General features: G+C 45.0%; 5 protein-coding genes, 7 long non-coding RNA genes and 1 pseudogene across 20 annotated transcripts; 6 read left to right on the forward strand and 7 right to left on the reverse strand.

Moving 5' to 3' along the window:
- Positions 1 to 5,947: 5,947 nt before the first annotated feature.
- On the reverse strand, positions 5,948 to 6,659 carry LOC127302090 (glucosamine 6-phosphate N-acetyltransferase 1). Its single transcript, XM_051332454.2, has one exon. It carries the CDS (start codon positions 6,621 to 6,623, stop codon positions 6,126 to 6,128), a length of 498 nt encoding a protein of 165 aa, XP_051188414.1. The 5' UTR covers positions 6,624 to 6,659; the 3' UTR covers positions 5,948 to 6,125.
- Positions 6,660 to 8,430: 1,771 nt separating this feature from the next.
- On the reverse strand, positions 8,431 to 11,502 carry LOC139831097 (uncharacterized). Of its 3 annotated transcripts, none has more exons than XR_011745582.1 (6): positions 11,286 to 11,502; positions 11,005 to 11,198; positions 10,184 to 10,238; positions 9,785 to 9,883; positions 9,101 to 9,234; positions 8,431 to 8,741 (listed from the first exon to the last, which is right to left on the reverse strand). It is a non-coding gene; the product is annotated as an uncharacterized lncRNA (long non-coding RNA). The 3 variants fall into 3 exon arrangements; XR_011745583.1 differs by having other exon boundaries at positions 9,785 to 9,986; XR_011745581.1 differs by having other exon boundaries at positions 9,785 to 10,238.
- Positions 11,503 to 19,026: 7,524 nt separating this feature from the next.
- On the forward strand, positions 19,027 to 26,472 carry LOC127302095 (uncharacterized). Of its 2 annotated transcripts, XM_071820321.1 has the most exons (7): positions 19,027 to 19,500; positions 20,557 to 20,712; positions 21,464 to 21,663; positions 23,055 to 23,236; positions 25,241 to 25,323; positions 25,461 to 25,510; positions 25,933 to 26,472. In XM_071820321.1, the coding sequence occupies exons 3-7, from the start codon at positions 21,620 to 21,622 to the stop codon at positions 25,934 to 25,936; spliced, it is 363 nt and encodes a 120-aa protein (XP_071676422.1). In that variant the 5' UTR covers positions 19,027 to 19,500; positions 20,557 to 20,712; positions 21,464 to 21,619; the 3' UTR covers positions 25,937 to 26,472. The 2 variants fall into 2 exon arrangements, 1 of the variants encoding a protein (XP_071676422.1); XR_011745584.1 differs by lacking the exons at positions 25,241 to 25,323; positions 25,461 to 25,510 and having other exon boundaries at positions 19,030 to 19,500.
- Positions 26,473 to 33,479: 7,007 nt separating this feature from the next.
- Positions 33,480 to 34,192, reverse strand: LOC127302092 (glucosamine 6-phosphate N-acetyltransferase 1-like; annotated as a pseudogene).
- A 1,767-nt stretch (positions 34,193 to 35,959) lies between these two features.
- LOC139831098 (uncharacterized) lies at positions 35,960 to 39,434 on the reverse strand. Of its 3 annotated transcripts, none has more exons than XR_011745587.1 (6): positions 38,815 to 39,431; positions 38,534 to 38,727; positions 37,713 to 37,767; positions 37,314 to 37,515; positions 36,629 to 36,762; positions 35,960 to 36,269 (listed from the first exon to the last, which is right to left on the reverse strand). It is a non-coding gene; the product is annotated as an uncharacterized lncRNA (long non-coding RNA). The 3 variants fall into 3 exon arrangements; XR_011745586.1 differs by having other exon boundaries at positions 37,314 to 37,412; positions 38,815 to 39,427; XR_011745585.1 differs by having other exon boundaries at positions 37,314 to 37,767; positions 38,815 to 39,434.
- Positions 39,435 to 46,570: 7,136 nt separating this feature from the next.
- Positions 46,571 to 50,761, forward strand: LOC127302096 (uncharacterized). Its single transcript, XR_007852641.2, has 4 exons — positions 46,571 to 47,039; positions 48,097 to 48,252; positions 49,003 to 49,202; positions 50,593 to 50,761. It is a non-coding gene; the product is annotated as an uncharacterized lncRNA (long non-coding RNA).
- A 10-nt stretch (positions 50,762 to 50,771) lies between these two features.
- Positions 50,772 to 54,009, forward strand: LOC127302097 (uncharacterized). The gene is made up of 2 exons (XR_011745588.1): positions 50,772 to 53,046; positions 53,470 to 54,009. It is a non-coding gene; the product is annotated as an uncharacterized lncRNA (long non-coding RNA).
- Positions 54,010 to 61,014: 7,005 nt separating this feature from the next.
- LOC127302093 (glucosamine 6-phosphate N-acetyltransferase 1-like) lies at positions 61,015 to 61,720 on the reverse strand. Its single transcript, XM_051332456.2, has one exon. It carries the CDS (start codon positions 61,688 to 61,690, stop codon positions 61,193 to 61,195), a length of 498 nt encoding a protein of 165 aa, XP_051188416.1. The 5' UTR covers positions 61,691 to 61,720; the 3' UTR covers positions 61,015 to 61,192.
- A 1,771-nt stretch (positions 61,721 to 63,491) lies between these two features.
- Positions 63,492 to 66,570, reverse strand: LOC139831099 (uncharacterized). Of its 3 annotated transcripts, none has more exons than XR_011745591.1 (6): positions 66,347 to 66,570; positions 66,066 to 66,259; positions 65,245 to 65,299; positions 64,846 to 64,944; positions 64,161 to 64,294; positions 63,492 to 63,801 (listed from the first exon to the last, which is right to left on the reverse strand). It is a non-coding gene; the product is annotated as an uncharacterized lncRNA (long non-coding RNA). The 3 variants fall into 3 exon arrangements; XR_011745592.1 differs by having other exon boundaries at positions 64,846 to 65,047; XR_011745589.1 differs by having other exon boundaries at positions 64,846 to 65,299.
- Positions 66,571 to 74,171: 7,601 nt separating this feature from the next.
- LOC127302094 (uncharacterized) lies at positions 74,172 to 81,396 on the forward strand. The gene is made up of 6 exons (XR_007852638.2): positions 74,172 to 74,542; positions 75,599 to 75,754; positions 76,505 to 76,704; positions 78,096 to 78,278; positions 80,283 to 80,552; positions 80,978 to 81,396. It is a non-coding gene; the product is annotated as an uncharacterized lncRNA (long non-coding RNA).
- Positions 81,397 to 82,301: 905 nt separating this feature from the next.
- Positions 82,302 to 84,486, forward strand: LOC139831100 (uncharacterized). The gene is made up of 3 exons (XR_011745594.1): positions 82,302 to 82,526; positions 83,715 to 83,779; positions 83,887 to 84,486. It is a non-coding gene; the product is annotated as an uncharacterized lncRNA (long non-coding RNA).
- Positions 84,487 to 85,575: 1,089 nt separating this feature from the next.
- LOC127302089 (glucosamine 6-phosphate N-acetyltransferase 1-like) lies at positions 85,576 to 90,266 on the reverse strand. 2 transcript variants are annotated; one of them, XM_051332453.2, is made up of 2 exons: positions 89,726 to 90,266; positions 85,576 to 85,967 (listed from the first exon to the last, which is right to left on the reverse strand). In XM_051332453.2, the coding sequence occupies exon 1, from the start codon at positions 90,232 to 90,234 to the stop codon at positions 89,731 to 89,733; it is 504 nt and encodes a 167-aa protein (XP_051188413.1). In that variant the 5' UTR covers positions 90,235 to 90,266; the 3' UTR covers positions 85,576 to 85,967; positions 89,726 to 89,730. The 2 variants fall into 2 exon arrangements, with proteins under 2 accessions (XP_051188413.1, XP_051188412.1); XM_051332452.2 differs by having other exon boundaries at positions 89,698 to 90,266.
- A 77-nt stretch (positions 90,267 to 90,343) lies between these two features.
- LOC127302087 (uncharacterized) lies at positions 90,344 to 93,581 on the forward strand. Its single transcript, XM_051332435.1, has 7 exons — positions 90,344 to 90,863; positions 91,109 to 91,321; positions 91,401 to 91,553; positions 91,725 to 91,844; positions 91,924 to 92,010; positions 92,100 to 92,563; positions 93,290 to 93,581. The coding sequence occupies exons 1-6, from the start codon at positions 90,498 to 90,500 to the stop codon at positions 92,529 to 92,531; spliced, it is 1,371 nt and encodes a 456-aa protein (XP_051188395.1). The 5' UTR covers positions 90,344 to 90,497; the 3' UTR covers positions 92,532 to 92,563; positions 93,290 to 93,581.
- Positions 93,582 to 118,452: the final 24,871 nt, after the last annotated feature.

Raw genomic sequence — 118,452 nt, forward strand, 5'->3', positions numbered from 1 at the left:
GTTCAAGTTATCTGGGCACTACTCAGACATAGCTCTCACCTTACGCTTCCTAGGACTGTCGTCAACTTGCCCTTTCCACTACTCACAAAGATAATGCAAGTCAAAGGTCCAGATTCTGTGCAAGCAAATCTTCTTTGATGTACTCCATGTAGGATCTACTCCGCACTTTGCGCCGACTTATGTGTTATGAACCAAAGGGGTCATGTCTCCGAATGTCCTAAACAGAATAAAACGAATCCAAGAGATGCTATGTACAACGGACAAGAAGTAACGAAAGAGATCATCAACTAGTTGTATTGATCCATTTTCAGAATGCACAGTCCTCAATAATGCCTCCACCATGGGGATCCTCCATGTGAAAGGTTCTGTAGATTCTGGGCAGAACGATCTTCTTTGATGCATGGTAGGAGCGCTACTCTTGACAGATGACAGAACCAAAGAAGCCTTTTTTCCTTCTGAATAGCACAGGAATGATAATATGCAGAGGAACCATAGATCGAAACGAGCAGACTTGTAACCATAAACACTCGGGGCGACCTCAGAAACCCTAGCGTCTAGGCCACCTCTCCTCCTCCCCCACCGCCGCCGTTAGCGCAGGCCGCCGGGCAAAGCCCACGCGGTGCCGGCGGCGGCCATGCCCTTACCCGCGCGCGTGGTGGGGAGGCGCGGGGGCTCCCTCGTCCGGCGGCGGTGCGCTTTGGTGGTCAAGGTTCCGGCGGCGGCGCTCCTCGGGTGGCTCGGCTCCGGGTGGTTCGACGGCGGCGGCGCGGCCACTTGGCAGCGGGGCGGCGCGGAGGCCAGCGGCGGGGCCTCCTGGCCCAGATCTGGGCTCTTCGGGCTCCATCTGGGCTTGGACGGGCCAGATCTGGTGCGTCTGCTCCCGGTGGCCGATGGGGCTGCTCCGGCTGAGGACGGTTAGGACGGCGGCGCGCGGACTGCAGCGCGGCCACGGGAGCTTCACGAGCCCGCCGGGCTCGGCCGGGCCAGAGGGGCCTGGTATGCTCCTGTAGCTGCGTCCGATCTGTCGCCGTAGGTTGGCGGTGGAGGTTGTGCCCTCCCGTGTGGCTGCTGTCCAGACCCTCCTAGGCTCGGGATGTCTCTCCCGGTTTCGTCGGTCGTCGTCATTGGGCCACGGTGAGACGGCAATGGTGATTGCAAGATCGTGGTGGCGCGCGTTGGTGGACGACAAGATTGGCGGAGCGCGATGGAGTGTCCGGGTCGTGGTTCTTTGGGGGACGGGAGAAATCCTTGTCGGATGGCCGACACCGACGCGGTGACGCTCGCGGGCGCCGCCTTCCTTCTTGAGGGGCGTCGGGGTTCCCCCTACCCACAACCCTCCCGCATATCGGGGGAAACCCTAGGTTAAATCGGGCGACGGCGTCGTCATCGTCGCATCCCTTCTTGAAGGTGCTGCTTTGGTATGCGGCGCTTCGGAGGGCCAAGATCGTGGTGGGAATTCTCCGGAGGGCGCAGCGGTTGCGGATCGTCACTGTTTTCGTCGATCCGGCTTTGTCGACATTGTTTTCCTCTTTTCTTCTTCTTATGTTTTCTTTTGGGCTTTGATGTGCTTTTTGCCCCAGCGGTGGTCTCTATCTTGTATCGGTGTTGCTATATTAATATAGCGAGAGGAATGATAATATGCAGTCAGTGTAACGTGCAAAAATGTATCTGCAGTCAGTATAAGTCACAAAGAGGTTCCTCGCCTGGTTGTAATATGAGTTTATGACCAACCAGTCAGACCAATGCAAATTCAGAAATCATACAGAAAAGAGTAAACGAACATTGAAGAAGCAAATCCAGCACAAGCTGATTCAGGGATCCACTACCATCCGACGTCCGAGTTATCTGGACACTACTATGATATACATAGGTCCCACCTTACGCTTCCTAGGACTGCCATCAACTTGCCCTTTCCACTACTCACAGAGATAATGACTCAAAGATCCAGATTCTGTGCAAAACGATCTGTACTCCATGGTAGGTGCTGCTCCGCACTAGCGCCTACTTATGAGTTATGAACCAAAGGGGCCCTCTTTCTGAATAGCATAAACAGAACAGAGATGATTAAGTATGAAATGAAAGAGATACAACCTGAAACGGACAAGCAGGAAACAAAGCTTTGCTCCCTGTCAAATGGGCTCACTGATTTTTTTTTCTCGAGGAAACGAAAAAAGTCCTTGTGTTGCGTTGTGTTTCAAGCTTACAACTTAGTGAACATCTCATGTCTGCCGCTATCCAGTTTTAGAATGCAGGCAAGTAAGAGTAAAACATTGTAAAAGAAGCAATCCAGCACAAGCTGATTCAGGAATCCACTGTCATTCAGAGTTAGAGTTGCTGTGTGGTTTTTGGCACTACTCAGACATAGTTCCAGTGTTCCACTTCCATCTTACCCTTCCTAGGACTGTTGTAAACTTTCCCTTCCCACTACCAACAGGTATAATGCGAGCCAATTGCAGAATATCCATCTATCATAGGACTTCCTTTCGACTTGACCCTTTCAGAGTTTTGACTACTCAACCATGACTAGCATAACACGAGGCAACATAGCAATCATCCTTGTTCGAACCTGATCTATCAAGATATGGCCACCTTCTTCAAAATAGACGGTTGAGGACAAAATCAAAGAACAAGTTACTGTAGACATGAAATAATCCAGTTCCAGTGTTATGGGTCAACCTGAATGATTGATTATGGTCTGAAAGTTCAAACCAGAAGGAATCGGCTGAATAATTTCTACATCTGAAGTAACAGTACGTGGTTGTTGTAACTGAACATTGTCTGAATGTTCTGAATCTTCCAATAAATGTAAGGTTACAAAGGTTTGTTGATGCCCTTAGCAATCTTATAACTAATTTGTATCTAGTACACGTCTCAGTTTCATGTATACTACAACTCCTGCCAACGGAGCAAGATGTATCTACCACTTGCAGAAAAAGCAATACCTACTCACAAAAAGAGATAGTGTTACAGGGAAATTGACATGTCCAACAAAGAGGGGTAAAATGAGTACTCATTATGAGTGTACCATCCTTAAATCTTCTAAACATCAAGTTTAACCATCAAAATTTTCCATTTGTGATCAAATGCCATCCATAGCACGTTCAGGATTGAGCACCCCATACGAATGAAGGAGGATTTTGGTAGCCTATAAGTGAATATGTAGCGTTCATAGCAAAAATTTCAACTTCTATGCACCAACCACCTTAACACAATAACTCCATCCTCAAATCAAAAAAGTAATAGAGTTTTCTTTTTTTTGGGGTGGGAGGCCAAGTGCCAGAGGATGGTAGAATGCCATCTCGAAATTCAAACTATACAATTTTCCATCGGTAGAAGTTGAATTACAAAATTTCTGATGAGCATATTCTCTTTAATAATCTCATTATAACGCCTTAAGAAAAGTCATTAAAGAACAAAAAAAAAATGTAATGCAACAACGAATGAAGTATCGCGAGCATATCTACAATAATAAGTACATAGTTTCCTACAAATACTAAAGTACACGTCGAAACATATTCTATAGCATGTTTTGCAGACACTTTAAAAACTATTTATTTGTAATCCATCTTCATGTTGCAACTGCACTTATGCAGATATCTTAAACAGCCCGACCATACTTTGACAACTACAGACCTACCTGTGCTATTTTTGGCCGCGGTGAGCATTCCTCCCACCATCCATGAGTTTCTGGTAAAAACTATCTTAATCCACCAAAACACTATATTGTACAGCTATGCTTAAATAATAGGACTTTTCTTGTAAAGGTTCAAAGCGGCATGAAAATATCGTCCTGGCTGGGGAAACGGCTGCCTTGCAGCGCTATTGTGTCAGAATTCCCTTCTCTTTTCTCTCATCACATGCGTCTGAATGACTCCTGGCTTAGTTGATTTCCCATGGTTTCAGCCTTCATCCTGGGACTCACTCAATCAGCAGAAAGAGAACTTCAAAAAAATCCACCGCCTGATCACCAGCCTAAGTTTGAGGAAGAAGATTACAAGTTTATGGCGTGGGGCGAAGACAAAAGGTTCAGCACCCGTGCGGTGTACATGATAGTCTCTCCAAATGGGGTTATTGGCTCCCAAAAGTCACTGTTTCTTATTTACGAATAAGATCATCAGCTGGTTGTATTAATCCATTTTCAGAATGCAGTCAAATAAGAGTATAACATTGTAAAAGAAGCAATCCAGCACAAGCTGATTCAGGGATCCACTAACATCCAGCGCTGGAGTTGCTGTGAGGTTTTTGGCACTACTCAGGCATGGTTCCACTGTTCCACCTTACCCTTCCTAGGAATGTTGTCAACTTTCCCTTCCCACTACTAACAGGTATAATGCGAGTCAACTGTAGAATATCCATCTATCATTAGGACTTCCTTTCGACCTGTCCCTTCTGAGTTTTGAATACTCACGAGTGACTAGTACAACACAAGACAACATGGCAATCATCATCCTTGTTCTGACCTGGTCTAACAAGATATGGCCACCTTCTTCAAAAAGATCGCCAGCATTGTATAGCTGAGGACAAAAATTGAAAGAACAAGTTACTGCAGATGAATAAGCTAATTCTCCGTACCATGGGTCAACATGAATGGTAGATGGTGGTGGCTAAGAAAAAAGAAGAAACACTTTAACCAGAAGAAATGGGCTGAATATTTTCTGCATCTGAAGTAACAGTACCGAGTTGTTGTAACTGAAAGTTCTGAAGCTTCCAATACGAGCAACGTTACAAAGGTTTGCTGATGCCCTTAGCAGCCTCATAATTTATTTTATTCGTGTACACTACAACTTGTGCCAAGGGAGCGGTATGTATCCCCAACTTGCATAAAAACCTATGCACACTCAAAAAAAAAGGATAAATTACAGTGAAAATTCCACCTTCACCAAAGGGAGGGATAAATGAGTAGTCGGCATGAATGCATCATCCTTAAATCTTGTAAACATCCAAATTGGCCATTTGTGATTAAATTCCATCCCCACCACATTTGGGATTGAGACGGCCATATGAATGAAGGAGGACTTGGTAGCTTATAAGTGACTATGGAGAGTTCATAGCAAGAAATTTCAAATTTTGTGCACCAACCACCTTAACACATTAACGCTATTCTCAAACTCAAAGAGGCCAGAGTTGTTATTTTGTGGGGAAAACGTGTCATTTCGTAATTCAAACTGTACAATATCTCATCACCAAAAGCCGAATTACAAAAATTCAAATGAGCATATTACTTTAGATGATCACATTAAAAAAATCATTAAAAGATAAAACAAATGCAGTGTGACAAAGAATGAAGCATCCCAAACATATTTAGAGCAATAAGTACACAGTTTCCTCTAAATACTAAAGGACATGTAGAAATACATACTACAGCCCATTTTGCAGACACCTTCAGAATTAATGTTACAACCATATAAATATCTTAAATAGCCAGACAATATTTTCTGTTTCTGAGCAGTACCCAAAAAAAAAAAGGGTAACTACAGTCCTACCTGTGCTAATATTTTTGCCGCAGTGAACATTCATTCAACCGACCATGAGTTTATGGTAAAAAATAATCTTCATCCACCAAAATAACAATGTCCTGTACAGTTACACGTTCACCAGTCTTCAAATATTAAGCCCATTCCTTTTTTTTCTTTACAAGCACCAATGTCCAAAAACAGTTAGACATAATTTGCTTACCTATTTTGCATACTTGATTTTAGAATTACAAACGTGCAGTGAAAATGTTGTTACAACAATTACAAACGGAGGTAGTGATTTCTCTATTATTGCGATGTTCTAAGATTGCTTTTAGCACCTCAAGTGAAAATCATATGCAATCATGAGAACGATTATTTGGATCTCAGTGTAACTACATCAAGCTGTATTCATCAGAATGAGAAAAGTGCAGCTCATTTTGACGTGATTAGCTATAAACGGCAATGCCAGTGCAAGCCACAGTCATCACAAGTTCATGGAAGCAGCAAGGATTGCTACTTTGATAGATTGCAAATCTTTAACCAAGACAATTGTTCAAATCATCAAGCCATAAAAGCACAAATAATAATTCCAATCACATTTCATCGATAAGTCAACAGCTACTAGTAGTAAACATCACCAGGAAGAGATCCGAGAAAGCGGAACCTAGATCAGAAGTAGAGCCCCATCTGGACGTTCTTCTCCTCGAATCCGATCTTGGCGTAGAACCCCTTGAGCTCGGGGGTGCAGTTCAGTATGGCCTTGTAGCACCCCCTCCCCCTGGCGTGCTCCACGAGGCGGCGCACGACTCGCTCGCCGAGGCCCCGGCCGCGCGCGGCGGCGTCCACCACCACGTCCTCGACGTGCCCCACGGTGCCGCAGCGCCGGATGAACTTGCGCTCCACGAGCACCGCCCCCGCCGCCGCGAGGCGGCCCGTGGCGGCGTGCTCCGCGACGAGGACGAGGTGGTCGGCGCCGAGGCGCGCGAGCTCCGCGAAGCGGGCGCGGTAGGCGTCCTCGGTGAGCGGCGCGGACGGGGAGAGCTGCGCGAGGAGGTCGCAGAAGCCCTTGGAGATGTCCCCGAGCTCGAGCGGCCGGATGCGGTACCCGTCGGCGTCGTCGCCGGCGCCGGCCTCCGGCGCCACCGTGGCTGCTTCCGGTTTCTCCATCGGCGTGTCGTCGACGCGTGCGGCCGGGGAGAGAGAGAGGAGCGTAAAATAGGCCCAGTTGCTGCTAGTGTGGGCTTGACCATGTTAAGCCCATCAGCTAATGAATATGCGCCAGGTCAAATAACGAGAACCGCCAATCCGGCGGTGGATGGATGAAGCAGCCGCTGGAACGACCGCCAAGCGTGCACGACAGCTGGAACCGCGCGGATGAGAAAAGCTGGAGCGGCTGCTGAAGGCTTGAATTTGTTTAGATTGCTGAATATTTATTCGTGCCAATTGATAATTATATATGCAATGAAAAAATATCCAAAATACATCTAAAATGTTGCCAATCATTTACTAAATAATGTCTAAGTTTTGTGTTGACAACATCGGCCACACTGTTCGGTCATGACCGAACCCGAACCCGAATTATTGGGTACCCGAATTTGTCGGGTAGTAAAAGTAGCAAGTATATTTCGGTCTTCATTTTTTTCTGACCGAATTTGAAATAGACCGAAATACCAAAACCGAATTTTCGGTCATGACCGAATGGCCACCCCTACTTCGAACCACACAAACTATGCACGTCACATCCCTTGACCAATGCTGACTCGGGTGTTTGAAATGAAATAAAATAAAACAAAGGACGGAAAGAGTTTCCTAACACAAAACTAGTCAATATACTAATAATATATTTTCTATAACACTGCCTCAGATTTGTCTACATTCCAATGTATCTATACGCAAAGCGTACATACATTCAAATTTACACAAATCTAAAACGTCTTCTTTTACAAAAAAGAATGGCATCAACTTTTCGATTTATTGGACAACTATACCACACAGCAAATTTATAAGATGCACGTCAGCACGGCTCTAGCTACGTATACACAAACTCACAACACAAATTCGAACGAGGATCCCACTCCATCTCACACAGGCTTACATAATTCAAAAAATGTGGAACACCAGGCACAAGGAGACAGTTCTGCTTTCCTCTTCCCTTCTCCTCGCTACAGTACCCGTGAGAGGCGAAAAGGAGATGCCAAGTTTCCCTAGTTTCTCCGCCTGCTAGACCGCCGGTTCCCTCACTCTCCACCGGCTGCCTCGGCGGCGGGAGAGTGGGGGAACCGCGGATCTGCGGATCTGGCTTGTAGATAGTAGGGTCGATGGGTCAACCGGCGGCGTTGTGGTGGTGGAGGCGACGCCGGGAGGAATAAAGGAGCCTCAACTCAATCCCCATCGCGACGACGCCTTCCCTGGTGGCGTCGGAGAGCTGGAGGCCGTGTGTGCCCGTGGATCTGGCGTATCCATGGGAGTAGGGTTCCTCGGGGGGTCGGCATGGCGGCGGCGCCAACTCCCTTGTGGATTTTTTCCTTCGGCTTCGCCGTCATGACAGCGCTCACTCCAACGCCGCCATGGAGCTAGGGAGGATCTGTACAGGAGTTGCGCTAGCATCAAGGGCCAGTTCACTCCAGGGCCTACTGTCGCCGATGCGGGCTTGGTGGATGTGGATGGGCGGCGTCGCGGTTTTCCATCGACTCTGTCGATTGGCTCCGGCGGCGGCGCGACTCGGACAAGCTCAGGGCTCTCCCCGGCCGATGTTCCCCAAAGAAGGCAACTCCGCCGTGCTCGGTGGGTACGGTTAGAGGTCCACAAAGCAGCGGCGTCTGCGAGGGAGCTTCTCCGAGTCAAGGTTCGCTGGTTTCATCTCTTTCCCGTCCTGCGTTCTCAACGGCGGCGGTGAGGGAGATGCTCGATGGCGTTCTGCACAAAGATCTCAAGGGCCAATGTGTAATTTTCTTTTTGTGAGGTCTTTTGTGCAAAGTGTCGGAACAGCTGTTGTTCTGGAGTGTTCGTGTTGTTTCCACGTTGTAATCGGTTGCTAATATGAATGGACGCGTGGTACCTTCTCAAAAAATGTGCAATTCACGGTGGTTACAGAAGTGGTGCTGCTTGCTTGCTCCAAACACACTATATTGCAAAAGGAAAAAAAAAAACTTCTGTAATAGCAGGCCGAGTCAAGACGCCATCAAATATCCTCACATCACCAGACAAGACTGCAAACTCAAATCAACCCGAGACGAGCCCCGCACCGCATGCCCCGTCAGCCTCCAAAGGACAGAGCAGATCCACCTGCAGATATATAACAACAACAAATTCAGACACTATACCTTCCACTTGGACCCACGGCTAGATATTGCAACTGAAAATACACAACCGACACTTGTTTTTCGCTCGTTTCAATCCACATTTAATAAGTCATAACAGGAGGTATATGCAAAACACCTACCACGAGCATACAAATGTAAAGCATTTAAGGTACACCTGGTGAGCATTTTCGAGCTTTTGTTAAAAGAAGCAGGGACGTTCTCTCCTTATTAAAACAATAAACCGATAAAACTAGCAGCATCGGGAAACAACTCAGCAAGAGGATGTAAAAGTCAAATCAACCCCCTGTTCATTTGCATCGTCTGGTTTAAGGGAGGCCTCACCGAAACTTTGATCGCAGGCACAACCTACTCCTTGGCACTCCATCGGTTGCAGGTGCCGGTGCCGGAGGCAAGCCGCGCGACATATCCTCTAGTCAGACCAAGGCGAGCCACATGAGGCTGGAAATGACAACCACCTGCAGATAACATAAATTTCAGGCACTATCCCTTGGGCTCGACACACAGCTATTGCAACTGGAAATACAAAAATGACTATCGACACTTGTTTATTCCTTTCAATCTAAATTTGATCAACCAAAACAGGGGGTATGCTATCCTACTTTGTGCATTTTTCAGCTACCAGCCTACACCTACAATCAAGCGTACATGCTAAATTTGCTTCCACGAGCCAAATTTATACCTGCCAACATACACAACATCATCATCCTAAAAGAGCCAAATAAATAGCATGCATAGATTTACTGCACACATACAGCGTCAATTCATACTCATCTATCCCGTAGAAATGTCGAGCATGCAAGGTACATCCAATGAGCATTTTCGAGCTTATGTTAAAACAACCGGGAACCCAGGATTATTTCTCATTCAAATTAGAAACCGATAAAGCAAGCAGCATTTTCCAAGTCAGGAAACAATTCAACAAGAGCAAGTAAAAATCAACAAAAACAAGCCAACAAGCAGATGCCATTTGCGTCTTCTGGTTTAAGGGATGAACCAACAACTCACCAGAACTTCGGTAGCAGGCTTCGGAACACACTCCTTGCCACTACACATCAGTGGTAGGTACAGGTGCCCATCTTTGTCTTTCAGAAACAACATGTCACCCTGTTCGCACATACAGGCTACGCATGAGACATCGGCGTTAACAAATTCTTCATTCTTCAAACAAAAAAGGTAGCAGCTTCTTCTTCAAACGAGATGCTATAAGCTGCAGACGTGAAGACGGATATGCTACAATCATTGCTTCCTCGTCGCAAAGACTTATTCTTTAATAGATAAAAATTTAATTACAAAAAACTAGTGAGACACTAGCAGACCTGCCCCATATTATCAAATTGGCAGTGCAAATAATCATGTAATTAAACAGAGGCAGAAGGAAGAGAGTAGTGGGGGCATCAGGGCAACCTGACTTCATGTTGATGTGCCCGATCCTGCCGTAGCAGTACAAGAGGCGGTTGAGCTGTAAGGAGATAAATACTTGAGTGAACATTAATCCATAACACATCTGTCAAAATGGAAGCCCCTGGAATTGTCGGTTTCCACTTACTACAACAGATTATTAAAACTAACTTGATTAAGTCTGATTCAGTACACACAATAATTTCATTAGCTAGAACCAACAGAGTTGCAGCTAAATACAGGTAAAGTTTAGAGGCAGTTTCGAGAGGATTCAAGCATCCCAGATAATCATTATAAATCAACTTCATCATCAATTACACATGCCCAGAGCCATGCAATTACTAAAACATGAACGCACACTGCATCCACATACATGTTATGTTTAGAGGCAGTAGTCACTTTGAGGACATCCAGCAAAAATGTTAGGCAGTAGCTCAATGCATCTAAAAGCTATAAACTAATGGTCCGAAAATGAGCTGAGAAACAACATTGCTGATCATATATTAGTCCGAATAAATCATCAAGTATCAGGTGTATGCAACTGAAAGAAAGCCACTGGTAAAATCTCATGTACAAGGATGAATAACTGGCTTTAGATATGGTACTTCCACCTAGAAGCTAGCTGAGCATAGCCACTAGCACTAGATTAAAGGTGCCGTTGCAGCCAACTGATTTAAAATGATGCGGAACTGCATATTCATTTCTGACAGCAACAAGATTACACCAAGTAAATCTGGGCAATTGCAACCAAACAGAATCCCACGCCTCAATTTCCGTGATAGCATACACCACGTTAGAAAAGGAAGAAGTGGACCCGAGAAGCTCACCGGCGTGGGGCGTAGCAGAGGCCGAACGTCACGGCGGGTAGTCGAGGGGGCCGACCAAACCTGCCACCGCCCACAAGGCGCGGGAAGCCATGAACAGCAGTGCCGGAGACAGAACGGCTGGGCCGGACCCAGCTACTCTGTCATTTGCTTCGTGCCGGGTGTCCTCGGTCACTTCCACCCAAGGGATAGTAGGTCTACAAATTATGGCGCACTAATTAACAACTGGAGCACAGAAGAACAGGGGAAAAGAAACCGTTTGCCATCGTGGTCGACGTATATACCTCGAGCTGGAGAACGGGGGCACCTATTAGCCGAGCTTGCCGGGCTCCGCATGCCCAGACCGTCCCCCTTCTTCCCTTCTGCGCCGTCGTCCGCGTCCATGGCCAGATCCCGCATCGAGTCACCGGGGTCCAGCTCGCGCGGGGTTTTCCGGGAACAACGGCGCTGCTACGGATTTAGGGGAACAGCCGCCGGTTGGAGAAGAGGCACGGTCGGCGCGGACGGAGCGACTTCGGCCAAGACGCCATGGAACGACCGTCCCCTTCGGGATCCGCGGGGAAAGTTGCGGTCTTGGAGACGCTCGACCTCTACCGGGCAGCGCCGAACCTTGGCGGCGGGTAGGTGGAGCGTCGCTGCGAGGGGGGAGGGTTCAGCGGTGGGAATTGGGGGAGGCGCTGTGAGAGATCAAGGAAAGATAGACAGAGAGCTCGAAAGCGGAGGGTGCGTCGCAGGGAAGGGTGGTGGTGGTCGGAGGTGGGGGAGACGGCGGCGGAGGAGCTGGAGGTGGCCGTCGGCTCGATTGGGTTTGGGTGGAGCGAAAGCGTTGAGTGGCCGTCGGCGTCGGGGGAGAGGGAGGAGTGGGCGCTGGAAGCTGCGGGTGGTGACTGCATCGGCCGTATAACCAGTTAACCACCCATCTCCACCTTTTGGCCCAACAATACAACAGTTTTCCAATTCATTCAAACATTTAGTGAATATATCATTTTTCCCGCCAAAACCACAAGTAAACGAGCTCTCTAGATCAGTAGTCGATGGCAGTGATCTTGATGAATGAGCGAGACATGCACTGAGAGCTGGAGATTAACTAGCTAAGTGATAAGGTATGGCCCACTTAATTAGCGGTGAAATGTCGTCCTTGGTTCGCGATTTTTTTTTTCTATTTTATGCGTGAATAGCATAAAACCCATCTTTATTTCATGCTACAAGATATTTAGGTTAAGGAAACTAGATAATGCCTACTTAGATTTTGCCGCTACACTTATAGCCATGAGTTTGACCTATACATGCAAATCTATTCCGTACTAGCTTTAGCAAAACTAAGTCAAACCACGAGTTTGACCATATTTTGTAGTTTTTAAATTAGTTTGTTCCATTTAGGGCCCTAGCTCCTGACTAACGCATGCACAAACTAGCCGATCTACGTTCACGCAGGTTAGGGGAAACACTTGTCTGCACTAGTCTCGGCTTGTTCCCGATCAATGCATGGACACGAGTAAGAGATCAATCCATCGAATTTATTTATACTCCCTTCGTACCATTGATTAAGGCGTAATTTTTTTCAACTTTTCTCCACAAAGTAGGCGACCCTTGTGGTTGGGGTCGAGGATGAGACAACCGCCAACGGGAGTGGTTGTTGGTGCTCAGGTCGCCTCCCTGCCTTCTTCATCTGCCATGCGGTGGCTAAGCCCGCTTGTTCCTACATCCTAGAGGAATCCGGCGGATGTGTTGGCTAGGGTCATCGGTCGTGGGAGGAAATTGAAGGTGAGCGCTATCTTGGAGTTCCTCCTTGCCATCTTACCCACCGGAGAGCTATTCAGCCCGGAAGCAGGTGTCGCTCCGCCTCCTCACAATATCCTCCATCGAATATTCAGCCCGGAAGAAGGTGTCGCTCCGCCTCCTCCCGATGTCCTCCATCTATTCGATGGAGGGGAGACCCTTGTGGGTTTCGCTGGCGTCGATGCCGGCAGAATAGCCGTTGGAGATCCACAAAGTGAAGGAGGCGGCCAACAATGTGTGGGATACGGCGGAGCAGGAGACACCCCTCAACCTCCTGCTTCTTCGTGGGTCCGACCATCCGGAGATGCCCACACCGGCAAACAAGACCTAAATAGCATTTATAATCTTTTTGCGTCGAATCTCCTAAATCGTTGTGCTCAGAAAATTATGTCTTGTTTACCGAAGCGGGGCTAGCTTAGATAGATTTGCATGCATTCTTACATAATATAGCTACGTACATTCATGCACCAAAGATGACCACTATCATGCCCATGCATGCAATTAGATATAGGTTACCTATAATTGCTCATTAATTATACACGCTATGCAGGTCTCGTTTCAAAAGGAGAAAAAACCCTAGCTTAGAGCACATATTATGGTAGCGTCGACCTGTGGAAGTGCACCATAGTTGAGGTCGTATTGTTGGCAAGCCTTGTTGAGGTCTAGTGAACGTTATCCAGCTTGATGTTTGATGGGGTAGTTGAATGTCAACATCATAGTGACACACCGAATCTTGCTCACTCACCATGAAGATCAACTTCATGCAATGCCATTATTCTTGTCGTCGTCCTCATCTTGGAGAGGGGAGATGGCGCTGAGGAGTGTGTGTAACGCTAACAGATCTAGCAAATATCTTTTGAGGAGAGAGGCATGCAATATCGTAAAGCTTGAGGTCATTGGATATCGATGGAAAAAGACACGTGATGTGCTTGTCGACAAAAGGGTTGCACATGATGAGACGGGATAATCTTATATATCCATGTTGTCCATTCCACGAGCAGGTGGGCACGATGACACGTGATGTCGTGATGCGCTTGGCGACCGAAAGGTTGCACAAAATCGACTTGACTAGCATAACCAAACTAGCGAAAAATAAAGGGTGGATTTTATTTGTCGAATCATTGTTTTATGCAAAAAAAAAAAAGAGTCCACTAACCCTTATGTTTTCTCTTTGCAATCTAGCATGTGGTACTGGGACATCGAGGGTGTGGCCGAAGCCAAAGTCGACGCCTAGGGTTTGGCCGACGCTTCGCTATCACCGTCGTGCCTATGTAGGATGTGGGCTTGGAGCTTCTCCTCACTGACATCCTATGCGTGGACATGGGCCTCACCATGCTCGTGCCTCTACGAAACCTTGGCCATCGTAGGTGCCGACTACCGAGTAGTGTCAGCATTGGGCCTTATTCTTGTTCGCCAACTCTAGTGACGGCCATGACCTTCTGACCGAGATGACCAAGTGAAGTGGAGTGTGTTTCACGTCATGTACTCCACGGATAGCAAAGGGGCGTCGATACCCGACGGATGCCATACAACTAGATGATGGTGTGAGGGATGGGTGAGCCTCACAGGGAGCACCTTGATAGCCCTTCTTGTACTAAAGTGATGTCCAACATAAGAATGTTGGTAAATACATGATTTCCGTGAAGAAGAAAAAAGAGCAACCATAGAGGTCGCATGGACAAGTCAAAAATCAAGAAAGTGGAGTGTGTCGGTCACAGATAGACATCGAGGTGCGCGGTCGCTCTCTTGCAGTCATGACATATGCAGGTGGTGGTATCACCGGTATGTGCATAGTTATTGGTTGTGGTGAAGTTGGCATTATAACTGGAGTAGCCTAGCTAGTTAGCGTATATGGGTGCCTACCGTCCATTGATGTTTTCTATAGTACGTGGGTACTCCCTCCAAAGCAAGAGGTTAACTTCCGCTAATTAGTGACATTAATTCTCTCACCTCTTCATTTTCTCTCGGCTGGGAGTAATTCGTGCGTGCTCTCGCTAAATACGAGGAGACCGTAGTACTATACTTTTTTCTCGTCGTAATACTGTATAATTAATTAATTATTGTCACGGTATGCCCTCCTTTCGCGTCCAGCCAGATCGCACGGAACTGAGGCGTTCGGACAGCAACAGAGGCCCCCGCTCCCGTCGCCTCCCCCGTGGGCGATCGGGCGCCCCGTCCTCCCCACGCTCTCTCCCCTCCTCCCTCCTTCCCCTACCGCCGCCGCCGGCAAATCCCGGGCGGTGCTGACAATGGTGGTTCCTTCTCTCCCATGCGCTTGGGAGGCCCGACGGGGCGGGCTCGACCAGGCGGCGATGGAGGGCGCCGGCTCCGGCCTAGGCTGGCGCGGATCCCGTCGTGGCTGGCAGCGAGGCGAGCGGTCACGGCGGTGGTGCCCAGCGCCTCCGTCAGCCGACGCTGCTGTGTCCCTGGTGGCGGCAGCCGATATGGGCCCGCATGCCTAGATGTTGGTCTGGCGGGCCCGGCCGATTCGGGTGGTTTTCTGTTGGTGCGCTGCACGCAGGGACCTCCTCTGCTACCATCCGTCGCGGCGGGTGTCGTGCTCGGACTGGACCGACGGCGCTGGTTTTGGCGATCTGCCTGCTCGGGCTTGTCGGAGCTCGGTTGAGCTTTCGGCGGTGGGGCATCGTTGGGGCAACGTCCCCACGTACTGCAGTCGGTCGGGCGACGTCCTTGCAAGCTACCTGGGACGAGGTCCTTGGGCTGGCTCAGTACTGCAGCTACTCCGGCGGCTGCGGTCTGTTCTCCCTCCGACCAATTTGGTCGTGCTTGTGCAGGTGTGCTCGCACCGCTGGGGATGGTGGACATCGTGGTGCCGCCAATCTAGGATCTTGGACGTCTAGATCTGGGTCTGGCCGAAACCTCCGTCGCCCAAAGACGTGTCTTTTCCTGCGGATGAGTCGAGTTGGGGCTAGCTCATAGTGCGACTTAGGTTGGAGCGCGACAGTGATCTCCGCCTTGTTCGTTCTACGTCCTCGCGACGACGACGTCCGGATTTTCTATCTAGGTTTGGACCTCGGCGAAAGAAGCGCATGGCTCTGGCCTGTGCCGGCGACGGTGTCACCTGCGGGTGTCGTTCCCTTGTTGAAGGTGTCCCGATGATGGCCCTCCTGTTTTAAATGATGGACTCCATCCCTCCGCCTCAATCTGCTCCTCTTGGAGGCCTCGCTTCGTGTAAGCTTCTCTGGTAGTGTCTTGCGGAGCACCGTATGACCTCTCTCTGGTGACGTAGCCCTCTCGCAACGTCGTCCTGGCAGCTTTTACACGGTTTGTTGCGGTAGCTGATTTCCTACCTACCGCCTTGGGGGGCTTTGCTAGGTCGGCGTACGGTCGTAGCTCTTGTGTGTGCCTATCCCAACGCGGGGGGGTGGGGTGATGTTGTGTGTTTGGTCTGGACCTAACCCGAGCTCCATGGGTGGTGGTTCTCGGGTCTGGGTGAAAACTTTGCAGGTCCTTCTCTGCCGATGCCGATGACGCATTCTTGCGCCATTCACCTTCTTGGAGGCGTCGCCGCAAGACCCTCCCTTCTTTGGTTCCTCAAGCTCTGCTAGGTGGCCGGCCCGTCGTTGAGTCCCCCCTTGAGTTCTAGTCTTGGTGCGGTGGAGGTTTGTTGGCGTGGATACGGTCGCGATCGCTCCGGTGCAATAAAAGACAAGGTTCCCTCTTTATGGATCATATGTTGGTAAATACATGATTTCCGTGAAGAAGAAAAAAGAGCAACCATAGAGTTCGTATGGACAAGTGAAAAATCAAGAAAGTGGAGTGTGTCGGCCTCGTGGCAGATAGGCATCGAGGTGCGCGGTCGTTCTCTTAGAGCAATTCCAATAGTGTAGCCAGCTGCTGGCTATAAGTTAAGTGCCATGTCATCTATAGCCAACTTAGAGCCAACATATACAATAGTGAGCTATAAAAATGTAGTACTTAATCAATGTGTGGCCCACCTTTCACTCTCACAAAGTGCCTAGGAGCACGTGCTAGAGCTGGCTCTTGCATAAGAGCCCACTCTCCTTCTCTCTCCTCCTCTCTCTCCTCCAACTAAGCAATAATATACTATTTTAATCCTTATAGCCAGCTGACTAGGACTTATTGTACTTGCTCTTAGTCATGGGATATGCGGTGGTGGTATCACCGGTATGTGCATAGTTATTGGTTGTGGTGAAGTTGGCATTGTAACTGGAGTAGCCTAGCTAGTTGGCGTATATGGGTACCTACCGTTCATTGATGTTTTTTTGTACGTGGGTACTCACTTCAAAGCCTAGCTATAGCTAGTTGGCGTATATGGGTACCTACCGTCCATTGATGTTGTACGTGGGTACTCCCTCCAAAGCAAGAGGTTTACCTTCCGCTAATTAGTGACATTAATTCTCTCACCCCTTCATTTTCTCTCCGTAGGAGTAATTTGGGCGTGCTCTCCCTAAATACGAGGAGACGGTAGTACTATACCTTTTTTTCTCCCCGTAATTAAATTAATTACTGTCACGGTATGCGCCCTCCGTTCGTGTCCAACCAGATTACTATCCAACGCCCGCTCTCCTCCTCAATCCCCATTCTTCTCGTTTCTACCCACCGCTCGGTGTTGTTCCCTGCTGGCAAACCCACCCTCGCAGCTCGCCGGCGCAGTACTGCAGCTACTCCGGTGGCTACGGTATGTTCTCCCTCCGGCCAATTTTTTGGTCGTGCTTGTGCAGGTATGCTCGCGCGCTGGGGATGGTGGACATCGTGGTGCCGCCAATCTAGGATCTTGGACGTCTAGATCTGGGTCTGGCCGAAACCTCTGCCAGCCAGCACGTATATTTCCTGCGGATGAGTCGAGTTGGGGCTAGCTCATAGTGCAACTTAGGTTGGAGGCGCGGCAGTGATCTCCGCCTTGTTCGCTCTACGTCCTCGCGACGACCTCCGGATTTTCTATCTAGGTTTGGACCTCGGCGAAAGCAGCGCATGGCTCTGGCCTATGTCGGCGAAGACGTCACCTGCGGATGTCGTTCCCTTGTTGAAGGCGTCCCGATGATGGACCTCCTGTTTTAAATGATGGACTCCATCCCTCCGCCTCAATCTGCTCCTCTTGGAGGCCTCGCTTCGTGTAAGCTTCTCTGGTAGTGTCTTGTGGAGCACCGTGTGACCTCTCGCTGGTGTCGCAGCCCTCTCGCAACGTCGGCCTAGCTGCTTTTACACGTTTTGCTGCGGTAGCTGATTTCCTACCTAGCGCCTTGGGGGGCTTTGCTAGGTCGGCGTCTGGTCGTAGCTCTTGCAGGTGTGCCTATCCCAACGCCAGGGGATGATGTTGTGTGTTTGGTCTGGACCTATCCCGAGCTCCATTGGTGGTGGTTCTCGGGTCTGGGTGAAAACTTTGCAGGTCCTTCTCTACCGACGACGATGACGCATTCTTGCGCCATTCACGTTCTTGGAGGCGTCGCCGCAAGACCCTCCCTCTTTTGGTTCCTCAAGCTCTACTAGGTGGCCAGCCCGTCGTTGAGTCCACCCCTTGAGTTCTAGTCTTGGTGCGGTGGAGGTTTGTTGGCGTGGATACGGTCGCGATCGCTCCGGTTCAGTAAAAGACAAGGCTCCCTCTACATGGATCATATGGCGCTTCGGCTTGCTTTTCTGTGTTGCCTTTTGTTGTGGTTTGGGTTGTGCGTTTGGCGCGTGTGTGTTATAACTCTTGGTGTAACTCCTAGCCGGTTGATGGCTTTGTTAATTCAAAACCGGACTCATTTCGAGCCTTTCGTGTAACAAAATATATGATTTCTGTGAAGAAGAAAAAAGAGCAACCATAGAGTTAGTATGGACAAGTGAAAAATCAAGAAAGTGGAGTGTGTCGGTCTCATCGCAGATAGACATCGAGCTGCGCGGTGGCTCTCTTGGAGTCATGGCATATGCAGGTGGTGGTATCACCGGTATGTGCATAGTTATTGGTTGTGGTGAAGTCGGCATTGTAACTGGAGTAGCCTAGCTAGTTGGCGTATATGGGTACCTACCGTCCATTGATGTTTTCTGTACGTGGGTACTCCCTCCAAAGTAAGAGGTTTAACTTCCGCTAATTAGTGATATTAATTCTCTCACCTCTTCATTTTCTCTCGGCTGGAAGTAATTCGTGCGTGCTCTCCTAAATACGAGGAGACGGTAGTACTATACTTTTTTTTCTCGCCGTAATACTGTATAATTAATTAATTACTGTTACGGTATGCCCTCCGTTCTCGTCCATCCAGATTGCACGATTACTATACCAGCGACCCAACACCAAAGGAAACATGCCGCTCGCCTCCTCAATCCCCATTCTTCTCGTTTCTACCCACCGCCCCGTCTTGTTCGCCGCCGGCAAACCCACCCTCGCCGCTCGCCGGCGCCCCCAGCCACCCAGTCCCCTCCACGCCGGTCACCCCACCTACTCAATCCCCTCCGCCCGCAGATCGGCCCACCTGATTCCCCGCGCCTCCGCAAAACCTTAGAGCATCGAGGACCTCCGCCCGGTCCTGGCCCTCACCGTTCGGAGCAAGGAGCGGCTGGAGCTGGGCGGACGAAGACGCACACGAGGAGGAGGGGACGACCTCTTCTCTTCACCGCCTCTGCCCCCACCAGTAGTCCTCGCCCATGGCCATGGCCCCATCCGCCGTTCTGCTGCGCCGAGCTCCTACTCCCGGTGGCCACGAGGTCCGGTATGATCAGGCGGCAAACGCTCCAAGGTCCAAGATGAGTAAGCACAAGGTAAAGATCTAATCTTTTTTTTTTTTTGGATACATCCAAATTTTGACAAAACTTAGACACCCTTTTACGTACAGTACCGTCCTGAATAAACATGTTGGATCCGGTGATAACTGTACAGCAGCAGGGTTTCCATTTATCCGGCCAGTTGGAGTGCTCTAATACAAGTTGTCACAAGTTGACTAACTCCGAGGCTTTACTGAACATTACAGTGGCACTGCTTGAACATTGTGCCATTTACAAAATGTCAAATGGGCCGTAATGAAGATAACCTTTGCATTATCACTCCGAAAATGCAAGGCATTGGAATGGATACTTACGTCCTCATGTTCGGCTCATGAAATGATTTTTGTTCCAGTGCAGTAAACCGGTAACATTGCTTGCTCAGTCCTTGTAACATTGTAAAAGTTGGATGTGTGGGGATTAGTAATAATTGAAAGTCTCGTACTTGACCTTACCTGTAAATTTGAATCATGTTGGTAGACAATATTCTCAGAATTAGTAAATTTGGCAATACTTGATCAGTCCATGATGAATCATACTGTTATCATGGCTCATGCCCTCCTTGCTAGTGGCTCAATACAAATCACTAATCTTAGCATTTTTGGTGTGGTAAGAACTACTGGTATTATGTTGTTGATTTATGTGCCTTTATAGCCTGTAGGAACATTCAGATGTTTCTCTTATTTGCCTTTATGATGTAAGCAAACTAAATTTAGGCACGTTTTGAATGCTCATTTGCATTCTCCTATTTGCTTTTATGTTAATCAATCTCCAAGTTCGTAACGTGAACAAGGATGCTGAGCTACTGTTAAAGATCTTGCAGAAATAAGCAAGTTTATTCCTAGTTGAGTTAGAAAAGGAAAGTCTTCAGGTTCAGTCTTCAAGAGCTATAGCAATGCGAAGATCCTTCGATCTAGCTTCGTGTTTACATCTACCTTGTTATGTACTCAATGAGATATTGTTACCGTTCAGCGGACTATAAGCTACTTTGTTCTTGTGTTGTGTTCGTTACAAATTTCTGTTGTTGCGGCATTGACGGAAAAGTTACATGTGCAGGGAGCTCACCTTCTGAGTCCATACCGCTTTCGGAGCAATGCTGGAGCTGGGTCAAGAGAGCAAGCGTTGCTGGTTCGAGGCTGAGTCTTGAGTGTGACCTACCTGGGAGAAGTAAGGCATCGCTAGGTATCGACGTATCGTTTCGCGCGTGCCGTGGTAAGTACAGAACCGTGGATTACACTTTGTCGTGCATGTGTTAAAACAAAGGAAATAACAATTCAGTTGGCGTGCATGGTGGTGTGATAAGAGTAAGTTATCTTCATGGCATGTAGAGTTAATGTACTCATGCATTTTTCTCCAGGCCCCTAAATGTGGTCAAAGACTGAAGGGTTTGGTCTCATTATGTAGATTCGTGTGTGCAAATCCCGCTGGTTACAGTCATACAGATGGTCATCCGCTGTGTGTTCTTGCAAAATGCAAGTAATTGCTTAGGAATTCCATAAGAAAATCTTGCTAGGAAAATTTTGTGAAATTGTAGGCACGTGCGGATATTTGTACATTCTTTCAAGTATGTACCATAACTTGTATAGCACTAGTGGCTTGCCATTTCGTTGATGATCCACTCTTCTTTTACAGTGGGTTTCCACCAAATATGCATATTTTGTGCTTTTTATATTTCCCTTAGTATAGGATATGTAAGTTGATCCATGGGACCAGGTGTCCTTTTTATGGATGATTTGGCTTTTTTAATGGAATGATAGGATATGCTTACCCTCTGCCATGGATATGTGTTGCATTGCTCTTCTCCAATTTATGATTTCCTAGTGGTTTTTTTGTTCATCTCGTGCTTGCCATGGATGTATTCTCTTCCCTTTTCTGTTGCACTTGCTTGGCCATGAATTCTTGCTCACATGGTCACACCTGCTGGCTGCCGCCACTGATTTCTCACATTGCTCACATTGGCCAGGTGTGCCACCGATGCGACAAAGAAGCTGACCTGTTGCTGCTCTCCTCCGATGATAATGGCAACAATGTGTTGTTGCTAACCGGCCAACCTACTGTTGGATTGAGTTACACATTAAAGGCAGTGACATCTGCTCCTGCTGCTGGCTATGTCCCTCACATGCTGCCACAGCCAGCCAGCCACTACTCTGACATGCCGTTGAGGTCTCTCTTCCCCCTCCCCTCCTACTCCAACATGTATTTTTGCTTAATCTTGTTTCTTTTCTCCTGTTGACAGTACATGGTGTGGAATGGATCTAAACATGTTGTGCGAATGGGCAGTGGTAGTATAGGCAATGGATGTTGCTATTTTTTATTTGATTTGTTTGCTGCTTATCATACATCAACAGTGCTCAAACTTGTATATTTTCAGGTTCAGAGCATATAGGAATTAGTTAGTAATTCCGTAAGAAAATCTCGCTAGGATTTTTTTTTAAATGGTAGGAAAGTGTGGATGTATGTACATGTCTGCACAACAGAAAAGAAACACTTGTCTTGCACGTGTTTTCTCTAGTTTTCATAACATATTTTGCATTTTGCTAATTATCAGTTGGGTTTTTCTTATAGGATAACATTTTAAGTTGATTGAATGATTGTCTGGTGCTTATTGATGCATGTACTGTTATTTTGTGATTAAACAAACACAATGCTCCTGCCTTATAAATATGAATTATGTTGTTGCCTTCTCATTGATGCATGTTCTCCTGCTGCCGTTCTTTGCGCTTAAATGAACTGCTCTGAAATGATTGGTAGATACATGCACTGCTAGATAGATACTTGAAATGCTCTGTTTTAATAAGAAATAAATTTATCTTGAGGGCTTGGTTTAGTTGACTTAATCAATACAACAACAACAACAAAGCCTTTTTCCCAAGCAAGTTGGGTGGGCTAGATATGAAACCCAATGGAAACATAAGGAAACCAAAACAAATAGAGAGAAGAATACAAGTAAACTAAGATTCCAGCAAATGGATCGTTGATTTCCATGCGGTCCTATCAAGAGCTAAATCTGTAGGGAGATTCCAATCCAAGTCTTTTTTTACCCCCTCCACCCATGTCAACTTTGGTCGTCCTCTGCCCCTCCTTGTATTTTCCATTATTAATTGGTGCTTATGGATGCCTTTGTTGGATATGACCAAACCACCTTAGTCGGTGTTGGACTAGCTTCTCGTCGACCGGTGCCACCCCTAGCCTATTCCGTATTACATCGTTTCTAATCCGGTTCTTCCTTGTATGGCCACACATCAACCGTAGCATGCACATCTCCGCAACACTCATCTGTTGGATGTGTTGTCTTTTGGTGGGCCACCATTCTGCTCCGCCTAGCATCGTCGGTCTGATTGTTGTCCTATAGAACTTACCTTTTAGATGACTTAATCAATGTCAACCTTAAACCTGATACTTTTTTGATGAACCTAGAGCTTGAGTTCTTGATGATTTGACTTTTGATATTGCTATATCGGGGTTGGTTCTGTACTAGATCTCGAAAATGGTATGTTGTTTTGTGATTCAATACAATGTGACCTTACAGATGTTTGATTACTAACGTTTTGCAGCTACCTATGGCTGCGGCTTCTTGTGCTGCGGCCTACCGAAACCTGGGGCTTCTGGCTCGGCATCGATGAAAGATGTGGGCGCTGCTGGTGTCGCCAGAGAGGATGCCACCGTCCTCGCATCCTGCTGCTAGGCGTCCAGGATAGACACGCTAGATTCCATCACCCTCAACTAGGGCGACGAGGTAATCCCACTCTCCAACCATGCTGGATTACTATGTATGGTGTCTGCAAATGGTGATTCGTAAGCAAATCGCGCTAGCAAAAATTTCATGTCTTGAGGTAAGTGTGGATGTATGTACATGTTTCTTCTACACAAGGAATCGTTGCCCAGAGTTTGCACATGGTTTCTCTTATTTGCGGAAGCTGTGTAGAAAATTATTGGCCTTTACCTTTGTGTTGTCACCTGTGCCCCTTCGTATTTTATCATTGATGTGGTCATCTCAGTTTTTTACATCAAGCGATTCGTACTTTCTCTGGGAGTTCAATGAGAGATCAAGACTTTCTGTGCCATGTTCTTTGCCATACACTTCATTGCAATCACAACCTTTTGCCTCTGACCCTGCATAAGAAGAATCCGAATGTTTCTTGTTTTATGGAAAATCTGGGGCACTTAGTTTTGTTTGCCTACCAATTAATCATTTCAATGAAATGAAGTTGGTGACAGAGGTCTGGGGCACTCGTAGGTGTCCAGGATAGACACGCTAGATGCCATCACCATCAACTAGGGTGACGAGGTAATCCCACTCTCCAACCATGCTGTATTACTATGTATGGTTGTCTGCAAATGGTGATCTGTAAGCAAATCATGCTAGCAAAATTTCAAGTCTTGAGGAAAGTGTGGATGTATGTATATGTTTGCGCAACACAAGGAAGCGTTTGTCCGGAATTTGCACATGTTTTCTATAATTTGCAGAAGCCGTGTAGACAACTATTGGCTTTGCCTTTGTTTTGTCACCTGTGCCCCTTCGTATTTTATCTATGATGTGGTTGTCTTGTTTTTTACATCAAGCTTTTGGTACTTTCTGTGGATGTTTATTGAGAGCTCGGATTACTTATGTTCCTCCTGGCATGAACCATAAATTTTAAGATATGCACTTTCGAATTGTCTGTAAATTTTAGTTGTTCTTTGACTGTTTTACGGGTTGATTTTCATGCCATTTTTAAGCATTCTTCCTTGGCTACTTAATCACAAGGTCTTTTTTTTTTATTGTGGCTTCCATTTTCCTTCCCATATGCTTTGATGCTTTCGCAACCTTTTGCCTCTAACCCTGCATAAGAAGAAACCGGATGCTTGTTTGTTTTATGGAAAATCTGGGACACGTAATTGAGTGCATACCACCAATCATTTCAATGAAATGAAGTTGGTGACAGAGGTCTGGTGGTACTGATGCAAGTTGAGATATGCCAGGGTCAAAACTACCATGGCAATTTTTGTTATAGGATAGCCTTACTAGAAATTTTCGTGTCACTTGCAAGGATTATGAGTCGCTCGACTTGTCGCGGCTTGTTTGGCCTCTCGCAACCTCACTGGTGAACAACCTGGAGCGACATGACTAGTTGAATTTGTCGATCGACAAGTTAACTAGTCTCTGTTTTTGAGTCGAGCGATTAGTTCTGGGCTGGGACAAAAAGGCCTTCCTGTGACAAAAAGGCCCCTCAACAGCGAAACAGACCCCTCCTACCCAGCGTCCCAGCCGTCTTTCCTCTGGCAACCCTTCCCCTTGCGCTGCCTCTCACCTGGCAGCCACCAGCTCGCCCATGCCATCACAGAAGTGGAGACCCTGCCCACTGGACGCAACAGTATCAGGCTGCTCGCAACTCCCCTATGCCATAAATATATTGTAGTATACTACTATTAGTAGCCTATTTACTTAGTGTTTTTTTAGTAGTTACAACTCGACTACATGTCGGCAAGTCTAGCGCTAGTCAAGACTAGTCACGACTAGTCTGTGAGTCGGTACCCCAGCGACAAATTGCGACACAACGACTCGTAATCCTTGGTCACTTGCTGATTCTTTGATTCCCGTCTTGATGGCTGGCCTGGCATAGTGTTTTTTGTTTGTGTGCCAGTTTCCACCTCTGACTAGGACTACTATCACATTCTGCACCTGGTGATGTTTTTGATCTTGTTCTCTTTTCCTTTTGGTAACTCATGACATGTCTTTATTGTTGTTTGTTTCCTGTAGATCAATACCGTGTATTCACTTTACTAATCTTATTGGTGATGAGGGCTACGAGTGATGATACTAGCATTTTCATGTCAAGTGGGGTATGAGATCCTGTAATTTTTCCAATGGGATGTATGAGATCAATATGTCAGTTAGTTAATGGTCTTCATCTTCCTTCTACTCGTATATATGTCGTTCTTGCTCTGGTTTGATGGTGGTGGTGTGCTATGAATTGAAGGCACATCTGACACGTCATCGATTTTGCTCGTCGAGAAGACAAGCTCGACAGTAAGTTCTGGGTGCATTCCTCCGTTCTGTTTAGAAGCTATATTTAGACATCTCGAGTGTGAATTGTATTGATCTCATTCCATGAAAATACATCCTCATCAATTTAGTCGCAGACAAGATGGTAGCAATTCCATGCACGCAAATGTGGTAAGAGATTGTCATCTTTTTCATTGTGACGGGATTGTAATCAGATGATAGCTACATAGGCTGGATCCATCAACCTACTTTTTTTGCTTTGGAGAAAATTCATGATCCACCAAGCTGCTAGTGTTCACCAGATCGTGACCCCATTTTCTTAAATCTAGTTTAGCTAGTTAGTACACGAGATTGTAATCAGATCTGATCGGATCAGAACGCTGGCTTTTATTATGTTTATGTATCTGGCTAGGAATTAACCGGTGGTGGTCTGTTTTGGATTTCAGATGAAGGAGAAAAAGAAGATGGTTCCAGCCACCAACGAAAACCGTACCCAGATTTTCACAAGTGAACTACTAGTCTTGATGGTTTGGGCATGCCATATGTATCCTGGAAGTTTCAGTGTAGCTAGCTGTGTATCCTGGAAGCTACGTGGCGTAGTGATGTGGCTGACGGATTTTTCCTGGAAGTTTCAGGGTAGCTAGCTGTGTATTGTTAGCTCTCCAAGACTTAATATTTTTTGATGGCTAGCTGATGTTATTTTGAGATAAAACAGGGTAGCTAGTTGTGTGTGTGTCGTGTTGGTTCTTGTGATTGTATCAATCCGTGGACCTTTCATCGATGTGTAGCTTGTCTGATTCATTTTTTACTTTGGTTGACAATGTAACTCTGAATGTGTTGTAATTTTTCCTTGTTGATATATTTAGTAGGTGATGTAGCTGTTAGATTCAAAAAGGGTTCTTTCTATTAGATTCAAAAGTTTAATAACTATTCCTGATATTGTACTTGTGGAATGCTAGAGATGTAAAGAAAGGACAATTGGTGTAGACTATCATGAGCTGATTGTTTTTTTAGCCCATCATCTTTTCTCATATTGCTCTAGTTTGTTTGTACTGGCTAACTAATAAAATTAGTGGTTAATTAACAACTTGTATCCCCCATTTTAGCATTGTTGTTATTTCTAGCAATATGATATTGTGGTGTGCTTTCATGCTCCGTTAGATCATGTGTTTTTTGAAAATGGTTGTAGTCCATGTTTCCACTATAGGTTCAACTTTGATCGGTATGTAATTCATATTGAAATATCCAAAGCAATTTATAATAGTGAACAGATGGAGTAGTAGATATTCATATTGAAATATCCAAAGCAATTTATAATAGTGAACAGATGGAGTAGTAGATTGCTTGAAAAATGAACCACACGAGTAAATTCTTCGTGGAATTGCGCTAGAGAGTAAAAGAAGGTAAATTGAGCTATGTGTGTATAAATTGAGCTTTCTGGGTTAGGGTACTACTTCTGTGTAGAATCCTTTAATTTTTCAGAGAGGCCCCGTAGTTACACATGCAGTGCTCCATAATTATAAGATCTGGTGGCGCACATTTAATAGGTACCATTGGGAATGCCATAGCGCTCCTAGAAATTTGTAACGTTCTCCTACATGGAATGGAAGGAATCAATTATTAAGAGCAACCGGTGGAAGAGGAAAAAATGGGGGACTCCATGTCAACGATCCATGTGACAATGCACCGCTACCGTCCATCTTGGTGAGAGCTCTCCTTCCCAACAACCAGCTGCAAAGAGAAAACCCAAAAATTCTCCATTCCCTTGAAACCAGGCCTATTTATATGAGCCCATTGCCACTAAGCCGCGTGCGGTATCGTGTGTGACTTGTGACTTTGGACTTTGGTGAGGAGAGGAGAGGAGAGGGTGTGGCACTCCGGATCACTTGGGCGGTGGAGGCGAGACGAGCATCATCGTCAACTTACCTGGAAGAGGCGATGCGTGGCGTGGCATCGTCGTCGATTCCGGCAAGCAGATGTTCTCCGGATTTCACCAGGTAATGCTTCATCGCAATTCCGTATTTTTGAAGCACTGCACGGCCGAATCGCAAATCCTGGAGCTGCTCAACTTTATTTCCTAGTAGGCATCCTCGATTGATGGATTCAAAGGAAAACGACAGTCTGGTTCGTACTAGATACGGTCGTCTAGACGTCTACTCGTGAAAGCATAGTTAAGCCCATGAGCATATTGCTGTTCTAATTTAGCGGCAGATCAACCAACTAAACTAAGCAACAAGATGAGGGTGATGTACTTCCACCCTTTTCATAGGAATCGTACTTCATGTTGTACTCTGCTACTGCTAACTACTAAGTCAAGGCTTTGTCATCAGACCCAATAATTCATCCCGTGCGTTCTCGTCTGTCCGGATCTAAGCAGGAGATGTATAATCTCATTGCACCTGTACAAAGGATGGTAATCGGATAACGATAGGTTTAGTCCCAAATAGATAAATGGTACCGCCTTGATACGACTCGACGAAGGGTGCAAACTGCTAACAAACGGCAAGGTCGTCGCCCCGTTGCAGCTGGGCGGGGATGATGGAGCAAACCACAACTGCAAGTCTACAACAGTCGAGTCCAGTTAAAAGTTGGCGCCTACAAAAGTAGAAAAGATGCCGTCGCCACCACTACATACGCCGCATGATTCCGGGATACAATCTACTGCAATCGCTGTGGAACCTTGGGGATCCTACATGTGAAAAGGTCTGTAGATTCTGCGCAGAACGATCTTCTTTGATGTGCTCCATGGTAGGAGGGCTACTCTTTACAGATGACAGAACCAAAGAAGCCCTTTTTCTTTCTGAATAGCACAAGCATGATAATGTGCAGTCAGTATAACGTGCAAAAATGTATCTTCAGCGACGGAGTCGTTTGAAAAAAGTATGACGTGAGAAAATAAATAATATGTGTAACAGGGACAACAAGCAGATAAAGCCTGGCTCTGGAAGTCCCAACTTCCAACCCTTCCAGTCCCAACTTCCAACCCTTAAGAAAAAATCATTAAAGAATAAAAAAGGTAATGCAACAAAGAATGAAGTACCGCGAGCATATCTACAAATAATAAGTATATGGTTTCCTACAAATACTAAAGTACACATCGAAACATATTCTATAGCAAATTTTGCAGACTTTAAAAACTATTTATCTATAACCTATCTTCATGTTGCAATTGTACTTATGCAGATATCTTGAACAGCCAGATCATACTTTCACAACTACATACCTACCTGTGCTATTTTTTTGCCGCAGTAAGCATTCATCCCACAATCCATGAGTTTCTGGTAAAAACTATCTTAATCCACCAAAACAATGTCTTGTACAGCCACGCTTAAATAATCGGACTTTTCTTGTGCAGGTTCAAAGCACCATGGAAACATCGTCCTGGATGGAGAAACGGCTGCCTTGCGGCGCTATTGTGTTAGAATTCCCTGCTCTTTTCTCTCATTGCATGCGTTGGAATGCTTCGTAGCTCAGTTGATTCCCCATGGTTTCAGTCTTCATCCTAGGACTCACTCAATCAGCAGAAAGAGAACTTCAAAAAAAAAAAAAAAAAAAAAAATCCACCGCCTGATCACCGGCCTAAGTTTGAGGAAGAAGATTACAAGTTTATGGCGTGGGGAGAAGACAAAAGGTTCAGCACCCGTGCGGCGTACATGATGCTCTCTCCAAATGGGGTTGGCTCTCAAAAGTCAATGTCGCTTATTTATGAATAAGATCATCGGCTGGTTGTATTAATCCATTTTCAGACTGCAGTCAAATAAGAGTATAACATTGTAAAAGAAGCAATCCAGCACAAGATGATTCAGGGGTCCACTAACATCCAGCGTTGGAGTTGCTGTGAGGTTTCGCACTACTCAGACATAGTTCCACTGTTCCACCTTACCCTTCCTAGGACTGTTGTCAACTTTCCCTTCCCACTACTAACAGGTATAATGCAAGTCAACTGTTTTTCTTCATTGGCCAGTGCTCTTCTCTGAAAAACACCACGTTTTTCTTCATTGGCAGCCCTTCGTGCAAATTCAATCTGAAATAGAAAAATGTATCGGACAAATGTATGTCATGGGCAGAACGATCTTCTTTGATGCATGGTAGGAGCGCTACTTCTTGACAGATGACAGAACCAAAGAAGCCCTTTTTCTTTCTGAATAGCACAGGAATGATAATATGCAGTCAGTGTAACGTGCAAAAATGTATCTGCAGTCAGTATAAGTCACAAAGAGGTTCCTCGCCTCGTTGTAATATGAGTTTATGACCAACCAGTCAGACCAATGCAAATTCAGAAATCATACAGAAAAGAGTAAACGAACATTGAAGAAGCAAATCCAGCACAAGCTGATACAGGGATCCACTACCATCCGACGTCTGAGTTACCTGGACACTACTATGATATACATAGCTCCCACCTTACGCTTCCTAGGACTGCCATCAACTTGCCCTTTCCACTACTCACAGAGATAATGAGTCAAAGATCCAGATTCTGTGCAAAACGATCTGTACTCCATGGTAGGTGCTGCTCCGCACTAGCGCCTACTTATGAGTTATGAACCAAAGGGGCCCTCTTTCTGAATAGCATAAACAGAACAGAGATGATTAAGTATGAAATGAAAGAGATACAACCTGAAACGGACAAGCAGGAAACAAAGCTTTGCTCCCTGTCAAATGGGCTCACTGAACTTTTTTTTCTCGAGGAAACGAAAAAAGTCCTTGCGTTGCGTTGTGTTTCATTTCATTTCATTGAAGAGAGAGAGAGAGAGAGAGAGAGAGAGAGAGAGAGAGAGCCCACAGCTTCTTCCTTGATTGGCTCTCTGACTCTCAAAAGTCACTGTTGCTTATCTACGAATAAGATCATCAGCTGGTTGTATTAATCCATTATCAGAATGCAGGCAAGTAAGAGTAAAACATTGTAAAAGAAGCAATCCAGCAAAAGCTGATTCAGGAATCCACTACAATTCAGAGCTAAGAGTTGCTGTGTGGTTTTTGGCACATAGTTCCAGTGTTCCATTTCCACCTTACCCTTCCTAGGACTGTTGTCAACTTTTTCTTCCCATTACCAACAGGTATAATGTGAGCCAATTGCAGAATATCCATCTATCATAGGACTTCCTTTCGACTTGACCCTTTCAGAGTTTTGACTACTCACGAGGCAACATATCAATCATCCTTGTTCAAACCTGATATAACAAGATATGGCCACCTTCTCCAAAATTAAACAATGTTGAGGACAAAATCAAAGAACAAGTTACTGTAGACATGAAATAATCTAGTTCCAGTTTCATGATCAACCTGAATGATAGATTATGGTCTGAAATTTCAACCACAAGGAATCGGCTGAATATTTTCTGCATCTGAAGAAACAGTACCTGGCTGTTGTAAACGAACATTGTCAGGATTGAGCACCCCATACGAATGAAGGAGGATTTTGGTAGCCTATAAGTGACTATGTTGCATTCATAGCAAGAAATTTCAACTTTTATGCACAAACCACCTTAACACAGTAACTCCATCCTCCAAATCAAAGAGTACTAGAGTTTTCCTTTTTTTTTGGGTGGGAAGCCGAGTGCCAGAGGATGGCAGAAGGCCATCTCGAAATGTAAATTATACAATATTTAGTCAGTAGAAGACCAGAAGTTGAATTACAAAATTTTAGATGAGCATATTCTCTTTTATAATCGCATTATAATGCCTTAAGAAAAAATCATTAAAGAATAAAAAAGGTAATGCAACAAAGAATGAAGTACCGCGAGCATATCTGCAAATAATAAGTATACGGTTTCCTACAAATACTAAAGTACACATCGAAACATATTCTATAGCAAATTTTGCAGACTTTAAAAACTATTTATCTATAACCTATCTTCATGTTGCAATTGTACTTATGCAGATATCTTGAACAGCCAGATCATACTTTCACCACTACATACCTACCTGTGCTATTTTTGGCTGCAGTAAGCATTCATCCCACAATCCATGAGTTTCTGGTAAAAAATATCTTAATCCACCAAAACAATGTCTTGTACAGCCACGCTTAAATAATCGGACTTTTCTTGTGCAGGTTCAAAGCGCCATGGAAACATCGTCCTGGATGGAGAAACGGCTGCCTTGCGGCGCTATTGTGTTAGAATTCCCTGCTCTTTTCTCTCATCGCATGCGTTGGAATGCTTCGTAGTTCAGTTGATTCCCCATGGTTTCAGCCTTCATCCTAGGACTCACTCAATCAGCAGAAAGAGAACTTCAAAAAAAAAAAATTTCCACCGCCTGATCACCGGCCTAAGTTTCGCACTACTCAGACATAGTTCCACTGTTCCACCTTACCCTTCCTAGGACTGTTGTCAACTTTCCCTTCCCACTACTAACAGGTATAATGCAAGTCAACTGTAGAATATCCATCTATCATCAGGACTTCCTTTCGACCTGCCTCTTCTGAGTTTTGAATACTCACCGGCGACTAGTACAACATAAAGCAACACGGGAATCATCATCCTTGTTCTGACCTGCTCTAACAAGATATGGCCACCTTCTTCAAAAAGATCGCCAGCATAGCATAGCTGAGGACAAAAATTGAAAGAACAAGTTACTGCAGATGAATAATCTAATTCTCCGTACCATGGGTCAACATGAATGGTAGATGGTGGTGGCTTAAAAAAGAAGAAACACTTTAACCAGAAGAAATGGGCTGAATATTTTCTGCATCTGAAGTAACAGTGCCCAGTTGTTGTAACTGAACATTGCATGGTCTGAAAGTTCTGAAGCTTCCAATACGAGCAACGTTACAAAGGTTTGCTGATGCCCTTAACAGCCTCATAATTTATTTTATTCGTGTACACTACAACTTGTGCCAAGGGAGCGGTATGTATCCCCAACTTGCATAAAAACCTATGCACACTCAAAAAAAAAGGATAAATTACAGTGATAATTCCACTTTCACCAAAGAGAGGGGTAAAATGAGTACTCGTTATGACTGCATCATCCTTAAATCTTGTAAACATCCAAATTGGCCATTTGTGATTAAATTCCATCCCCACCACATTTGGGATTGAGACGGCCATATGAATGAAGGAGGACTTGGTAGCTTATAAGTGACTATGGAGAGTTCATAGCAAGAAATTTCAAATTTTGTGCACCAACCACCTTAACACATTAACGCTATTCTCAAACTCAAAGAGGCCAGAGTTGTTATTTTGTGGGGAAAACGTGTCATTTCGTAATTCAAACTGTACAATATCTCATCACCAAAAGCCGAATTACAAAAATTCAAATGAGCATATTACTTTAGATGATCACATTAAAAAAATCATTAAAAGATAAAACAAATGCAGTGTGACAAAGAATGAAGCATCCCAAACATATTTAGAGCAATAAGTACACAGTTTCCTCTAAATACTAAAGGACATGTAGAAATACATACTACAGCCCATTTTGCAGACACCTTCAGAATTAATGTTACAACCATATAAATATCTTAAATAGCCAGACAATATTTTCTGTTTCTGAGCAGTACCCAAAAAAAAAAAGGGTAACTACAGTCCTACCTGTGCTAATATTTTTGCCGCAGTGAACATTCATTCAACCGACCATGAGTTTATGGTAAAAAATAATCTTCATCCACCAAAATAACAATGTCCTGTACAGTTACACGTTCACCAGTCTTCAAATATTAAGCCCATTCCTTTTTTTTCTTTACAAGCACCAATGTCCAAAAACAGTTAGACATAATTTGCTTACCTATTTTGCATACTTGATTTTAGAATTACAAACGTGCAGTGAAAATGTTGTTACAACAATTACAAACGGAGGTAGTGATTTCTCTATTATTGCGATGTTCTAAGATTGCTTTTAGCACCTCAAGTGAAAATCATATGCAATCATGAGAACGATTATTTGGATCTCAGTGTAACTACATCAAGCTGTATTCATCAGAATGAGAAAAGTGCAGCTCATTTTGACGTGATTAGCTATAAACGGCAATGCCAGTGCAAGCCACAGTCATCACAAGTTCATGGAAGCAGCAAGGATTGCTACTTTGATAGATTGCAAATCTTTAACCAAGACAATTGTTCAAATCATCAAGCCATAAAAGCACAAATAATAATTCCAATCACATTTCATCGATAAGTCAACAGCTACTAGTAGTAAACATCACCAGGAAGAGATCCGAGAAAGCGGAACCTAGATCAGAAGTAGAGCCCCATCTGGACGTTCTTCTCCTCGAATCCGATCTTGGCGTAGAACCCCTTGAGCTCGGGGTGCAGTTCAGTATGGCCTTGTAGCACCCCCTCCCCCTGGCGTGCTCCACGAGGCGGCGCACGACTCGCTCGCCGAGGCCCCGGCCGCGCGCGGCGGCGTCCACCACCACGTCCTCGACGTGCCCCACGGTGCCGCAGCGCCGGATGAACTTGCGCTCCACGAGCACCGCCCCCGCCGCCGCGAGGCGGCCCGTGGCGGCGTGCTCCGCGACGAGGACGAGGTGGTCGGCGCCGAGGCGCGCGAGCTCCGCGAAGCGGGCGCGGTAGGCGTCCTCGGTGAGCGGCGCGGACGGGGAGAGCTGCGCGAGGAGGTCGCAGAAGCCCTTGGAGATGTCCCCGAGCTCGAGCGGCCGGATGCGGTACCCGTCGGCGTCGTCGCCGGCGCCGGCCTCCGGCGCCACCGTGGCTGCTTCCGGTTTCTCCATCGGCGTGTCGTCGACGCGTGCGGCCGGGGAGAGAGAGAGGAGCGTAAAATAGGCCCAGTTGCTGCTAGTGTGGGCTTGACCATGTTAAGCCCATCAGCTAATGAATATGCGCCAGGTCAAATAACGAGAACCGCCAATCCGGCGGTGGATGGATGAAGCAGCCGCTGGAACGACCGCCAAGCGTGCACGACAGCTGGAACCGCGCGGATGAGAAAAGCTGGAGCGGCTGCTGAAGGCTTGAATTTGTTTAGATTGCTGAATATTTATTCGTGCCAATTGATAATTATATATGCAATGAAAAAATATCCAAAATACATCTAAAATGTTGCCAATCATTTACTAAATAATGTCTAAGTTTTGTGTTGACAACATCGGCCACACTGTTCGGTCATGACCGAACCCGAACCCGAATTATTGGGTACCCGAATTTGTCGGGTAGTAAAAGTAGCAAGTATATTTCGGTCTTCATTTTTTCTGACCGAATTTGAAATAGACCGAAATACCAAAACCGAATTTTCGGTCATGACCGAATGGCCACCCCTACTTCGAACCACACAAACTATGCACGTCACATCCCTTGACCAATGCTGACTCGGGTGTTTGAAATGAAATAAAATAAAACAAAGGACGGAAAGAGTTTCCTAACACAAAACTAGTCAATATACTAATAATATATTTTCTATAACACTGCCTCAGATTTGTCTACATTCCAATGTATCTATACGCAAAGCGTACATACATTCAAATTTACACAAATCTAAAACGTCTTCTTTTACAAAAAGAATGGCATCAACTTTTCGATTTATTGGACAACTATACCACACAGCAAATTTATAAGATGCACGTCAGCACGGCTCTAGCTACGTATACACAAACTCACAACACAAATTCGAACGAGGATCCCACTCCATCTCACACAGGCTTACATAATTCAAAAAATGTGGAACACCAGGCACAAGGAGACAGTTCTGCTTTCCTCTTCCCTTCTCCTCGCTACAGTACCCGTGAGAGGCGAAAAGGAGATGCCAAGTTTCCCTAGTTTCTCCGCCTGCTAGACCGCCGGTTCCCTCACTCTCCACCGGCTGCCTCGGCGGCGGGAGAGTGGGGGAACCGCGGATCTGCGGATCTGGCTTGTAGATAGTAGGGTCGATGGGTCAACCGGCGGCGTTGTGGTGGTGGAGGCGACGCCGGGAGGAATAAAGGAGCCTCAACTCAATCCCCATCGCGACGACGCCTTCCCTGGTGGCGTCGGAGAGCTGGAGGCCGTGTGTGCCCGTGGATCTGGCGTATCCATGGGAGTAGGGTTCCTCGGGGGGTCGGCATGGCGGCGGCGCCAACTCCCTTGTGGATTTTTTCCTTCGGCTTCGCCGTCATGACAGCGCTCACTCCAACGCCGCCATGGAGCTAGGGAGGATCTGTACAGGAGTTGCGCTAGCATCAAGGGCCAGTTCACTCCAGGGCCTACTGTCGCCGATGCGGGCTTGGTGGATGTGGATGGGCGGCGTCGCGGTTTTCCATCGACTCTGTCGATTGGCTCCGGCGGCGGCGCGACTCGGACAAGCTCAGGGCTCTCCCCGGCCGATGTTCCCCAAAGAAGGCAACTCCGCCGTGCTCGGTGGGTACGGTTAGAGGTCCACAAAGCAGCGGCGTCTGCGAGGGAGCTTCTCCGAGTCAAGGTTCGCTGGTTTCATCTCTTTCCCGTCCTGCGTTCTCAACGGCGGCGGTGAGGGAGATGCTCGATGGCGTTCTGCACAAAGATCTCAAGGGCCAATGTGTAATTTTCTTTTTGTGAGGTCTTTTGTGCAAAGTGTCGGAACAGCTGTTGTTCTGGAGTGTTCGTGTTGTTTCCACGTTGTAATCGGTTGCTAATATGAATGGACGCGTGGTACCTTCTCAAAAAATGTGCAATTCACGGTGGTTACAGAAGTGGTGCTGCTTGCTTGCTCCAAACACACTATATTGCAAAAGGAAAAAAAAAACTTCTGTAATAGCAGGCCGAGTCAAGACGCCATCAAATATCCTCACATCACCAGACAAGACTGCAAACTCAAATCAACCCGAGACGAGCCCCGCACCGCATGCCCCGTCAGCCTCCAAAGGACAGAGCAGATCCACCTGCAGATATATAACAACAACAAATTCAGACACTATACCTTCCACTTGGACCCACGGCTAGATATTGCAACTGAAAATACACAACCGACACTTGTTTTTCGCTCGTTTCAATCCACATTTAATAAGTCATAACAGGAGGTATATGCAAAACACCTACCACGAGCATACAAATGTAAAGCATTTAAGGTACACCTGGTGAGCATTTTCGAGCTTTTGTTAAAAGAAGCAGGGACGTTCTCTCCTTATTAAAACAATAAACCGATAAAACTAGCAGCATCGGGAAACAACTCAGCAAGAGGATGTAAAAGTCAAATCAACCCCCTGTTCATTTGCATCGTCTGGTTTAAGGGAGGCCTCACCGAAACTTTGATCGCAGGCACAACCTACTCCTTGGCACTCCATCGGTTGCAGGTGCCGGTGCCGGAGGCAAGCCGCGCGACATATCCTCTAGTCAGACCAAGGCGAGCCACATGAGGCTGGAAATGACAACCACCTGCAGATAACATAAATTTCAGGCACTATCCCTTGGGCTCGACACACAGCTATTGCAACTGGAAATACAAAAATGACTATCGACACTTGTTTATTCCTTTCAATCTAAATTTGATCAACCAAAACAGGGGGTATGCTATCCTACTTTGTGCATTTTTCAGCTACCAGCCTACACCTACAATCAAGCGTACATGCTAAATTTGCTTCCACGAGCCAAATTTATACCTGCCAACATACACAACATCATCATCCTAAAAGAGCCAAATAAATAGCATGCATAGATTTACTGCACACATACAGCGTCAATTCATACTCATCTATCCCGTAGAAATGTCGAGCATGCAAGGTACATCCAATGAGCATTTTCGAGCTTATGTTAAAACAACCGGGGAACCCAGGATTATTTCTCATTCAAATTAGAAACCGATAAAGCAAGCAGCATTTTCCAAGTCAGGAAACAATTCAACAAGAGCAAGTAAAAATCAACAAAAACAAGCCAACAAGCAGATGCCATTTGCGTCTTCTGGTTTAAGGGATGAACCAACAACTCACCAGAACTTCGGTAGCAGGCTTCGGAACACACTCCTTGCCACTACACATCAGTGGTAGGTACAGGTGCCCATCTTTGTCTTTCAGAAACAACATGTCACCCTGTTCGCACATACAGGCTACGCATGAGACATCGGCGTTAACAAATTCTTCATTCTTCAAACAAAAAAGGTAGCAGCTTCTTCTTCAAACGAGATGCTATAAGCTGCAGACGTGAAGACGGATATGCTACAATCATTGCTTCCTCGTCGCAAAGACTTATTCTTTAATAGATAAAAATTTAATTACAAAAAACTAGTGAGACACTAGCAGACCTGCCCCATATTATCAAATTGGCAGTGCAAATAATCATGTAATTAAACAGAGGCAGAAGGAAGAGAGTAGTGGGGGCATCAGGGCAACCTGACTTCATGTTGATGTGCCCGATCCTGCCGTAGCAGTACAAGAGGCGGTTGAGCTGTAAGGAGATAAATACTTGAGTGAACATTAATCCATAACACATCTGTCAAAATGGAAGCCCCTGGAATTGTCGGTTTCCACTTACTACAACAGATTATTAAAACTAACTTGATTAAGTCTGATTCAGTACACACAATAATTTCATTAGCTAGAACCAACAGAGTTGCAGCTAAATACAGGTAAAGTTTAGAGGCAGTTTCGAGAGGATTCAAGCATCCCAGATAATCATTATAAATCAACTTCATCATCAATTACACATGCCCAGAGCCATGCAATTACTAAAACATGAACGCACACTGCATCCACATACATGTTATGTTTAGAGGCAGTAGTCACTTTGAGGACATCCAGCAAAAATGTTAGGCAGTAGCTCAATGCATCTAAAAGCTATAAACTAATGGTCCGAAAATGAGCTGAGAAACAACATTGCTGATCATATATTAGTCCGAATAAATCATCAAGTATCAGGTGTATGCAACTGAAAGAAAGCCACTGGTAAAATCTCATGTACAAGGATGAATAACTGGCTTTAGATATGGTACTTCCACCTAGAAGCTAGCTGAGCATAGCCACTAGCACTAGATTAAAGGTGCCGTTGCAGCCAACTGATTTAAAATGATGCGGAACTGCATATTCATTTCTGACAGCAACAAGATTACACCAAGTAAATCTGGGCAATTGCAACCAAACAGAATCCCACGCCTCAATTTCCGTGATAGCATACACCACGTTAGAAAAGGAAGAAGTGGACCCGAGAAGCTCACCGGCGTGGGGCGTAGCAGAGGCCGAACGTCACGGCGGGTAGTCGAGGGGGCCGACCAAACCTGCCACCGCCCACAAGGCGCGGGAAGCCATGAACAGCAGTGCCGGAGACAGAACGGCTGGGCCGGACCCAGCTACTCTGTCATTTGCTTCGTGCCGGGTGTCCTCGGTCACTTCCACCCAAGGGATAGTAGGTCTACAAATTATGGCGCACTAATTAACAACTGGAGCACAGAAGAACAGGGGAAAAGAAACCGTTTGCCATCGTGGTCGACGTATATACCTCGAGCTGGAGAACGGGGGCACCTATTAGCCGAGCTTGCCGGGCTCCGCATGCCCAGACCGTCCCCCTTCTTCCCTTCTGCGCCGTCGTCCGCGTCCATGGCCAGATCCCGCATCGAGTCACCGGGGTCCAGCTCGCGCGGGGTTTTCCGGGAACAACGGCGCTGCTACGGATTTAGGGGAACAGCCGCCGGTTGGAGAAGAGGCACGGTCGGCGCGGACGGGAGCGACTTCGCCGGCACGCCATGGAACGACCGTCCCCTTCGGGATCCGCGGGGAAAGTTGCGGTCTTGGAGACGCTCGACCTCTACCGGGCAGCGCCGAACCTTGGCGGCGGGTAGGTGGAGCGTCGCTGCGAGGGGGGAGGGTTCAGCGGTGGGAATTGGGGGAGGCGCTGTGAGAGATCAAGGAAAGATAGACAGAGAGCTCGAAAGCGGAGGGTGCGTCGCAGGGAAGGGTGGTGGTGGTCGGAGGTGGGGGAGACGGCGGCGGAGGAGCTGGAGGTGGCCGTCGGCTCGATTGGGTTTGGGTGGAGCGAAAGCGTTGAGTGGCCGTCGGCGTCGGGGGAGAGGGAGGAGTGGGCGCTGGAAGCTGCGGGTGGTGACTGCATCGGCCGTATAACCAGTTAACCACCCATCTCCACCTTTTGGCCCAACAATACAACAGTTTTCCAATTCATTCAAACATTTAGTGAATATATCATTTTTCCCGCCAAAACCACAAGTAAACGAGCTCTCTAGATCAGTAGTCGATGGCAGTGATCTTGATGAATGAGCGAGACATGCACTGAGAGCTGGAGATTAACTAGCTAAGTGATAAGGTATGGCCCACTTAATTAGCGGTGAAATGTCGTCCTTGGTTCGCGATTTTTTTTTTCTATTTTATGCGTGAATAGCATAAAACCCATCTTTATTTCATGCTACAAGATATTTAGGTTAAGGAAACTAGATAATGCCTACTTAGATTTTGCCGCTACACTTATAGCCATGAGTTTGACCTATACATGCAAATCTATTCCGTACTAGCTTTAGCAAAACTAAGTCAAACCACGAGTTTGACCATATTTTGTAGTTTTTAAATTAGTTTGTTCCATTTAGGGCCCTAGCTCCTGACTAACGCATGCACAAACTAGCCGATCTACGTTCACGCAGGTTAGGGGAAACACTTGTCTGCACTAGTCTCGGCTTGTTCCCGATCAATGCATGGACACGAGTAAGAGATCAATCCATCGAATTTATTTATACTCCCTTCGTACCATTGATTAAGGCGTAATTTTTTTCAACTTTTCTCCACAAAGTAGGCGACCCTTGTGGTTGGGGTCGAGGATGAGACAACCGCCAACGGGAGTGGTTGTTGGTGCTCAGGTCGCCTCCCTGCCTTCTTCATCTGCCATGCGGTGGCTAAGCCCGCTTGTTCCTACATCCTAGAGGAATCCGGCGGATGTGTTGGCTAGGGTCATCGGTCGTGGGAGGAAATTGAAGGTGAGCGCTATCTTGGAGTTCCTCCTTGCCATCTTACCCACCGGAGAGCTATTCAGCCCGGAAGCAGGTGTCGCTCCGCCTCCTCACAATATCCTCCATCGAATATTCAGCCCGGAAGAAGGTGTCGCTCCGCCTCCTCCCGATGTCCTCCATCTATTCGATGGAGGGGAGACCCTTGTGGGTTTCGCTGGCGTCGATGCCGGCAGAATAGCCGTTGGAGATCCACAAAGTGAAGGAGGCGGCCAACAATGTGTGGGATACGGCGGAGCAGGAGACACCCCTCAACCTCCTGCTTCTTCGTGGGTCCGACCATCCGGAGATGCCCACACCGGCAAACAAGACCTAAATAGCATTTATAATCTTTTTGCGTCGAATCTCCTAAATCGTTGTGCTCAGAAAATTATGTCTTGTTTACCGAAGCGGGGCTAGCTTAGATAGATTTGCATGCATTCTTACATAATATAGCTACGTACATTCATGCACCAAAGATGACCACTATCATGCCCATGCATGCAATTAGATATAGGTTACCTATAATTGCTCATTAATTATACACGCTATGCAGGTCTCGTTTCAAAAGGAGAAAAAACCCTAGCTTAGAGCACATATTATGGTAGCGTCGACCTGTGGAAGTGCACCATAGTTGAGGTCGTATTGTTGGCAAGCCTTGTTGAGGTCTAGTGAACGTTATCCAGCTTGATGTTTGATGGGGTAGTTGAATGTCAACATCATAGTGACACACCGAATCTTGCTCACTCACCATGAAGATCAACTTCATGCAATGCCATTATTCTTGTCGTCGTCCTCATCTTGGAGAGGGAGATGGCGCTGAGGAGTGTGTGTAACGCTAACAGATCTAGCAAATATCTTTTGAGGAGAGAGGCATGCAATATCGTAAAGCTTGAGGTCATTGGATATCGATGGAAAAAGACACGTGATGTGCTTGTCGACAAAAGGGTTGCACATGATGAGACGGGATAATCTTATATATCCATGTTGTCCATTCCACGAGCAGGTGGGCACGATGACACGTGATGTCGTGATGCGCTTGGCGACCGAAAGGTTGCACAAAATCGACTTGACTAGCATAACCAAACTAGCGAAAAATAAAGGGTGGATTTTATTTGTCGAATCATTGTTTTATGCAAAAAAAAAAAAGAGTCCACTAACCCTTATGTTTTCTCTTTGCAATCTAGCATGTGGTACTGGGACATCGAGGGTGTGGCCGAAGCCAAAGTCGACGCCTAGGGTTTGGCCGACGCTTCGCTATCACCGTCGTGCCTATGTAGGATGTGGGCTTGGAGCTTCTCCTCACTGACATCCTATGCGTGGACATGGGCCTCACCATGCTCGTGCCTCTACGAAACCTTGGCCATCGTAGGTGCCGACTACCGAGTAGTGTCAGCATTGGGCCTTATTCTTGTTCGCCAACTCTAGTGACGGCCATGACCTTCTGACCGAGATGACCAAGTGAAGTGGAGTGTGTTTCACGTCATGTACTCCACGGATAGCAAAGGGGCGTCGATACCCGACGGATGCCATACAACTAGATGATGGTGTGAGGGATGGGTGAGCCTCACAGGGAGCACCTTGATAGCCCTTCTTGTACTAAAGTGATGTCCAACATAAGAATGTTGGTAAATACATGATTTCCGTGAAGAAGAAAAAAGAGCAACCATAGAGGTCGCATGGACAAGTCAAAAATCAAGAAAGTGGAGTGTGTCGGTCACAGATAGACATCGAGGTGCGCGGTCGCTCTCTTGCAGTCATGACATATGCAGGTGGTGGTATCACCGGTATGTGCATAGTTATTGGTTGTGGTGAAGTTGGCATTATAACTGGAGTAGCCTAGCTAGTTAGCGTATATGGGTGCCTACCGTCCATTGATGTTTTCTATAGTACGTGGGTACTCCCTCCAAAGCAAGAGGTTAACTTCCGCTAATTAGTGACATTAATTCTCTCACCTCTTCATTTTCTCTCGGCTGGGAGTAATTCGTGCGTGCTCTCGCTAAATACGAGGAGACCGTAGTACTATACTTTTTTCTCGTCGTAATACTGTATAATTAATTAATTATTGTCACGGTATGCCCTCCTTTCGCGTCCAGCCAGATCGCACGGAACTGAGGCGTTCGGACAGCAACAGAGGCCCCCGCTCCCGTCGCCTCCCCCGTGGGCGATCGGGCGCCCCCGTCCTCCCCACGCTCTCTCCCCTCCTCCCTCCTTCCCCTACCGCCGCCGCCGGCAAATCCCGGGCGGTGCTGACAATGGTGGTTCCTTCTCTCCCATGCGCTTGGGAGGCCCGACGGGGCGGGCTCGACCAGGCGGCGATGGAGGGCGCCGGCTCCGGCCTAGGCTGGCGCGGATCCCGTCGTGGCTGGCAGCGAGGCGAGCGGTCACGGCGGTGGTGCCCAGCGCCTCCGTCAGCCGACGCTGCTGTGTCCCTGGTGGCGGCAGCCGATATGGGCCCGCATGCCTAGATGTTGGTCTGGCGGGCCCGGCCGATTCGGGTGGTTTTCTGTTGGTGCGCTGCACGCAGGGACCTCCTCTGCTACCATCCGTCGCGGCGGGTGTCGTGCTCGGACTGGACCGACGGCGCTGGTTTTGGCGATCTGCCTGCTCGGGCTTGTCGGAGCTCGGTTGAGCTTTCGGCGGTGGGGCATCGTTGGGGCAACGTCCCCACGTACTGCAGTCGGTCGGGCGACGTCCTTGCAAGCTACCTGGGACGAGGTCCTTGGGCTGGCTCAGTACTGCAGCTACTCCGGCGGCTGCGGTCTGTTCTCCCTCCGACCAATTTGGTCGTGCTTGTGCAGGTGTGCTCGCACCGCTGGGGATGGTGGACATCGTGGTGCCGCCAATCTAGGATCTTGGACGTCTAGATCTGGGTCTGGCCGAAACCTCTGTCAGCCAGCACGTGTCTTTCCTGCGGATGAGTCGAGTTGGGGCTAGCTCATAGTGCGACTTAGGTTGGAGCGCGACAGTGATCTCCGCCTTGTTCGTTCTACGTCCTCGCGACGACGACGTCCGGATTTTCTATCTAGGTTTGGACCTCGGCGAAAGAAGCGCATGGCTCTGGCCTGTGCCGGCGACGGTGTCACCTGCGGGTGTCGTTCCCTTGTTGAAGGTGTCCCGATGATGGCCCTCCTGTTTTAAATGATGGACTCCATCCCTCCGCCTCAATCTGCTCCTCTTGGAGGCCTCGCTTCGTGTAAGCTTCTCTGGTAGTGTCTTGCGGAGCACCGTATGACCTCTCTCTGGTGACGTAGCCCTCTCGCAACGTCGTCCTGGCAGCTTTTACACGGTTTGTTGCGGTAGCTGATTTCCTACCTACCGCCTTGGGGGGCTTTGCTAGGTCAGCGTCTGGTCGTAGCTCTTGCAGGTGTGCCTATCCCAACGCGGGGGGGGGGGGGGTGGGGTGATGTTGTGTGTTTGGTCTGGACCTAACCCGAGCTCCATGGGTGGTGGTTCTCGGGTCTGGGTGAAAACTTTGCAGGTCCTTCTCTGCCGATGCCGATGACGCATTCTTGCGCCATTCACCTTCTTGGAGGCGTCGCCGCAAGACCCTCCCTTCTTTGGTTCCTCAAGCTCTGCTAGGTGGCCGGCCCGTCGTTGAGTCCCCCCTTGAGTTCTAGTCTTGGTGCGGTGGAGGTTTGTTGGCGTGGATACGGTCGCGATCGCTCCGGTGCAATAAAAGACAAGGTTCCCTCTTTATGGATCATATGTTGGTAAATACATGATTTCCGTGAAGAAGAAAAAAGAGCAACCATAGAGTTCGTATGGACAAGTGAAAAATCAAGAAAGTGGAGTGTGTCGGCCTCGTGGCAGATAGGCATCGAGGTGCGCGGTCGTTCTCTTAGAGCAATTCCAATAGTGTAGCCAGCTGCTGGCTATAAGTTAAGTGCCATGTCATCTATAGCCAACTTAGAGCCAACATATACAATAGTGAGCTATAAAAATGTAGTACTTAATCAATGTGTGGCCCACCTTTCACTCTCACAAAGTGCCTAGGAGCACGTGCTAGAGCTGGCTCTTGCATAAGAGCCCACTCTCCTTCTCTCTCCTCCTCTCTCTCCTCCAACTAAGCAATAATATACTATTTTAATCCTTATAGCCAGCTGACTAGGACTTATTGTACTTGCTCTTAGTCATGGGATATGCGGTGGTGGTATCACCGGTATGTGCATAGTTATTGGTTGTGGTGAAGTTGGCATTGTAACTGGAGTAGCCTAGCTAGTTGGCGTATATGGGTACCTACCGTTCATTGATGTTTTTTTGTACGTGGGTACTCACTTCAAAGCCTAGCTATAGCTAGTTGGCGTATATGGGTACCTACCGTCCATTGATGTTGTACGTGGGTACTCCCTCCAAAGCAAGAGGTTTACCTTCCGCTAATTAGTGACATTAATTCTCTCACCCCTTCATTTTCTCTCCGTAGGAGTAATTTGGGCGTGCTCTCCCTAAATACGAGGAGACGGTAGTACTATACCTTTTTTTCTCCCCGTAATTAAATTAATTACTGTCACGGTATGCGCCCTCCGTTCGTGTCCAACCAGATTACTATCCAACGCCCGCTCTCCTCCTCAATCCCCATTCTTCTCGTTTCTACCCACCGCTCGGTGTTGTTCCCTGCTGGCAAACCCACCCTCGCAGCTCGCCGGCGCAGTACTGCAGCTACTCCGGTGGCTACGGTATGTTCTCCCTCCGGCCAATTTTTTGGTCGTGCTTGTGCAGGTATGCTCGCGCGCTGGGGATGGTGGACATCGTGGTGCCGCCAATCTAGGATCTTGGACGTCTAGATCTGGGTCTGGCCGAAACCTCTGCCAGCCAGCACGTATATTTCCTGCGGATGAGTCGAGTTGGGGCTAGCTCATAGTGCAACTTAGGTTGGAGGCGCGGCAGTGATCTCCGCCTTGTTCGCTCTACGTCCTCGCGACGACCTCCGGATTTTCTATCTAGGTTTGGACCTCGGCGAAAGCAGCGCATGGCTCTGGCCTATGTCGGCGAAGACGTCACCTGCGGATGTCGTTCCCTTGTTGAAGGCGTCCCGATGATGGACCTCCTGTTTTAAATGATGGACTCCATCCCTCCGCCTCAATCTGCTCCTCTTGGAGGCCTCGCTTCGTGTAAGCTTCTCTGGTAGTGTCTTGTGGAGCACCGTGTGACCTCTCGCTGGTGTCGCAGCCCTCTCGCAACGTCGGCCTAGCTGCTTTTACACGTTTTGCTTTGCGGTAGCCGATTTCCTACCTAGCGCCTTGGGGGCTTTGCTAGGTCGGCGTCTCGGGTCGTAGCTCTTGCAGGTGTGCCTATCCCAACGCCGGGGATGATGTTGTGTGTTTGGTCCGGACCTATCCCGAGCTCCATTGGTGGTGGTTCTCGGGTGCAGGTGAAAACTTTGCAGGTCCTTCTCTACCGACGACGATGACGCATTCTTGCGCCATTCACGTTCTTGGAGGCGTCGCCGCAAGACCCTCCCTCTTTTGGTTCCTCAAGCTCTACTAGGTGGCCAGCCCGTCGTTGAGTCCACCCCTTGAGTTCTAGTCTTGGTGCGGTGGAGGTTTGTTGGCGTGGATACGGTCGCGATCGCTCCGGTTCAGTAAAAGACAAGGCTCCCTCTACATGGATCATATGGCGCTTCGGCTTGCTTTTCTGTGTTGCCTTTTGTTGTGGTTTGGGTTGTGCGTTTGGCGCGTGTGTGTTATAACTCTTGGTGTAACTCCTAGCCGGTTGATGGCTTTGTTAATTCAAAACCGGACTCATTTCGAGCCTTTCGTGTAACAAAATATATGATTTCTGTGAAGAAGAAAAAAGAGCAACCATAGAGTTAGTATGGACAAGTGAAAAATCAAGAAAGTGGAGTGTGTCGGTCTCATCGCAGATAGACATCGAGCTGCGCGGTGGCTCTCTTGGAGTCATGGCATATGCAGGTGGTGGTATCACCGGTATGTGCATAGTTATTGGTTGTGGTGAAGTCGGCATTGTATGGAGGAGTAGCCTAGCTAGTTGGCGTATATGGGTACCTACCGTCCATTGATGTTTTCTGTACGTGGGTACTCCCTCCAAAGTAAGAGGTTTAACTTCCGCTAATTAGTGATATTAATTCTCTCACCTCTTCATTTTCTCTCGGCTGGAAGTAATTCGTGCGTGCTCTCCTAAATACGAGGAGACGGTAGTACTATACTTTTTTTTCTCGCCGTAATACTGTATAATTAATTAATTACTGTTACGGTATGCCCTCCGTTCTCGTCCATCCAGATTGCACGATTACTATACCAGCGACCCAACACCAAAGGAAACATGCCGCTCGCCTCCTCAATCCCCATTCTTCTCGTTTCTACCCACCGCCCCGTCTTGTTCGCCGCCGGCAAACCCACCCTCGCCGCTCGCCGGCGCCCCCAGCCACCCAGTCCCCTCCACGCCGGTCACCCCACCTACTCAATCCCCTCCGCCCGCAGATCGGCCCACCTGATTCCCCGCGCCTCCGCAAAACCTTAGAGCATCGAGGACCTCCGCCCGGTCCTGGCCCTCACCGTTCGGAGCAAGGAGCGGCTGGAGCTGGGCGGACGAAGACGCACACGAGGAGGAGGGGACGACCTCTTCTCTTCACCGCCTCTGCCCCCACCAGTAGTCCTCGCCCATGGCCATGGCCCCATCCGCCGTTCTGCTGCGCCGAGCTCCTACTCCCGGTGGCCACGAGGTCCGGTATGATCAGGCGGCAAACGCTCCAAGGTCCAAGATGAGTAAGCACAAGGTAAAGATCTAATCTTTTTTTTTTTTTTGGATACATCCAAATTTTGACAAAACTTAGACACCCTTTTACGTACAGTACCGTCCTGAATAAACATGTTGGATCCGGTGATAACTGTACAGCAGCAGGGTTTCCATTTATCCGGCCAGTTGGAGTGCTCTAATACAAGTTGTCACAAGTTGACTAACTCCGAGGCTTTACTGAACATTACAGTGGCACTGCTTGAACATTGTGCCATTTACAAAATGTCAAATGGGCCGTAATGAAGATAACCTTTGCATTATCACTCCGAAAATGCAAGGCATTGGAATGGATACTTACGTCCTCATGTTCGGCTCATGAAATGATTTTTGTTCCAGTGCAGTAAACCGGTAACATTGCTTGCTCAGTCCTTGTAACATTGTAAAAGTTGGAGGGGTGGGGATTAGTAATAATTGAAAGTCTCGTACTTGACCTTACCTGTAAATTTGAATCATGTTGGTAGACAATATTCCCAGAATTAGTAAATTTGGCAATACTTGATCAGTCCATGATGAATCATACTGTTATCATGGCTCATGCCCTCCTTGCTAGTGGCTCAATACAAATCACTAATCTTAGCATTTTTGGTGTGGTAAGAACTACTGGTATTATGTTGTTGATTTATGTGCCTTTATAGCCTGTAGGAACATTCAGATGTTTCTCTTATTTGCCTTTATGATGTAAGCAAACTAAATTTAGGCACGTTTTGAATGCTCATTTGCATTCTCCTATTTGCTTTTATGTTAATCAATCTCCAAGTTCGTAACGTGAACAAGGATGCTGAGCTACTGTTAAAGATCTTGCAGAAATAAGCAAGTTTATTCCTAGTTGAGTTAGAAAAGGAAAGTCTTCAGGTTCAGTCTTCAAGAGCTATAGCAATGCGAAGATCCTTCGATCTAGCTTCGTGTTTACATCTACCTTGTTATGTACTCAATGAGATATTGTTACCGTTCAGCGGACTATAAGCTACTTTGTTCTTGTGTTGTGTTCGTTACAAATTTCTGTTGTTGCGGCATTGACGGAAAAGTTACATGTGCAGGGAGCTCACCTTCTGAGTCCATACCGCTTTCGGAGCAATGCTGGAGCTGGGTCAAGAGAGCAAGCGTTGCTGGTTCGAGGCTGAGTCTTGAGTGTGACCTACCTGGGAGAAGTAAGGCATCGCTAGGTATCGACGTATCGTTTCGCGCGTGCCGTGGTAAGTACAGAACCGTGGATTACACTTTGTCGTGCATGTGTTAAAACAAAGGAAATAACAATTCAGTTGGCGTGCATGGTGGTGTGATAAGAGTAAGTTATCTTCATGGCATGTAGAGTTAATGTACTCATGCATTTTTCTCCAGGCCCCTAAATGTGGTCAAAGACTGAAGGGTTTGGTCTCATTATGTAGATTCGTGTGTGCAAATCCCGCTGGTTACAGTCATACAGATGGTCATCCGCTGTGTGTTCTTGCAAAATGCAAGTAATTGCTTAGGAATTCCATAAGAAAATCTTGCTAGGAAAATTTTGTGAAATTGTAGGCACGTGCGGATATTTGTACATTCTTTCAAGTATGTACCATAACTTGTATAGCACTAGTGGCTTGCCATTTCGTTGATGATCCACTCTTCTTTTACAGTGGGTTTCCACCAAATATGCATATTTTGTGCTTTTTATATTTCCCTTAGTATAGGATATGTAAGTTGATCCATGGGACCAGGTGTCCTTTTTATGGATGATTTGGCTTTTTAATGGAATGATAGGATATGCTTACCCTCTGCCATGGATATGTGTTGCATTGCTCTTCTCCAATTTATGATTTCCTAGTGGTTTTTTTGTTCATCTCGTGCTTGCCATGGATGTATTCTCTTCCCTTTTCTGTTGCACTTGCTTGGCCATGAATTCTTGCTCACATGGTCACACCTGCTGGCTGCCGCCACTGATTTCTCACATTGCTCACATTGGCCAGGTGTGCCACCGATGCGACAAAGAAGCTGACCTGTTGCTGCTCTCCTCCGATGATAATGGCAACAATGTGTTGTTGCTAACCGGCCAACCTACTGTTGGATTGAGTTACACATTAAAGGCAGTGACATCTGCTCCTGCTGCTGGCTATGTCCCTCACATGCTGCCACAGCCAGCCAGCCACTACTCTGACATGCCGTTGAGGTCTCTCTTCCCCCTCCCTCCTACTCCAACATGTATTTTTGCTTAATCTTGTTTCTTTTCTCCTGTTGACAGTACATGGTGTGGAATGGATCTAAACATGTTGTGCGAATGGGCAGTGGTAGTATAGGCAATGGATGTTGCTATTTTTTATTTGATTTGTTTGCTGCTTATCATACATCAACAGTGCTCAAACTTGTATATTTTCAGGTTCAGAGCATATAGGAATTAGTTAGTAATTCCGTAAGAAAATCTCGCTAGGATTTTTTTTTAAATGGTAGGAAAGTGTGGATGTATGTACATGTCTGCACAACAGAAAAGAAACACTTGTCTTGCACGTGTTTTCTCTAGTTTTCATAACATATTTTGCATTTTGCTAATTATCAGTTGGGTTTTTCTTATAGGATAACATTTTAAGTTGATTGAATGATTGTCTGGTGCTTATTGATGCATGTACTGTTATTTTGTGATTAAACAAACACAATGCTCCTGCCTTATAAATATGAATTATGTTGTTGCCTTCTCATTGATGCATGTTCTCCTGCTGCCGTTCTTTGCGCTTAAATGAACTGCTCTGAAATGATTGGTAGATACATGCACTGCTAGATAGATACTTGAAATGCTCTGTTTTAATAAGAAATAAATTTATCTTGAGGGCTTGGTTTAGTTGACTTAATCAATACAACAACAACAACAAAGCCTTTTTCCCAAGCAAGTTGGGTGGGCTAGATATGAAACCCAATGGAAACATAAGGAAACCAAAACAAATAGAGAGAAGAATACAAGTAAACTAAGATTCCAGCAAATGGATCGTTGATTTCCATGCGGTCCTATCAAGAGCTAAATCTGTAGGGAGATTCCAATCCAAGTCTTTTTTTACCCCCTCCACCCATGTCAACTTTGGTCGTCCTCTGCCCCTCCTTGTATTTTCCATTATTAATTGGTGCTTATGGATGCCTTTGTTGGATATGACCAAACCACCTTAGTCGGTGTTGGACTAGCTTCTCGTCGACCGGTGCCACCCCTAGCCTATTCCGTATTACATCGTTTCTAATCCGGTTCTTCCTTGTATGGCCACACATCAACCGTAGCATGCACATCTCCGCAACACTCATCTGTTGGATGTGTTGTCTTTTGGTGGGCCACCATTCTGCTCCGCCTAGCATCGTCGGTCTGATTGTTGTCCTATAGAACTTACCTTTTAGATGACTTAATCAATGTCAACCTTAAACCTGATACTTTTTTGATGAACCTAGAGCTTGAGTTCTTGATGATTTGACTTTTGATATTGCTATATCGGGGTTGGTTCTGTACTAGATCTCGAAAATGGTATGTTGTTTTGTGATTCAATACAATGTGACCTTACAGATGTTTGATTACTAACGTTTTGCAGCTACCTATGGCTGCGGCTTCTTGTGCTGCGGCCTACCGAAACCTGGGGCTTCTGGCTCGGCATCGATGAAAGATGTGGGGCGCTGCTGGTGTCGCCAGAGAGGATGCCACCGTCCTCGCATCCTGCTGCTAGGCGTCCAGGATAGACACGCTAGATTCCATCACCCTCAACTAGGCGACGAGGTAATCCCACTCTCCAACCATGCTGGATTACTATGTATGGTGTCTGCAAATGGTGATTCGTAAGCAAATCGCGCTAGCAAAAATTTCATGTCTTGAGGTAAGTGTGGATGTATGTACATGTTTCTTCTACACAAGGAATCGTTGCCCAGAGTTTGCACATGGTTTCTCTTATTTGCGGAAGCTGTGTAGAAAATTATTGGCCTTTACCTTTGTGTTGTCACCTGTGCCCCTTCGTATTTTATCATTGATGTGGTCATCTCAGTTTTTTACATCAAGCGATTCGTACTTTCTCTGGGAGTTCAATGAGAGATCAAGACTTTCTGTGCCATGTTCTTTGCCATACACTTCATTGCAATCACAACCTTTTGCCTCTGACCCTGCATAAGAAGAATCCGAATGTTTCTTGTTTTATGGAAAATCTGGGGCACTTAGTTTTGTTTGCCTACCAATTAATCATTTCAATGAAATGAAGTTGGTGACAGAGGTCTGGGGCACTCGTAGGTGTCCAGGATAGACACGCTAGATGCCATCACCATCAACTAGGGTGACGAGGTAATCCCACTCTCCAACCATGCTGTATTACTATGTATGGTTGTCTGCAAATGGTGATCTGTAAGCAAATCATGCTAGCAAAATTTCAAGTCTTGAGGAAAGTGTGGATGTATGTATATGTTTGCGCAACACAAGGAAGCGTTTGTCCGGAATTTGCACATGTTTTCTATAATTTGCAGAAGCCGTGTAGACAACTATTGGCTTTGCCTTTGTTTTGTCACCTGTGCCCCTTCGTATTTTATCTATGATGTGGTTGTCTTGTTTTTTACATCAAGCTTTTGGTACTTTCTGTGGATGTTTATTGAGAGCTCGGATTACTTATGTTCCTCCTGGCATGAACCATAAATTTTAAGATATGCACTTTCGAATTGTCTGTAAATTTTAGTTGTTCTTTGACTGTTTTACGGGTTGATTTTCATGCCATTTTTAAGCATTCTTCCTTGGCTACTTAATCACAAGGTCTTTTTTTTATTGTGGCTTCCATTTTCCTTCCCATATGCTTTGATGCTTTCGCAACCTTTTGCCTCTAACCCTGCATAAGAAGAAACCGGATGCTTGTTTGTTTTATGGAAAATCTGGGACACGTAATTGAGTGCATACCACCAATCATTTCAATGAAATGAAGTTGGTGACAGAGGTCTGGTGGTACTGATGCAAGTTGAGATATGCCAGGGTCAAAACTACCATGGCAATTTTTGTTATAGGATAGCCTTACTAGAAATTTTCGTGTCACTTGCAAGGATTATGAGTCGCTCGACTTGTCGCGGCTTGTTTGGCCTCTCGCAACCTCACTGGTGAACAACCTGGAGCGACATGACTAGTTGAATTTGTCGATCGACAAGTTAACTAGTCTCTGTTTTTGAGTCGAGCGATTAGTTCTGGGCTGGGACAAAAAGGCCTTCCTGTGACAAAAAGGCCCCTCAACAGCGAAACAGACCCCTCCTACCCAGCGTCCCAGCCGTCTTTCCTCTGGCAACCCTTCCCCTTGCGCTGCCTCTCACCTGGCAGCCACCAGCTCGCCCATGCCATCACAGAAGTGGAGACCCTGCCCACTGGACGCAACAGTATCAGGCTGCTCGCAACTCCCCTATGCCATAAATATATTGTAGTATACTACTATTAGTAGCCTATTTACTTAGTGTTTTTTTAGTAGTTACAACTCGACTACATGTCGGCAAGTCTAGCGCTAGTCAAGACTAGTCACGACTAGTCTGTGAGTCGGTACCCCAGCGACAAATTGCGACACAACGACTCGTAATCCTTGGTCACTTGCTGATTCTTTGATTCCCGTCTTGATGGCTGGCCTGGCATAGTGTTTTTTGTTTGTGTGCCAGTTTCCACCTCTGACTAGGACTACTATCACATTCTGCACCTGGTGATGTTTTTGATCTTGTTCTCTTTTCCTTTTGGTAACTCATGACATGTCTTTATTGTTGTTTGTTTCCTGTAGATCAATACCGTGTATTCACTTTACTAATCTTATTGGTGATGAGGGCTACGAGTGATGATACTAGCATTTTCATGTCAAGTGGGGTATGAGATCCTGTAATTTTTCCAATGGGATGTATGAGATCAATATGTCAGTTAGTTAATGGTCTTCATCTTCCTTCTACTCGTATATATGTCGTTCTTGCTCTGGTTTGATGGTGGTGGTGTGCTATGAATTGAAGGCACATCTGACACGTCATCGATTTTGCTCGTCGAGAAGACAAGCTCGACAGTAAGTTCTGGGTGCATTCCTCCGTTCTGTTTAGAAGCTATATTTAGACATCTCGAGTGTGAATTGTATTGATCTCATTCCATGAAAATACATCCTCATCAATTTAGTCGCAGACAAGATGGTAGCAATTCCATGCACGCAAATGTGGTAAGAGATTGTCATCTTTTTCATTGTGACGGGATTGTAATCAGATGATAGCTACATAGGCTGGATCCATCAACCTACTTTTTTTTGCTTTGGAGAAAATTCATGATCCACCAAGCTGCTAGTGTTCACCAGATCGTGACCCCATTTTCTTAAATCTAGTTTAGCTAGTTAGTACACGAGATTGTAATCAGATCTGATCGGATCAGAACGCTGGCTTTTATTATGTTTATGTATCTGGCTAGGAATTAACCGGTGGTGGTCTGTTTTGGATTTCAGATGAAGGAGAAAAAGAAGATGGTTCCAGCCACCAACGAAAACCGTACCCAGATTTTCACAAGTGAACTACTAGTCTTGATGGTTTGGGCATGCCATATGTATCCTGGAAGTTTCAGTGTAGCTAGCTGTGTATCCTGGAAGCTACGTGGCGTAGTGATGTGGCTGACGGATTTTTCCTGGAAGTTTCAGGGTAGCTAGCTGTGTATTGTTAGCTCTCCAAGACTTAATATTTTTTGATGGCTAGCTGATGTTATTTTGAGATAAAACAGGGTAGCTAGTTGTGTGTGTGTCGTGTTGGTTCTTGTGATTGTATCAATCCGTGGACCTTTCATCGATGTGTAGCTTGTCTGATTCATTTTTTACTTTGGTTGACAATGTAACTCTGAATGTGTTGTAATTTTTCCTTGTTGATATATTTAGTAGGTGATGTAGCTGTTAGATTCAAAAAGGGTTCTTTCTATTAGATTCAAAAGTTTAATAACTATTCCTGATATTGTACTTGTGGAATGCTAGAGATGTAAAGAAAGGACAATTGGTGTAGACTATCATGAGCTGATTGTTTTTTTAGCCCATCATCTTTTCTCATATTGCTCTAGTTTGTTTGTACTGGCTAACTAATAAAATTAGTGGTTAATTAACAACTTGTATCCCCCATTTTAGCATTGTTGTTATTTCTAGCAATATGATATTGTGGTGTGCTTTCATGCTCCGTTAGATCATGTGTTTTTTGAAAATGGTTGTAGTCCATGTTTCCACTATAGGTTCAACTTTGATCGGTATGTAATTCATATTGAAATATCCAAAGCAATTTATAATAGTGAACAGATGGAGTAGTAGATATTCATATTGAAATATCCAAAGCAATTTATAATAGTGAACAGATGGAGTAGTAGATTGCTTGAAAAATGAACCACACGAGTAAATTCTTCGTGGAATTGCGCTAGAGAGTAAAAGAAGGTAAATTGAGCTATGTGTGTATAAATTGAGCTTTCTGGGTTAGGGTACTACTTCTGTGTAGAATCCTTTAATTTTTCAGAGAGGCCCCGTAGTTACACATGCAGTGCTCCATAATTATAAGATCTGGTGGCGCACATTTAATAGGTACCATTGGGAATGCCATAGCGCTCCTAGAAATTTGTAACGTTCTCCTACATGGAATGGAAGGAATCAATTATTAAGAGCAACCGGTGGAAGAGGAAAAAATGGGGGACTCCATGTCAACGATCCATGTGACAATGCACCGCTACCGTCCATCTTGGTGAGAGCTCTCCTTCCCAACAACCAGCTGCAAAGAGAAAACCCAAAAATTCTCCATTCCCTTGAAACCAGGCCTATTTATATGAGCCCATTGCCACTAAGCCGCGTGCGGTATCGTGTGTGACTTGTGACTTTGGACTTTGGTGAGGAGAGGAGAGGAGAGGGTGTGGCACTCCGGATCACTTGGGCGGTGGAGGCGAGACGAGCATCATCGTCAACTTACCTGGAAGAGGCGATGCGTGGCGTGGCATCGTCGTCGATTCCGGCAAGCAGATGTTCTCCGGATTTCACCAGGTAATGCTTCATCGCAATTCCGTATTTTTGAAGCACTGCACGGCCGAATCGCAAATCCTGGAGCTGCTCAACTTTATTTCCTAGTAGGCATCCTCGATTGATGGATTCAAAGGAAAACGACAGTCTGGTTCGTACTAGATACGGTCGTCTAGACGTCTACTCGTGAAAGCATAGTTAAGCCCATGAGCATATTGCTGTTCTAATTTAGCGGCAGATCAACCAACTAAACTAAGCAACAAGATGAGGGTGATGTACTTCCACCCTTTTCATAGGAATCGTACTTCATGTTGTACTCTGCTACTGCTAACTACTAAGTCAAGGCTTTGTCATCAGACCCAATAATTCATCCCGTGCGTTCTCGTCTGTCCGGATCTAAGCAGGAGATGTATAATCTCATTGCACCTGTACAAAGGATGGTAATCGGATAACGATAGGTTTAGTCCCAAATAGATAAATGGTACCGCCTTGATACGACTCGACGAAGGGTGCAAACTGCTAACAAACGGCAAGGTCGTCGCCCCGTTGCAGCTGGGCGGGGATGATGGAGCAAACCACAACTGCAAGTCTACAACGATCGAGTCCAGTTAAAAGTTGGCGCCTACAAAAGTAGAAAAGATGCCGTCGCCACCACTACATACGCCGCATGATTCCGGGATACAATCTACTGCAATCGCTGTGGAACCTTGGGGATCCTACATGTGAAAAGGTCTGTAGATTCTGCGCAGAACGATCTTCTTTGATGTGCTCCATGGTAGGAGGGCTACTCTTTACAGATGACAGAACCAAAGAAGCCCTTTTTCTTCTGAATAGCACAAGCATGATAATGTGCGATCAGTATAACGTGCAAAAATGTATCTTCAGCGACGGAGTCATTTGAAAAAAGTATGACGTGAGAAAATAAATAATATGTGTAACAGGGACAACAAGCAGATAAAGCCTGGCTCTGGAAGTCCCAACTTCCAACCCTTCCAGTCCCAACTTCCAACCCTTAAGAAAAAATCATTAAAGAATAAAAAAGGTAATGCAACAAAGAATGAAGTACCGCGAGCATATCTACAAATAATAAGTATATGGTTTCCTACAAATACTAAAGTACACATCGAAACATATTCTATAGCAAATTTTGCAGACTTTAAAAACTATTTATCTATAACCTATCTTCATGTTGCAATTGTACTTATGCAGATATCTTGAACAGCCAGATCATACTTTCACAACTACATACCTACCTGTGCTATTTTTTTGCCGCAGTAAGCATTCATCCCACAATCCATGAGTTTCTGGTAAAAACTATCTTAATCCACCAAAACAATGTCTTGTACAGCCACGCTTAAATAATCGGACTTTTCTTGTGCAGGTTCAAAGCACCATGGAAACATCGTCCTGGATGGAGAAACGGCTGCCTTGCGGCGCTATTGTGTTAGAATTCCCTGCTCTTTTCTCTCATTGCATGCGTTGGAATGCTTCGTAGCTCAGTTGATTCCCCATGGTTTCAGTCTTCATCCTAGGACTCACTCAATCAGCAGAAAGAGAACTTCAAAAAAAAAAAAAAAAAAAAAAAATCCACCGCCTGATCACCGGCCTAAGTTTGAGGAAGAAGATTACAAGTTTATGGCGTGGGGAGAAGACAAAAGGTTCAGCACCCGTGCGGCGTACATGATGCTCTCTCCAAATGGGGTTGGCTCTCAAAAGTCAATGTCGCTTATTTATGAATAAGATCATCGGCTGGTTGTATTAATCCATTTTCAGACTGCAGTCAAATAAGAGTATAACATTGTAAAAGAAGCAATCCAGCACAAGATGATTCAGGGGTCCACTAACATCCAGCGTTGGAGTTGCTGTGAGGTTTCGCACTACTCAGACATAGTTCCACTGTTCCACCTTACCCTTCCTAGGACTGTTGTCAACTTTCCCTTCCCACTACTAACAGGTATAATGCAAGTCAACTGTTTTTCTTCATTGGCCAGTGCTCTTCTCTGAAAAAACACCACGTTTTTCTTCATTGGCAGCCCTTCGTGCAAATTCAATCTGAAATAGAAAAATGTATCGGACAAATGTATGTCATGGGCAGAACGATCTTCTTTGATGCATGGTAGGAGCGCTACTCTTGACAGATGACAGAACCAAAGAAGCCCTTTTTCTTTCTGAATAGCACAGGAATGATAATATGCAGTCAGTGTAACGTGCAAAAATGTATCTGCAGTCAGTATAAGTCACAAAGAGGTTCCTCGCCTCGTTGTAATATGAGTTTATGACCAACCAGTCAGACCAATGCAAATTCAGAAATCATACAGAAAAGAGTAAACGAACATTGAAGAAGCAAATCCAGCACAAGCTGATACAGGGATCCACTACCATCCGACGTCTGAGTTACCTGGACACTACTATGATATACATAGCTCCCACCTTACGCTTCCTAGGACTGCCATCAACTTGCCCTTTCCACTACTCACAGAGATAATGAGTCAAAGATCCAGATTCTGTGCAAAACGATCTGTACTCCATGGTAGGTGCTGCTCCGCACTAGCGCCTACTTATGAGTTATGAACCAAAGGGGCCCTCTTTCTGAATAGCATAAACAGAACAGAGATGATTAAGTATGAAATGAAAGAGATACAACCTGAAACGGACAAGCAGGAAACAAAGCTTTGCTCCCTGTCAAATGGGCTCACTGAACTTTTTTTTCTCGAGGAAACGAAAAAAGTCCTTGCGTTGCGTTGTGTTTCATTTCATTTCATTGAAGAGAGAGAGAGAGAGAGAGAGAGAGAGAGAGAGAGAGCCCACAGCTTCTTCCTTGATTGGCTCTCTGACTCTCAAAAGTCACTGTTGCTTATCTACGAATAAGATCATCAGCTGGTTGTATTAATCCATTATCAGAATGCAGGCAAGTAAGAGTAAAACATTGTAAAAGAAGCAATCCAGCAAAAGCTGATTCAGGAATCCACTACAATTCAGAGCTAAGAGTTGCTGTGTGGTTTTTGGCACATAGTTCCAGTGTTCCATTTCCACCTTACCCTTCCTAGGACTGTTGTCAACTTTTTCTTCCCATTACCAACAGGTATAATGTGAGCCAATTGCAGAATATCCATCTATCATAGGACTTCCTTTCGACTTGACCCTTTCAGAGTTTTGACTACTCACGAGGCAACATATCAATCATCCTTGTTCAAACCTGATATAACAAGATATGGCCACCTTCTCCAAAATTAAACAATGTTGAGGACAAAATCAAAGAACAAGTTACTGTAGACATGAAATAATCTAGTTCCAGTTTCATGATCAACCTGAATGATAGATTATGGTCTGAAATTTCAACCACAAGGAATCGGCTGAATATTTTCTGCATCTGAAGAAACAGTACCTGGCTGTTGTAAACGAACATTGTCAGGATTGAGCACCCCATACGAATGAAGGAGGATTTTGGTAGCCTATAAGTGACTATGTTGCATTCATAGCAAGAAATTTCAACTTTTATGCACAAACCACCTTAACACAGTAACTCCATCCTCCAAATCAAAGAGTACTAGAGTTTTCCTTTTTTTTTGGGTGGGAAGCCGAGTGCCAGAGGATGGCAGAAGGCCATCTCGAAATGTAAATTATACAATATTTAGTCAGTAGAAGACCAGAAGTTGAATTACAAAATTTTAGATGAGCATATTCTCTTTTATAATCGCATTATAATGCCTTAAGAAAAAATCATTAAAGAATAAAAAAGGTAATGCAACAAAGAATGAAGTACCGCGAGCATATCTGCAAATAATAAGTATACGGTTTCCTACAAATACTAAAGTACACATCGAAACATATTCTATAGCAAATTTTGCAGACTTTAAAAACTATTTATCTATAACCTATCTTCATGTTGCAATTGTACTTATGCAGATATCTTGAACAGCCAGATCATACTTTCACCACTACATACCTACCTGTGCTATTTTTGGCTGCAGTAAGCATTCATCCCACAATCCATGAGTTTCTGGTAAAAAATATCTTAATCCACCAAAACAATGTCTTGTACAGCCACGCTTAAATAATCGGACTTTTCTTGTGCAGGTTCAAAGCGCCATGGAAACATCGTCCTGGATGGAGAAACGGCTGCCTTGCGGCGCTATTGTGTTAGAATTCCCTGCTCTTTTCTCTCATCGCATGCGTTGGAATGCTTCGTAGTTCAGTTGATTCCCCATGGTTTCAGCCTTCATCCTAGGACTCACTCAATCAGCAGAAAGAGAACTTCAAAAAAAAAAAATTTCCACCGCCTGATCACCGGCCTAAGTTTCGCACTACTCAGACATAGTTCCACTGTTCCACCTTACCCTTCCTAGGACTGTTGTCAACTTTCCCTTCCCACTACTAACAGGTATAATGCAAGTCAACTGTAGAATATCCATCTATCATCAGGACTTCCTTTCGACCTGCCTCTTCTGAGTTTTGAATACTCACCGGCGACTAGTACAACATAAAGCAACACGGGAATCATCATCCTTGTTCTGACCTGCTCTAACAAGATATGGCCACCTTCTTCAAAAAGATCGCCAGCATAGCATAGCTGAGGACAAAAATTGAAAGAACAAGTTACTGCAGATGAATAATCTAATTCTCCGTACCATGGGTCAACATGAATGGTAGATGGTGGTGGCTTAAAAAAGAAGAAACACTTTAACCAGAAGAAATGGGCTGAATATTTTCTGCATCTGAAGTAACAGTGCCCAGTTGTTGTAACTGAACATTGCATGGTCTGAAAGTTCTGAAGCTTCCAATACGAGCAACGTTACAAAGGTTTGCTGATGCCCTTAACAGCCTCATAATTTATTTTATTCGTGTACACTACAACTTGTGCCAAGGGAGCGGTATGTATCCCCAACTTGCATAAAAACCTATGCACACTCAAAAAAAAAGGATAAATTACAGTGATAATTCCACTTTCACCAAAGAGAGGGGTAAAATGAGTACTCGTTATGACTGCATCATCCTTAAATCTTGTAAACATCCAAATTGGCCATTTGTGATTAAATTCCATCCCCACCACATTTGGGATTGAGACGGCCATATGAATGAAGGAGGACTTGGTAGCTTATAAGTGACTATGGAGAGTTCATAGCAAGAAATTTCAAATTTTGTGCACCAACCACCTTAACACATTAACGCTATTCTCAAACTCAAAGAGGCCAGAGTTGTTATTTTGTGGGGAAAACGTGTCATTTCGTAATTCAAACTGTACAATATCTCATCACCAAAAGCCGAATTACAAAAATTCAAATGAGCATATTACTTTAGATGATCACATTAAAAAAATCATTAAAAGATAAAACAAATGCAGTGTGACAAAGAATGAAGCATCCCAAACATATTTAGAGCAATAAGTACACAGTTTCCTCTAAATACTAAAGGACATGTAGAAATACATACTACAGCCCATTTTGCAGACACCTTCAGAATTAATGTTACAACCATATAAATATCTTAAATAGCCAGACAATATTTTCTGTTTCTGAGCAGTACCCAAAAAAAAAAAGGGTAACTACAGTCCTACCTGTGCTAATATTTTTGCCGCAGTGAACATTCATTCAACCGACCATGAGTTTATGGTAAAAAATAATCTTCATCCACCAAAATAACAATGTCCTGTACAGTTACACGTTCACCAGTCTTCAAATATTAAGCCCATTCCTTTTTTTTCTTTACAAGCACCAATGTCCAAAAACAGTTAGACATAATTTGCTTACCTATTTTGCATACTTGATTTTAGAATTACAAACGTGCAGTGAAAATGTTGTTACAACAATTACAAACGGAGGTAGTGATTTCTCTATTATTGCGATGTTCTAAGATTGCTTTTAGCACCTCAAGTGAAAATCATATGCAATCATGAGAACGATTATTTGGATCTCAGTGTAACTACATCAAGCTGTATTCATCAGAATGAGAAAAGTGCAGCTCATTTTGACGTGATTAGCTATAAACGGCAATGCCAGTGCAAGCCACAGTCATCACAAGTTCATGGAAGCAGCAAGGATTGCTACTTTGATAGATTGCAAATCTTTAACCAAGACAATTGTTCAAATCATCAAGCCATAAAAGCACAAATAATAATTCCAATCACATTTCATCGATAAGTCAACAGCTACTAGTAGTAAACATCACCAGGAAGAGATCCGAGAAAGCGGAACCTAGATCAGAAGTAGAGCCCCATCTGGACGTTCTTCTCCTCGAATCCGATCTTGGCGTAGAACCCCTTGAGCTCGGGGGTGCAGTTCAGTATGGCCTTGTAGCACCCCCTCCCCCTGGCGTGCTCCACGAGGCGGCGCACGACTCGCTCGCCGAGGCCCCGGCCGCGCGCGGCGGCGTCCACCACCACGTCCTCGACGTGCCCCACGGTGCCGCAGCGCCGGATGAACTTGCGCTCCACGAGCACCGCCCCCGCCGCCGCGAGGCGGCCCGTGGCGGCGTGCTCCGCGACGAGGACGAGGTGGTCGGCGCCGAGGCGCGCGAGCTCCGCGAAGCGGGCGCGGTAGGCGTCCTCGGTGAGCGGCGCGGACGGGGAGAGCTGCGCGAGGAGGTCGCAGAAGCCCTTGGAGATGTCCCCGAGCTCGAGCGGCCGGATGCGGTACCCGTCGGCGTCGTCGCCGGCGCCGGCCTCCGGCGCCACCGTGGCTGCTTCCGGTTTCTCCATCGGCGTGTCGTCGACGCGTGCGGCCGGGGAGAGAGAGGAGCGTAAAATAGGCCCAGTTGCTGCTAGTGTGGGCTTGACCATGTTAAGCCCATCAGCTAATGAATATGCGCCAGGTCAAATAACGAGAACCGCCAATCCGGCGGTGGATGGATGAAGCAGCCGCTGGAACGACCGCCAAGCGTGCACGACAGCTGGAACCGCGCGGATGAGAAAAGCTGGAGCGGCTGCTGAAGGCTTGAATTTGTTTAGATTGCTGAATATTTATTCGTGCCAATTGATAATTATATATGCAATGAAAAAATATCCAAAATACATCTAAAATGTTGCCAATCATTTACTAAATAATGTCTAAGTTTTGTGTTGACAACATCGTACACTGTTCGGTCATGACCGAACCGAACCAATTATTGGGTACCCGAATTTGTCGGGTAGTAAAAGTAGCAAGTATATTTCGGTCTTCATTTTTTTTCTGACCGAATTTGAAATAGACCGAAATACCAAAACCGAATTTTCGGTCATGACCGAATGGCCACCCCTACTTCGAACCACACAAACTATGCACGTCACATCCCTTGACCAATGCTGACTCGGGTGTTTGAAATGAAATAAAATAAAACAAAGGACGGAAAGAGTTTCCTAACACAAAACTAGTCAATATACTAATAATATATTTTCTATAACACTGCCTCAGATTTGTCTACATTCCAATGTATCTATACGCAAAGCGTACATACATTCAAATTTACACAAATCTAAAACGTCTTCTTTTACAAAAAAGAATGGCATCAACTTTTCGATTTATTGGACAACTATACCACACAGCAAATTTATAAGATGCACGTCAGCACGGCTCTAGCTACGTATACACAAACTCACAACACAAATTCGAACGAGGATCCCACTCCATCTCACACAGGCTTACATAATTCAAAAAATGTGGAACACCAGGCACAAGGAGACAGTTCTGCTTTCCTCTTCCCTTCTCCTCGCTACAGTACCCGTGAGAGGCGAAAAGGAGATGCCAAGTTTCCCTAGTTTCTCCGCCTGCTAGACCGCCGGTTCCCTCACTCTCCACCGGCTGCCTCGGCGGCGGGAGAGTGGGGGAACCGCGGATCTGCGGATCTGGCTTGTAGATAGTAGGGTCGATGGGTCAACCGGCGGCGTTGTGGTGGTGGAGGCGACGCCGGGAGGAATAAAGGAGCCTCAACTCAATCCCCATCGCGACGACGCCTTCCCTGGTGGCGTCGGAGAGCTGGAGGCCGTGTGTGCCCGTGGATCTGGCGTATCCATGGGAGTAGGGTTCCTCGGGGGGTCGGCATGGCGGCGGCGCCAACTCCCTTGTGGATTTTTTCCTTCGGCTTCGCCGTCATGACAGCGCTCACTCCAACGCCGCCATGGAGCTAGGGAGGATCTGTACAGGAGTTGCGCTAGCATCAAGGGCCAGTTCACTCCAGGGCCTACTGTCGCCGATGCGGGCTTGGTGGATGTGGATGGGCGGCGTCGCGGTTTTCCATCGACTCTGTCGATTGGCTCCGGCGGCGGCGCGACTCGGACAAGCTCAGGGCTCTCCCCGGCCGATGTTCCCCAAAGAAGGCAACTCCGCCGTGCTCGGTGGGTACGGTTAGAGGTCCACAAAGCAGCGGCGTCTGCGAGGGAGCTTCTCCGAGTCAAGGTTCGCTGGTTTCATCTCTTTCCCGTCCTGCGTTCTCAACGGCGGCGGTGAGGGAGATGCTCGATGGCGTTCTGCACAAAGATCTCAAGGGCCAATGTGTAATTTTCTTTTTGTGAGGTCTTTTGTGCAAAGTGTCGGAACAGCTGTTGTTCTGGAGTGTTCGTGTTGTTTCCACGTTGTAATCGGTTGCTAATATGAATGGACGCGTGGTACCTTCTCAAAAAATGTGCAATTCACGGTGGTTACAGAAGTGGTGCTGCTTGCTTGCTCCAAACACACTATATTGCAAAAGGAAAAAAAAAACTTCTGTAATAGCAGGCCGAGTCAAGACGCCATCAAATATCCTCACATCACCAGACAAGACTGCAAACTCAAATCAACCCGAGACGAGCCCCGCACCGCATGCCCCGTCAGCCTCCAAAGGACAGAGCAGATCCACCTGCAGATATATAACAACAACAAATTCAGACACTATACCTTCCACTTGGACCCACGGCTAGATATTGCAACTGAAAATACACAACCGACACTTGTTTTTCGCTCGTTTCAATCCACATTTAATAAGTCATAACAGGAGGTATATGCAAAACACCTACCACGAGCATACAAATGTAAAGCATTTAAGGTACACCTGGTGAGCATTTTCGAGCTTTTGTTAAAAGAAGCAGGGACGTTCTCTCCTTATTAAAACAATAAACCGATAAAACTAGCAGCATCGGGAAACAACTCAGCAAGAGGATGTAAAAGTCAAATCAACCCCCTGTTCATTTGCATCGTCTGGTTTAAGGGAGGCCTCACCGAAACTTTGATCGCAGGCACAACCTACTCCTTGGCACTCCATCGGTTGCAGGTGCCGGTGCCGGAGGCAAGCCGCGCGACATATCCTCTAGTCAGACCAAGGCGAGCCACATGAGGCTGGAAATGACAACCACCTGCAGATAACATAAATTTCAGGCACTATCCCTTGGGCTCGACACACAGCTATTGCAACTGGAAATACAAAAATGACTATCGACACTTGTTTATTCCTTTCAATCTAAATTTGATCAACCAAAACAGGGGGTATGCTATCCTACTTTGTGCATTTTTCAGCTACCAGCCTACACCTACAATCAAGCGTACATGCTAAATTTGCTTCCACGAGCCAAATTTATACCTGCCAACATACACAACATCATCATCCTAAAAGAGCCAAATAAATAGCATGCATAGATTTACTGCACACATACAGCGTCAATTCATACTCATCTATCCCGTAGAAATGTCGAGCATGCAAGGTACATCCAATGAGCATTTTCGAGCTTATGTTAAAACAACCGGGGAACCCAGGATTATTTCTCATTCAAATTAGAAACCGATAAAGCAAGCAGCATTTTCCAAGTCAGGAAACAATTCAACAAGAGCAAGTAAAAATCAACAAAAACAAGCCAACAAGCAGATGCCATTTGCGTCTTCTGGTTTAAGGGATGAACCAACAACTCACCAGAACTTCGGTAGCAGGCTTCGGAACACACTCCTTGCCACTACACATCAGTGGTAGGTACAGGTGCCCATCTTTGTCTTTCAGAAACAACATGTCACCCTGTTCGCACATACAGGCTACGCATGAGACATCGGCGTTAACAAATTCTTCATTCTTCAAACAAAAAAGGTAGCAGCTTCTTCTTCAAACGAGATGCTATAAGCTGCAGACGTGAAGACGGATATGCTACAATCATTGCTTCCTCGTCGCAAAGACTTATTCTTTAATAGATAAAAATTTAATTACAAAAAACTAGTGAGACACTAGCAGACCTGCCCCATATTATCAAATTGGCAGTGCAAATAATCATGTAATTAAACAGAGGCAGAAGGAAGAGAGTAGTGGGGGCATCAGGGCAACCTGACTTCATGTTGATGTGCCCGATCCTGCCGTAGCAGTACAAGAGGCGGTTGAGCTGTAAGGAGATAAATACTTGAGTGAACATTAATCCATAACACATCTGTCAAAATGGAAGCCCCTGGAATTGTCGGTTTCCACTTACTACAACAGATTATTAAAACTAACTTGATTAAGTCTGATTCAGTACACACAATAATTTCATTAGCTAGAACCAACAGAGTTGCAGCTAAATACAGGTAAAGTTTAGAGGCAGTTTCGAGAGGATTCAAGCATCCCAGATAATCATTATAAATCAACTTCATCATCAATTACACATGCCCAGAGCCATGCAATTACTAAAACATGAACGCACACTGCATCCACATACATGTTATGTTTAGAGGCAGTAGTCACTTTGAGGACATCCAGCAAAAATGTTAGGCAGTAGCTCAATGCATCTAAAAGCTATAAACTAATGGTCCGAAAATGAGCTGAGAAACAACATTGCTGATCATATATTAGTCCGAATAAATCATCAAGTATCAGGTGTATGCAACTGAAAGAAAGCCACTGGTAAAATCTCATGTACAAGGATGAATAACTGGCTTTAGATATGGTACTTCCACCTAGAAGCTAGCTGAGCATAGCCACTAGCACTAGATTAAAGGTGCCGTTGCAGCCAACTGATTTAAAATGATGCGGAACTGCATATTCATTTCTGACAGCAACAAGATTACACCAAGTAAATCTGGGCAATTGCAACCAAACAGAATCCCACGCCTCAATTTCCGTGATAGCATACACCACGTTAGAAAAGGAAGAAGTGGACCCGAGAAGCTCACCGGCGTGGGGCGTAGCAGAGGCCGAACGTCACGGCGGGTAGTCGAGGGGGCCGACCAAACCTGCCACCGCCCACAAGGCGCGGGAAGCCATGAACAGCAGTGCCGGAGACAGAACGGCTGGGCCGGACCCAGCTACTCTGTCATTTGCTTCGTGCCGGGTGTCCTCGGTCACTTCCACCCAAGGGATAGTAGGTCTACAAATTATGGCGCACTAATTAACAACTGGAGCACAGAAGAACAGGGGAAAAGAAACCGTTTGCCATCGTGGTCGACGTATATACCTCGAGCTGGAGAACGGGGGCACCTATTAGCCGAGCTTGCCGGGCTCCGCATGCCCAGACCGTCCCCCTTCTTCCCTTCTGCGCCGTCGTCCGCGTCCATGGCCAGATCCCGCATCGAGTCACCGGGGTCCAGCTCGCGCGGGGTTTTCCGGGAACAACGGCGCTGCTACGGATTTAGGGGAACAGCCGCCGGTTGGAGAAGAGGCACGGTCGGCGCGGACGGGAGCGACCGGCCGGCACGCCATGGAACGACCGTCCCTTCGGGATCCGCGGGGAAAGTTGCGGTCTTGGAGACGCTCGACCTCTACGGGGCGCCGAACCTTGGCGGCGGGTAGGTGGAGCGTCGGCTGCGAGGGAGGGTTCGGCGGTGGGAATTGGGGGAGGCGGCGAGAGATCAAGGAAAGATAGACAGAGAGCTCGAAAGCGGAGGGTGCGTCGCAGGGAAGGGTGGTGGTGGTCGGAGGTGGGGGAGACGGCGGCGGAGGAGCTGGAGGTGGCCGTCGGCTCGATTGGGTTTGGGTGGAGCGAAAGCGTTGAGTGGCCGTCGGCGTCGGGGGAGAGGGAGGAGTGGGCGCTGGAAGCTGCGGGTGGTGACTGCATCGGCCGTATAACCAGTTAACCACCCATCTCCACCTTTTGGCCCAACAATACAACAGTTTTCCAATTCATTCAAACATTTAGTGAATATATCATTTTTCCCGCCAAAACCACAAGTAAACGAGCTCTCTAGATCAGTAGTCGATGGCAGTGATCTTGATGAATGAGCGAGACATGCACTGAGAGCTGGAGATTAACTAGCTAAGTGATAAGGTATGGCCCACTTAATTAGCGGTGAAATGTCGTCCTTGGTTCGCGATTTTTTTTTTCTATTTTATGCGTGAATAGCATAAAACCCATCTTTATTTCATGCTACAAGATATTTAGGTTAAGGAAACTAGATAATGCCTACTTAGATTTTGCCGCTACACTTATAGCCATGAGTTTGACCTATACATGCAAATCTATTCCGTACTAGCTTTAGCAAAACTAAGTCAAACCACGAGTTTGACCATATTTTGTAGTTTTTAAATTAGTTTGTTCCATTTAGGGCCCTAGCTCCTGACTAACGCATGCACAAACTAGCCGATCTACGTTCACGCAGGTTAGGGGAAACACTTGTCTGCACTAGTCTCGGCTTGTTCCCGATCAATGCATGGACACGAGTAAGAGATCAATCCATCGAATTTATTTATACTCCCTTCGTACCATTGATTAAGGCGTAATTTTTTTCAACTTTTCTCCACAAAGTAGGCGACCCTTGTGGTTGGGGTCGAGGATGAGACAACCGCCAACGGGAGTGGTTGTTGGTGCTCGGGTCGCCTCCTGCCTTCTTCATCTGCCATGCGGTGGCTAAGCCCGCTTGTTCCTACATCCTAGAGGAATCCGGCGGATGTGTTGGCTAGGGTCATCGGTCGTGGGAGGAAATTGAAGGTGAGCGCTATCTTGGAGTTCCTCCTTGCCATCTTACCCACCGGAGAGCTATTCAGCCGAGACGGTGTCGCTCCGGCTCCTCACATTATCCTCCATCGAAGATGCAGCGCGGTAGTTGGTGTCGCTCCGCCTCCTCCCGATGTCCTCCATCTATTCGATGGAGGGAGACCTGTGGGTTTCGGCTGGCGTCGATGCCGAGAATAGCCGTTGGAGATCCACAAAGTGAAGGAGGCGGCCAACAATGTGTGGGATACGGCGGAGCAGGAGACACCCCTCAACCTCCTGCTTCTTCGTGGGTCCGACCATCCGGAGATGCCCACACCGGCAAACAAGACCTAAATAGCATTTATAATCTTTTTGCGTCGAATCTCCTAAATCGTTGTGCTCAGAAAATTATGTCTTGTTTACCGAAGCGGGGCTAGCTTAGATAGATTTGCATGCATTCTTACATAATATAGCTACGTACATTCATGCACCAAAGATGACCACTATCATGCCCATGCATGCAATTAGATATAGGTTACCTATAATTGCTCATTAATTATACACGCTATGCAGGTCTCGTTTCAAAAGGAGAAAAAACCCTAGCTTAGAGCACATATTATGGTAGCGTCGACCTGTGGAAGTGCACCATAGTTGAGGTCGTATTGTTGGCAAGCCTTGTTGAGGTCTAGTGAACGTTATCCAGCTTGATGTTTGATGGGGTAGTTGAATGTCAACATCATAGTGACACACCGAATCTTGCTCACTCACCATGAAGATCAACTTCATGCAATGCCATTATTCTTGTCGTCGTCCTCATCTTGGAGAGGGGAGATGGCGCTGAGGAGTGTGTGTAACGCTAACAGATCTAGCAAATATCTTTTGAGGAGAGAGGCATGCAATATCGTAAAGCTTGAGGTCATTGGATATCGATGGAAAAAGACACGTGATGTGCTTGTCGACAAAAGGGTTGCACATGATGAGACGGGATAATCTTATATATCCATGTTGTCCATTCCACGAGCAGGTGGGCACGATGACACGTGATGTCGTGATGCGCTTGGCGACCGAAAGGTTGCACAAAATCGACTTGACTAGCATAACCAAACTAGCGAAAAATAAAGGGTGGATTTTATTTGTCGAATCATTGTTTTATGCAAAAAAAAAAAAGAGTCCACTAACCCTTATGTTTTCTCTTTGCAATCTAGCATGTGGTACTGGGACATCGAGGGTGTGGCCGAAGCCAAAGTCGACGCCTAGGGTTTGGCCGACGCTTCGCTATCACCGTCGTGCCTATGTAGGATGTGGGCTTGGAGCTTCTCCTCATGACATCCTATGCGTGGACATGGGCCTCGCCATGCTCGTGCCTCTACGAAACCTTGGCCATCGTAGGTGCCGACTACCGAGTAGTGTCGGCATTGGGCCTTATTCTTGTTCGCCAACTCTAGTGACGGCCATGACCTTCGACCGAGATGACCAAGTGAAGTGGAGTGTGTTTCACGTCATGTACTCCACGGATAGCAAAGGGCGTCGATACCGACGGATGCCATACAACTAGATGATGGTGTGAGGGATGGGTGAGCCTCACAGGGAGCACCTTGATAGCCCTTCTTGTACTAAAGTGATGTCCAACATAAGAATGTTGGTAAATACATGATTTCCGTGAAGAAGAAAAAAGAGCAACCATAGAGGTCGCATGGACAAGTCAAAAATCAAGAAAGTGGAGTGTGTCGGTCACAGATAGACATCGAGGTGCGCGGTCGCTCTCTTGCAGTCATGACATATGCGAGGTGGTGGTATCACCGGTATGTGCATAGTTATTGGTTGTGGTGAAGTTGGCATTATAACTGGAGTAGCCTAGCTAGTTAGCGTATATGGGTGCCTACCGTCCATTGATGTTTTCTATAGTACGTGGGTACTCCCTCCAAAGCAAGAGGTTAACTTCCGCTAATTAGTGACATTAATTCTCTCACCTCTTCATTTTCTCTCGGCTGGGAGTAATTCGTGCGTGCTCTCGCTAAATACGAGGAGACCGTAGTACTATACTTTTTTCTCGTCGTATCTTTGTATAATTAATTAATTATTGTCACGGTATGCCCTCCTTTCGCGTCCGGCCAGATCGCACGGGCGAGGCGTTCGGACAGCAACGAGAGGCCCCCGCTCCCGTCGCCTCCCCGTGGGCGATCGGGCGCCCCCGTCCTCCCCACGCTCTCTCCCCTCCTCCCTCCTTCCCCTACCGCCGCCGCCGGCAAATCCCGGCGGTGCGACAATGGTGGTTCCTTCTCTCCCATGCGCTTGGGAGGCCCGACGGGCGGGCTCGACCGAGGCGGCGATGGAGGCGCCGGCTCCGGCCTAGGGCGGCGCGGATCCGTCGTGGGCGGCGGCGAGGCGGCGGTCACGGCGGTGGTGCCCGGCGCCTCCGTCAGCCGACGCTGCTGTGTCCCTGGTGGCGGCAGCCGATATGGGCCCGCATGCCTAGATGTTGGTCTGGCGGGCCCGGCCGATTCGGGTGGTTTTCTGTTGGTGCGCTGCACGCAGGGACCTCCTCTGCTACCATCCGTCGCGGCGGGTGTCGTGCTCGGACTGGACCGACGGCGCTGGTTTTGGCGATCTGCCTGCTCGGGCTTGTCGGAGCTCGGTTGAGCTTTCGGCGGTGGGGCATCGTTGGGGCAACGTCCCCACGTACTGCAGTCGGTCGGGCGACGTCCTTGCAAGCTACCTGGGACGAGGTCCTTGGGCTGGCTCAGTACTGCAGCTACTCCGGCGGCTGCGGTCTGTTCTCCCTCCGACCAATTTGGTCGTGCTTGTGCAGGTGTGCTCGCACCGCTGGGGATGGTGGACATCGTGGTGCCGCCAATCTAGGATCTTGGACGTCTAGATCTGGGTCTGGCCGAAACCTCTGTCAGCCAGCACGTGTCTTTCCTGCGGATGAGTCGAGTTGGGGCTAGCTCATAGTGCGACTTAGGTTGGAGCGCGACAGTGATCTCCGCCTTGTTCGTTCTACGTCCTCGCGACGACGACGTCCGGATTTTCTATCTAGGTTTGGACCTCGGCGAAAGAAGCGCATGGCTCTGGCCTGTGCCGGCGACGGTGTCACCTGCGGGTGTCGTTCCCTTGTTGAAGGTGTCCCGATGATGGCCCTCCTGTTTTAAATGATGGACTCCATCCCTCCGCCTCAATCTGCTCCTCTTGGAGGCCTCGCTTCGTGTAAGCTTCTCTGGTAGTGTCTTGCGGAGCACCGTATGACCTCTCTCTGGTGACGTAGCCCTCTCGCAACGTCGTCCTGGCAGCTTTTACACGGTTTGTTGCGGTAGCTGATTTCCTACCTACCGCCTTGGGGGGCTTTGCTAGGTCAGCGTCTGGTCGTAGCTCTTGCAGGTGTGCCTATCCCAACGCGGGGGGGGGGGGGGGGGGGGTGATGTTGTGTGTTTGGTCTGGACCTAACCCGAGCTCCATGGGTGGTGGTTCTCGGGTCTGGGTGAAAACTTTGCAGGTCCTTCTCTGCCGATGCCGATGACGCATTCTTGCGCCATTCACCTTCTTGGAGGCGTCGCCGCAAGACCCTCCCTTCTTTGGTTCCTCAAGCTCTGCTAGGTGGCCGGCCCGTCGTTGAGTCCCCCCTTGAGTTCTAGTCTTGGTGCGGTGGAGGTTTGTTGGCGTGGATACGGTCGCGATCGCTCCGGTGCAATAAAAGACAAGGTTCCCTCTTTATGGATCATATGTTGGTAAATACATGATTTCCGTGAAGAAGAAAAAAGAGCAACCATAGAGTTCGTATGGACAAGTGAAAAATCAAGAAAGTGGAGTGTGTCGGCCTCGTGGCAGATAGGCATCGAGGTGCGCGGTCGTTCTCTTAGAGCAATTCCAATAGTGTAGCCAGCTGCTGGCTATAAGTTAAGTGCCATGTCATCTATAGCCAACTTAGAGCCAACATATACAATAGTGAGCTATAAAAATGTAGTACTTAATCAATGTGTGGCCCACCTTTCACTCTCACAAAGTGCCTAGGAGCACGTGCTAGAGCTGGCTCTTGCATAAGAGCCCACTCTCCTTCTCTCTCCTCCTCTCTCTCCTCCAACTAAGCAATAATATACTATTTTAATCCTTATAGCCAGCTGACTAGGACTTATTGTACTTGCTCTTAGTCATGGGATATGCGGTGGTGGTATCACCGGTATGTGCATAGTTATTGGTTGTGGTGAAGTTGGCATTGTAACTGGAGTAGCCTAGCTAGTTGGCGTATATGGGTACCTACCGTTCATTGATGTTTTTTTGTACGTGGGTACTCACTTCAAAGCCTAGCTATAGCTAGTTGGCGTATATGGGTACCTACCGTCCATTGATGTTGTACGTGGGTACTCCCTCCAAAGCAAGAGGTTTACCTTCCGCTAATTAGTGACATTAATTCTCTCACCCCTTCATTTTCTCTCCGTAGGAGTAATTTGGGCGTGCTCTCCCTAAATACGAGGAGACGGTAGTACTATACCTTTTTTTCTCCCCGTAATTAAATTAATTACTGTCACGGTATGCGCCCTCCGTTCGTGTCCAACCAGATTACTATCCAACGCCCGCTCTCCTCCTCAATCCCCATTCTTCTCGTTTCTACCCACCGCTCGGTGTTGTTCCCTGCTGGCAAACCCACCCTCGCAGCTCGCCGGCGCAGTACTGCAGCTACTCCGGTGGCTACGGTATGTTCTCCCTCCGGCCAATTTTTTGGTCGTGCTTGTGCAGGTATGCTCGCGCGGCGGGGATGGTGGACATCGTGGTGCCGCCAATCTAGGATCTTGGACGTCTAGATGCGGGTCTGGCCGAAACCTCTGCCAGCCAGCACGTATATTTCCTGCGGATGAGTCGAGTTGGGGCTAGCTCATAGTGCAACTTAGGTTGGAGGCGCGGCAGTGATCTCCGCCTTGTTCGCTCTACGTCCTCGCGACGACCTCCGGATTTTCTATCTAGGTTTGGACCTCGGCGAAAGCAGCGCATGGCTCTGGCCTATGTCGGCGAAGACGTCACCTGCGGATGTCGTTCCCTTGTTGAAGGCGTCCCGATGATGGACCTCCTGTTTTAAATGATGGACTCCATCCCTCCGCCTCAATCTGCTCCTCTTGGAGGCCTCGCTTCGTGTAAGCTTCTCTGGTAGTGTCTTGTGGAGCACCGTGTGACCTCTCGCTGGTGTCGCAGCCCTCTCGCAACGTCGGCCTAGCTGCTTTTACACGTTTTGCTGCGGTAGCTGATTTCCTACCTAGCGCCTTGGGGGGCTTTGCTAGGTCGGCGTCTGGTCGTAGCTCTTGCAGGTGTGCCTATCCCAACGCCAGGGGATGATGTTGTGTGTTTGGTGCGGACCTATCCCGAGCTCCATTGGTGGTGGTTCTCGGGTGCAGGTGAAAACTTTGCGGGTCCTTCTCTACCGACGACGATGACGCATTCTTGCGCCATTCACGTTCTTGGAGGCGTCGCCGCAAGACCCTCCCTCTTTTGGTTCCTCAAGCTCTACTAGGTGGCCAGCCCGTCGTTGAGTCCACCCCTTGAGTTCTAGTCTTGGTGCGGTGGAGGTTTGTTGGCGTGGATACGGTCGCGATCGCTCCGGTTCAGTAAAAGACAAGGCTCCCTCTACATGGATCATATGGCGCTTCGGCTTGCTTTTCTGTGTTGCCTTTTGTTGTGGTTTGGGTTGTGCGTTTGGCGCGTGTGTGTTATAACTCTTGGTGTAACTCCTAGCCGGTTGATGGCTTTGTTAATTCAAAACCGGACTCATTTCGAGCCTTTCGTGTAACAAAATATATGATTTCTGTGAAGAAGAAAAAAGAGCAACCATAGAGTTAGTATGGACAAGTGAAAAATCAAGAAAGTGGAGTGTGTCGGTCTCATCGCAGATAGACATCGAGCTGCGCGGTGGCTCTCTTGGAGTCATGGCATATGCAGGTGGTGGTATCACCGGTATGTGCATAGTTATTGGTTGTGGTGAAGTCGGCATTGTAACTGGAGTAGCCTAGCTAGTTGGCGTATATGGGTACCTACCGTCCATTGATGTTTTCTGTACGTGGGTACTCCCTCCAAAGTAAGAGGTTTAACTTCCGCTAATTAGTGATATTAATTCTCTCACCTCTTCATTTTCTCTCGGCTGGAAGTAATTCGTGCGTGCTCTCCTAAATACGAGGAGACGGTAGTACTATACTTTTTTTTCTCGCCGTAATACTGTATAATTAATTAATTACTGTTACGGTATGCCCTCCGTTCTCGTCCATCCAGATTGCACGATTACTATACCAGCGACCCAACACCAAAGGAAACATGCCGCTCGCCTCCTCAATCCCCATTCTTCTCGTTTCTACCCACCGCCCCGTCTTGTTCGCCGCCGGCAAACCCACCCTCGCCGCTCGCCGGCGCCCCAACCACCCAGTCCCCTCCACGCCGGTCACCCCACCTACTCAATCCCCTCCGCCCGCAGATCGGCCCACCTGATTCCCCGCGCCTCCGCAAAACCTTAGAGCATCGAGGACCTCCGCCCGGTCCTGGCCCTCACCGTTCGGAGCAAGGAGCGGCTGGAGCTGGGCGGACGAAGACGCACACGAGGAGGAGGGGACGACCTCTTCTCTTCACCGCCTCTGCCCCCACCAGTAGTCCTCGCCCATGGCCATGGCCCCATCCGCCGTTCTGCTGCGCCGAGCTCCTACTCCCGGTGGCCACGAGGTCCGGTATGATCAGGCGGCAAACGCTCCAAGGTCCAAGATGAGTAAGCACAAGGTAAAGATCTAATCTTTTTTTTTTTTTGGATACATCCAAATTTTGACAAAACTTAGACACCCTTTTACGTACAGTACCGTCCTGAATAAACATGTTGGATCCGGTGATAACTGTACAGCAGCAGGGTTTCCATTTATCCGGCCAGTTGGAGTGCTCTAATACAAGTTGTCACAAGTTGACTAACTCCGAGGCTTTACTGAACATTACAGTGGCACTGCTTGAACATTGTGCCATTTACAAAATGTCAAATGGGCCGTAATGAAGATAACCTTTGCATTATCACTCCGAAAATGCAAGGCATTGGAATGGATACTTACGTCCTCATGTTCGGCTCATGAAATGATTTTTGTTCCAGTGCAGTAAACCGGTAACATTGCTTGCTCAGTCCTTGTAACATTGTAAAAGTTGGAGGGGTGGGGATTAGTAATAATTGAAAGTCTCGTACTTGACCTTACCTGTAAATTTGAATCATGTTGGTAGACAATATTCCCAGAATTAGTAAATTTGGCAATACTTGATCAGTCCATGATGAATCATACTGTTATCATGGCTCATGCCCTCCTTGCTAGTGGCTCAATACAAATCACTAATCTTAGCATTTTTGGTGTGGTAAGAACTACTGGTATTATGTTGTTGATTTATGTGCCTTTATAGCCTGTAGGAACATTCAGATGTTTCTCTTATTTGCCTTTATGATGTAAGCAAACTAAATTTAGGCACGTTTTGAATGCTCATTTGCATTCTCCTATTTGCTTTTATGTTAATCAATCTCCAAGTTCGTAACGTGAACAAGGATGCTGAGCTACTGTTAAAGATCTTGCAGAAATAAGCAAGTTTATTCCTAGTTGAGTTAGAAAAGGAAAGTCTTCAGGTTCAGTCTTCAAGAGCTATAGCAATGCGAAGATCCTTCGATCTAGCTTCGTGTTTACATCTACCTTGTTATGTACTCAATGAGATATTGTTACCGTTCAGCGGACTATAAGCTACTTTGTTCTTGTGTTGTGTTCGTTACAAATTTCTGTTGTTGCGGCATTGACGGAAAAGTTACATGTGCAGGGAGCTCACCTTCTGAGTCCATACCGCTTTCGGAGCAATGCTGGAGCTGGGTCAAGAGAGCAAGCGTTGCTGGTTCGAGGCTGAGTCTTGAGTGTGACCTACCTGGGAGAAGTAAGGCATCGCTAGGTATCGACGTATCGTTTCGCGCGTGCCGTGGTAAGTACAGAACCGTGGATTACACTTTGTCGTGCATGTGTTAAAACAAAGGAAATAACAATTCAGTTGGCGTGCATGGTGGTGTGATAAGAGTAAGTTATCTTCATGGCATGTAGAGTTAATGTACTCATGCATTTTTCTCCAGGCCCCTAAATGTGGTCAAAGACTGAAGGGTTTGGTCTCATTATGTAGATTCGTGTGTGCAAATCCCGCTGGTTACAGTCATACAGATGGTCATCCGCTGTGTGTTCTTGCAAAATGCAAGTAATTGCTTAGGAATTCCATAAGAAAATCTTGCTAGGAAAATTTTGTGAAATTGTAGGCACGTGCGGATATTTGTACATTCTTTCAAGTATGTACCATAACTTGTATAGCACTAGTGGCTTGCCATTTCGTTGATGATCCACTCTTCTTTTACAGTGGGTTTCCACCAAATATGCATATTTTGTGCTTTTTATATTTCCCTTAGTATAGGATATGTAAGTTGATCCATGGGACCAGGTGTCCTTTTTATGGATGATTTGGCTTTTTAATGGAATGATAGGATATGCTTACCCTCTGCCATGGATATGTGTTGCATTGCTCTTCTCCAATTTATGATTTCCTAGTGGTTTTTTTGTTCATCTCGTGCTTGCCATGGATGTATTCTCTTCCCTTTTCTGTTGCACTTGCTTGGCCATGAATTCTTGCTCACATGGTCACACCTGCTGGCTGCCGCCACTGATTTCTCACATTGCTCACATTGGCCAGGTGTGCCACCGATGCGACAAAGAAGCTGACCTGTTGCTGCTCTCCTCCGATGATAATGGCAACAATGTGTTGTTGCTAACCGGCCAACCTACTGTTGGATTGAGTTACACATTAAAGGCAGTGACATCTGCTCCTGCTGCTGGCTATGTCCCTCACATGCTGCCACAGCCAGCCAGCCACTACTCTGACATGCCGTTGAGGTCTCTCTTCCCCCTCCCCTCCTACTCCAACATGTATTTTTGCTTAATCTTGTTTCTTTTCTCCTGTTGACAGTACATGGTGTGGAATGGATCTAAACATGTTGTGCGAATGGGCAGTGGTAGTATAGGCAATGGATGTTGCTATTTTTTATTTGATTTGTTTGCTGCTTATCATACATCAACAGTGCTCAAACTTGTATATTTTCAGGTTCAGAGCATATAGGAATTAGTTAGTAATTCCGTAAGAAAATCTCGCTAGGATTTTTTTTTAAATGGTAGGAAAGTGTGGATGTATGTACATGTCTGCACAACAGAAAAGAAACACTTGTCTTGCACGTGTTTTCTCTAGTTTTCATAACATATTTTGCATTTTGCTAATTATCAGTTGGGTTTTTCTTATAGGATAACATTTTAAGTTGATTGAATGATTGTCTGGTGCTTATTGATGCATGTACTGTTATTTTGTGATTAAACAAACACAATGCTCCTGCCTTATAAATATGAATTATGTTGTTGCCTTCTCATTGATGCATGTTCTCCTGCTGCCGTTCTTTGCGCTTAAATGAACTGCTCTGAAATGATTGGTAGATACATGCACTGCTAGATAGATACTTGAAATGCTCTGTTTTAATAAGAAATAAATTTATCTTGAGGGCTTGGTTTAGTTGACTTAATCAATACAACAACAACAACAAAGCCTTTTTCCCAAGCAAGTTGGGTGGGCTAGATATGAAACCCAATGGAAACATAAGGAAACCAAAACAAATAGAGAGAAGAATACAAGTAAACTAAGATTCCAGCAAATGGATCGTTGATTTCCATGCGGTCCTATCAAGAGCTAAATCTGTAGGGAGATTCCAATCCAAGTCTTTTTTTACCCCCTCCACCCATGTCAACTTTGGTCGTCCTCTGCCCCTCCTTGTATTTTCCATTATTAATTGGTGCTTATGGATGCCTTTGTTGGATATGACCAAACCACCTTAGTCGGTGTTGGACTAGCTTCTCGTCGACCGGTGCCACCCCTAGCCTATTCCGTATTACATCGTTTCTAATCCGGTTCTTCCTTGTATGGCCACACATCAACCGTAGCATGCACATCTCCGCAACACTCATCTGTTGGATGTGTTGTCTTTTGGTGGGCCACCATTCTGCTCCGCCTAGCATCGTCGGTCTGATTGTTGTCCTATAGAACTTACCTTTTAGATGACTTAATCAATGTCAACCTTAAACCTGATACTTTTTTGATGAACCTAGAGCTTGAGTTCTTGATGATTTGACTTTTGATATTGCTATATCGGGGTTGGTTCTGTACTAGATCTCGAAAATGGTATGTTGTTTTGTGATTCAATACAATGTGACCTTACAGATGTTTGATTACTAACGTTTTGCAGCTACCTATGGCTGCGGCTTCTTGTGCTGCGGCCTACCGAAACCTGGGGCTTCTGGCTCGGCATCGATGAAAGATGTGGGGCGCTGCTGGTGTCGCCAGAGAGGATGCCACCGTCCTCGCATCCTGCTGCTAGGCGTCCAGGATAGACACGCTAGATTCCATCACCCTCAACTAGGGCGACGAGGTAATCCCACTCTCCAACCATGCTGGATTACTATGTATGGTGTCTGCAAATGGTGATTCGTAAGCAAATCGCGCTAGCAAAAATTTCATGTCTTGAGGTAAGTGTGGATGTATGTACATGTTTCTTCTACACAAGGAATCGTTGCCCAGAGTTTGCACATGGTTTCTCTTATTTGCGGAAGCTGTGTAGAAAATTATTGGCCTTTACCTTTGTGTTGTCACCTGTGCCCCTTCGTATTTTATCATTGATGTGGTCATCTCAGTTTTTTACATCAAGCGATTCGTACTTTCTCTGGGAGTTCAATGAGAGATCAAGACTTTCTGTGCCATGTTCTTTGCCATACACTTCATTGCAATCACAACCTTTTGCCTCTGACCCTGCATAAGAAGAATCCGAATGTTTCTTGTTTTATGGAAAATCTGGGGCACTTAGTTTTGTTTGCCTACCAATTAATCATTTCAATGAAATGAAGTTGGTGACAGAGGTCTGGGGCACTCGTAGGTGTCCAGGATAGACACGCTAGATGCCATCACCATCAACTAGGGTGACGAGGTAATCCCACTCTCCAACCATGCTGTATTACTATGTATGGTTGTCTGCAAATGGTGATCTGTAAGCAAATCATGCTAGCAAAATTTCAAGTCTTGAGGAAAGTGTGGATGTATGTATATGTTTGCGCAACACAAGGAAGCGTTTGTCCGGAATTTGCACATGTTTTCTATAATTTGCAGAAGCCGTGTAGACAACTATTGGCTTTGCCTTTGTTTTGTCACCTGTGCCCCTTCGTATTTTATCTATGATGTGGTTGTCTTGTTTTTTACATCAAGCTTTTGGTACTTTCTGTGGATGTTTATTGAGAGCTCGGATTACTTATGTTCCTCCTGGCATGAACCATAAATTTTAAGATATGCACTTTCGAATTGTCTGTAAATTTTAGTTGTTCTTTGACTGTTTTACGGGTTGATTTTCATGCCATTTTTAAGCATTCTTCCTTGGCTACTTAATCACAAGGTCTTTTTTTTTTATTGTGGCTTCCATTTTCCTTCCCATATGCTTTGATGCTTTCGCAACCTTTTGCCTCTAACCCTGCATAAGAAGAAACCGGATGCTTGTTTGTTTTATGGAAAATCTGGGACACGTAATTGAGTGCATACCACCAATCATTTCAATGAAATGAAGTTGGTGACAGAGGTCTGGTGGTACTGATGCAAGTTGAGATATGCCAGGGTCAAAACTACCATGGCAATTTTTGTTATAGGATAGCCTTACTAGAAATTTTCGTGTCACTTGCAAGGATTATGAGTCGCTCGACTTGTCGCGGCTTGTTTGGCCTCTCGCAACCTCACTGGTGAACAACCTGGAGCGACATGACTAGTTGAATTTGTCGATCGACAAGTTAACTAGTCTCTGTTTTTGAGTCGAGCGATTAGTTCTGGGCTGGGACAAAAAGGCCTTCCTGTGACAAAAAGGCCCCTCAACAGCGAAACAGACCCCTCCTACCCAGCGTCCCAGCCGTCTTTCCTCTGGCAACCCTTCCCCTTGCGCTGCCTCTCACCTGGCAGCCACCAGCTCGCCCATGCCATCACAGAAGTGGAGACCCTGCCCACTGGACGCAACAGTATCAGGCTGCTCGCAACTCCCCTATGCCATAAATATATTGTAGTATACTACTATTAGTAGCCTATTTACTTAGTGTTTTTTTAGTAGTTACAACTCGACTACATGTCGGCAAGTCTAGCGCTAGTCAAGACTAGTCACGACTAGTCTGTGAGTCGGTACCCCAGCGACAAATTGCGACACAACGACTCGTAATCCTTGGTCACTTGCTGATTCTTTGATTCCCGTCTTGATGGCTGGCCTGGCATAGTGTTTTTTGTTTGTGTGCCAGTTTCCACCTCTGACTAGGACTACTATCACATTCTGCACCTGGTGATGTTTTTGATCTTGTTCTCTTTTCCTTTTGGTAACTCATGACATGTCTTTATTGTTGTTTGTTTCCTGTAGATCAATACCGTGTATTCACTTTACTAATCTTATTGGTGATGAGGGCTACGAGTGATGATACTAGCATTTTCATGTCAAGTGGGGTATGAGATCCTGTAATTTTTCCAATGGGATGTATGAGATCAATATGTCAGTTAGTTAATGGTCTTCATCTTCCTTCTACTCGTATATATGTCGTTCTTGCTCTGGTTTGATGGTGGTGGTGTGCTATGAATTGAAGGCACATCTGACACGTCATCGATTTTGCTCGTCGAGAAGACAAGCTCGACAGTAAGTTCTGGGTGCATTCCTCCGTTCTGTTTAGAAGCTATATTTAGACATCTCGAGTGTGAATTGTATTGATCTCATTCCATGAAAATACATCCTCATCAATTTAGTCGCAGACAAGATGGTAGCAATTCCATGCACGCAAATGTGGTAAGAGATTGTCATCTTTTTCATTGTGACGGGATTGTAATCAGATGATAGCTACATAGGCTGGATCCATCAACCTACTTTTTTTTTTGCTTTGGAGAAAATTCATGATCCACCAAGCTGCTAGTGTTCACCAGATCGTGACCCCATTTTCTTAAATCTAGTTTAGCTAGTTAGTACACGAGATTGTAATCAGATCTGATCGGATCAGAACGCTGGCTTTTATTATGTTTATGTATCTGGCTAGGAATTAACCGGTGGTGGTCTGTTTTGGATTTCAGATGAAGGAGAAAAAGAAGATGGTTCCAGCCACCAACGAAAACCGTACCCAGATTTTCACAAGTGAACTACTAGTCTTGATGGTTTGGGCATGCCATATGTATCCTGGAAGTTTCAGTGTAGCTAGCTGTGTATCCTGGAAGCTACGTGGCGTAGTGATGTGGCTGACGGATTTTTCCTGGAAGTTTCAGGGTAGCTAGCTGTGTATTGTTAGCTCTCCAAGACTTAATATTTTTTGATGGCTAGCTGATGTTATTTTGAGATAAAACAGGGTAGCTAGTTGTGTGTGTGTCGTGTTGGTTCTTGTGATTGTATCAATCCGTGGACCTTTCATCGATGTGTAGCTTGTCTGATTCATTTTTTACTTTGGTTGACAATGTAACTCTGAATGTGTTGTAATTTTTCCTTGTTGATATATTTAGTAGGTGATGTAGCTGTTAGATTCAAAAAGGGTTCTTTCTATTAGATTCAAAAGTTTAATAACTATTCCTGATATTGTACTTGTGGAATGCTAGAGATGTAAAGAAAGGACAATTGGTGTAGACTATCATGAGCTGATTGTTTTTTTAGCCCATCATCTTTTCTCATATTGCTCTAGTTTGTTTGTACTGGCTAACTAATAAAATTAGTGGTTAATTAACAACTTGTATCCCCCATTTTAGCATTGTTGTTATTTCTAGCAATATGATATTGTGGTGTGCTTTCATGCTCCGTTAGATCATGTGTTTTTTGAAAATGGTTGTAGTCCATGTTTCCACTATAGGTTCAACTTTGATCGGTATGTAATTCATATTGAAATATCCAAAGCAATTTATAATAGTGAACAGATGGAGTAGTAGATATTCATATTGAAATATCCAAAGCAATTTATAATAGTGAACAGATGGAGTAGTAGATTGCTTGAAAAATGAACCACACGAGTAAATTCTTCGTGGAATTGCGCTAGAGAGTAAAAGAAGGTAAATTGAGCTATGTGTGTATAAATTGAGCTTTACGGGTTAGGGTACTACTTCTGTGTAGAATCCTTTAATTTTTCAGAGAGGCCCCGTAGTTACACATGCAGTGCTCCATAATTATAAGATCTGGTGGCGCACATTTAATAGGTACCATTGGGAATGCCATAGCGCTCCTAGAAATTTGTAACGTTCTCCTACATGGAATGGAAGGAATCAATTATTAAGAGCAACCGGTGGAAGAGGAAAAAATGGGGGACTCCATGTCAACGATCCATGTGACAATGCACCGCTACCGTCCATCTTGGTGAGAGCTCTCCTTCCCAACAACCAGTGCAAAGAGAAAACCCAAAATTCTCCATTCCCTTGAAACCAGGCCTATTTATATGAGCCCATTGCCACTAAGCCGCGTGCGGTATCGTGTGTGACTTGTGACTTTGGACTTTGGTGAGGAGAGGAGAGGAGAGGGTGTGGCACTCCGGATCACTTGGGCGGTGGAGGCGAGACGAGCATCATCGTCAACTTACCTGGAAGAGGCGATGCGTGGCGTGGCATCGTCGTCGATTCCGGCAAGCAGATGTTCTCCGGATTTCACCAGGTAATGCTTCATCGCAATTCCGTATTTTTGAAGCACTGCACGGCCGAATCGCAAATCCTGGAGCTGCTCAACTTTATTTCCTAGTAGGCATCCTCGATTGATGGATTCAAAGGAAAACGACAGTCTGGTTCGTACTAGATACGGTCGTCTAGACGTCTACTCGTGAAAGCATAGTTAAGCCCATGAGCATATTGCTGTTCTAATTTAGCGGCAGATCAACCAACTAAACTAAGCAACAAGATGAGGGTGATGTACTTCCACCCTTTTCATAGGAATCGTACTTCATGTTGTACTCTGCTACTGCTAACTACTAAGTCAAGGCTTTGTCATCAGACCCAATAATTCATCCCGTGCGTTCTCGTCTGTCCGGATCTAAGCAGGAGATGTATAATCTCATTGCACCTGTACAAAGGATGGTAATCGGATAACGATAGGTTTAGTCCCAAATAGATAAATGGTACCGCCTTGATACGACTCGACGAAGGGTGCAAACTGCTAACAAACGGCAAGGTCGTCGCCCCGTTGCAGCTGGGCGGGGATGATGGAGCAAACCACAACTGCAAGTCTACAACAGTCGAGTCCAGTTAAAAGTTGGCGCCTACAAAAGTAGAAAAGATGCCGTCGCCACCACTACATACGCCGCATGATTCCGGGATACAATCTACTGCAATCGCTGTGGAACCTTGGGGATCCTACATGTGAAAAGGTCTGTAGATTCTGCGCAGAACGATCTTCTTTGATGTGCTCCATGGTAGGAGGGCTACTCTTTCTGAGATAATGAGAACCAAAGAAGCCCTTTTTCTTTCTGAATAGCACAAGCATGATAATGTGCAGTCAGTATAACGTGCAAAAATGTATCTTCAGCGACGGAGTCGTTTGAAAAAAGTATGACGTGAGAAAATAAATAATATGTGTAACAGGGACAACAAGCAGATAAAGCCTGGCTCTGGAAGTCCCAACTTCCAACCCTTCCAGTCCCAACTTCCAACCCTTAAGAAAAAATCATTAAAGAATAAAAAAGGTAATGCAACAAAGAATGAAGTACCGCGAGCATATCTACAAATAATAAGTATATGGTTTCCTACAAATACTAAAGTACACATCGAAACATATTCTATAGCAAATTTTGCAGACTTTAAAAACTATTTATCTATAACCTATCTTCATGTTGCAATTGTACTTATGCAGATATCTTGAACAGCCAGATCATACTTTCACAACTACATACCTACCTGTGCTATTTTTTTGCCGCAGTAAGCATTCATCCCACAATCCATGAGTTTCTGGTAAAAACTATCTTAATCCACCAAAACAATGTCTTGTACAGCCACGCTTAAATAATCGGACTTTTCTTGTGCAGGTTCAAAGCACCATGGAAACATCGTCCTGGATGGAGAAACGGCTGCCTTGCGGCGCTATTGTGTTAGAATTCCCTGCTTTTTTCTCTCATTGCATGCGTTGGAATGCTTCGTAGCTCAGTTGATTCCCCATGGTTTCAGTCTTCATCCTAGGACTCACTCAATCAGCAGAAAGAGAACTTCAAAAAAAAAAAAAAAAAAAAAATCCACCGCCTGATCACCGGCCTAAGTTTGAGGAAGAAGATTACAAGTTTATGGCGTGGGGAGAAGACAAAAGGTTCAGCACCCGTGCGGCGTACATGATGCTCTCTCCAAATGGGGTTGGCTCTCAAAAGTCAATGTCGCTTATTTATGAATAAGATCATCGGCTGGTTGTATTAATCCATTTTCAGACTGCAGTCAAATAAGAGTATAACATTGTAAAAGAAGCAATCCAGCACAAGATGATTCAGGGGTCCACTAACATCCAGCGTTGGAGTTGCTGTGAGGTTTCGCACTACTCAGACATAGTTCCACTGTTCCACCTTACCCTTCCTAGGACTGTTGTCAACTTTCCCTTCCCACTACTAACAGGTATAATGCAAGTCAACTGTTTTTCTTCATTGGCCAGTGCTCTTCTCTGAAAAAACACCACGTTTTTCTTCATTGGCAGCCCTTCGTGCAAATTCAATCTGAAATAGAAAAATGTATCGGACAAATGTATGTTAGCCGTGTTTTAGTCTTTGCTTGCAAGGAGCACATACCTCAATTCTGCATGACATCATATGTTCTTCGGAACTGGAGGAGCGCATATGATATAGATGAGTTGCAGTGCCTCCAACATAACTCTTAGAAAAAGGAAAACAAATAATAATGATAAAGTGTAATTGGCATGTCAAAACAATTGAAGTAGTTATTTTGGAAGAAATCCAGCACAAGCTGATTCAGGAATCCACTGCCATTCAGAGTTAGAGTTGCTGTGTGATTTTTGGCACTGCTCAGACATAGTTCCAGTGTTCCACTTCCACCTTACCCTGTTGTCAACTTTCCCTTCCCACTACCAACAGGTATAATGTGAGCCAATTGCAGAATATCCATCTATCATAGGACTTCCTTTCGACTTGACCCTTTCAGAGTTTTGACTACTCACCCATGACTAGTATAACACGAGGCAACATAGCTATCATCCTTGTTGGAACCTGATATAACAAGATATGACCATCTTCTTCAAAAACACTGTTGAGGACAAAATCAAAGAACAAGTTACTGCAGACATGAAACAATCCAGTTCCTGTGTCATGGGTCAACCTGAATGATAGATCAGCTACGCTTAAATAAGCAGACTTTTCTTGTGCAGATTCAAAGTGGCATGGAAACATCGTCCTGGATGGAGAAACGGCTGCCTTGCGGCGCTATTGTGTCAGAGTTCCCTTCTCTTTTCTCTCATCACATGTGTCTGAATGATTCATGGCTCAGTTGATTCCCCATGGTTTCAGATTTCATCCTGGGACTCGCTCAATCAGCAGAAAGAGAACTTCAAAATGATCCACCGCCTGATCACCAGCCTAAGTTTGAGGAAGAAGATTACAAGTTTATGGCGTGGGGCAAAGACAAAAGGTTGATCACCTGTGCGGCGTACATGATGCTCTCTCCAAATGGGGTTATTGGCTCCCAAAAGTCAATATTGCTTATTTACGAATAAGATCATCAGCTGGTTGTATTAATCCATTTCCAGAATGCAGTAAAATAAGTGTATAACATTGTAAAAGAAGCAATCCAGCACAAGCTGATTCTGAGATCCACTAACATCCAGCGTTGGAGTTGCTGTGAGGTTTTTGGCACTACTAAGACATAGTTCCAGTGTTCCACCTTACCCTTCCTAGACTGTTGTCAACTTTCCCTTCCCACTACAAACAGGTATAATGCAAGTCAACTGTACAATATCCATATATCATTACGTCTTGCTTTCGACCTGTCCCTTCTGAGTTTTGAATACTCACGAGACTAGTACAACACAAGACAACATGGCAATCATCATCCTTGTTCTGCCCTGGTCTAACAAGATATGGCCACCTTCTTCAAAAAGATCACCAGCATAGCATAGCTGAGGACAAAAAATCAAAGAACAAGTTACTGCAGATGAATAATCTAATTCACCGTAACATGATCGGTAGATGGTGATGGCTTAAAAAAAGAAGAAAAACTTTAACCAGAAGAAATGGGCTGAATATTTTCTGCATCTGAAGTAACAGTACCGAGTTGTTGTAACTGAACATTGCATGGTCTGAAAGTTCTGAAGCTTCCAATACAAGCAACGTTACAAAGGTTTGCTGATGCCCTTAGCAGCCTCATAATTTATTTTATTCGTGTACACAACAACTTGTGCCAAGGGAGCGGTATGTATCCACAACTTGCATAAAAATCTATGCACACTCAAAAAAAGAGATAGAATTACAGTGAAAATTCCACCTTCACCAAAGGGAGGGATAAATGAGTACTCGGCATGAATGCATCATCCTTAAATCTTGTAAACATCCAAACTGGCCATTTGTGATCAAATTTCATTCATACCACATTTGGGATCGAGAGGGCCATATGAATAAAGGAGGACTTGGTAGCTTAAGTGACTATGGAGAGTTCATAGCAAGAAATTTCAAATTTTGTGCACCAATCACCTTAACACATTAACGCTATTCTCAAACTCAAAGAGGCCAGAGATGTTTTTTGTGGGGAAAATGTGTCATTTCGCAATTCAAACTGTACAATATCTCGTCACCAAAAGCTGAATTGCAAATATTCAGATGAGCATATTATTTTAGATAATCACATTAGAAAAAACCATTAAAAGATAAAAAAATGCAGTGTGACAAAGAATGAAGCATCCCAAATATAATTAGAGCAATAAGTACACAGTTTCCTCTAAATACTAAAGGACATGTAGAAATACATACTCCAGCACATTTTGCAGATACCTTCAGAAATTATTTATCTGTAACCCGTCTTGATGTTACAACTATGCAAATATCTTAAAGAGGCAGACAATACTTTCCGTTTCTGAGCAGACCAAAAATATTTTTAAGATTAACTACAGTCCTACCTGTGCTAATATTTTTGCCGCAGTGAACATTCATCCAACCGTCCATGATTTTCTGGTAAAACATAATCTTCATCCACCAAAATAATGATGTCTTGTACTCTTTTTTTTTTGACATGTATGTCTTGCACAGTTACATGTTCACCAGATGCTAAAATTATTTGCCTTCTCGTCAAATATTAAGCCCATTCCTTTTTTTTTTTTACAAGCTCCAATGTCCAAATACAGTTAGACATAATTTGCTTTACCTATTTTGTATTCTCGATTTTACAATTACAAACATGTAGTGAAAATATTGTTACAACATAACTTCTTTTTCGCGAGGTTCTAAGATTACTTTTAGCACTTCAAGTGAAAATCATATGCAATCATGAGACCAATTATTTGGATCTCAGTGTAACTGCATCAAGCTGTATTCATCAGAATGAGAAAAGTGCGGCACATTTTGACATGATTAGCTATAAACGAACGGCAATGTCAGTGCAAGCTACAGTCATCACTAGTTCATGCAAGCAGCAAGGATTGCTACTTTGATAGATTGCAAATCTTTAACCAGGACAATTGTTCAAATCAAACCATAAATGCACAAATACTTCCAATCACATTTCATCGATACAGGCAACAGCTACAAGAGTATCGACTACTCACCTATGACTAGTGTAACACGATGCAACATAGCAATCATCATGCTTGTTCGAACCTGATCTAACAAGATATGACCCACTTTCTTCAAAAAGACCCATGAGGACAAAATCAAAGAACAAGTTACTCTAGACATGAAATAATCTAGTTCCAGTGTCATGGATCAACCTGAATGATAGATTATGGTCTGATCGTTCAACCAGAAGGAACGGGCTGAATATTTTCTGCATCTGGTTGTTATAACTGAACATTGTCTGAAAGTTACGAATCTTCCAATGCAAGGTTACAAAGGTTTGATGATGCCCTTAGCAGCCTTTTAACTACTTTGTATCTAGTACACCTCGCTGGTTCATGTATACTAAACTCCTGCCAAGGGAGCAGTACGTATCCACCACTGGCAGAAAAAGCAATACCCACTCACAAAAAGAAACAAGAGTTACAGAGAAATTGCCACGTCCAACAAAGAGGGGTAAAATGAGTACTTATTATGCGTGTACCATCCTTAAATCTTCTAAACATCAAGTTTAACAATCAAAATTTTCCATTTGTGATCAAATGCCATTCATACCATGTTTTGTGCACCAACCACCTTAACAGTAACACCATCTTCCAAATCAAAGAGTACTAGAGTTTCCCTTTTTTGGGTGGGAAGCCGAGAGCCAGAGATGGTAGAAGGCCATCTCAAAATTCGAACTATACAATATTTCATCAGTAGAAGTTGAATTACTATAAAAAAAATTATGAGCATATTCTCTTTTATAGTCGCATCATAATGCCTTAAGAAAAAAATCATTAAGGAATAAAAAAAGCAACAAAGAAGTAACAATAACACAGTTTCTAGAAATACTAAGTACACGTAGAAAAACATATTCTACAAATTTTGCAGAAACTTTAAAAACTATTTATCTGTAACCCATCTTCATGTCTTCATATTGCAACTGTACCTATGCAGATATCTTAAACAGACAGACCATACTTTCGCAACTACAGACCTACCTGTGCTATTCTTTTTGCCGCAGTGAGCATTCTTCCCACCATCCAAATTTTGTGCACCAACCACCTTAACACAGCAACACTATCCTCAAACACATGGAGGCCAGAGTTGTTTTTTTTTTGTGGGGGAATCGTGCCATCTGGCAATTGAAACTGTACAATTTCGCGTCACCAAAAGCTGAATTGCAAAATTTTGGTTGAGCATATTATTTTAAACAATCACATTAGAAAAAATCGTAAAAAGATTGAACAAATGCAAATGTGAAAAAGAATGAAGTATCCCAAACATATTTAGAGCAATAAGTACACAGTTTCCTCTAAATACTGAAGGACATGTCATCCTCCAGCACATTTTGCAGAACCTTCAGAAATTATTTATCTGTAACCCATCTTGATGGTACAACTATACATATGCAAATATCTTAAACAGCCAGACAATACTTTCTGTTTCTGAGCAGTACCAAAAATAACATGGGTAACTACAGTCCTACCTGTGCTAATATTTTTGCCACAGTTAAACATTCAACCAACCGTCCATGAGTTTCTGGTAAAATATAATCTTCATTCACCAAAATAACGATGTCTTATACAGTTACACGTTCACCAGATGCTAAAATTATTTGTCTTCTCGTCAAATATTAAGCCCGTTCCTTTTTTACAAGCCCCAATGCCCAAACACAGTTAGACATAATTTGGTTGCCTATTTTGTATTCTTGATTTTACAATTACAAACGTGCAGTGAAAATGTTGTTACAACATAACTTTTTTTTGCGAGGTTCTAAGATTAATTTTAGCACTTCAAGTGAAAATCATGTGTAATCCTCAGACTGATTATTTGGATCACAAAATCTCAATGTAGCTGCGTCAAGCTGTATTTATCAGAATGAGAAAGGTGCGGCACATTTTGACGTGATTAGCTATAAACGGCAACGCCAGTGCAAGCCACAGTCATCACAAGTTCATGCAAGCAGCAAGGATTGATAATTTGGTATATTGCAAATCTTTAACCAAGACAATTGTTCAAATCATCAAGCCATAAAAGCACAAATAATTCCAATCACATTTCGTCGATACAGGCAACAGCTACTAGAAAACATCATCTCACCAGGAAGAGATCTGAGAAGGCGGGGGACCTAGATCAGAAGTAGAGCCCCATCTGGACGTTCTTCTCCTGGAACCCGACCTTGGCGTAGAACCCCTTGAGCTCCGGGGCGCAGTTCAGTATGGCCTTGTAGCACCCCCTCCCCCTGGCGTGCTCCACGAGGCGGCGCACGACTCGCTCGCCGAGGCCCCGGCCGCGCGCGGCGGCGTCCACCACCACGTCCTCGACGTGGCCCACGGTGCCGCAGCGGCGGATGAACTTGCGCTCCACGAGCACCGCCCCCGCCGCGGCGAGGCGGCCCGTGGCGGCGTGCTCCGCAACGAGGACGAGGTGGTCGGCGCCGAGGCGCGCGAGCTCCGCGAAGCGGGTGCGGTAGGCGTCCTCGGTGAGCGGCGCGGAGGGGGAGAGCTGCGCGAGGAGGTCGCAGAAGCCCTTGGAGATGTCCCCGAGCTCGAGCGGCCGGATGCGGTACGCGTCCGCGTCGTCGCCGGCGCCGGCGACAGCTTCCGACGCCACCGGATCTGCTTGCGGTTGCTCCATCGGCCTGCCTGCGGCCGGGGAGAGAGAGAGTTGCGTCAAAATAGGCCCAGTTTCTGCTATATGGGCTGGACCATGTTAGCCCATCAGCTAATGTATATGGGCCAGGTAAAATAACGACAGCCCAGTGAATCTTAAAAAAAAACCAGGTGAACCTTCCGAGATTTTGTCCGTTTATATCGCATTTCGAAATCCACCGTCCCGAAGCGACGCGCCCAAACAGAGCCAAAAAAAAAGTCGCCCAAATCGAAACGGCTCTCGTCGCCATGGTCGCCGCCCCCGCCCCCGCCGCCGGCGAGGCGACCCCGCCCCCAGAACCGCCTCCGTCCCGCGTATCCGTGCGCTCGTCCTCGTCGTCCTCCCGGCGCCGCTGCGCCCTCTCGAGCCGGTTCCGCGAACCCGCGAGCCCGCGGCGGCACGCGTGGGTCTCGCTCCAGGGCCGCCTCGTCGGCGCCGAGGAGGCGGCGTCCGCCCAAGTGGCCGCGCCCGGCCTCCCGAAGGAAGAGGCGATGGCGTGGGAACTCTTCAGCCCGCTCCACCGCGTCCTCCTGGTCGCCACCGTGGCCGCCGCCTCATCCCGATCCCACGCCGCCCGACGCATCGAGCAGCTCCAGCGGTCGATTCATTTTAGGGTTTGCTTCTGTTTATCTCCTCCGTTTTATCTTATCTTACATTGATACTCAATAATAATGACTATTGATTATTAACCTGCGATATTAAAGGTGCCTGCATAAGTTCATCCCGTTTAGACCATTTATTATGTATAGATCATTGGGTTCCACTACAGCGTCAAACATTTTTATTTTGGAAGTAAGAATTTATATTGTTTAGGATGTTGATCCAAGTGAGCTGGCAAAGTAATGCTTTCTGTTTGCAGGATGAGGTGCTGCAAAGCATGCAGCAGAAGCTGGATGATCTGTTCGGGGAAATGAACTCCCTGCACCAGCAATATGTCAAGTGTGACAGTTTCATTTCGGCCGAAAAGGAAAATATTGAGTTGGTAAGCAGCAACAAGGTAGGACATGAGGAGGGAGCTAAATGCTGTGTGTCATCTCGAGCAGAAACTGCTGCTACTCCTCAGAAGACAAAGGTAGAATGTGTTTGCAGAGATTAGTTGCCTGAGTTACTTTTATCTCAGTTATATTTTCTTATGGTGGATAAACATGCAGGATTTCTGTCGAACCGATGATGTAAAGAGCGATGTAGTCGATAGGTCTAGTGTAAGTCTTGTGGATCACGAGGAGCGCCGGATGTCAGACCTCTCTGACTTCTGTTGGAGTGTTGTGTCCTCAGTGGATACTCATGTAAACGGGGACAATCAGGTAATAAGACTGCATCTTTCTACGGTGATGACATCTTATTTATGTGTGCAGTAATTTATGAGCATCATTTTTCTGTGCAAATGCATCTGTACATTTCATCTGCCCGCATCAACATTTCTCAATGTTAAACACATAAAGTTCTTACTGATGACACGGATAAGTTTCATCCAGCTAACTTCCCTGGCGGCAGAACAAGAGTTGTATAACATTCAGAAGGAATGTGAAGAGAAAGATGCAATTATAAAAGAACTAACTGCAGCTGCACATACATCTAGCAATGCTGATGCCAAGGTACGTATTATCATGATGCTTCCATGGTACTTTGCAGATGGCATATCCTTACAACATATTTTCTCTTTTTTGCAAGTAGAGAATCGCAGAGTTGCAGGACATTCTTAAAAGAAAAAATATGGTAATATCTAAGCTGAAGAAAGATATGTCATCTCTGAAGCAGATGGTAAGCTGTTCTTCCAAGACATTAGCTAGAAATTACCTGCTTAAGGTAAAATGCTGAGTTCTCATTTTTTGTTTCTTTGATGACAATAGGTTGTTGAACTGACAAGGGCTAAAAGGGCATCTTCTGTCAACTTAAACACAGTCTCTTCTGAACTGCCAGTGATGTCAAACAATCTTTTATATGATATGAACAGCAGTAGCCCGTCATCATCAGATTCTGAGTCTCCTGTAACGCCGAGAGAATTGCTCAATGTTCATCTTACCGATGGCACTCCAGGAAACTGTGAATCCAAAGGAAGCTCTATTGTATCAGTGCGAAAAACATCTCTTCCCGTAACAAAATCATCAGCTTGCAACCTGCGCCCGGCTATCCCGTTCAAAGAGACCTGTTTAAACCCAAAAGTAGAAACAAGTTCTGTTGGTAGGCAGAAGCAGCTTGTATCCTCTAATGGTGATTTTAAAAAGACTAGACGACAAAGTTATCAAGACTTGAGGAATAAGGCTACAAAGAGATGGATGTAGAGTCTAGACTGCAAGTAGTTATTTCCAGAGAGGTATACTGCTTATGCTTTATTTCATTTTATCTCTTTGAATGATGAAGTCTATCAAATATTGTGTGTCCAAAAGGAAGAAGAAATCCATCATATGAGTCATTTGGTTCAGTTCATCTTTGTAGAACTGAGAATCCTCCATGAATTCAATATTCTTATCAATCGTTTTGACATCAATTAGAGTTTTCTTGTGGTTGTGTCTTCCTGCTAGTTGTCCTTGTCTGTTGTCACCCATCATCGTTGCTAGTGGTAGTCATTACTTGATCTTCCTCGGGAGAAAGGAAAACTGCAGTTAAGCTTACCTAGTACGCTAGTACTAGAAAAATTGACCGAGGGACGCACTTCTTTAAGACCATGCCAATCTAGCACTTTGATATTCTATCAAATGGACATCTTGAACTAATTGGTTGAGCGAAGTGCCTAGATTGTATCTCCTGATATTACTTACATATTGGTTTCTTCCCTGTTAGAATTTTCCATGCCATTAGCTGTTACAAACGCCTTTTAAGTATGACATGTCTAAGAACTCAGACTATTGCACATGTACCTTTCTTGTTTCCCCACTTTATAGGTAAACACACTCTGCTTCTATGATAATGATGTCATTGATTACACACTGTTGCTAATGATGTAACAGCCAGTTAACTTCATTCCCCTTCTTGCTGCAATAGAAGGCAACAATCTCTTCTTGGGACTTCTTAATTGACCTCTATTTTCTTGCCATTTCAGATGAGGAAGAAAGGAAGCTGGTTGGTTATGTTGATTTTGTTGGGTAGTCTGTCAGAGTGATGCTTCCTAGCTCTCCTGCTGTCATCTGGTCAAAAAAGTTATGGAGCATTCAAGTTGCTGCATATTTTAGTTATGTCTGTCATGGAACTAATCAATCCATGATCTATTGGCTCGCCATCGGTATCTGCTCCGTTGTAAATTATGTCCCTTGGATCTAAACAGTCTGCGTCTCTCTGGTCCCTCGATTCTTGAATCTATCGTTTATATTTAATTGTTGGATTAGTTTATCCGATGGAATCTTGGAGCTCATTTTTAACTAAATTATCTGACTCCAAATAGCTAGATTGTCGTGGTGAAGCTATTTTTTTATACAGTCTAAGAATTTTCATGTCAGCGTAGCAGTCACCAAGAACTCTGCTTATGCATTTTGTCCAACTGAGGTCTTGTTTGGTACTAGAGTGTTTGTGAGGATTAGTGGGGGATAATACTCTAGAGTATTGGGTGAAACCCTAACGTCACCCAATCCACGCAAAACCCCATCCCCAATCCACTAGGTAAGGGTAGAGTATTGGAGATTGAAAAAAATACATTAAGATTTGGGAAAAAGTGAGGATAAGCGGGGATTAAACTCGCTCAATACTCTAGCACCAAACATGCATTTAGAATAAGCGGGTATTTGGAGTTTGCTATGGTTTGTCCCCGCTAATTCCCACTAAGGGTGTGTTTGGTAGCCCGGGTCAACAGAGAATCTCTCTCTCCCCTTATACATGCTCAGCTTAGCTATGATGAGCTGAGATTGTGGCCTGTGTTTGGCAGCTCGTCTGTCCTCATACCAGCTGAGTAGAGATATTGTTTGGCTGGTTTGTATGTGTTGAGATATTCTTTGGTCCAAATTTTACACAAAGGTCCTCGAACAAAAAAAGAAAAAGCAATCGGGTCCCTGCATCCATTCTTTCCCGAGTCTGCGTCCATGGAGCCGTGGCTGGCGATGGCTGGCGGCCGAGGCTGGCGGCGGTTGGCGGCCGAGGCTGAAGACGGTTGGCGCCGTGGCTGGAGGTGGCTTGCCGCCGAGGCTGGAGGCGGCCGGCGGCCGTGGCTGGGGGCGGCGGACCGCGGATGAAGACGGGAGCACGGAGGCGGCGGCGTCTTTGCGCCGGCGATGGCCGGCGGCCGAGGCCGGCGGCGGTTGGCGGCCGAGGCTGGAGGCGGTTGGTCGCCGTGGCCGGAGGTAGCTTGCCGCCGAGGCTGGAGGCGGCCGGCGGCCGTGGCTGGGGGCGGCGGACTGCAGATGAAGACGGCCGGGAGAGGAGACACAGAGAAAAAAGATGACTTGAGAGGAGGAGGACGGGGGAAATGAGGCGCCGGGTGGGGGTCTGGGCGTCTCGCGGATGAGCCGAACAGTGTTTTGCGGGATGAGGTCGTCCCGGATGAGTAGCGAAGCTCGATTTGAGCTTCGCTCTCCGGCAGGGCTCTCGCCCGTTTTTCGTATGAGCTGGGCACTGGGGAGTTGGCCCGAGCCGACCTAACAAACAGCTTCTCTTAACAAAAGGTGGGATGGGGAGGGAAAATCTGAGCTCCCCCGGTCTACCAAACACGCCCTAATACTCTGGCGCCAAACAAGGCCTGGCAGATTTTCTTTCCTGATAGTACACTATCTTTTTAGTTGCAAAGGAGTGTTTTGCCACAGATCTTAAATAACATAACCTATCCTGTTAAACAATCATCATTGGCTCAGTCCAATTCAGGGAGGCTAGGTTGCGTTTCCAATTGGTTGGCCGGCTGCTCCTGCATCTTAGTAGTTTACTGGGTTGTCACCCTGAAGGGGAACAACGCCCTCCTGACTGACTGACTGTGTACCGCTGACGAGGTACATGTACAATAGTCTGAGTTCTTAGACCTGTCACAGATTGACGCCACAGGTCGAACAGTTGCTAAGTTTAGCTCTTGCTGGAACCTTCTGTTAAGCAGTTTGAACTTTCTTTTATTGCCTTGCGATCAAGCCATCAGTATCTCCATAATAAAATGATCAAAATCATCAGGAGGAGTGTGGTGACCACGGATCACAGATTGAAAAACACAGGAATGGTAAAAGAACACTAATCATACAGTTTCGCCTGAGGATTGCAAAACGGAAGGGAAAAATTCACGATAAATTCACTCTATCATCAGTTCTACTCATTAGAATATACAATGTTTCGCCCGCCGGACTCGCCGGTGCTACCTACGTTCGGCGGAGACGGAGAGCGATCGGGGCGGCGCGCGGTGCGACGCCTATTCCTCACGCCTACGCACGGTCGGACCTCGGTGGGTTCGGTAGGAGCACGTGCAGAGCGCGACCAACCTCCAGCCGCCGGATCAACGCCACATGGCAGCATCGGATACGAATCGCGGCGGTTGGTGGTAGGAGCAGCTGACGAGCGGGTCCCGGCTCGGGATGGCGACGAGGTGGTGGAGGAATTTTATGGACAACTCTGGATTATCCCTTCCCCTCGTCCTCGCCAGGTTAGGGTTCTAGCCCGTAGCCAACATCTCGTTTGGATCCGGCGGGATCTCTTCGACAGCCGCCGTTTCCAGGCCTCAGACTGCCACCCAGTTCATCCACGAGAGGTGATTCGAGGGGAATCGAAGCAATTCAGCTTCCCGTGATTTCTGGTGCCGTGCTCACGGGAAGGAAGCCTACGCTGCGGTGGTGAAGATGCAGGGAAATCAAAGGGGGCGGGGAGGCGCTGGGGGAGGTGGAGGAGGCCATCCTCGCCGGCAGATGCAGAATCAACAACAAGGTCAGTTTCAACAACCACGCCGCAATTTCCAGTACGTGCGCCCTCAGCCTGTTCTGGGAACTGGATCGGGGGTGGGGGCTCGGCCGGTGGTGCCTCAACCAGCGATGGCGTCAGGTGGGCGACTTGCTGGTGGTGGGGCAGGTTTCCAGGGGGTTCAGAATCGACCACAACCGCCTCCAAAACCCATCGGGGATCGTCTGGAGCCTGCCGAGAATAGGATTCAACCTGTTGATCCACGGTACAAGTCAATACTCTGCTACAATTGTGGAGAACCAGGACACTATGTAGGGAACTGTGTCCAAGAGAAGATTTGCTTCATGTGCAACATGCCAGGTCACCATATGAATAATTGTCCAGTGTGGGGTGAACCAATTCCGATGGCGCTGTATGTTGGAAGTGCAAACAATGGGCTTGGCCTTTTTCATGTGAATGTAGAGGCAAAAGATGCTTGTCAGTGGCTAAACCTGAAGAATGTGGGGATTATCTCTGTTACTCATGGTCAGATCAATCTCAAGGAATTGGAGAAGAAGATGAGTGAAACATGGGATGCTAACTGACCGTGGCAAGTTAGGCAGCTCGAGGAGAAAAAGTTTCTGGTCAGATTTCCTCCGCACAAGAAAATTGTTGATCTTATCGACATTCCGTCAATTAACTTGAAGGAGGGCAGTGATACAGAGAGGATTACAGTCAGAATTATGGGATGGGAGGGAGATCTGCCAGACGTTGGTGCTCTACAGGAAGTTTGGGTGAAAATTAGAGGCATTCCTCCAAGGTGGTGCTCCTGGAAGGTGATAGCACAAATTGCCAAGTGCTTCGGGCTGATTGTGGATGTGGACTGGGGGGGGGGGGGGGGGGGTATATTCAAGTCATTCTATGAGGTTGTGAGGGTGCAGCTTGCTGTTAAAGATGTTTCCAAGATCCCTGAGCAAAGAGTAGTTGTAATGAGGAAAGAGTTTTACCTCCTGGATTTCGAGGTATAAACTGATGCGAGGGGAGTGTCCTCTCAGCCCCCGCCCAATGATGATGAAGACACTTATGATGATGAGGATGGTGACTTGTTGGATGAAGACCATACTGAGGAACCGGCTGATAATAGTCAGAACAGAAACTTTACGCCTACAGGTCAGAATGATGGGAATATGACATTGAACACGCCTCCTGGGGGGGAAAAGGAGCGGCAAAAACTTGCAGTAAAATGGGCAGTCAAATGGAGGTGATGGCCACAAACAGATTCAAGATGCTTATGGATTTGAATATGATGGATTCAGATGATGAAGACCAGATGCTAGTTATCGAAGTGGATGATATCATTGGAAATCTTCAAGATGTGGTGTTGTCTGGAACCAAAAACAATGCAAAGAAGGGGGAGATAGGAGAACAAGTGGACCAACTCAAGCAACAAGACAGTGGTTTAGCTATGGACAAGTCTCTTCCTGAGGTGATGAAGAAGCCGGTAGGGTTGCGGGATCCGACACCAGCTGAAGCAGAACAGATGAAGAAAAGAAATGGAAAATGGGGTCAGTTCAAGCTACAAGACAAAGCAACAGGATTGTACACGATGGCAAGACAATAATGGACAAGGCGGTGGAACGTACGCAACAGAAGAATCTGGAAAAAACAAAAGGTAATAGCACTAACTCCTTTATTAACACATGCAATCATTCTCTGATTCAAAAAGCCGGTGCTATTGATATATCTCTAGGTACCTGTGATAGTAATATAGATAAGAATGTTGAAAAAATTAAGCGAATTGAAAAAGATAGAATGGAAAATCTCTTTAAAAAACAACCGGATATTTTCTTACCGGCTAGTATTGATCTTACCCTTGAGGATTTAATGGAAGAAACCATCATGGACATTAGTCCTGAGGATGATAGGGATGTTTCTGATTATGAGGGGTACAATGAGGAAATTGACTCTTTGGAGTCTGCTTGCCACTCTAGGAGGAGTGGCAAAGGAAAAAATAAAATCAAAAGTAAGAAAAATGATGATAGGAGGTATATGGAATATTAGGGGTTTAAATAACCCCGTTAGGATCTTACAACTTGCAGACTTTATGGCTAAGCATAAACCAGAGTTTATTTGTCTATCCGAAACCAAAAAGGAGGATTTTAGTCTCCCTTTCTTGGACTCCCTAACAAAGTATGGATGCTTTTCTTGGAATTTTTTGCCGGCAGTGGGTATTAATGAGGAAAGCTTTGAAATTTTATCATGGTCCATTAGGAAATTTTCTGTTGCAGTGGTTGTCAAAAATAAAAATGACAAATTCATATGGAACTTAATATCTGTCTATGGGTCAGCTTACGAGGAACACAAGCAAGAGTTCTTGGATGAGCTTGATCTCATTTGTACTTCGAATAATATCCCTATTATGATCGGGGGAGACTTCAATCTCATTAGAGATGCATCTGAGAAAAACAATGATAACATTAACCAAAGTTGGGTGGACAAATTTAATAATTGGGTTAATCAATTTGGCCTTATGGAGATTAAACCGGCAAATAGATTGTTCACTTGGGAGAATAATCAAAAAAATCCTGTGATGGCGGCCCTTGATAAGGTTTTCGTCTCTACTTGTTGGGATGCTCACTTTCCAACAGCACATGTCCAGGCTTTAGCCAGGATTGGGAGTGATCACACGCCACTAATTTTGGACCTAGGAGTAGATTCTTGTCTGGGGCAAAAACTTTTCCGCTTTGAAAAATGGTGGCTTCTTAAAGAAGAATGTGCAAAAATAGTGGAAAAATCTTGGACAGCCCCTTGTAGGGGGAGAAGAGCTATTGATGTGTGGCAGGAAAAAGAAAAAAGACTCGAAAAAATTTGAGAGGTTGGAATGCTAATGTAGAATCAGCTCAAAGGAAAATGAAAAAGAATCTAGTGGCAGAATATGATTGTCTTGATATTATGTCTGAGACCCAATCTCTGTTGCCGGAGGAATTTGCTAGAATAAAGCAAATTTCCACGGAAATAAACAAGATTTGTGCTATGGAGGAAATAAAAGCCAGACAAAGGTCAAGAGAGAGAGAGAAATTTTAGAGGGAGATCGTAATACATCATATTTCCATGCCGTGGCTAACCAGAGACGTAGGAAAAAGAAAATTTCTGTTCTTGAAGGGCCTTTAGGAAATGAAGTTACTGAAACTCCGGAGATGGTAAAAATTACAGAAGAATACTATAAAAGCTTTTTTGGTAAAGAGGAGAAAACTGACATAGCTTTGGAAAATTCCTTTTGGAACCCACATGACTTGGTAACTAGGGAAGAAAATGAAATGTTGGATGCACCCTTTATTGAAGAAGAAATAAAAACATCGGTCTTTGACTCTTATAGTGAAGGTGCACCAGGACCAGATGGTTTTACGTTCTTATTTTATCAAAAATTCTGGGAAGTGGTTAAAACAGATCTGATAAATCTCTTTAGAGATTTTGAAAAAAAATGAAGCTGATCTTTTCAGGCTAAACTTTAGTTTAGTCACGCTTATTCCGAAGGAAGCTGATGCGAAAAATTTGAAATAGTTCAGGCCTATTGCTTTAACAAACTGTTGCTTCAAAATTTTCTCGAAAGCCTGCACTAATAGAATGGGTAAGTGCGCGGACAGACTTATTTCAACCAACCAATCGGCATTCATTAGAGGGAGATATATTTTGGAGAGTGTCGTTACCGCCCACGAGATCATCCATGATGTGCATAAAAACAAAGAGGAGGGCCTGATTCTGAAACTCGACTACGAAAAGGCCTATGACAAAGTTAACATTGAGTTCTTAGAGAAAATACTTAAACAAAGAGGCTTTAGCCAGAAATGGTTAGATAAAATACATGTGCTGCTCCATAAAGGTTCTGTAGGTGTGAGAATTAATGACCAAAATAGCAATTTCTTTGAGACAGGGAAAGGTCTTAGGCAGGGAGATCCATTCTCACCCATTCTTTTCAATATGATGGCTGATGTATTTTCGAAAATGCCTATTAAAGCTGCAAATGAAAGTCTTATTTCTGGGCTGCTTACTCGTTTTAGACCCGGAGGGATTATCAGTCTGCAATATGCAGATGATACTTTGTTATTTTTGAAAAACGACGTGGAGGCCTCTTTAAATCTAAAATGGATCCTGTCAATCTTTGAGCAGATGTCAGGCATGAGAATAAACTTCGATAAGTGTGACTTGATAACCATTAATATTCCAGAAGAACAGGCTAATATTCATTCACAAGTTTTTGGCTGCAAAAAAGGCAAGTTACCTTTGAAATATCTTGGGGTTCCGCTGCATTTTAGTAAACTAAAAAAAGAAGATCTACAACCGGTGATAGATCTTATTCTCAAAAGAGCAGCGGGCTGGAGAGGCAGATTACTCTCTTATGCAGCAAGGATAACTTTGATTCGATCTTGCCTAGCAAGCATCCCTGTTTACCTGCTGTCTGCTATCAAGTTTCCTTCATGGGCTATAAAAGCCATTAACTCGCAAATGGCACATTGCCTCTGGGACAATTATGAAGGACACTATAAATACCATCTGGCTCGTTGGGAACTAGTGGCGATGAAAAAAGAATATGGTGGGCTAGGAATTCTGAACATTAGAGAGCTCAACATTTGTCTGTTGGCTTCATGGATTAGAAGGTATAATATGGACAATAACAAGTTGTGGAAACAAATAATTGACTATAAATATGACACTAATAATCTGAATGTCTTCAGTTGTAGAGAAACTGAGATTTCATCGTTCTGGAAAGGTGTTATGTGGGCGGCTAGAGCTGCAAAATTAGGATACCAATGGATGATTGGTAAAGGTGATAAAATTAGGTTCTGGGAGGATCAATGGCTGGTAAATACGAGCTTAGCAATTATGTTCTGGGACCTTTACTTTGTGTGCAATCAACAAGGGGCAACTATTAAGGAAGTCTGGGATGGGAGCGAGTTAAAAATCACCTTTAGGAGAGTGTTTAACTCGAAGATGATGGAACAATGGTACCAATTAGAACAAATTGCATCTTCGGTGATTTTTACAAGTGATGAGGATAGTTTGGTTTGGAAGTTACATAGCTCCGGGCTATATACTTCACAATCTCTGTAAGCAGTACTTAACTTTAGAGGAGTTATCCCTGGCTTTATCCCTGCTGTTTGGAAATTAAATGTGCCCCCTAGGGTTCAGGTGTTCTTGTGGCTGGTATCACATAACAAGCTTCTAACACGAGATAACCTGGAGAAAAGGCAAACAATTCTAGATAAAACTTGCTTACTTTGCAATGAAAATGAAACTGTGGAACATTTGTTCTTTTCCTGTGATATTTTAAGAATCACGTGGACAGAGATATCTATCATTCTTCAAAAAGAGATTGGTTTAAGCTTTGAAAGTGTGGCCAGGTTATGGGTGAGCAATAAAAAGAATGTGGTTACTAATATGGTTGTTGCTGCTATTATGTGGTCAACATGGAAACATAGAAATGACATGTTCTTTGGCCGATGTATATGGTCTGGGATGCAGGTTTTGTGGAGGAGAATGGTGAAAATGTTGAAGCGATGGAGTCCTCTCTGTCGAAGAATCGGAGTTTCATGGAAGAGTGCGTGAAGAGATTGGAGTTGAAGATGGTGGAAGCCCCGGCGCTCTCAAGATACTGAAGAGGCGCAAAACAATGATGATGGTTGGTCCTAGGACACCGGAGATGCTGGCTCCTCGCCTGATGATGGATGTTTAGTTTTCTGCTATGTGATCAAGAGGAGAAAAAGAAAAAAACTGGAGTTATAACTGATCAGACTCATGTCATATGCTAGATGTTGGTTTTCTGTCTGGCTGTAGGGGTGGTTAAAATAGTTCTTGTCTGTTTTGTTCTGTTAGTTTGAGTCTGTTTCTAGTTGGGGCTGTAATAAGTACTGCTATGTTGTGACTGTCTTTTCGTTTCTATGGAAATGGAAAGGGGCGGAGGCCTGTTGATCTAAAAAAATTGCAAAACGGAAGGTCCAAAGGCCGCCCTTCACCGTCTAACTTCGTTGGCCCGAAGCCACGATCACCTTAAACCGCCGCGATCATCCGGACTTTGTCTCTGGCCCTGAGAGCATCTCCAGTCCCTCCTCCAAAACGTCCCTCAAATGTCTTCAGAAACGCCGGACACTTAACCGAGCCTAGCTGCGCCCCAAAAGCTGTTTCGGTGTTTTGATCCAGCGCGATCGAATATAGTGTTCATCGCCCTGAGTCTGTCTCTGCTACAGGGGTCATTGCCACCGCGCCACGCGGAAGCTACGCCCCTCGCCATGTAGGTAAAAGTAATGCAGGTACCACCCCCATTTCATGACCCGACACCCCTCCCGTGGCCGTTGATTTCGCCAACCTTTTGGACAGAACAATTTGCATGCACCTGATTCCATAACGACTCCTCTCACCCAACCACCCATTTCTCCGCCGGTTGGTTGCCGACTCGGGCCCAAACCCAGCGGCTTCTTTGAGCGAGCACTGCGCACGCAAGGTGTTCAGCCGTTTGTTTGGTAGGTGACACCGCTATTGTTTCTTGCCTCTCTTTTCGCAATTGTTTTCGTTGGTGATTTCATTTTGTCTCATAGATATGGACACTGACGATGAGATGATGATACATCAGTTGATGAAGGAAGATGGCGCATTCGACGCCAACGTTCATGAGCGCTTATCGATCCTTGCTTGCCTTCAAAAAAAAAATGCTGCCAAGCTGAAAAAGTGGCCATGGCGTGGAGGTTTGAAGCGTGGAAGAAAGGGTCATACCATGCTCTACACCAACTACTCCATCGACGGGGCAACATGCGCTGCCAATATTCTGAGGCGCCATAGGATGAGCAAAGATGAGTTCATGAAAATTATTCATGGCGTGAGAAAATACGACAAGTACTTTAAGCTAAAGCACGACATCATCAACACCCCCTGATTTCTCATCAATCTAGAAGTGCACAGCTGCCATGAGCATGCTTGCATATATGGAGCCCTTGTCGATGCATGTGACGACTACCTTCGCATGAGTGAGTCCACTGTCATCAAATGCATGTACAGATTCTGCACAAAAGTGGTGGGGAAGTTCGGCAAAGACTATTTAAGAGGACCAAATGAAGCAGAGATTGCTAGGATCATGGCACAAAATGCAGCGTGAGGATTTCCTCATATACTTGGAAGCATCGATTGCATGCCCTGGTCATAGAAGAACTATCCGTTTGCTTGGCAAAGTTTGTACAAATGGCATCACGGATAATGCAGTGTGGTACTTGAGGCTGCGGCAGATAAATACATATGGATTTGGCATCGTTCTCTGGCATGGCGGGATCCCACAATGCCATGAAATGATCTTCGGTGTTCATGAAACTTTTGGAAGGTCATGCTCCACCATGCAACTATGAGATCAATAGAGACTTATTACCAAAAGGTACTATCTATCTGATGGAATCTATCCAAAATAGGTGACATTTGTCAAAGCAATCTTCGTGCCTCTAGGTCAGAAGAATTACCACTTCACTGAGTGCTAGGAGAATTGCGGGAAGATGTCGATGGACATTTGGTGTGCTCCAATCTCTATTTGATATTGTTCAGTACCCTACTCTTACCTGAACCCACCAAAGATGTCGATGTCGCTGATTCACACGACCGTGCCACTGGTGATCTCGCTTGGTTTACCAGGTGGATTCGTCCTAGATGAAGGCAAGATTTTCAAATTGGGTGAAGTGTTCGACCGCAATTGTCAACCAGATTTCACTGAAAATTCTCGTTTGGAACTCAATTCTAGATGCCTCAGACCGTTTATGGGTGCCAAATGTTGTGGGGAAGTCATACCATGTTCCATAGAGAGATGGATTACGAGGTAAAGGAGGAAGTCAATGAGTGCTACCAGGGACGGGATACACGATGTACCCAGCTTCGTTCCCTCGCTCTGCAGGTAAAGACCTACTGCCGCTTATGCGATTATAGATTGTATAGCGATTACAAAGTTGCTCGTCGACTTTGGATATGCGATCAGCTCTAAGGCGAGTTGTGCTGGCTACTCGTCGCTCCTCCAGGGATCGTCTTGTGCGTCCTTATAAAATGGGATGGCAGAGGGCTTTACGTTTTTTCTCGTACCCGAGTAGGTACGGGTCTTGGAGTTCTAATACCACTCGACCTATATTACTTGTCTTCTACGAAAAAAATTCTTGGCATCTTGATCGATGACTCCCTTGAACCGACTCTGTTGAGCGCCAATCACAACAATCGAAATCTCATTTTGTGTAAGCCCAACTTAGGAGCGACCGGAAGTAGGCAATACCCATTTGGTATTCCCACTATAACTCGCGGTTGGGAACTAGTAGTTTTGTGGGTCTATGATCTTGGATGAGCTAATTTTCACTATTTTGGGTGGGCACGTCACATGACTGGCAGCTCAAGAAAGAGAAACTCAGCCTATCTTCAAAAATAGATGATTTAGAGGCTGATACGTCCCCGACGTATCCATAATTTCTGTCGTTCCATGCTTGTTTTATGACAATACTTACATGTTTTGCTTGCACTTTATGATGATTTCATGCATTTTCCGGAACTAACCTATTAACGAGATGCCACAGTGCCAGTTCCTGTTTTCTGCTGTTTTTGGTTCCAGAAAGGCTGTTCGGGCAATATTCTCGGAATTGGACGAAATCAACGCCAAACCTCCTATTTTTCCCGGAAGGCTCCAGAACACCGAAGAAGAGTCGGAGAGGGGCCAGGGGGCCACCACACCACATGGCGGCGTGGGCCAGACCCTGGCCGCGCCGGCCTAGGGTGTGGCGCCCCCAGGTGCCCCCCTGCACCGCCTCTTCGCCTATATAATCCCTTTCGACCTAAAAACACCGTACCAATTGACGAAACTCCAGAAAGACTCCAGGGGCGCCGCCACCGTCGCGAAACTCCAATTCGGGGGACAGAACTCTGTTCCGGCACCCTGCCGGAACGGGGAAGTGCCCCCGGAAGCCATCTCCATCAACGCCACCGCCTCCATCATGCTCCGTGAGTAGTTCCCCCATGGACTACGGGTTCTAGCAGTAGCTATGTCGGTATACTCTCCCCCCATGTACTTCAATACAATGGTCTCATGAGCTGCCTTACATGATTGAGATTCATCTGATGTAATCGGTGTTGTGTTTGTTGGGATCCGATGGATGATACATTATGATTAGTCTATCTATAAAGTTTGTGAAGTTATTGTTGCTGCAATCTTGTTATGCTTAATGCTTGTCACTAGGGCCCGAGTGGCATGATCTTAGATTTAAGCTCTATATTGTTGCTTAGATTGTATCTACAAGTTGTATGCACATGTCACTGTCCGGAACCAATGGCCCCGAAGTGACAAGAATCGGGACAACCGGAGGGGATGGCGGTGATGTGAGGATCACATGTTTTCACGGAGTGTTAATGCTTTGCTCCGGTACTCTATTAAAAGGAGTACCTTAATATCCAGTAGTTTCCCTTGAGGCCCGGCTGCCACCGGCTGGTAGGACAAAAGATGTTGTGCAAGTTTCTCATTGCGAGCACGTACAACTATATTGGAAAACATGCCTACATAATTAATAAGCCTGATGTTCTATCTTAATGCTTTGATTCCTATCAATTGCCCAACTGTAATTTGTTCACCCAACACTTGTCACTTATTGGAGAGTTACCACTAGTGTAGATCGCTGGGAACCCCGGTCCATCTCTCATCATTATATACTCGTTCTACATGTCATTGGAAGTAGTATCAACTATTTTCTGGTGCCATTGCTCTCATATTGCTATTACTGTCGCTGTGTTACTGTTACTACTGCTCTCATATTACTGCTACTTTCACATCACCCCTGTTGCTAGTGCTTTTCCAGGTGCAGCTGAATTGACAACTCAGTTGTTAAGGCTTATAAGTATTCTTTACCTTCCCTTGTGTCGAATCAATAAATTTGGGTTTTACTTCCCTCAAAGACTGTTGCGATCCCCTATACTTGTGGGTCATCAAGACTATTTTCTGGCGCCGTTGCCGGGGAGGCATAGCTCTACTCATAAGTTCACCTGGGGAGTACACTCTACCTCTCTCTGTTTTATTTTGTTTTGCTTAGTTTACTTTTGTCTAGTTTATTTGTGCTTAGTTTATTTCTGTCTAGTATTACTTTGCTTAGTTTCTTTTTGTCTTGTTTTATTTTTCTCATATACCCAAAAATCCATAAAAATTTGAAAAACCAAAAAATTAAAAACTGTTGTTATGGGAGAACCTACAACCTACTTGGAGCTCATAGAATGTTATAATAATTATAGGAAATCAAGAGCTGGTGAAGTAATGAGTGCTATGATAGAAAAAGTGAATACAATTGCTAAAATCTTGCTTAAACGCCATGATATAAACTGTTGCTCTCAACAGGATACTAAACATCTTAAATTTCAATGTGGCTTTAGTGAGGAATTTTTAATTAAAAACTATAATCGGAATTGCTATATTCATTATGGGTTCGAAGAGGTAGAACAATTTGTCTTATTTATGGGAGCCTCCGAGATAGAATCCTTCATGGTTGAGAATTATGAAACTTGTGCTATTTGTAAGGACCTTAAAGATTATGTCTCTACTATCCTTAATTCTTGCATAGAATGCTACAGTAGGAATCCTTATATCCTTGATTATAAAGAGAGACACATTAATGCACAAGAATGCACTCACAATTTGCAGGAACCGGTGGAAGAAGAAACTGATGAACCTGAAAGCTCATTGGATGAAAAAGAGGAGGAAATTGATGAACCTGACAACTCATTGGATGAAAAAGAAGAGGAGAGCGACGAACAAAAGGAGGAAGAATGGATTAGCTACCCATGCCAACCTTCTAATGAGAGTAACTCTTTATCTCTTACACTATTTGCCAGTCCTCCATGCTTACCGGAAGAGGTTGAATGTTATGTTCCTGTGGATTCTCTTGAAATAGTACCTATGAGTAAAACTTGTGAGAATAATTATGCTACTGTTATATATGATAATCCATGCTACTTTGATAAATCTTATGATAATGCTTTGTTTGTGCCTGATGTCGAAATGCATGGTACTAAAGAATTTTGCTTAGCAAATGTTTATGATAAAGCTCTAGATGATGGTCCTATGTTACTTGATAATATTAATTGCACTACTAATGAAAATGGGATTGGAGAGTTCTTGACTTATTCTATGAGTCCCATATCTCTTGAGATTGATCAACTACCTTGTTATATTATTAATAAAAGAAAGTTTGAAAGTTTTAATTCCACTATTCTTGAACTTGATAAAAATTATATGTTTGTGGATCATGAAAAGTATGCTGCATGTGATAGTTATATTGTTGAGTTTGTTCATGAAGCTACTGAAAATTATTATGAGAGAGGAAAATATGGTTGTAGAAATTTGCATGGTACTAAAACACCTCTCTATATGCTTAAAATTTTGAAGCTGCGCTTGTTTTATCTTCCTATGCTTGTTACTTTGCTTTTCATGAACTTGTTTATTTACAAGATTCCTTTGCATAGGAAGCATGTTAGACTTAAATGTGTTTTGAATTTTCTTCTTGATGCTCTCTTTTGCTTCAAATACTATTTCTTGCGAGTGCATCATTAAAACTGCTGAGCCCATCTTAATGGCTATAAAGAAAGCAACTCCTTGGGAGATAACCCATGTGTTATTTTGCTACAGTACTTTGTTTTATATTTGTGTCTTGGAAGTTGTTTACTACTGTAGCAACCTCTCCTTATCTTAGTTTTGTGTTTTGTTGTGCCAAGTGAAGCCTCTAATCGAAGGTTGATACTAGATTTGGATTTCTGCGCAGAAACAGATTTCTATCTGTCACGAATCTGGGCTGTTTTCTCTGTAAGAAAATCAGAAAAATATGCCAATTTACGTGCGTGTTCCTCAGACATGTACGCAACTTTCATTAGTTTTGAGTTTTCTGATTTGAGCAACGGAAGTATTTTATTAAAATTCGTCTTTACTGGCTGTTCTGTTTTAGCAGATTCTGTCTCTGTTTTTTGCATTGTCTCTTGTGGACTTTAAGCGAGCTTTTCTAGACATAGAGGGCTGTAGCTAATGTTTTATTGAGTTCTTGCAATGTGCCACTACAGGACCAAGGTGGATTCAAATTTTTTGAGTACTAACCCCTCTAATGAAGTTTATGAGAAGTTTGTTGTGAAGGAAGTTTTCAAGGGTCAAGAGAGGAGGATGATATATGATCAAGAAGAGTGAAAAGTCTAAGCTTGGGGATGCCCCCGTGGTTCATCCCTGCATATTTCAAGAAGACTCAAGTGTCTAAGCTTGGGGATGCCCAAGGCATCCCCTTCTTCATCAACTTATCAGGTTCCTCCCCTGAAACTATATTTTTATTCGGTCACATCATATGTGCTTTACTTGGAGCGTCTGTGTGTTTTTATTTTTGTTTGTGTTTGAATAAATTCGGATCCTAGCAATCCTTGTTTGGGAGAGATACACGCTCCGCTTTTTCATATGAACACTTGTTCTTCGTTTTACTTTTAATGTTCAATGATAAAAGTTGGAAGCTACATCACTTACTCTTATTTGGTTGGAAACAGAAAATGCCTCATATGTCTTGGATAATTTGACACTTGGCAATTGTTTTGAGCTCTCAAGTAGATCATGATTAAGTTTTTGCATGTAGTTTAAACCTATTAGTGGACAACTACTGTATAGCTTGTTGAAATTGGTTTGCATAATTGATCTCTCTTAAGGTCTAGATATTTTCTGGTAAAGTGTTTGAGCAACAAGGAAGACAGTGTAGAGTATTATAATGCTTGCGATATGTTCTTATGTAAGTTTTGCTGTACCGGTTCATACTTGTGTTTGCTTCAAACAACCTTGCTAGCCTAAGCCTTGTATCGAGAGGGAATACTTCTCATGCATCCAAAATACTTGAGCCAACCACTATGCCATTTGTGTCCACCATACCTACCTACTATGTGGTATTTCCTGCCATTCCAAAGTAAATTGCTTGAGTGCTACCTTTAAACAATTCAAAATTTATCACCTCTGATTTGTGTCAATGTTTTATAGCTCATGAGGAAGTATGTGGTGTTTTATCTTTCAATCTTGTTGGGCAACTTTCACCAATGGACTAGTGGCTACATCCGCTTATCCAATAATTTTGCAAAAAGAGCTGGCAATGGGATTCCCAGTCCCAAATTAATTAAACTAAATAGACACTCCTCCATGGTATGTGATTGTTGGATGGCACCCGAAGGATTCGGTTAGCCATGGCTTGTGTAAGCAAAGGTTGGGAGGAGTGTCATCATAATAAAACTAAAATAAAAAGGCACTCCTTCATGGTATGAGATTGTTGGCAGGCACCCGAGGATTCGGTTAGCCATGGTTTGTGTAAGAAAGGTTGGAAGGAGTGCCACATAAATATGCAAATAATTCATGGGAGCCGCTCTTGAAAGTCCGGTTGGCGAGGTAGTTAGAGTACCCACTACCATTCGTTGAGAACAACAAACACCTCTCAAAACTTTACTTTTATACTCTCTCTATGTTTTCAAAATCAAAGCTCTAGCACAAATATAGCAATCGATGCTTTCCTCTTTGAAGGACCATTCTTTTACTTTTATGTTGAGTCAGTCACCTATTCCTCCCACCTTAGAAGCAAACACTTGTGTCAACTGTGCATTGATTCTTACATACTTGCATATTTGCATTCATCATATTACTTTGTGTTGACAATTATCCATGAGATATGCATGTTAAAAGTTGAAAGCAACTGCTGAAACTTATATCTTCCTTTGTGTTGCTTCGATGCCTTTACTTTGAATTTATTGCTTTATGAGTTAACTCTTGTGCAAGACTTTTGATGCTTGTCTTGAAAGTATTATTCATGAAAAGTTTTGCTATATGTTATCTACTTGTTAGCAACTATAGATCATTGCCTTGAGTCACTTCATTCATTTCATATGCTTTGTAATAGTATGATCAAGGTTATGTAAGTAGCATGTCACTACAGAAATTATTCTTTTTATCGTTTACCTGCTCGGGACGAGCAGGAACTAAGCTTGGGGATGCTGATACGTCCCCGACGTATCCATAATTTCTGTCGTTCCATGCTTGTTTTATGACAATACTTACATGTTTTGCTTGCACTTTATGATGATTTCATGCATTTTCCGGAACTAACCTATTAACGAGATGCCACAGTGCCAGTTCCTGTTTTCTGCTGTTTTTGGTTCCAGAAAGGCTGTTCGGGCAATATTCTCGGAATTGGACGAAATCAACGCCAAACCTCCTATTTTTCCCGGAAGGCTCCAGAACACCGAAGAAGAGTCGGAGAGGGGCCAGGGGGCCACCACACCACATGGCGGCGTGGCGCCCCCAGGTGCCCCCCTGCGCCGCCTCTTCGCCTATATAATCCCTTTCGACCTAAAAACACCGTACCAATTGACGAAACTCCAGAAAGACTCCAGGGGCGCCGCCACCGTCGCGAAACTCCAATTCGGGGGACAGAACTCTGTTCCGGCACCCTGCCGGAACGGGGAAGTGCCCCCGGAAGCCATCTCCATCAACGCCACCGCCTCCATCATGCTCCGTGAGTAGTTCCCCCATGGACTACGGGTTCTAGCAGTAGCTATGTCGGTATACTCTCCCCCATGTACTTCAATACAATGGTCTCATGAGCTGCCTTACATGATTGAGATTCATCTGATGTAATCGGTGTTGTGTTTGTTGGGATCCGATGGATGATACATTATGATTAGTCTATCTATAAAGTTTGTGAAGTTATTGTTGCTGCAATCTTGTTATGCTTAATGCTTGTCACTAGGGCCCGAGTGGCATGATCTTAGATTTAAGCTCTATATTGTTGCTTAGATTGTATCTACAAGTTGTATGCACATGTCACTGTCCGGAACCAATGGCCCCGAAGTGACAAGAATCGGGACAACCGGAGGGGATGGCGGTGATGTGAGGATCACATGTTTTCACGGAGTGTTAATGCTTTGCTCCGGTACTCTATTAAAAGGAGTACCTTAATATCCAGTAGTTTCCCTTGAGGCCCGGCTGCCACCGGCTGGTAGGACAAAAGATGTTGTGCAAGTTTCTCATTGCGAGCACGTACAACTATATTGGAAAACATGCCTACATAATTAATAAGCCTGATGTTCTATCTTAATGCTTTGATTCCTATCAATTGCCCAACTGTAATTTGTTCACCCAACACTTGTCACTTATTGGAGAGTTACCACTAGTGTAGATCGCTGGGAACCCCGGTCCATCTCTCATCATTATATACTCGTTCTACATGTCATTGGAAGTAGTATCAACTAATTTCTGGTGCCATTGCTCTCATATTGCTATTACTGCCGCTGTGTTATTGTTACTACTGCTCTCATATTACTGCTACTTTCACATCACCCCTGTTGCTAGTGCTTTTCCAGGTGCAGCTGAATTGACAACTCAGTTGTTAAGGCTTATAAGTATTCTTTACCTCCCCTTGTGTCGAATCAATAAATTTGGGTTTTACTTCCCTCGAAGACTGTTGCGATCCCCTATACTTGTGGGTCATCAGAGGCAATCACTGAACTGAGACCATTAACGATGCAAGAAATTGACCTCAAAATTCAATAAAATTTAACGTTAGCTGGTCTACTGCGTGAGGAGGAACTCAAATGGTACCAAAGATCTAAGGCCTAGTTTCCGCTGGAAGGAGATTCGAATATGAGATACTTTCATAGTGTTGCAAATGGTAGACACAGAAAGAAACTCATTCATTCTCTTGTTCAGGACGAGGGCGTGATTGAAGGTCATGAGCAGCTGAAGTCGTACATTAGGTCTTATTACAAAACCTTGTTTGGCGCCTAGGAGGAATCAAATGTATCATTGGGTGAATCCAGGATTGATGATAGGCTCTTATTATGAAGAGGAGCTAAGGAAGGTTGTTTTTCAAATGGAACGTAATAAGACGCCAAGTCCTGATGGATTTCCGGTTAAATTCTATCAAATCTTCCGTGCCATCATTAAAATTGATTTATTGGACTTGTTTGCCAAACTTCATGCTGGGCAACTTGAATTGTTCCGTATCAACTTTGGAGAGATCATCCTACTACCAAAAGTCAATGGTGCAGAACGGATTCAACAATACATACCAATATGTCTTCTTAACGTTTGCTTCAAAATTTTCATCAAAGTAGCTACTATTAGGCTTAATTCGGTGGCTGATCCGGTGGTTCGCCCTTCTCAGACGGCTTTTATGCAAGATTGATATATCCTAGATGGATTTGTGATTTCGCATGAAACAATCCAGGAAATGCATCGTAAAAAGTTGAATGTGGTGATCCTCAAAATTGACTTTGAGAAATCCTATGATAAAGATAAATGGTCCTTTCTTCAACAAACTCTCAAAACGAAAGATTTTTATGATGAGTGGCGCGCGTTAATTAATAACATTTTTTTGGAGGAAGTGTTGCCATCAAGGTCAATGACGATGTTGGCAGATACTTTCAGACAAAAAAAATGGTTGAGGCAATGCGATCCTCTATCTCCAATGTTATTTAATATTGTGGTGGATATGCTGCCTATTTAAATTGAGCGTGCTAAAGTTGATGGTCAAATTGAACGAGTCATCCCACACTTAGTTGATGGTGGATTATCTATCCTTCAATACGCTGATACGTCTCCGACGTATCGATAATTTCTTATGTTCCATGCCACATTATTGATGTTATCTACATGTTTTATGCACACTTTATGTCATATTCGTGCATTTTCTGGAACTAACCTATTAACAAGATGCCGAAGTGCCAGTTGATGTTTTCTGCTGTTTTTGGTTTCAGAAATCCTAGTAACGAAATATTCTCGGAATTGGACGAAATCAACGCCCAGGGTCCTATTTTGCCACGAAGCTTCCAGAAGTCCGAAGAGGAGACGAAGAGGGGCCACGAGGGGGCCACACCCTAGGGCGGCGCGGCCCCCCCCTTGGCCGCGTGGCCCTGTGGTGTGGGGCCCTCGTGCCGCCTCCTGACCTGCCCTTCCGCCTACTTAAAGCCTCCGTTGCGAAACCCCCAGTACCGAGAGCCACGATACGAAAAACCTTCCAGAGACGCCGCCGCCGCCGATCCCATCTCGGGGGATCCAGGAGATCGCCTCCGGCACCCTGCCGGAGAGGGGAATCATCTCCCGGAGGACTCTACGCCGCCATGGTCGCCTCCGGAGTGATGTGTGAGTAGTCTACCCCTGGACTATGGGTCCATAGCAGTAGCTAGATGGTTGTCTTCTCCCCATTGTGCTTCATTGTCGGATCTTGTGAGCTACCTAACATGATCAAGATCATCTATCTGTAATTCTATATGTTGCGTTTGTTGGGATCCGATGAATAGAGAATACTTGTTATGTTGATTATCAAAGTTATGTCTATGTGTTGTTTATGATCTTGCATGCTCTCCGTTATTAGTAGATGCTCTGGCCAAGTTGATGCTAGTAACTCCAAGAGGGAGTATTTATGCTCGATAGTGGGTTCATGTCTCCGTGAATCTGGAGGGGTGACAAGAACCTCTAAGGTTATGGATGTGCTGTTGCCACTAGGGATAAAACATTGGTGCTATGTTCAAGGATGTAGTCACTAATTACATTACGCGCAATACTTAATGCAATTGTCTGTTGTTAGCAACTTAATACTCGGAGGGGTTCGGATGATAACTTTGAAGGTGGAATTTTTAGGCATAGATGCATGCTTTGGATGGCGGTCTATGTACTTTGTCGTAATGCCCAATTAAATCTCACTATACTCATCATAATATGTATGTGCATGGTCATGCCCTCTTTATTTGTCAATTGCCCAACTGTAATTTGTTCACCCAACATGCTGTTTATCTTATGGGAGAGACACCTCTAGTGAACTGTGGACCCCGGTCCAATTCTCTATCTTGAAATACAATCTACTTGCAATACTTGTTCTACTGTTTTCTGCAAACAATCATCTTCCACACAATACGGTTAATCCTTTGTTACAGCAAGCCGGTGAGATTGACAACCTCACTGTTTCGTTGGGGCAAAGTACTTTGGTTGTGTTGTGCAGGTTCCACGTTGGCGCCGGAATCCCTGGTGTTGCGCCGCACTACATCCCGCCGCCATCAACCTTCAACGTGCTTCTTGGCTCCTCCTGGTTCGATAAACTTTGGTTTCTTTCTGAGGGAAAACTTGCTGCTGTGCGCATCATACCTTCCTCTTGGGGTTCCCAACGAACGTGTGAGTTACACGCCATCAAGCTCTTTTTCTGGCGCCGTTGCCGGGAGATCAAGACACGCTTTTGCAAGGGGAGTCTCCACTTCTCAATCTCTTTACTTTGTTTTTGTCTTGCTTAGTTTTATTTACTACTTTGTTTGCTGCACTAAATCAAAATACAAAAAAATTAGTTGCTAGTTTTACTTTATTTGCTATCTTGTTTGCTATATCAAAAACACAAAAAAATTAGTTACTTGCATTTACTTTATCTAGTTTGCTTTATTTACTGTTGCTAAAAATGGCCAACCCTGAAAATACTAAGTTGTGTGACTTCACAACCACAAATAATAATGATTTCTTATGCACACCTATTGCTCCACCTGCTACTACAGCAGAATTCTTTGAAATTAAACACCTTTCTTTATGAATCTTGTTATGCGAGAGCAATTTTCTGGTGTTAGTTCTGATGATGCTGCTGCCCATCTTAATAATTTTGTTGAATTATGTGAAATGCAAAAATATAAGGATGTAGATGGTGACATTATAAAATTAAAATTGTTCCCTTTCTCATTAAGAGGAAGAGCTAAAGATTGGTTGCTATCTCTGCCTAAGAATAGTATTGATTCATGTACTAAATGCAAGGATGCTTTTATTGGTAGATATTATCTCCCTGCTAAAATTATATCTTTGAGGAGTAGCATAATGAATTTTAAACAATTAGATACTGAACATGTTGCTCAAGCTTGGGAAAGAATGAAATCTCTGGTTAAAAATTGCCCAACCCATGGACTGACTACTTGGATGATCATCCAAACCTTCTATGCAGGACTAAATTTTTCTTCGCGGAATTTATTGGATTTAGCTGCTGGAGGTACCTTTATGTCCATCACTCTTGGTGAAGCAACAAAGCTTCTTGATAATATGACGATTAACTACTCTGAATGGCACACGGAAAGAGCTCCACAAGGTAAGAAGGTAAATTCTGTCGAAGAAACCTTTTCCTTGAGTGATAAGATTGATGCTATTATGTCTATGCTTGTGAATGATAGGACTAATATTGATCCTAATAATGTTCCGTTAGCTTCATTGGTTGCACAAGAAGAACATGTTGATGTAAACTTCATTAAAAGTAATAATTTCAACAACAATGCTTACCGGAACAATTCTAGTAACAACTATAGGCCATATCCTTATAATAATGGCAACGGCTATGGTAATTCTTATGGGAATTCTTACAACAATAATAGGAACACACCCCCTGGACTTGAAGCCATGCTTAAAGAATTTATTAGTACACAAACTGCTTTTAACAAATCTGTTGAAAAAAATCTTGGGAAAATTGATATACTTGCTACTAAAGTCGATAGTCTTGCTGCTGATGTTGATCTTTTGAAATCGAAAGTTATGCCTAATGAAAATCATCATAATAAAATTGTTACTACAGCAAATGCCATCCAAGTTAGAATTAATGAGAATATAAGATTAATGGCTGAACTGCGTGCTAGGTGGGATAGAGAAGAAAATGAAAAACTAGCTAAGGAGAAGAATGTAGCTAAAGTTTGGACTATTACCACCACTAGTAATGCTAATGCTACACATGTTGCTGCACCTCCTACTATTAATAATAAAATAATTGGTGTTAGCAATGTTTCCACTTCTAATGCAAAGCGCGAGAAACTGTCTGAAACTGCTAAAACTGCTGAAACTGCCTGTGATAAAACTGCTGAAATTTTTTCCAACATTGGGGATGATGATCCCATTGCTTTAGATTATAAAGGTTTGAATTTTGATGATTGCCACATCTCTGAAGTTATAAAGTTCTTGCAAAAACTTGCTAAAAGTCCTAATGCTAGTGCTATAAATTTGGCTTTCACGCAACATATTACAAATGCTCTCATAAAAGCTAGAGAAGAGAAACTAGAGCGCGAAGCCTCTATTCCTAAAAAGTTAGAGGATGGTTGAGAGCCCATCATTAAGATGAAGGTTAAAGATTTTGATTGTAATGCCTTATGTGATCTTGGTGCAAGTATTTCTGTTATGCCTAAGAAAATTTATAATATGCTTGACTTGCCACCGCTGAAAAATTGTTATTTGGATGTTAATCTTGCTGATCATTCTACAAAGAAACCTTTGGGGAAAGTTGATAATGTTCGCATTACCGTTAACAATAACCTTGTCCCCATTGATTTTGTTGTCTTGGATATTGAATGCAATGCATCTTGCCCCATTATATTGGGAAGACCTTTTCTTCGAACTGTTGGTGCTATCATTGATATGAAGGAAGGTAATATAAAATATCAATTTCCTCTCAAGAAAGGTATGGAACACTTCCCTAGAAAGAGAATGAAGTTACCTTTTGATTCTATTATGAGAACAAATTATGATGTTGACACTTCGTCTCTTGATAATACTTGATACACACTTTCTGCGCCTAGCTGAAAGGCGTTAAAGAAAAACGCTTATGGGAGACAACCCATGTTTTTTTTACCTACAGCACTTTGTTTTTATTTTGTGTCTTGGAATTTGTTTACTACTGTAGCAACCTCTCCTTATCTTAGTTTAGTGTTTTGTTGTGCCAAGTAAAGTCGTTGATAGAAAAGTTCATACTTGATTTGGATTACTGCGCAGAAACAGATTTCTTTGCTGTCACGAATCTGGGCTGTTTTCCCTGTAGGTAACTCAGAAAATTATGCCAATTTACGTGAGTGATCCTCAGATATGTACGCAATTTTCATTCAATTTGAGCATTTTCATTTGAGCAAGTCTGGTGCCTCGATAAAATTCGTCAATACGAACTGTTCTGTTTTGACAGATTCTACCTTTTATTTCGCATTGCCTCTTTTGCTATGTTGGATGACTTTCTTTGATCCATTAATGTCCAGTAGCTTTATGCAATGTCCAGAAGTGTTAAGAATGATTGTGTCACCTCTGAACATGTTAATTTTTATTGTCGCTAACCCTCTAATGAGTTGTTCTAAGTTTGGTGTGGAGGAAGTTTTCAAGGATCAAGAGAGGAGTATGATGCAACATGATCAAGGAGAGTGAAAGCTCTAAGCTTGGGGATGCCCCGGTGGTTCACCCCTGCATATACTAAGAAGACTCAAGCGTCTAAGCTTGGGGATGCCCAAGGCATCCCCTTCTTCATCGACAACATTATCAGGTTCCTCCCCTGAAACTATATTTTTATTCCATCACATCTTATGTGCTTTTCTTGGAGCGTCGGTTTGTTTTTGTTTTTTGTTTTGTTTGAATAAAATGGATCCTAGCATTCACTTTATGGGAGAGAGACACGCTCCGCTGTAGCATATGGACAAGTATGTCCTTAGTTTCTACTCATAGTATTCATGGCGAAGTTTCTTCTTCGTTAAATTGTTATATGGTTGGAATTGGAAAATGATACATGTAGTAATTGCTATTAATGTCTTGGGTAATGTGATACTTGGCAATTGTTGTGCTCATGTTTAAGCTCTTGCATCATATTCTTTGCACCCATTAATGAAGAAATACATAGAGCATGCTAAAATTTGGTTTGCATATTTGGTTTCTCTAAGGTCTAGATAATTTCTAGTATTGAGTTTGAACAACAAGGAAGACGGTGTAGAGTCTTATAATGTTTTCAATATGTCTTTTATGTGAGTTTTGCTGCACCGTTCATCCTTGTGTTTGTTTCAAATAAGCCTTGCTAGCCTAAACCTTGTATCGAGAGGGAATACTTCTCATGCATCCAAAATACTTGAGCCAACCACTATGCCATTTGTGTCCACCATACCTACCTACTACATGGTATTTCTCCGCCATTTCAAAGTAAATTGCTTGAGTGCTACCTTTAAAATTTCATCATTCACCTTTGCAATATATAGCTCATGGGACAAATAGCTTAAAAACTATTGTGGTATTGAATATGTAATTATGCACTTTATCTCTTATTAAGTTGCTTGTTGTGCGATAACCATGTTTACTGGGGACGCCATCAACTACTCTTTGTTGAATTTCATGTGAGTTGCTATGCATGTTCGTCTTGTCTGAAGTAAGAGCGATCTACCACCCTATGGTTAAGCATGCATATTGTTAGAGAAGAACATTGGGCCGCTAACTAAAGCCATGATCCATGGTGGAAGTTTCAGTTTTGGACATATATCCTCAATCTCATATGAGAAAATTATTAATTGTTGTTACATGCTTATGCATAAAAGAGGAGTCCATTATCTGTTGTCTATGTTGTCCCGGTATGGATGTCTAAGTTGAGA

Source organism: Lolium perenne, chromosome 5, assembly GCF_019359855.2.
Source record: "Lolium perenne isolate Kyuss_39 chromosome 5, Kyuss_2.0, whole genome shotgun sequence".
Lineage (NCBI taxonomy): Eukaryota > Viridiplantae > Streptophyta > Magnoliopsida > Poales > Poaceae > Lolium > Lolium perenne.

What these genes read in the sequence shown, in the direction of transcription:
- LOC127302093 (XM_051332456.2), bottom strand. Translation starts at nt 61,690, where the DNA reads ATGGAGAAACCGGAAGCAGCCACGGTGGCGCCGGAGGCCGGCGCCGGC.
- LOC127302087 (XM_051332435.1), top strand. Translation starts at nt 90,498, where the DNA reads ATGGTCGCCGCCCCCGCCCCCGCCGCCGGCGAGGCGACCCCGCCCCCA. An exon ending in CTACTCCTCAGAAGACAAAG is followed by an intron (nt 91,322 to 91,400) that starts GTAGAATGTGTT and finishes ATAAACATGCAG; the next exon opens with GATTTCTGTCGAACCGATGA. An exon ending in ATGTAAACGGGGACAATCAG is followed by an intron (nt 91,554 to 91,724) that starts GTAATAAGACTG and finishes AGTTTCATCCAG; the next exon opens with CTAACTTCCCTGGCGGCAGA.
- LOC127302095 (XM_071820321.1), top strand. Translation starts at nt 21,620, where the DNA reads ATGCTGCCACAGCCAGCCAGCCACTACTCTGACATGCCGTTGAG. An exon ending in TACTCTGACATGCCGTTGAG is followed by an intron (nt 21,664 to 23,054) that starts GTCTCTCTTCCC and finishes AACGTTTTGCAG; the next exon opens with CTACCTATGGCTGCGGCTTC. An exon ending in GCATTTTCATGTCAAGTGGG is followed by an intron (nt 25,324 to 25,460) that starts GTATGAGATCCT and finishes TATGAATTGAAG; the next exon opens with GCACATCTGACACGTCATCG.
- LOC127302089 (XM_051332453.2), bottom strand. Translation starts at nt 90,234, where the DNA reads ATGGAGCAACCGCAAGCAGATCCGGTGGCGTCGGAAGCTGTCGCCGGC.
- LOC127302090 (XM_051332454.2), bottom strand. Translation starts at nt 6,623, where the DNA reads ATGGAGAAACCGGAAGCAGCCACGGTGGCGCCGGAGGCCGGCGCCGGC.